Here is a 120,374-nt window from a genome sequence, read left to right on the forward strand (position 1 = left end):
AGTAGCAATTCTCATATCAGACAAAATAGACTTTAAAATAAAGACTATTACAAGAGACAAAGGACACTATATAATGATCAAGGGATTGATCCAAGAGGAAGGTATAACAATTGTAAATATTTATGCACCCAACATAGGAGCACCTCAATACATAAGGCAAATACTAACAGCCATAAAAGGGGAAATCGACAGCAACACAATCATAGTAGGGGACTTTAACACCCCACTTTCACCAATGGACAGATCATCCAAAATGAAAATAAATAAGGAAACACAAGCTTTAAATGATACATTAAACAAGATGGACTTAATTGATATTTATAGGACATTCCACCCAAAAACAACAGAATACACATTTTTCTCAAGTGCTCATGGAACATTCTCCAGGATAGATCATATCTTGGGTCACAAATCAAGCCTTGGTAAATTTAAGAAAATTGAAATCGTATCAAGTATCTTTTCCGACCACAACGCTATGAGACTAGATATCAATTACAGGAAAAGATCTGTAAAAAATACAAACACATGGAGGCTACACAATACACTACTTAATAACGAAGTGATCACTGAAGAAATCAAAGGGGAAATCAAAAAATACCTAGAAACAAATGACAATGGAGATACGACAACCCAAAACCTATGGGACGCAGCAAAAGCAGTGCTAAGAGGGAAGTTTATAGCAATACAAGCCTACCTCAAGAAACAGGAAACATCTCGAATAAACAACCTAACCTTGCACCTAAAGCAATTAGAGAAAGAAGAACAAAAAAAACCCAAAGCTAGCAGAAGGAAAGAAATTATAAAGATCAGGTCAGAAATAAATGAAAAAGAAATGAAGGAAACAATAGCAAAAATCAATGAAACTAAAAGCTGGTTCTTTGAGAAGATAAACAAAATTGATAAACCATTAGCCAGACTCATCAAGAGAAAAAGGGAGAAGACTCAAATCAATAGAATTAGAAATGAAAAAGGAGAAGTAACCACTGACACTGCAGAAATACAAAAGATAATGAGAGATTACTACAAGCAACTCTATGCCAATAAAATGGACAACCTGGAAGAAATGGACAGATTCTTAGAAATGCACAAACTGCCGAGATTGAACCAGGAAGAAATAGAAAATATGAACAGACCAATCACAAGCACTGAAATTGAAACTGTGATTAAAAACCTTCCAACAAACAAAAGCCCAGGACCAGATGGCTTCACAGGTGAATTCTATCAAACATTTAGAGAAGAGCTAACACCTATCCTTCTCAAACTCTTCCAAAATATTGCAGAGGGAGGAACACTCCCCAACTCATTCTACGAGGCCACCATCACCCTGATACCAAAACCAGACAAAGATGTCACAAAGAAAGAAAACTACAGGCCAATATCACTGATGAACATAGATGCAAAAATCCTCAACAAAATACTAGCAAACAGAATCCAACAGCACATTAAAAGGATCATACACCATGATCAAGTGGGGCTTATCCCAGGAATGCAAGGATTCTTCAATATACGCAAATCAATCAATGTGATACACCATATTAACAAATTGAAGGAGAAAAACCATATGATCATCTCAATAGATGCAGAGAAAGCTTTCGACAAAATTCAACACCCATTTATGATAAAAGCCCTGCAGAAAGTAGGCATAGAGGGAACTTTCCTCAACATAATAAAGGCCATATATGACAAACCCACAGCCAACATTGTCCTCAATGGTGAAAAACTGAAACCATTTCCACTAAGATCAGGAACAAGACAAGGTTGCCCACTCTCACCACTATTATTCAACATAGTTTTGGAAGTGTTAGCCACAGCAATCAGAGAAGACAAAGAAATAAAAGGAATCCAAATCGGAAAAGAAGAAGTAAAGCTGTCACTATTTGCAGATGACATGATACTATACATAGAGAATCCTAAAGATGCTACCAGAAAACTCCTAGAGCTAATCAATGAATTTGGTAAAGTAGCAGGATACAAAATTAATGCACAGAAATCTCTTGCATATCTATACACTAATAACGAAAAATCTGAAAGTGAAATTAAGAAAACACTCCCGTTTACCATTGCAACAAAAAGAATAAAATATCTAGGAATAAACCTACCTAAGGAGACAAAAGACCTGTATGCAGAAAATTATAAGACACTGATGAAAGAAATTAAAGATGATACAAATAGATGGAGAGATATACCATGTTCCTGGATTGGAAGAATCAACATTGTGAAAATGACTCTACTACCCAAAGCAATCTACAGATTCAATGCAATCCCTATCAAACTACCACTGGCATTTTTCACAGAACTAGAACAAAAAATTTCACAATTTGTATGGAAACACAAAAGACCCCGAATAGCCAAAGCAATCTTGAGAACGAAAAATGGAGCTGGGGGAATCAGGCTCCCTGACTTCAGACTATATTACAAAGCTTCAGTAATCAAGACAGTTTGGTACTGGCACAAAAACAGAAATATAGATCAATGGAACAGGATAGAAAGCCCAGAGATAAACCCACACACATATGGTCACCTTATCTTCAATAAAGGAGGCAAGCATATACAGTGGAGAAAAGACAGCCTCTTCAATAAGTGGTGCTGGGAAAATTGGACAGGTACATGTAAAAGTATGAAATTAGAACACTCCCTGACACCATGCACAAAAATAAACTCAAAATGGATTAAAGACCTAAGTGTAAGGGCAGACACTATCAAACTCTTAGAGGAAAACATAGGCAGAACACTCTATGACATACATCACAGCAAGATTCTTTTTGACCCAGCTCCCAGAGAAATGGAAATAAGAACACAAATAAACAAATGGGAGGGACCTAATGAAACTTAAAAGCTTTTGCACAGCAAAGGAAACCATAAACCACACCAAAAGACAACCCTCAGAATGGGAGAAAATATTTGCAAATGAAGCAACTGACAAAGGATTAATCTCCAAGATTTACAAGCAGCTCATGCAGCTCAATAACAAAAAAACGAACAACCCAATCCAAAAATGGGCAGAAGACCTAAATAGACATTTCTCCAAAGAAGATATACAGATGGCCTACAGACACATGAAAGAATGCTCAACATCATTAATCATTAGAGAAATGCAAATCAAAACTACAATGAGATATCATCTCACACCGGTCAGAATGGCCATCATCAAAAAATCTAGAAACAATAAATGCTGGAGAGGGTGTGGAGGAAAGGGAACACTCTTGCACTGTTGGTGGGAATGTAAATTGATACAGCCACTATGGAGAATAGTATGGAGGTTCCTTAAAAAACTACAAATAGAACTACCATACGACCCAGCAATCCCACTACTGGGCATATACCCTGAGAAAACCATAGGTCAAAAAGTGTCATGTACCACAATGTTCATTGCAGCTCTATTTACAATAGCCAGGACATGGAAGCAACCTAAATGTCCATCAACAGATGAATGGATAAAGAAGATGTGGCACATATATACAATGGAATATTACTCAGCCATAAAAAGAAATGAAATGGAGGTATTTGTAATGAGGTGGATGGAGTTAGAGTCTGTCATACAGAGTGAAGTAAGTCAGAAAGAGAAAAACAAATACAGTATGCTAACACATATATACGGAATCTAAGGAAAGAAAAAAAAAGGCCATGAAGAACCTAGTGGCAAGACGGGAATAAAGACACAGACCTACTAGAGAATGGACTTGAGGATATGGGGAGGGGGTGGGGTGAGATGTGACAGGGTAAGAGAGTGTCATGGACATATATACACTACCAAATGTAAAATAGATAGCTAGTGGGAAGCAGCCGCATAGCACAGGGAGATCAGCTCGGTGCTTTGTGACCACCTAGAGGGGTGGGATGGGGAGGGTGGGAGGGACGGAGATGCAAGAGGGAAGAGAAATGGGAACATATTGTATATGTATAACTGATTCACTTTGTTATAAAGCAGAAGCTAACACACCATTGTAAGGCAATTATACTTCAATAAAGATGTTTAAAAAAAAAAAAAAAGGATCAATGTTTTAGTCCAATGGCTCTAGGAAGAAACCACCAAACTCTTGGTGAATGGACATTTACACTCACTTCTTCATGATCATATAATGAGAGTTTCTTAGGGTCCTCCTTGGGCAATAAAAATGTGATACAACTTCTATATGCATCAACTGCCAGCACCTGCCAACCAAGATAAAGTGAAAGATTATTATGTTATTCCTCAGTATCAAGTACCAGACCATAGAATGCAGCAAAATTTGAAAGAGAAAAGTAACCACTTAAAGAAAACTTTTTGCCAGATTCTAATACAGCTAGATTATAAAAATTTTTCTTAATGACCAGCTAATACAACCTCATAATTTATAGAGGAGAGTCAGAAAGATGAAGTCATATGAATTGTATTGAAATCAGAATTGTAACAAAATCCAGGACAAAAATGTCTCAATTGCATATATTATTTAAGTTTTTTCAGAGCATGTATCTCTAGTACTTAGCATACTTCTTGGCACATGATGCCTCCGTAAAGTTTGTTGAACTGAACTGCTCTGTTTAATTGCAGGTAGTCAAAGTCATGGCGATAACTTCTGAAAAGATTTCCTAGAATGTTGGCCTTCCTAATTTGGCAGGCTAAAATTGTATGAATAACTCAGTAAGTCTGGATAACTAAATCATGTTACCTTAATGACTGAAGAAAAGAAGTTCTTTCTGTGGGATTTATTACATAAGCAGTAACCTTTGTCTCTATTATGCTCCTGTCCCACTCATCCTTTAAGATGCAGTTTGACTGTGAAGTCAGATTGGGCTTGGCCCCACAGGAAGCTGCATTGTATAAAGGTATATGGGGACCGTGGAGTAAAAATAGACATTGGATTTGAATTTCTGCTTTGCTATTAACCTTTAACAAGATTTAAACCCAAGATTTCTCACCATTTTCACCATGTTCTTTTATATATCTACATAAGGAGATGTCTATGGATTGTTTGTAAAATTCTAGTTGTTACTGAAATTTTAAGATATGGACCTCAAGAAGATACTACCCAGGGTTGTTGGAATATTAACTGAGACCACATATATCTAAAAAAATGAATGTAAGAACGTGCCTGACACTTAGTAGGAACTCAACAACTGCAGTCTCCAAGAGAGCAGGAACTGTGTTTTGTGTACTGTTGCATTAGTATCTCAGACATAGCAGGGACTCATTAAATATATGCTCAATAAATAAAATATTAATGTTTCCTTTCCTCTGCCTACTTTGTTCATAAAATCTCTGTCATATCAATTATTGTTCTACCATGCTAAATACCTTGACCCAGATTGTGAACGTATGGTTTTATCCTTGTTTGTAGTCTCCCAGTTCTTGGTCTTCAGCAGGCTCCAATAAATGTTTGCTAAATAGAAGCCATTAGCCTGTATGTTGATTCAATCCTCTTAAATTTCTATATGACTTTCCATTATACTTAGAAACTTACTGTCTTCTTACAAAAAGTATTTCCATCTCTCAACAAAGCTAATTATCTGCACAGCTGTGTGAAGATACAATGCAGAGTTGAGCAAGAGTGTATCCTAGAGATCTTGTGAGCCACAGGATATGTGAATGAATTCCAGCCACTTTTTTTTTTTACAGAGCTTCCAAAACACTCTGCAATTACTTCCCAGAAGGAAGTAAGATACACAAATTAAAAATATATATCCCTTGATTTCCATTGTGTTACATATGGACTCACAGCTTTCAGATACTCTTAAAACATAGTGTGAAAACCATTACCTTTACATGTAAGCTATCTGAAGCCTTTTAAAATTTCTTTTCCTTACAAGGAGCTACCGCGGCCGCAGATTTGAAATAAAGTTGAAGGCTGTAGTGGGAAGGAAAAAAAAAAAGGCTTGTGATGCCTTGGGGAGACCAAAGGTGTGGGTGGCAGCCGCCTTGGGTTCTAGTCCCAGCTCCACAGTCTCTAACCCCGGGATGATGTAGAGCAACCCCTGTGAGCCTTACTGTTTTAGACTCTATCGGTGGTCCCTGCCCCGACCCCCCACCCTGTCAGAGAAGTGCTCCAGGTAAATCCCGAGCCGAGTGGGGAGGGAGATGAAATCCTGCTCACTGTGTTTTTGAGAAGCAATAAAAGAGAGAAAAGAAAACCAAAGCTAACCTGCTCTTCATGACTGTTCTGTTCCCTTGCCCCTTGAAGAAGGTCACAGGTTCGGTCGGTTTCCCGCTGCTTTCCCGAACCGGGGTCATGAGCTCGCATTCAGCGGCCATGTTCAGTATGGAAGGGTAGCGGCCCTCCTACCCTTCCACTTCTCACTGGGGCGCTGCACCCTTAGCAGAGAAGCTGCCACAGGCAGTGACACAACACCGGGCCTGCCTGGTTCCTGTCCCCTGACCTTGTTCCCAGCTCTGTTTCAAGCTCTGGGCCCCTTGGGCCCTTTCTGCCAAGGTCCCTGTGCTGTGTACTCTGAAATACTTCGCCCTTCGGTAGCACTTACGGACTGCCTTCCAACCATTTTGCTGAGAAATGTGAGATTTCTGCTCCCTCCCCCATCTCTGCGGCTTCTGTGCTGTAATCGTCCCTTTTCAAGGTGACAGGAAGGCCCAGGACACAGGAACAGAAATGGACGGGACAAACGGAAGCAAACAGGTGGATCTGGGACTGTTGGATTTAGTCAACCAACACTGATTGCCTATCCTTCCTTGCATTCCCTCTTAAGGAACTTCTGAAACTTACGAAAGAGGGGGTGGGTTAGGAAGCCAAGACCTCGGGAGGCAAACCTTGGCCCCTTCAGTTTCTGTGCAACTTGGAGCCACGGTTTTCTTATCTGGAAAACAAGGGTGATGACAATAATAATGACTTCCTAGCATTACACTGATGATTAAATGCAGTAATATATATTTATCTTAGAATACTATTTGATACCAGAGAAAGACATGTGCACAGATATGGAGGTTCAGCATTCAGTGCTGAGTAAACAGCTGATGCAAAAACTCAAAGGTAGGAACATACCAGATCTGTTCCAAGATAGAAATCATGGACTTGCAATATGATCACGCCTTAGAGATGTATTTCTAACCCTGTGCATGTGGGGATAACTTATATGGACATCTTCATCCCTACCAAGGAAGAGTTGGAGAATGGGGAAGATATTGCTATGTGTCCTGGATGTTCTCTCATTATGAAAGTGATTGATGACAAAGATCAGTTTGACAAAGATCAGTTTATGTGTGGAGAAACAATCCCAGCCCCTTCCACCAGCAAATAATTGGTTAAAGGCTGAAGGCTTGAGGAGTCAAAAATTGTAAACAATTGGAAATGAGGCAAGGTGGAAAAAACAAATGTCAAGTTACAGGCCTCTCCCATAGGGACACCAGTTTTGTGGTTTGCTATTGCGTTAGATTGTGGATTCTTTACATCAGATTAGAAGTAAGCCAACATATGGATTTTATGCTTAGAGCTTTGAACTCGAAGTGTTCTCAATTTTTCATCAGAATTGTAAAGGAGGATAATTTCAAGTCAGTGCTTTCTTTCCCTGTTTCATCCTTTTGATGTCTTAAACCTAATTACTTGCTGTCTGATAGTGGCAGTATCTACCCCCAAGTCATTAGTGTCCCTTATTTTTGACTTGGTTATAAAAATAATTCAAAGTAGCCCATTTTACAGTTTGACATCACCTTTGCTTTGGAAACGTTGGAACTTAAGACACTTAGTTGCCTTGTCAGTGCTGCACTTTCATCTCCTGCACCAAGCCTCAGGCTTTCCCTTGATCTTGCCCTTTTGAGAACGTTCATGTTCTATGAAGCAGGCCTTTTCTGTTACGCTCCATGCGGTGTCTGTCATGCCATTAAAGCGAAAATATAGTGAGCTCCCAATTTCTCCAGGACTAGATGTTCGTGGATAAAAAAGAAAAGTCAAAAAGTTAAATGGTCACAAAATTTGGAATTTCCTCATGAATATTCTGTATTATTTTTTGAAAACTGGAAAAAGTCAAGGAGCTGAGGGAGGTAAAATTCATAACAGAATGAGAGGAGCAAAATATGCCAACTTAGTAATTGGAACACTTGAATAATTTTGCCAGACCAGGGCAGATATTTCTATATCTGGATGCTCACTTGTTTTTAGAAAAAGCTAATGAAATTGCTCTTCAGATGGGAGTTGATGTCAAGTCTTTATGACTGGAAACAATGCTTTCAGCATTATCACAGTATCATTTTACTTAACCTAAACAGTGAAGCACCTACAATAACTCTGTTTGCTGATGATTGTCTTGAAAATGAGTAGCCAAATCTGAATAGATGTGTCCTTGGGGGCATATCTAATGCGCCTCTATAATCTGTGACCAAACCAGAGGAACACTCTGACAGAAGAATGTTGTCCTGGAGAAAAATAAATATATAAAGAAAGCTGGGTCATCAACTTTCCTCCATTAGAATGCTGAGAGGAGCAAGAAATTAGAATCAATATGGAAATTTGAAAACTCCCCTTTTATACACAACTTTCCTGTGTGTATATAAACTTAACAAAAATGCACTGACGTCTGGCAGGTTGTTTGGGAAATGGCTCCTGCAATTAGAAAATAAAATGGCTTACCAGAATGTGAACATTCTATTACTGTTAGCTGCACATGGACACCAGAGGTTTAAATTAAAACGTTTGTAGTCTTTTATTTTCGCCTGCCAGCATGGCTACGTGTAGCCATTTGACTGAGAAATAATAAATCATCAAAACTTGGATGATGGAAATGCTTGGTGTGTTATGAGAAGCACTGTTCTATTGCAGGTGTAAAGAAACGGCATGTCCTTCGTATGATGAGAAATTTCATTGCTATGTGTGATAGAAACCTCAGAAGTAATCCACAACTGCTTTGCCAAAGCTGGTGTTGGAACCATCGATGGCTCAGACCAACGGGGCAGGAAGTGTGATGACACTAACTGGAATGAGCTACAAAGAGAAGCAAACTGTCCCGTACTCAAATGTCAATGATTTCGTAGATATTGCTAATGTGTTAGCTCCCTCTACTGATTGTGAATTTCAAAGGAGAACAGGCATTCTCAAGGTAGGTCTATTTTGAGCACAGACGAACAGGAAGAAAATTTGCCCAAGTCCAAATATCCAGGAGAAAAGAAGCATAAATAGCACTGGTGATCAGTGATAAGTTGCAATAATGTGAATGATGTTGATGCCAAAACAACAGTCACTAGATTTGTTTGTGAACTACAAAATAACACATCACGATCCAATCCTGTTAAGCAGAATGTAAAACCAGGATCTCTCAGATATGACTAGAGTTCTGTATGATATACGTATCTTATTTTAGCGCAACAGACAGTTCTGGAGCATCTACTATAAGAAAGCTAGTTTGTAATCCAGGCTCCATCTCTTCTTAGCTTTGTAATCTTTGTTATGTGTACAATTGGGAGACTGGATTAGGTTATCTAAACCATCAGTTCTATAATTCCAGGTTTGGTAGCTGCAGGAACTGAAATGGAAATTGAAACCTTTACTCCATAAGCTCAAACTATCTAAAATCATGTATTATAAAAAAGAGAATCAATTTTTCAGTAACCTGATGAAATGGTAACAGAACTTCTAAATTTGAAAATTATCGAATTATAAAGCCACCTATTTAAACGGTTCTGCATGCACTGTAGTATACACATCCAGAAGCACTCCTCTTGGAAACTACCCAACATATCTTGAAAACTGTACATATTAATTTATTACCAGGGTAGACAGTATATTGGTATGCTAAATAAAGCCAGATAATTTTTTTTAATGGTGAATTTTACTGTATGTAACTCATATATCCATAAACCTGACTTTTTTTTTTTTAAATTGAAACACCTGATCCTTGGGTGATTTGCATTCTTAATTTATTTATTTATTTATTTTTGGCTGTGTTGGGTCTTCGTTTCTGTGCGAGGGCTTTCTCTAGTTGCGGCGAGTGGGGGCCACTCTTCATCGCGGTGCGCAGGCCTCTCACTATCGCGGCCTCTCTTGTTGCGGAGCACAGGCTCCAGACGCGCAGGCTCAGTAGTTGTGGCTCACGGGCCCAGTTACTCCGCGGCATGTGGGATTTTCCCAGACCAGGGCTCGGACCCGTGTGCCCTGCATTGGCAGGCGGATTCTCAACCACTGCGCCACCAGGGAAGCCCAAGCCAGATAATTTTTTAAAAAACCCATACATCAGATCACTCCTTTGCTTGAACCTCTCTACTTCCCGTTACACTTAGAATAAAGTCCAAACTCCTTCTTCTAGCTTACGCAGCCTTGCAAGACCTCTGGCCACAAAAAGATAAGAGGGAACAAAACTCCAAGCAGAGAGAGCTGGTGCAAAGATATAAAGTGAGGAGGAGCTTGACATATTTGAGGAGCAGAAAGGCCTGTGTGATCTCCTCTCCTACTACTCTCCCCTCACTTCCACTACCCTACAGTCACTATGGCTTTATTTCTGTTCCCTCTGATCTTCTTATGGCTGATTCCTTCTTGACATTTATATTTCAACTTAAATATTACCCCCTCAGAGAGAACTTTCCCTGATTTCCCAGTATAAATGCTTGTGCTAAAGATACAAATTTTGAAGCACAGATGAGATTACTTTAGGGGAGAATATAGAGTAACAAGAGGGGCTTTGATAGAGCTCTAAAACCTCTAAATTGAGGCAACATTTAGAGTTCATACAGCTATTAACTCAGGACTGTCTGGCTCCAAAACTCCTTCTCTTTCTAAGATACTATGCTGTCTCTCAAATAATAGGTATTGAATAAAATTAAATTAATATTAAGATGAAAAGTAAACCTTTGCAGAGGATGAAAAAGCTTAAAAAAGCATATACTTTGCTGTAAAATTAAGAGGTGATATTTAAGATATGTCTTAAAGGGTAAATAAGATTTAGGTAAGGGAGGCAGCCTGTGCAAAGTCACTGAGGCATGAAAGAGCATGGTATTGAAGTGTTAACTCCAGTAGGCAAGGACACTGTCTGTCTTGTTCACTGCTATATCACCAGAATCCAGAATAGGCCTGGCTCATAGTAGGCACTTAGTACATATTTGTTGGAGGAATAGATAGATGGATGAATTAGTGAATGACACCATACAAGAGTAGGCTTGAACACAGGATGTGTTGGTGAGAGAAGCAGAATATGAAGCAGGGAAGGTAGAGAGAGGTCAGGTCATGGAGGGCCTTGAATTCTCCGTTTAGAATCTTAGACTTTATCCTCTACATAATGGGGAGTGAATTAAGATTTTAAGTAGAATTTGGAAATGATCAGATTTTGATTTAGATAGAACAATTTCAAGTGATGAGGAGTGGGTGGGAGGGAGATGGTGAAGGAGATACTGTAGGTACAGAGATATTACTTCTGGTTTCTAGTGCTCAGATCATTTGTCATGATTTTTTTAATGTCTGTAGCACAGCCAGAGCTGATAACAATAAATAAGGTATGGTATATGCTGCACACATTAGAGTAGAACAGTTTGTATAGTGCCTCGTGACTACTGCTATATTTTTGTCATGATTGGAAAAATACTGAGGAATGGAGTGGATTGTAACTTACACAAAATATCTCACCATTTCTCATTTTCCTTTTCTTTCTCCCTAAATATAAAGTAAATGCTAGCTATCATTATGTAAGACCTAATAAAGAAGAACTAATGGCAAATATAATGCTTGTTCAATAAATGCTTATTGTCCCTTTGCCAGGCAGTATTGCTCATTTATCATTGCAGCAATCTTTGAAGACAGGTGCCGTTATTATCTTCATTTCAAAGATGAGAAAACTGAAGTTTGACGAGTGAGATATTTAGGGAATAGAGTTAACATGGCTTGCTGATTATTTGGATGTGAGCTATGAGGGAGTGAAAGCATTCAAAATGATACCCAGCTTTCTGGTGTGGGCAACTGACTGCATGGTTGTGCCATTCACTGAGATGGGATTAGAGGAGAAGGAGGAGCAGCTTATGGGAGAGGGGAGAGTAGAAATGTATTAGGTCAACTAAAGACTACATTAAGTTTTAGGTGCCTGAAAGAGATGCCCAGCTTTCATTAGATATTTCAGTCTGGGTTACAGGAGTCTTGTCTGGGCTTCCTATATGTGAGAATCATCAGCATACAGATGATAATCAAAGCAATGGGATTAGTTAAGATCACCCAAGAAAAGTTTGACGAGTAAGAAAAGAAGAGAGTGTAAGGAAGAGCCCTATGGAACATGAACATTTCAAAGGAAAATGAGGATCTGCCACAAAAGTGGGAGGGGAACCAGAAGAGTGCAGCATCTTAGAAAAAGCTTAGAGAATAGAGGGTGCTATAAAGTGAATGTTTGTGTTCTTCCCACCCCAATTTATATATTAGAGTCTGGATCCTCAATGTGATTGTATTTGTAGGTGGATCTTTGGGAGTTAATTAGATCATGAGGGTGGGGCCCTCATGAATGGGATTAGTGCCCTTATAAGAGATGTGAGAGAGATACTATCTCTCCACCACGTGAGGACACAACAAGAAGGCAGCAGTCTGCAAGCCAGGAAGCAGGTCCTCACCAGAACCCCACCATACTGTGGCACCCTGGTCTGAACCTTCCCAGCCTCCAGAACTGTGGGAAATTAATTTCTGTTTAAGCCATTCAGTCTGAGGTATTTTGTTAAAGCAGCCCAAACTAAGGGGGTTTCAAGAAGGAGGGAATAACCAATGTAAAATCCTGCAGAGTTGAGGTATGGTAATGGTTAAACAGTGTCTATTTTAGCAACACGGTTGAGAATTTTGACTGGAAAGGGGAAGTTAAGTCTGTGTGTGGTGAGAGGTTTGGGGTGGTGTGAGGTTGAGAAAGGTGACTTTGGAATATTTTAGATGAGAGAAACTTCGACAATCTTTAAATGTTGATAATAAAGGGCAAATAAGCAGGGAGCCGTTGAGACACGAGACAGACTAGTTTATTAGTGGAGCTCGACTGAGTTAGTAAGAAGGAATAGGGATGTAAAGGGGATGAGGGAATTTACATCAAAGGAGAGTAGTTGATTTATTATTATTATTACCATTTTTATTATTGCAAAAGAATGGGAGAAAGGATTGCTGAGGGATCCAAGGAGGTTAAAAAAATTTCGTGGCGAAAGTAGAGGGAATTCCTGTCAGATGAATTCTATCTTGTCTGTGAAGTAACAGGCGACGTTGCCTGCTGAGACTAAGCAGGGAGACGGTGGGGAAAGCTTGGCTCTTCATTTATCCCGCCGGTGGACTTTTTGTGGCCGTGAATTCTCTCGCTTTCTCTAAGGAACAGCGCTTGATGTTGTTTATGACAAGAATTGTTGATGGAGCGGGTGACAGATTCGGCGAAGGCCAGCCGAAACTACCACTCCCAGAATGCAGTGCGGCTCCTGGGAAGTGCGGGGGCTGGGAACGCAGCAGGCCCCTCCCCACCTCTCGCTCCCATTGGAGGAGCGCTCACATTCCCAGGAAGCCGCGCGCGGGCGGGGCGCTTTTGCGGAAGCCGGCGGCGTCCGGTCCAGCCTCCTCCGGGAGCAAGCAGTTGGCGACCCCGCGCTAACCCGCGCAACTCTTTCCCGATCCCCGAGTTCTCACACGGTGTCCGGACAGGTAAAAGCAGCGCGGAACGCTGGGCCGAAGGCGGGGAGACGATGGCAGAGGGAGGGCAGAGGTGTCGACGGGAAGGTGGAATTAGGAGGTAATGCAAGGGTGACTAGGGCTTCTCTGGTGTCGACAGTTCGAATTGTCGGACAGGTACAGTTTTGGTGAAGTGCGTTTTATGCCGGTAAAAGGGCCTCGAGTGAAAGAGTCAGAATGCGTCACTTAAGTTGTTACAGAGGAAAAAAGAATGTTAACTTTCCCTCAGTTTGCATTCTGCAAGACCTCTTTGTAGCATTTGAATCTCTTGAGATTTCTTGAATCTTCTAAAAACTCTCTACGCCCTTGTTTCGATGACGTCACTTTCTGCTTTACCTCCTACTTCTGGGCTCCTAGCCCTCTGTGTGCCCTTCCTCCAAGGCCCAGTGCTGTAATTCTTCTTCCTCAGTTCGGATAGGAGCTTTATATCTCTGCCCCGACCTATTTCCTCAGCGTCAGACCTGTACAATGTTCTTCTTATTACTATTGGCCAATATTTAACAAATTGACCACGTACTAGACTCTTTAGTAAATGCTTTACACCTCCCTCTTCCATAATCCCCACAAACAATCAGTTATCAAGTCCTTTTCTTTCTGTCTTATTAATTGCTCTCAACTACCTGTACCGCCATTGTCCCACCCTTGATCCCGGAGTATACTGTCATGTTTCGGACATTTTTTCCCTTTGAATAGCTGTGACTGAGAGCAGAGCCACTCATATGTTTTGTTTAACAAACATTTATTGAACAGCTAATACGTGCTAGACAGTCTTCTAAGTGCAAGGGATATAGCTGGAAACAAGACGTAGGAGATCGCTACTCTCAGTAGCTTACATATTTGTGAGTGTGTGCGGAAGGGGCAAACAAGAAGAATCAAGGTGATGTTATATGGTGGTGGTGGTTAATGCAAAATAGAACAAATGTTTTACTTGACAGGGTAGTCTCCTATCCTGAGAAAGTTAGAAGGGTTGGGTTGGGTCTCAGAGCATCACCCCAAGAGAATATTTGTAATACCAACAAGAATAGTCTTGATCTGTGACCAGACTTAAGGATTTTCATGAACACCTCTTCTTTCTCTCTCTCATATCAATGTTTGTTCTTCTGTCTCCTCCAAGGTTATTACGTCAGAATTGGGGGCTTTTCTGTCATTTGCTTAGTTCCTCCCTAAGAAGAGTTGTGGATTGGATTATTCTCAGCTCAACTCCTTTATCTTAGGGAGATAGTTTGGTAATCAAAATATTGTTCTTGCCAGGTCCTACTGAATATAAAGTTATCTGTCATTTATAGTATATTTAAAACCAAAACATGCTCAGTGTTTATTAATTTATTAAATATTTGAGGGAATATTATATGTCAGGCACTGTGCTGGGCATTGAGAACCTAGTAAGGATAAAACAGACACTTTGACCTCTCTTCCAAGAAGAAATAATTGTATACTGAGGAAATTCCCAATACATAGGCTGACACCTGCATTTTTTTTCTTCATCCAAGATGAGATAATCACAAAACTTTAAGAAATCTTCTAAACAATTGTGTGCATTCTTAGATTATTCACCCTTAAAGATTATTGCATTTATTTGTTTATGTCTGTCTTCCATATTTTACTGTGGTTTCCTTGAGTATAGACGTCCTTTCTTACTGGTCTTCATACCTCCAATGTTTACTGTATTGGGTGCCATATAGTAAAGCCTTAGAACATGTGTTGAACTGAAATAGAAAAACTATTTGAGCAAATACAAGTTACTTAATGCAAGGCCTTCTTTTTACATATGGCCATTAGACTTATCCCTAAACCTTCTCATTTGCCAAATATGGACCATTCCATCTCATCAGGCTAGTTTATTTACCTTCTCAAGCATGTTCTCACTTCTGTGCCTTCTCTTGTTCCATAGCTGTCTCCTAAAATGAGTTCCCATCTTTTTCCTGAGCACCTTCCATGCCCTCCGCATTTAATTTAATGGGAAAATTTAATAGTATGCCCCATGATACAAGGGTGGAAAAAATTTAATTTCCGTAATGTATTTCCTGTGAAACATTCTGCTAATGAACTGTTGCAAGGATTAAACATAATACATCTCCTTGCAGTGATACAGATAATGATACAGAATGCTTTCTTTTGATTTGGCATTGGCTATTGCCATGCGCTATGTGACGAGTTAATTCTTCCATCTCTTTGTTCTGTTTGAATAGTTGCGCAACGTTTATTCATATAGCACATTATAGTATCATTTGGGTTCTACTTGGTACAAACACCTTTGAGTATTATTTTTTGCTTAGCTTGAGATAATTTATGAGTTAACCTTATTCTTCCACACTGTCATTTTCAGAATGTCAGATAACTAAGTCTCAGTTCTTAAAAATAAAAGGCTTTTTCCATGCAGATATCTTTCAGATGTAAATCGTTACTGCAAAGTATAAATTTTGTCCTTATAACTGATTAAAAAACACAACAGGAATACAAGAGTGCTTGAGTCATGATTGTCATTATGATTTTAGGATGTGTCAACCTAGGAGCAGCCAGACATGCTTCCAATAGATTAAAAATTCAGCACTGTTTTAGGGAATTTCTTGGCACCTATGCCTTCGTAATGCAAATGCAGCACTGAATTGTTTGCCATCACTCATTTATATGGTATACATGTAGATAATCCGGGTATTCGTATATATTTTTAATGTTATCAAAATAAAAATACAGAATTTAAAAATTTCTCAGAACACAAAGACTTGAGTGTGAGAAACACTGACTCGTCCTTTTACCCTTCTCAGTTCCCTGAAACCATCTTCAACTTCCATTTGAAGATGCCTCCACTGGGGAGGAACATTTATGTTGTTCCTGTGCTATCTTGTTAGCAATATTTTTAATGCAGGCAATCCCATACAAATGGATATATCCCAAAAGTTCCTTTGTAAGATTATTGTTTGAAACTCTGGGTGCATTTGTTCCTATAAATAATGCTACTTATGACATTTCGGTTGTTAAGCCAATGAATAGCATCATATATAACCTTTAATGGACTTAAAGACCTTCACTACAATTCCTCTATAAAAAACTACATTCAGAATTCTCACTCGGATTCCCCCGTAGCATATCTTTTTTTTGGAATCCCAGCAACTGAAACAAAAATGTTCTTTCCTTGGAACTTTCTGGGCAGTAGAAACTTGTCTTTCTAACTCCAAGCTGTTGAAGGTTGCTCTTCTGGCCCATCGTTCTAAGGACAGGCCTCTAATATGATTATGGAAGGATGTGAGACAGAGGTTTTGGAGAAGAGAGGGAGGCAAGTTGGGGTGATATGAATATGTGGAGAGGGGAGAGTAGGAGTGATTTGGGAGGAATGGTGAGTTCCCAAGATGGGGTTTGTTGTGTCCTCAAAAAAGATGTTGAATCCTGACCCCTGCTATCTGTGAATGGGACCTTATTTGGAAATAGGGTCTTTGCAGATGTAATTAAGATGTAAGTTAAAATGAGGTCATACTGGAGTACGTGTCCTTATAAGAAGGGAAGAGACACAGAGACTACCATGTGAAGACATAGACACACGTGGAGAATGCCATGTGACTATGGAGGCACAGATTGAAGTGCTGCAGCTGCAAGCCAAGGGACGCCAAGGATTGCCAGCAAACCACCAGAAGCTAGGAAGAGATTCTAGAAGACATTCTCCCCTACAGATTTCAGAAGGAGCATGGACCTGCCAACATCTTGATTTCAAGCTTCTGGCCTCCAAAACTATGAAACAATAAATTTCTGTTATTTTAAGCCTTGCATCTTTTGGTACTTTGTCACGCAGCCACAGGAAACTCATACAGGATTCTTAGCAGGAATGTAGTAGAATTGGGATGATGGCTATGGGACCAAGCAAGGAGTGAGTAAGAGAACAGGGAGGAACAGTGTTAAGACAACTTTCCTTTATATTCCATTATCTTTTTTTTTCTTCTCTTTCTGGCTTATAGTTTAATTCTTTTTCTTCTTGAATCTGATCTTATATAGCACTTTATCATTTATTGAACATTCACATACTGCTAATAATTAGCAGAGCCATGTTTTCGGACTTCAAATGCAGTATTCTTTTGGCCACAGTTGTTTCTGTTGTCCCAATATTCATTAAAACATTACAGATTCTATTGCAAGATAATAATAGTGGGCACATGTGAGACTTGATTACAGGTGTGATTTTTAGCAGTATAGGAGAGAGTAAGAAATGCTTACTTGTTTTTAACATCTTTATTGGAGTATAATTGCATTACAGTGTGTTAGTTTCTGCTGTATAACAAAGTGAATCAGCTATATGTATACATATATACCCATATCCCCTCCCTCTTGCATCTCCCTCCCACCCTCCCTATCCCACCCCTCTAGGTAGTCACAAAGCACTGAGCTGATCTCCCCGTGCGATGCAGCTGCTTCCCACTAGCTATCTGTTTTACATTTGGGGGTGTATATATGTCAGTGCTACGCTCTCACTTCGTCCCAGCTTACCCTTCCCCCTCCCCGTGACTTCAAGTCCATTCTCTGTGTCTGTGTCTTTATTCCTGTCCTGCCTCTAGGTTCTTCAGAACCACTTTTCTTTTTTTTTAGATTCTATATATATGTGTTAGCATATGGTATTTGTTTTTCTCTTTCTGACTTACTTCACTCTGTATGACAGACTCTAGATCCATCCACCTCACTACAAATAACTCAATTTCGTTTCTTTTTATGGCTGAGTAATATTCCATTGTATATATGTGCCACATCTTCTTTAGCCATTCATCTGTTGGTGGACACTTAGGTTGCTTCCATGTCCTGGCTATTGTAAATAGTGCTGCAGTGAACATTGTGGTACATGACTCTTTTTGAATTATGGTCTTCTCAGGGTATATGCCCAGCAGTGGGATTGCTAGGGCATATGGTAGTTCTATTTTTGGTTTTTTAAGGACCTTCCATACTGTTCTCCATAGTGGCTGTATCAATTTACATTCCCACCAACAGTGCAAGAGGGTTCCATTTTCTCCACACCCTCTCCAGCATTTATTGTTTCTAGATTTTTTGATGATGGCCATGCTGACCAGTGTGAGGTGATACCTCATTGTGGTTTTGATTTGCATTTCTCTAATGATTAGTGACGTTGAGCATCCTTTCATGTGTTTGTTGGCAATCTGTATATCTTCTTTGGAGAAATGTATGTTTAGGTCTTCTGCCCATTTTTGGATTGGGTTGTTTGTTTTTTAATATTGAGCTGCATGAGCTGCTTGTATATTTTGGAGATTAATCCTTTGTCCGTTGATTCATTTGCAACTATTTTCTCCCATTCTGAGGGTTGTCTTTTTGTCTTGTTTATGGTTTCCTTTGCTGTGCAAAAGCTTTTGAGTTTCATTAGGTCCCATTTTTTAATTTTTGTTTTTATTTCCATTTCTCTAGGAGGTGGGTCAAAAAGGATCTTGCTGTGATTTATGTCACAGTGTTCTGCCTATGTTTTCCACTAAGAGTTTTATAGTGTCTGGCCTTACATTTAGGTCTTTAATCCATTTTGAGTTTATTTTGTGTATGGTGTTAGGAAGTGTTCTAATTTCATTCTTTTACATGTAGCTGTCTAGTTTTCCCAGCACCACTTATTGAAGAGGCTGTCTTTTCTCCACTATATATTCTTGCCTCTTTTATCAAAGATAACGTGACCATATGTGCATGGGTTTATCTCTGGGCTTTCTATCCTGTTCCATTGATCTATATTTCTGTTTTTGTGCCAGTACCATAGTGTCTTGCTTACTGTAGCTTTGTAGTAAAGTCTGAAGTCAGGGAGCCTGATTCCTCCAGCTCTGTTTTTCTTTTTCAAGATTGCTTTGGCTATTCAGGGTCTTTTGTGTTTCCATACAGATTGTGAAATTTTTTGTTCTAGTTCTGTGAAAATGCCACTGGTAGTTTGATAGGGATTGCATTGAATCTGTAGATTGCTTTGCATAGTATAGTCATTTTCACAATGTTGATTCTTCCAATCCAAGAACATGGTATATCTCTCCACCTGTTCGTATCATCTTTAATTTCTTTCATCAGTGGCTTATACTTTTCTGCATACAGGACTTTTGTCTCCTTAGGTAGGTTTATTCCTAGATATTTTATTCTTTTTGTTACAGTGGTAAATGGGAGTGTTTCTTTAATTTCCCTTTCAGATTTTTCATCGTTAGTATATAGAAATGCAAGAGATTTCTGTGCATTAATTTTGTATCCTGCTACTTTACCAAATTCATTGATTAGCTCTAGTAGTTTTCTGGTAGCATCTTTAGGATTCTCTATGTATAGTATCATGTCATCTGCAAACAGTGACAGTTTTACTTTTCTTTTCCGATTTGGATTCCATTTATTTCTTTTTCTTCTCTGATTGCTGTGGCTAAAACTTCCAAAACTATGTTGAATAATAGTGGTGAGAGTGGGCACCCTTGTCATGTTCCTGATCTTACAGGAAATGGTTTCAGTTTTTCACCATTGAGAATGATGGTGGCTGTGGGCTTGTCATATATGGCCTTTTTATGTAGAGGGAGGTTCCCTCTATGCCCACTTTCTGGAGAGTTTTTATCATAAATGGGTGTTGAATTTTGTTGAAAGATTTTTCTACATCTATTGAGATTATCATATGGTTTTTATCCTTCAGTTTGTTAATATGGTGTATCACGTTGATTGATTTGCGTATATTGAAGTATCTTTGCATTCCTGGGATAAGCCCCACTTGATCATGGTGTGTGATCCTTTTAATGTGCTGTTGGGTTCTGCTAGTATATTGTTGAGAATTTTTGTATCTATGTTCATCAGTGATATTGGCCTGTAGCTTTCTTTTTTTGTGACATCTTTGTCTGGTTTTGGTATCAGGGTAATGGTGGCCTTGTAGAATGGTTTGGGAGTGTTCCTCCCTCTGCATTTTTTGGAAGAGTTTGAGAAGGATAGGTGTTAGCTCTTCTCTAAATGTTTGATAGAATTCACCTGTGAAGCCATCTCGTCCTGGGCTTTTGTTTGTTAGTAGATTTTTAATCACAGTTTCAATTTCACTGCTTGTGATTGGTCTGTTCATATTTTCTATTTCTTCCGGTTCAGTCTTGGAAGGTTATACTTTTCTAAGAATTTGTCCATTTCTTCCAGGTTGTCCGTTTTATTGGCATACAGTTGCTAGTGGTTGTCTCATGATCATTTGTATTTCTGCAGGGTTAGTTGTTTCTTCTATTTTTTCATTTCTAAATCTGTTGATTTGAGTCTTCTCCCTTTTTTTCTTGATGAGTCTGGTTAGTGGTTTATCAATTTTGTTTATCTTCTCGAAGAACCAGCTTTTCATTTCATTGGTCTTTGCTATTGTTTCCTTCAAATCTTTTTCATTTATTTCTGATCTGATCTTTATGATTTCTTTCCTTCTGCTAAATTTGGGGGTTTTTTGTTCTTTTTTCTCTAATGGCTTTAGGTGTAAGGTTAGGTTGTTTATTTGAGATTTTTCTTGTTTCTTGAGGTAGGATTGTATTGCTATATACTTCCCTCTTAGATCTGCTTTTCCTGTGTTCCATAGGTTTTGGGTCATCGTATTTTCATTGTCATTTGTTTCTAGGTACTTTTTGATTTCCTCTTTGATTTCTTCAGTGATCTCTTGGTTATTTAGTAGTGTATTGTTTAGCCTCCATGTGTTTGTATTTTTTACAGTTTTTTCCTGTAATTGATATCTAGTCTCATAGAGTTGTGGTCAGAAAAGATACTTGGTATGATTTCAGTTTTCTTAAATATACTGAGGCTTGATTTGTGACCCAAGATATGATCTATCCTGGGGAATTTTCCATGAGCACTTGCGAAGAAAGTGTATTCTGTTGTTTTTGGATGGAATGTCCTATAAATATTAATTAAGTCCGTCTTGTTTAATGTGTCATTTAAAGCTAGTGTTTCCTTATTTATTTTCATTTTGGATGATCTGTCCATTGGTGAGAGTGGGGTGTTAAAGTCCCCTACTAATAATAGTGTGTTACTGTCAATTTCCCCTTTTATGGCTGTTAGCATTTGCCTTATGTATTGAGGTGCTCCTATGTTGGGTGCATAAATATTTACAATTGTTATATTTTCTTCTTGGTTTGATCCTTTGATCATTATGTAGTGTCCTTTTTTTCTCCTGTATTAGTCTTTATTTTAAAGTCTATTTTGTCTGATATGAGAATTGCTACTCCAGCTTTCTTTTGATTTCCATTTGCATGGAATATCTTTTTCCATCCCCTCACTTTCAGTCTGTATGTGTCCCTAGGTCTGAAGTGGGTCTCTTGTAGACAGCATATATATGGGTCTTGTTTTTGTATGCATTCAGCCAGTGTGTGTCTTTTGGTTGAAGCATTTAATCCATTTACATTTAAGATAATTATCGATACGTATGTTCCTATTACCATTTTATTAATTGTTTTGGGTTTGTTATTGTAGGTGTTTTCCTTCTCTTGTGTTTCTTGCCTAGAGAAGTTCCTTTAGCATTTGTTGTAAAGCTGGTTTGGTGGTACTGAATTCTCTTAACTTTTGCTTGTCTGTAAAGCTTTTGATTTCTCTGTTGAATCTGAATAAGATCCTTGCTGGGTAGAGTAATCTTGGTTGTAGGTTTTTCCCTTTCATCACTTTAAATATGTCCTGCCACTCCCTCTGGCTTGCAGAGTTTCTTTTGAAAGATCAGCTGTTAACCTTATGGGGATTCCCTTGTGTGTTATTTGTTGCTTTTTCTTTGCAGCTTTTAATATTTTTTCTTTGTATTTAATTTTTAATAGTTTGATTAACATGTGTTTTGGTGTGTTTCTCCTTGGATTTATCCTGTATGGGACTCTCTGTGCTTCCTGGTCTTGATTGACTATTTCCTTTCCCATGTTAGGGAAGTTTTCAACTATAATCTATTCAAATATTTTCTCAGCCCCTTTCTTTTTCTCTTCTCCTTCTGGGGACCCCTATCATTTGAATCTTGGTGTGGTTAATGTTGTCCCAGAGGTCTCTGAGACTGTTCTCAATTCTTTTCGTTCTTTTTTCTTTATTCTGCTCTGCAGTAGTTATTTCAACTATTTTATCTTCCAGGTCACTTATCCGTTCTTCTGCCTCTGTTATTCTTCTATTGATTCCTTCTAGAGAATTTTTAATTTCATTTATTGTGTTGTTCATCATTGTTTGTTTGCTTTTTAGTTCTTCTAGGCCCTTGTTAAATATCTTGTATTTTCTCCATTCTGTTTTCAAGATTTTGGATCTTTACTATCATACTCTGAATTCTTTTTCAGGTAGACTGCCTATTTCCTCTTCATTTGTTTGGGCTGGTGGGTTTTTGCCTTGCTCCTTTATCTGCTGCATATTTCTCTGTCTTCTCATTTTGCTTAACGTACTGTGTTTGGGGTCTCCTTTTCGCAGGCTGCAGGTTTGTAGTTTCCTTTGTTTTTGGTGTCTGCCCCCAGTGAGTAAGGTTGGTTCAGTGGGTTGTGTAGGCTTCCTGGTAGAGGGGACAGGTGCCTGTGTTCTGGTGGGCGGGGCTGGATCTTGTCTTTCTGGTGGGCAGGACGCAACCGGTGGTGTGTTTTGGGGTGTCTGTGAACTTAGTATGACTTTAGGCAGCCTGTCTGCTAATGGGTGGGGTTGTGTTCCTGTCTTGCTAGTTGTTTGGCATGGGGCATCCAGCACTGGAGCTTGTTGGCTGTTGGGTGGAGCTGGGTGTTAGAGTTGAGATGGAGATCTCTGGGAGAGCTTTCGCTGATTGATATTACATGGGGCCGGGAGGTCTCTGGTGGTCCAATGTCCTGAACTCAGCTCTCCCACCTCAGAGGCTCAGGCATGACACCAGGCCAGAGCACCAAGATCCTGTCAGCTACATGGCTCAGAAGAAAAAGGAGAAAAAAAGAAAAAAATAATAATAAAAAAAATTAAAAAATAATTAAAATAAAAAAAAATTTTAATTATTAAAATAATAAAGTAATAATGAAAAAAAGAAGAAAGCAACCAAACCAATAAACAAATCCACCAATGATAATAAGCGCTAAAAACTATACTAAGATAAACATAAAAATCTGAAATCAGTTCCAGACAGCAGACCCCAAGTCAGTTACTCCCAATGTCCACCGCTTCAACTTTCGGATGATTCATTTTCTATTCAGGTATTCCACAGATGCAGGGTACATCGAGTTGATAGTGGAGATTTAATCCGCTGCTCCTGAGGCTGCTGGGAGAAATTTCCCTTGCTCTTCTTTGTTTGCACAGCTCCTGGGGTTCAGCTTTGGATTTGGCCCCGCCTCTGCATGTAGGTCACCCTCAGGCATCTGTTCCTTCCCAGACAGGATGGGGTTAAAGCAGCAGCTGATTAGGGGGCTGTGGCTCACTCAGGCCTGTGGGGGGAGGGAGGGGTACTGAATGTGGGGCAAGCCTGCAGTGGCAGAGGCCAGTATGACGTTGCAACAGCCTGAGGCACGCCGTGTGTTCTCCCAGGGAAGTTGTCCCTGGATCACGGGACCCTGGCCGTGGCGGGCTGCACAGGCTCCCGGGAGGGGCGGTGTGGAGAGTGACCTGTGCTCGCACACAGGCTTCTTGGTGGCGGCAGCAGCAGCCTTAGCATCTCATGCCCGTCTCTGGTGTCCGAGCTGATAGCCATGGCTTGCGCCCGTCTCTGGAGCTCGTTTAGGCGGTACTCTGAATCCCCTCTCCTTGCACACCCCAAAACAGTGGTCTCTTGCCTCTTAGGCAGGTCCAGTCAGCTCCCAGCCCCCGCCCACCCCAGTGGGTGAGCAGACAAGCGTCTCAGGCTGGTGAAGCTGGTCGGCACCGATCCTCTGTGCAGGAATCTCTCTGCTTTGCCCTCCGCACCCCTGTTGCTGCACTCTCCTCCGTGGCTCTGAAGCTTCCCCCGCCCTCCCCCCATCTCCACCAGTGAAGGGGCTTCCTAGGGTGTGGGAACTTTTCCTCCTTCACAGCTCCCTCCCAGAGGTGCAGGTCCTGTCCTTATTCTTTTGTCTCTGTTTTTTCTTTTTTCTTTTGCCCTACCCAGCTACGTAGGGATTTTCTTGCCTTTTGGGAAGTCTGAGGTCTTCTGCCAGTGTTCAGTAGGTGTTCTGTAGGAGTTGTTCCACATGTAGATGTATTTTCGATATATTTGTGGGGAGGAAGGTGATTTTCACGTCTTACTCGTGTGCCATCTTGAAGGTCCCCTCAAGAAATGCTTATTAGTGACATCTGAGAGGAAAGTAAAATTTCTGTTGCTATGTACCCAATGTTTAATAGGCATTTTTAAAATTGAGGACTGCTTTTATTGAATAAAACACTACTATGCATAACTTGCATAGCTGTCCTTATAACTTATTATTCACTGTTCCTAGTTATATTCCAAATAATGTGCTCCCTCTTCTAGGTGACTATACTTTATATAAACTTGAAGATTGCTGTCTTTTTCATGTGTAATATTTCTAGTTCCTCTAGGCGTTCTTCACATGATACAACCTCCAGGTCTCTCGCCATACTTTGCCCTTCTGTCCAGTCTTAGAATACTGTACCTAGAATTGAACTCAGTATTACACATGCTTTCTAAACAGCACAGAGTATAATGGCAATAGTACTTAAAGAGATGAAGACACCCTGTTTCTTAATGTAATTTAAGATTACATAAGCATTTTAAGCAATTACATCATAACACTTCATAACGAACTTATGGTCCGCTAGCACACTAGATCTTTTTGTATTGTTGCTAAACTCAGTTTTCTTTTTGAAGTTGCTAAACGGCTGAGGCTGCTACCTTTTCATCTCTTTGTCTCAGGGACCATATGATTTCTCATCTCTGTTTCTCTTTGTGTTTTTTTCCCACTCCACTGCACGTCTCTTTGACCCTTACCAATGACCTCCTTCCTTATAAAATTTCAGTGACTGTTTTACAGTCTTAATACTGTGTATCAGTGAACAGAGCTGGGAGGTGACACTTGTTCCTTCTTCAAGGTTTCTTTTCCTTTGGCTTCAAGGCCACCACACTCTTCTGGCTTTCCTTTCGCTTTCCTGGTTGGTCCTCCTCCATCTTTGTGGGTCTCTATTCATCTACCTTTCCCTCAACTTTTTGGTATGCCTTGTGTTTTGTTTTTGGTTTTTCCCTCAACTTTGGTTGTGCCTTTGGTTTTTTTCTGTATGCAATGTATCTTTGGCAAATAAAGCCTGTTTAAAATGGCAGGTCTAGATGAGCTCATCTAGGATAAGAGAGTGGAGAACCAATCCCCGTGGAAAGTCAACATTTAGAGGTCAGCTAGAGGAGAAGGATTCAGCAAGAAGACAGAAGGAGCAGCCAGACATGTAGGAGTGTTCCCAGAAGGAGGGTTATTCAGCTGTGTTGACTATTTCTGAGAGGTCAAGTAAGGTGAGAATAGAGAAATGACCACAGAAATTTGCAGTGTAGAGGCTGTTGGTGATCTTGACAAGCATGGTTTTGCGGAGTGTTGAGGGGAAAAGCCAGATTATAGAAAAGAATTAAAAGAAGATAGAGAAGCAGAGATAGTGTGTAGATGATGATTTTAAGAAATGGAGCAGTACCTGGAGCATGTTACATGGTCAGTTGAGGCTTTTAGGATCAAGGGATATAATGTATGAGAAAGTCATTTGGAAATTATAACATGCTACTACATATGTGTTTGGAGAAATCCAGAAAGAATATGGCTGAGGACACAACCCTGGGAAACACCTTCATTTAGAGAGTGCAATGAAGAGACCCCAAGAGGAGTTCAGCTCAAGAGACACATGAGCATTTCTGTTCTGTATGCTGTCCTTCATACCAAGGACATTCCAAGAGGGAATCAGCGGATTCCCTGACCTCAAGCATTTTATAGTTGCTGTGTTTCACAAAACGTGGTCATGTGAATCACCTGCATCCAGACAGGCTTGGCTTAAGTATATATTCCAGGGCCCCACCTCAGGCCTACTGAATCAGAATTTCAGGGAATGATACCAAGGATTTGAATTTTTAATAAGTGACTCTCACTTTGCCACCCAAGATGACTCTGGCTTATTGGGTGAAACTGAACATGTTAACAAATAACATGCCACTCTCACATACACTACCAAACGTAAAATAGATAGCTAGTGGGAAGCAACCACATAGCACAGGGAGATCAGCTCTGTGCTTTGTGACCACCTAGAGGGGTGGGATAGGGAGGGTGGGAGGGAGGGAGATGCAAGAGGGAAGAGATATGGGAACATATGTATATGTATAACTGATTCACTTTGTTATAAAGCAGAAACTAACACACCATTGTAAAGCAATTATACTCCAATAAAGATGTTAAAAAAAAAACAAATAACATTAGGTTGAAGAGTTAGTTGAAGAATAGGAAGATATTTGTTCATCTCTTTTATAAGTTCATGCCATTAAATCAGAGAAACCAGGCTGTTCTGTGGGGAAAAAAAATAGTACAGATTCATAAACACGAGGAAAATACAGGCATACCTCTTCTTATTGCACTTTGCTTTATTGTGCTTCACGGATATTGCTGGGTTTTTTTGTTGTTGTTTTTGTTTTTTTAACAAATCAAAGGTTTGTAGCAACCCTGCATTGAACAAGTCTGTCAGTGCCATTTTTCCAACAGTATTTTGGGTACTTCATGTCTCTGTGTCACATTTTAATAATTCTTGCAATATTTCAAACTTTTTCAGTTTGTTTGTTATGGTGGTCTGTGATCAGTGCTCTGGTGTTACTGCTATGACTCTCTGAAGGCTCAGATGATGGTTAGCATTTTTTAGCAATTAAGTTTTTTAAAATTAAGACATGTACATTGTTGTTTTTTTTAGATATAATGCTATTGCACACTTAATAGACTACAGCATAGTGTAAACATAACTTTTATATGCACTGGGAAACCAAAAAATTCATGTTACTTGTTTAATTGTGATATTTGCTTTATTGTGGTGGTCTGGAACTGAACTTGCAATACCTCCAAGGTATTACTGTAATCTTAAACTCATTCTGTATTGTTTTAGAAATATTTTGTTTAAAAAGGATCTTACCATAATTTATAGAACCATTCCTCTCTTGCAGAAGATTCGGGTTATTTTCAGTTTATTTTTGTGATGGATAATGCCTTCATAGGAGAGGCAGAATATAGTATAGGGATAAAATTGTGGGTTCTAGAACCATACTGCCTGGGTTTAAATCCCATCTTTTACCACTTACTAGCTCTGTAATTCTGGACAAATTATTTAAGTCATTTATACTTCATTTCCCTCATTTTAATGTAAGTATCATGATAGTGTATTAATTTCATTGATGTAAGGATTAAATTAAGTGTTTAAAATGGTGCCTGGCGCATAGTAAGTGCTTAATAAATATGTGCTATTATTATTGTTAATAGGTATATTTGTGAATATAGAATCTAACTGCTGTTGAACTATTTCCCTAGGATGAATTTTCAGGATGGGATTACTTTATTAAAGGATGAAGACATTTTTATGTCCCTTTGCCGTCTATGGTCATTGCTTTTCAGAGGATGATAACAGTTTGTGCTGTGTAATTTGTAAATGCAACCTATCTATCAATGTAATGTACGTGTGTGTATGCATGTATCACATATACATTACATTGTATATACACACACACATAAAAATATATTATGTGTATGCATTTGGTTTGTCTCTAAATATGAATGCATATCAGTGTGGTTTAGATTATAAGCTTTTAGAAGACTGTGACTTTGTTAAGTTTGTTGTTAAGTCTGTTCTGTTTAATGCTACAGTGCCTTGGTCAGTACTGTCTCCAGATGGATGTAGGTAATGATAGTAAGTTACTTTTGAAAGATTATGTCAAAGAAATATTCTAAGTCTTATGTGTCTTTTTTCCTTTTGATAGATCGAAGCCATGGCCATTCTTTTTGCTGTTGTTGCCAGGGGAACCACTATCCTTGCCAAACATGCTTGGTGTGGAGGCAACTTCCTGGAGGTGACAGAGCAGATTCTGGCTAAGATACCTTCTGAAAATAACAAGCTAACGTACTCACACGGCAAGTGAGTTCTGCTCTGTGTGGGTAGCGGGTCAAAGAAGTGAATTATATTATTATAATCAGAACAGTAGAAAACTAGAAAAGCAAGCTTCTCAGTAGATAATTTGAATAAACTGACAGAACAATAATCCTTACCAGCTTAGAAAATGTCTGGTTCTATTAATTTTAAATTTAACTAAAAATTATTTTATTTTGTCATCGAAGTGATATTAAAATATTTTAAAGAAAGATATGGAAATGTTAGATGTAAAAGTGACTCTGCTATAGAGCTCTAGTATATGTGAAGCTTGATGTAGTTAAGATAAAGAATATTTTTTTCTTTCATTCTTTCTGTAAATATTTACTGAGCACTTGACTATCGCCAGACGCTTTGCTTGGTGCTGGGGATACAAGAAATCATTCAGTATTTTCCCTCATGCAGGTTATAGTTTAATGAAGGAGACAGTCATATCCATAGGTGATCACAGTAGAGAATAGAAGCTAGTGGACAGGGGAATGGTATTCCAGGTAGAAGGAACAGCTGGTAGAGAAGTATGGAGGCATATTTAGCAAACTGCAGGTGGTTGTCTGTGACTGGTGCCCAACATGGTGAAAATAAAGCTAGCGAGACTGACAGAAGAGAAGTCCTGTAGGGCCTCATAGGCCATGTTAAGGGGTTGTACTTTACCGTATGGGCAATGGGAAGGCATTGAAAGTTTTCAGCTGGGGTGTGACGTGGTAAGCTTTTGCTTTAGAAAGAGCACTGTCGTGGCTGGTTGGAGAATGAATTGGAGGGGGCATAGGTGGGAAATCTTAGTAATCATAAAAAGTGCCTCCACCTTCCTCCTCAGTACTTAACAATCTTTTGTTACCTAACTCATCCTAATTTCCTTAGACCCTATCTCAGAAGGAGGTCCTTATTGGTTTCCAGGGCCAACTCCTTGTATAATTTAGGATCTAGTCTAAGCTGCTGTAAGAGAGAGACCCCAAAATACAGTATTAATTTATGAGATAGCCCAGAGATGAGTACTTCGGGACTGGTGGGGTGGCTCTGCCATTTTTAATTACTGCCTTCCAACTCTGGCCAAGGCAGCTTCTTCAGTTCTTGTTACTTCCCTGTGCTTGCCCAGTATTTTTAAAGGCAAAGCCCAGAAGTGGCCTGGCAGTTTATTGTTCACTGCATAGTTATGTAGCTAACCTAGCTGGAATGGAGACTAGAATTTGTCATCTCTAGCTGTGCAGCCATATGCTCAGCTAAAACTCTGTTACTCTGGAGGAAGTTATAGGACATCAGGAGACAGCTTGCAACCTTCCAGTCTACTCTTCTGGGCCACCAAAATATTAGGATGTACTCTTCTTCCCAAACATAGAGCATACCTCCTCTCTGCAGGAGGTGGCCCCAAAGACTCATCTGATCGCTGTGTCCAGCTCCAGGTCCAGACAGTCCAAGTGATACACAGTCCTCTCCATCACGCCCAGGAGTGGCTCCTGTGGCCCATTAACAACAAACTAAAAGACAAGTCATATGATCTCCCTGTTTCACCAGCCCAACCCAATAGACATTGGTGGAATAAGAACAGCATCACCAAGTGGAAGTTGTAAACCTCGATTTAGAAAAGGGAAGAACAAGAAACACATAGATGCCACTGCTTCTTAGCAATATTCAAATAACTACTCCACAGCAATTTCAGAGACTCCTATTCTGACCTGGGTTCTGCTTTCTTGGAAGAAATTCTTCATCTTTTCTCCCTTTGTTCTCCAGGTGGCTCTTCCTGGTCCATTATCCTCTCTGGCCACATCCAGAATGGGTGTTAGTGTGTCATCTTTGGGAACTGTATAGGTTTTGTAGTCTGTTACTTCCTGGTGTAGTTTAGGGGCTAAGAAGTTACCTCTGGGTTAAATGACCTCGGTTTCTTGTGAGTATGGCTTTAGGGTTTCTTCAAAAATTTATTGGGCTCAACGATCGTGTTTCTAGTCAGTTCCCAGGAAAATGCTCAGGGAAAGCACATGTCATCTTTGTAGAGGCAAGGCTGGGAAGTAGGGCATGTTTCTTCCACTCATATTTTATCAGGCAGAACTTAGTCACTAGCCATATCTAGCTACAAGGGAAACTAGACTATGTAATCCAACGAAAATGTGGTTATAGTGCAAGAAAGTGATGTTATCCATCTGCTGTGTCTTTCCACCTGCATCTGACCCAGTCCTACCCGGTATCCTTTGGAGTAAGTCTCTATCACTGAATTGTCTTTTCCTTTTAACCTTCTGCCTTAGTTTCTTTCCTGTAATCATGTTTCATCATCCCAATCAAAAATATCTTTTATTACTGTACACCAACAGAAAAAAGTACATTTTACTGTATGAAAATCATTTCTCCCTGAAATCTGACCTTTCTCTTGCTATTTCTTTCTTTCTTTAATAGCATCACCAGTCATTCAGTTGGCTAAGCCTAAAACTTCAGAATCATATTTGACTTCTTAACCAAATCCTTGCCATTCTCCTACAGGAGGTATTTCAGTCTCCTCTATCCTCACTTGTCACAGTGTTTGTTCAGGCATTCATTGTTTCTCATTTCTAATAACCTCCTCCTAGCTGGTTTTTCTGCTTCTAGTTGATCCCTCCTTAAATCTGTATTTCACATTCCTATGATTATACTTTCTTGCTTAAAACCCATTGCTTTTAGAATAAAGCCCAAACTCAGCCTTCACAGTTTTGTCTATTCCTGACTTTTCTATCCTTATCTCTATAGAAATCTTTGTCATTCCCTGACCTATCTATGTTATTTCAAGCTTTGGTATATTTTTTTCATGATTTTGCGTCTTGGAATGTCCTTCCCTTCCTAGGCCCCCTGGTAAATTTTTGCTCATTTTACAGGTTCCAAATGAAATACTTTCTTAATTGTCACTTTAATCCTTCTAAAAGGGCAGTTCTGATCATGTCCCTTCCTTCAGCAGGTACTCAGGGTAAAGTTCCTTAACACTACTTGAAAGATTCTTCAAGATCTGCCCCTGCTCCCTTCTCTGGCCTTATCTCTCATTACTTGAGCCCTCAGTTTTGTTCTCCAGCCATACTCAGCTATGTGCATTTCAGTGCTGGGTTCTTTCTCTCTTCCTAGCCTTTGCAATAGCTATTACTTTTAAAAAATCTGAGTTTGTCTTCCTGAGCTTATATGTTTCCTCTTCTGGAAACCCCTGAACTCCAAGACTGGGCCAGATGCCCCCTTTATGTGTGTCTCCATAGCATCCTGTATTTATTCATATTGTAGCACTTATGATGCAGTGTTATAATTGCTATCTTTATTTTCTGTCTCTGTCCTCTGACTGTAGGCTCCTTGATGGCAAGGACCATACCTCATTACCTTCTGTGGTCTTTGCACCAACGTACTTCCAAGTGTGGTTTAGGAGAAACAAATTTTGTGGGGAAAATGATGACTTTCATTTTTGCACCTATAGTGTTTAAGTTGTCTATGGTACTCCAGTTGGATATGTCTAGTAGACAGTAGCATATGCAGGCCTGGAGCTCAGGAGATAGGTCAGATTTAGATTTGGGAATCATTATAGTTGTAGTAGCTGAAAACAGATATCGACAGCAAAACAAGAGAGTGGATGCCACCCTCCAGGGAGCGTGTGTGAGAAAAGCAGGGGGCTGAGGATGCTGCAAGACATCAACAGAAAGCGAAAGAGACTACCATATAAACCAGGCAAGCCTGGTGTCAAGAAATCTAGTGGAGAGAAAACACTTTCTAGAGGAAGGAAGTGATCAGCACTATCAAATGTGTCAGAGAGAGCCACTGGATATGCAGTGTGGAAATCATTGGTGGAGTTGATGTGAAAAATTTCAGTGGTGGAGGAAGACATTTTGCCTGAGTTCCCATACCTCCTTGTAATTCATATCAAGCCTCTATGTGAACATTAATCATACAATTCAACAAGTATTCTTGTCTGTCTACTTGCCCAGGGTAGAAATCTGGGAAGCAAAATAGACTTATCCCTCTGCCTCACCCCCAGTAGCCAGTCATCAAGTTCTATTATTTCTTCTCAGTCCCTTCTTCTTCATTGCCCATAGTACTTTAGTTTGTTTCTCTCACTGTTCTACTTCAGTAGTCTTCTGTCTGGTCCTCCTTTCGGTCAGTTCTCCACACTTTAGCCAAAGCATCCTTTTATGTGGCAAATCTGATCACACTCCCAAGCTAAAACCCTTTGATGCTTGTTCATTGTTCTTAGGGTATAGCATAGTGAGGTTTGAAAGTCTTATACAGCATGGTATTTGCTTACTTACAACCTCATTTGTGCAAGCAGTTTATTTTTTCCTTACATTCTATACTCTAGTCCAGGGGTCCTCAAGCCCCAGGCTGCGGACCAGTGGTGGTCCAAGGCCTGTTAGGAACTGGGCCACACAGCCGGAGGTGAGTGGCGTGTGACCAAGCAAAGCGTCATCTATTGCTCCCCATCACTCCCATCACTCACATTACTGCTTGAACCATCGCTCGCTCACATTCATTACCACCTGAACCATCCCCTCAATCGCTCGCATTACTGCCTGAACCATCACCCCTTCCCCACCCGTGGAAAAATTGTCTTCCACGAAACCGGTCCCTGGTGCCAAAAAGGTTGGGGACAACTGCTCTAGTCATATTAACTAATTTTACTTTTAAACCCAGTATTTGCTCTTTTATCTCAAAGCCCTTAAGCTTGTTGGTCTCTCACTCTGGAACACGCTTGCTTGTTCTTTTTGCCGTCTCTTAGTCTTCAGGTCTCAGCTCAGACATCACTTGCTCCAGGATGTCTTCCTGTTACCCTCTGACAAACTCTGTTAGGTGTCTCCTCTATGTCCCCACAGCACCATGTACTGCCTTTAACTCCTTATCATCCTGCTTACTATGTTGTTCCACAATTGCCTGCACTTTCATCTCTGTAAAGGCAGGGACTGATGGTTTTGCTTACTTGTATCCTCAGCACCTAGCCCAGTAACTGGTTCAAAGTGGATGCCAAATAAATGTTACTGTTGAGTATTTGGTAGAAAAAGTGTTTGCTATGAGATCTTAGGAGAAGGCAAAGAAGACTGTATGGCCCATTTGGGGGTTATTCTTAATTACGTGTCCCTCAGATGTCATCTCTTGTTCAAACCTTAAGTATCTGGGAATTCCCTGGTGGTCCAGTGGCTAGCACTCGGTGCTTTCACTGCCAGGGCCCAGGTTCAATCCCTGGTTGGGGAACTAAGATCCTGCAAGGCACGTGGCACAGCCAAAAAAAAATGTCCAATTATGCTTTTGTAGATATTATTTTAATGGGTAATGTGCATAACATTGCACTATGTAGCTTGTTTTAATTTCTTATTTATTTCTATCAGTTTGACTTCAGAGGAACATGTATACAGGGGAGAGGGAGAATAGACAGTATCTGTAAATAATATGGTCACGTTGGCAGTACTAAAATTTCTTAAACATAGATAGAAGTGAAAGAGATATTACTCATAACCACAGTAAGTTTTATATCTTTTATTCTACAGTTATTTGTTTCATTACATCTGCCAAGACAGGATTGTATATCTTTGTATCACTGATGATGTAAGTAACTTGAAGACATGTTGCTATTTAAGTATGTGTAATGTTAATAGAGTCAGTTCTTAATTATCTCTATCTGTGGTAGGTAAAGGTGATGTGAATATAACTGTCTGTAGCTGGAAATTTTTTTTCTATACTTTGCATTTATCATATAGAGCAGCAAATCAAAAGAAAAGTTGATATCTGGGTATATGCAAATCAGCTTGGTTTTGTAGAGTTTTAGCTTAACCTCTTGTAATTTCTACATTTATTCTATTGTGTAGTGAGAATTGGTGTTCATAATTATGATTCTTTGGTATCAGACCCTCTCAAAATTTATTTATCTGAAATAGTAAATAGATTATTTCACCCCTCCAATCAATAGTGAATTTTTTTTAATGTATGTGGACTTTGGGAAAACGAAATCACAATACATTATGATCAGCTTTGTAAACCTGTCGTTCACATTGGTAGGTTGTTGAGTATTTGTAGCTTCTAGACGGAAAATGCTCAATAACTTAACCGTGGTCATCAAGGTCCTTTCTCCTCTCTGCAATCCTAGTGTCAGCTTCTTCCTGGATGCATTCCCCTTATGGTTGCATGGAGCCACATGCTTATTTATTTGTGTCCAAAAAAGATGGACTATGTCTTCTCAAGTCTCTTACTGTAGGAATGAGGAAACTTCCCAGATGCACACCCTACCCTCCCCGTGCTTTCAAAGTGGACTTCTTTTCATGACTTACTGGCTAGGACTAGGTTACATACTTATTTCTAAATTGATCACTGACAAGAGACATGGAATTGGCATGATTGCCATAGGTCAGGGTTCTTACGTTTATTGTGTCACAGACCCCTTTGGCACTCATGGGCCCCTCCCAGAATTTTTTTAAATGTGATTATAGACAAAACCAATTATATTGAAATACAGTATTCAAAATATTTTAAATATTGATATAGTAATATATATGCTTCTTTATGAATTCATTAAATAACAAGTTCTACTCATGGGTCTAATAAATAAAAATTATTTTGATGTGGTGATGAGTATAAATAATATTTTGAGAGATGTATGTAACTGATGGTATATGAAAAAAAGACTTCTCTTGGTGACAAAGTCACAGGTACTGTTTAATACTTATCTGGTTTGTTACTACATTCACAATTGAAACTTGAGTTAAAGATTGGTGAAAATGATGATGAGATTTTTTTTTTCTATCCAAGTACATCAGCTCCTTGAATTTGGACCATTGACCCCACTTTAAGAACTCTTGGCTTAGACTAATCATCTTAGGTGAAATGGAGATGAGTGTCAACCACAGTGATCATCACAATGATTTATATTCCCTGATTTCACAGTGTTTTCTAAAATTACTTTTAAAATACAGCTATATCTGAAATGACTGATGTGAAAGTGCTTGGAGTAGGTGAGAAATATCACTAAATTTGGGATGGTCAGAGTTGAGTCTTATATTTCTTGAGCTATAATTATATTTTTGTATATATGTTATACACACACACACACACACACACACACACACACACACACTTTTTGACTGGGGCTAGATAAGAGTACATCCCTTGATCTTTTCAAATGTACCACCACTATTGAAAAAAATCAATTCAAACTTTATGTCAATAGTGTTATCTTTGTATGTGAAAGACTGTACTACTATTATGGATTTCTTAAGCATCTTCTTGCGCTGGGCTTTCTAATAGATCCTGTGAAAGATATAGATAGAGTAAAACCCAATTCCTGCTCTCAAGAAGCTAACCTAGGTACTGTTATCTTAGTTGGCAGTAATCAAACATATTTGGATTAGACTCTCAGCTCTTTCATTTACTGGTTGTTTCACCTTTGGCAAGTTAGTTACCTTTTCAGAGCCTTTGTTTCTTTCTCAGTAAAATGAGGTCAGTTCCTCCTCATAGAATCATTGCTTAGTAAATGTTAGTTGTTCTTACGGTTGTTGTTAATCATCCATATCATCTTTGTTTACTGTAATGTAAACTCTGTGTTGATCTCCTTTCAGGATTTTGAGCGTTCCCGAGCCTTTAATTTTCTGAATGAGATAAAAAAGAGGTTCCAGACTACGTATGGTTCAAGAGCACAAACAGCGCTCCCATATGCCATGAATAGTGAGTTCTCAAGCGTCTTGGCTGCACAGCTGGTAAGATCTTTCTCAGGATATAGTATTTGATTCATATCTTCTTTATTACCTTAAAGCACCATGAATAAAGGGGACTCTGACCTGCAATGTATTTTTCTGATTGTGTTATATTATATGCCAAGATAGTAAAACTTACCTGATTAAAAAAATATATACAGGGGCCATTTTAGGATGGAAAGTGAATAATTGGTGATATTCTCTATAAATGGTGGTTAGAGTATCTCAGGGTTGGGAAAGAGATTAAAGATCATCTACTTCAACTACCCATTTAATGTGTAAATCCACTCAACATGCCAAATGGCCTCTTAACCTATATATTAACCTCTCCCCTCCCACGAGGCAAATTTAATTTTTGAACAGCTCAGTCAGTCATTTGAAAGTCTGTTCATCTGTATGAATACTTAATTGTCTGCTCAGTCAAGTTGTACATATGCATACACCCGTGAAATACCACCCTTTTGAAGATACAAAACATCTCCATGACCCTAAAGGATTCCTCATATCCCTTTGCAGTCAGTTCCCTCCCCGTCACTCTGCATCACTCTGCCTGAGGCAACCACTGCTCTATTTTCTGTCGCCATAAATTAGTTTTATCTTTTCTAGAATTTCCTATAAATGGAATCATACATTATATACTCTTTTGTGTCTTCCTTGTTTTGTCAGTGTAAGCTTTTTGATATTCATCCATGTTGTATAAATCAGTAGTTTCCTTTTTTGCTGAGTAGTATTGTATGCATATACCACAATTTGTTTCTCCATTCACCTGTTGCTGGATATTTGAGGTACTTCCAGTTTTCAGCTATCACAAACAAAGCTGTTATGAACATCCATGTACAAATCTTTGTGCAGACATGTGTTTTTATTTCTCTTTGGTAAATACCTAGGAATGGAATTGCTGGGTCATATGGTGAATGATGTTTAATTTTATAATGAATTGTCAAACTTTTTTCCAAAGTGGTTGTACCATTTATATTCCCACTAGCACTTGCAGTGTTTCTGCATACTTGCCAACACTTGTTATGGTCTGTCTTTTTAATGTAATTCGTCCTTGTGGGTGTGTAATGATGTCTCATTGTGGTCTTAATTTGCATTTCCCTGATGACTAAGGATGTGGAGACCTTAAAAAAATGCTTACCTTTTATCCATGAAACTATTTTAGTGCAAAGACGTAAGTTTTATCTATGATGGTGTTGTGAATGAGAAAAAAAGACTTACTGTAATTGAATACGTTCCTTTTCACTTCTTTTTAATACCCTTTTTGAGGATTACACTTCTAAATATGCATCCTGTAGGGATGAAGTTCCTTTAAATAGTTATAAATCTTTATTATTCAGTCAGTTGGTTTGTTTCATACTTCCACTAGGAAACATTCATATATGTGAAGCTATGTAAAACATCACCAGCAAAATATATACCAGTGCCCATTTGAAAGTAAATAGGGTCAGGTTGGTGGCCAAGATGGTGGAATAGGAAGACCCTGAGCTCACCTCCTTCCATGGGCACTCCAAAATTACAACTATTTACAGAGCAACTATTGATGAGAGAGATTAGAAGACTAGTAGAAAAGATCTTATACAACTGAAGATATAAAGAAGGAACCACAGTAAGACAGAGGGGCAGAGACACAGTATAATCAAGATCCATACCTCTGGGTGGGTGACCCACAAATGGATAATTACAATTGCAGAGGTTCTCCACAAGGAGCGAGGTGTCCAAGCCCCACATGAGGCTCCCCAGCCCTGGGGTCCTCCATTGGGAAGATGAGCCCCCAGAACATTTGGCTTCGAAGGCCAGCGGGACTTAATTTCAGGAGTGCCAGAGGGCTGTGGGAAATAGACTCCACTCTTAAAGGGCATGTATAAAATCTCACATGCTCTGGAAACCAGGGCAGAAGCAGTAATTTGAAAGGAGCCTGGATCAGACCCACCTGCTGATCTTGGAGAGTCTCCTGGAGAGGCAGGAGGCACCTGGAGCTCACTCTGGGGACATAGACACTGGTGGCAGCCTTTTTTGGGAGCTTGTTCTACCATCCTTTACTAATGGAGCTCGCAAGCACCATTTTAGAATCTTCCCTCTAGCATATTAATGCCAGGACCTGGCCCTGCCCACCAGCCTATCCGCACCAGTACTGGGACACCTCAAGCCAAGCAACTAGCCAGGCAGGGACACACCTCCACCCACCAGCAGGCTGGTTGCCTTAAGAACCCCTGAGCCTACAGCTACTCCAGGACCTGGCTCTGCCCAACAAAGGGCCCAGGACCTGGCCCTGAACACCAGTGTGCCTGCACTAGCCCTAGGACCCACTGGGCACTGGCCCTGCCCACCAGCAGACCAACACCAACTTCGGGACACCCCACACTCCACAGCCAGCCATCTCAGAAACTAGCTCTGCCCACCAGCAGGCCAACACCAGCTCTGGGACCCCCAGGACCCTGCAACCAGAGACCCCAGCATCCCCTGGACCTCTACAGCCAGCTGCCTTGTGACCTGGCCCTGCCCACCAGCGGCTGACAGCCTCCACACAAGGCAGGGTCTGGCAACCAACCAGACTGGGGGCCAGCCATGCCTACCAGATTATCCACAGTAGTCAGCCAGCCACAACAGAAGGACCCACACAGCCCATGTAGGAGGTATCCCTATAACATACAGCTCTGGTGACCAGAGGGAAGTGCACTGCTGGGACTCGTAGGACGTCTCCTAGAAAAGGCCAACTTCTTCAAGGTCGGAAAATGTAATCAAATTACAAAATACATAGAAATGAAAAAGGAAATTAGGAAAAACGAAGGCACAGAGGAACGTGTTCCAAACGAAGAAACAAGATAAAATCCCAGAAGAAGAGCTAAGTGAAGTGGAGATAAGCAATCTACCCAATAAAGAGCTCAAGGTAGTGATTGTAAAGATGATCAGAGAACCCAGGAGATGATTGGATTAACAGAGTGAGAAGTTAGAGTTTTTTAACAAAGAGAAAGTGTAAACAATGACCAAACAAAGGTGAATACAATAACTGAAGTAAATACACTAGAAGGAATCAACAGTGGATTAGATGATACAGAGGAACGGATCAGTGAGCAGGAAGACAGAGTAGTGGAAATCACTGAGGCTGAACAGAAAAAAGAATAAAAAGAATCGAGGACTGTTTAAGAAACCTCTGAAACAACGTCAAATGTACTAACATTTGCATAATAGGGGTCCCAGAAGGAGAAGAGAGAGAAAAAGGGGCAGAGAACATATTTGAAAACATAGTAGCTGAAAACTTCCTTAACCTGGGCAAGGAAACATATCTAGGTCCAGGAAGCACAGAGAGTCCCAAACAGGATCAATCCAAAGAGGACCACACCAAGACATTGTAATTAAAATGGCAAAAATTAAAGAAAGAATATTAAAAGCAGCTAGGGAAAAGCAAAATGTCACATACAAGGGAATTCCCATAAGGCTATCAACTGACTTTGCAGCAGAAACCCTGCAGGCTAGAAGGGAGTGGCATGATATATTTAAAGTGGTAAAAGGGAAAAACCTACAACCAAGAATGCTCAGCAAGGCTTTCATTCAGTTTTGATGGAGAAATCAAAAGTTTTACAGATAAGCAAAAGCTAAGAGTTCAGCACCATCAAACCAGCTTTACAGGAAATGTTAAAGGAGCTTCTCCAAGCAAAAAAGAAAAGGCCACAAGAAGAAATATGAAAATTATGAAAGGAAAAATCTCATTGGTAAAGGCAAATATACAGTAAAGGTAGTAAACCAACCACATATAAAGCTAGGAGGAAGGTTACAAGAAAAAGGAGTAAAATCACCTATAACCACAATAAAGGATACACAAAACAAAAAAGATGTAAAATATGTCAAAACAGTAAATGTGGTGGGAGGGGGCATAAAAATGCAGGGTTGTTAAAATGCATTTGAACTTAAGAGATGAGCAACTTATAATAATCACGTATGTATATATAGATTGCTACATATAAACATTATGGTAACCACAAACCAAAAATCTATACTAGATACACACACAAAAAAGGGAAAGGAATCCGAACATAACACTAAGATACTCATCAAATCACAAGGGAAGAGAGCAAAAGAAGAACAAAAAAGAAGTATAAAAATAACTGAAAAGCAGTTAACAAAATGACAGTAAGTACATACCTATCAATAATTAAATGTAAATGGATTAAATGCTCCAATCAAAAGACATAGAGTGGCTGAATGGATACAAAAACAAGACCCATATATATACTGCCTACAGGAGACTCAGTTCAGATCTGAAGACGAAAACAGAAAGTGAAGGGATGGAAAAAGGTATTCCATGCAAATGGAAATGAAAGGGAAGCTGGGATAGCAATATTTATATCAGAGAAAATAGGCTTTAAAACAAAGTCTGTAACAAGAGACAGAGAAGGACTACTTAATGATAAAGGAGTCAATCCAAGAAGATACAACAATTGTAAATATATATGCACCCAACATAGGAGCACCTAAATACACAAAGCAAATATTAACAGACATAAAGTGAGAAATTGACAGCAACACAATAATAGTAGGAGACTTTTTTTAAAATTTATTTATTTATTTACTTTTGGCTGCATTGGGTCTTCATTGGGTTGCATGGGCTTCTCATTGTAGTGGCTTCTCTTGTTGTGGAGCACGGGCTCTAGGCTCGAGGGCTTTAGTAGTTGTGGCTCTCGGGCTCTAGAGCACAGGCTCAGTTGTAGCACACGGGCTTAGTTGCTCCCCAGCATGTGGGATCTTCCCGGACCAGGGCTCAAACCCATGTCCCCCGCACTGGCAGGCAGATTCTTAACCACTGTGCCACCTGGGAAGCCCAGTAGGAGACTTTAACACCACACTTACCTCAATGGACAGATCATCCAGACAGAAAATCAATGAGGAAACACTGGCCTTAACACATTAGACCTAAATGGGCTTAATTGACGTATATACAACATTCCATCCAAAATCAGCAGAATACACATTCTTTTCAAGTGCACATGGCACAGTCTCCAAGGTAGATCACATGCTAGGCCACAAAACAAGCCTCAGCAAATTTAAGAAAATTGAAATCATATCAAGCATTTTTTCTGACCACAGTGCTATGAGGCTAGAAATCAACTATAAGAAAAAAAAACTGCAAAAGACACAAACACATGGAGGCTAAACAATATGCTACTAAACAACCAATGGATCACTGAAGAAATCAAAGAGGAAATAAAAAAATATCTGGAGACAAATGAAAATGAAAACACAATGGTTCGATATCTGTGGGATCCAGCAAAAGCAGTTTCTAAGAGGGACATTTATAGCAATGCAAGCTTACCTCAGGAAACAAGAAAAATCTCAACCTAACATTACACCTAAAGGAGCCAGAAGAAGAAGAAGAAGCAAAACCCAAAGTTAGTAGAAGGAAAGAAATCATAAAGATCAGAGCAGAAATACATGAAACTGAGACTAAGAAAACAATAGAAAGGATCAATGAAACTAAGAGCTAGTTCTTTGATAAGATAAACAAAACTGATTTAGCCAGACTCATCAAGAAAAAAAAGAGAGGTCTCAAATCAATAAAATCAGAAATGAAAAAGGAGAAGTTACAACAGATACCACCGAAATACAAAGGATCATAATAGACTACTATGAACAATTATATGCCAATAAAATGGACAACCTAGGAGAAATGGACAGATTCCTAGAAATGTACAATCTCCCAAGACTGAACCAGGAAGAAATAGAAAACATGAACAGAACAATTACCAATAATGAAATTGAGTCAGTAATTTTAAAACTTCCAACAAACCAAAGTCTATGACCAGATGGCTTCCACAGGTGAATTCTACCAAACATTTAAAGAAGAGTTAACACCTGTCCTTCATAAACTATTCCAAAAAATTGCAGAGCAAGGAACACTTCCAAACTCATTCTACAGGTCAGCATCACCCTGACACCAAAACCAGACAAAGATATCACAAATAAAGAAAATTACAGGCCAGTGTCACTAATGAACATAGATTCAGAAATCCTCAACAAAATATTAACAAACCGAATTCACCAATACATGAAAAGGATCATACACCATGATCAGGTGGGATTTATTCCAGAGATGCAAGGATGGTTCAGTATCTGGAAATCAATGTGATATACCACAGTAACAAATTGAAGAATAAAAACCATATGATCATCTAAATAGATGCAGAAAAAGCTTGACAGAATTCAACATCCATTTATGATAAAACCTCTGAACAAAGGGGGAACATACCCCCAAATAATAAAGGCTATATATGACAAGCCCACAGTTAACGTCATACTCAGTGGTGAAAAGCTGAAACCCTCTAAGATCAGGAACAAGACAAGGGTGCCCACTCTTGCCACTTTTATTCAACATAGTATTGGAAGTCCTAACCATAGTAATCAGACATGAAAAAGAAAGAAAAGGAATCCAAATTCGAAAGTAAAACTGTCACTCTTTGTAGATGATGTGATACTATATATAGAAAATCCTAAAGATACTGCCAAAAAAACTGTTAGAAATAATAAATTCAGTAAAATTGCAGGATACAAAATTAATATATAGAAATCTGTTGCATTTCTATACACTAACAACAAACTATCAGAAAGAGAAACTAAAAAACAATCCCACTTACCATCACATCAAGAAGAATAAAATACTTACGAATACATCTAACTAAGGAGGTAAAAGACCTGTACTCTGAAAACTATAAGACCTTGATGAAAGATATTGAAGAAGACACAGATGAAAAGATATACTGTACTCATGGATTTGAAGAATTTATATTGTTAAAAATGACCATACTACCCAAGGCAATCTACAGATTCAATGCAATACCTATCAAAATACCAATGACATTTTTTTACAGAACTATAACAAATAATTCTGAAGTTTGTATGGTGACGCAAAAGTTGCAGAATAGCCAAAACAATCTTGAGAAAGAAGAACAAAGCTTGAGGTATTACACGCCCAGATTTCAAACTATACTACAAAGCTACAATAGTCAAAACAGCATGGTACTGTCACAAAAACACACATAGATCCTGGAGCAGAACAGAGAGGCCAGAAATGAACCCATGCTTATATGGTCAATTAATCTACGATAAAGGAGGTAAGAATATAGTGGGAAAAAGCTGTCTTTTCCCCTCTTCACCAAATGGTGTGGGAAATCTGGACAGCTACATGCAAAAGAATCAAACTGCACTACTTTCTCACGCCATGCACAAAAATAAATTCAAAATTGATTAAAGACTTAAATATAAAACCTGAAACCATAAAACTTCTAGAAGAAAACATAGGCAGTATGCTCTTTGACATTGGTACTAATAATATTTTTTTGGATATGTCTCAGGCAAGGGAAACAAAAACAAAAATAAACAAATGGGACTTTATCAAATTGAAAAGCTTTTGCACAGTGAAGGAAACTACCAACAAAATGAAAAGGCTGCCTACTGAATGGGAGAAGATATTTGCAAACAGTATATCCGATAAGGGCTTTATATCTACAATGTGCAAAGAACTGATAGAACTTCAACATCTAAAAAACAAACCAACTCTAAAGTGGGCAGAGGAGCTGAATAGCTGTCTTTCCAAAGAAGACATACAGATGGCCAACAGGCACATAAAAAGATGCTCAACATCACTAATTGTCAGGGAAATGCAAATCAAAACCACAATGAGATATTACCTCACACTTGTCAGAATGGCTGTTTTCAAAAAAGGCAACAAATAACAAGTGTTGGTGAGGATGTGGAGAAAAGGGAACCCTCCTGCACTGTTGATGAGATTGTAAATTTGTGCAGCCACTATGGAAAACAATATGGAGATTCCTTCAAAAGTTAAAAATAGAACTATTGTATTATCCAGCAATTCCACTCCTGGGTATTTATCCGAAGAAAACAAAAACAGTAATTAGAAAAGGTACATACACCCCTATGTTCATCACAGCATTATTTACAACAGCCAAGATATAGAAGCAACCTAAATGCCCATCAAGAGATAAATGTATAAAGAAGATGTGGCATACACACACACACACACACACACACACACACACACACACACACACACAGGAATATTACTCAGCCATATAAAAGAATGAAATCTTGTCATTTGCAACAACATGGATGGATCTAGAGGCTATCATGCTAAGTGAAATAAGTCAGAGAAAGACAAACACTGTATGATTTCACTTATATGTGGAATCTAAAAAACAAAACAAATGAACAAACTTAACAAAACATTAACAGAGTTATAGATACAGAGAACAAATACCTGGTTACCCGAGGGGAGAATGTTGGGGGTAGGAAAGAATAGGTGAAGGAGATTAAGAGTTATGGACTTCCAGTTGCAGTATAAATGAGTCACAGGTATGAAATGTGCCATGTTGGGAATATAGTCATAACTATGTAATATCTTTGAATTTTGACATATCGTAACTAAACTTATTGTTGTGATCGTTTTGAAATGTGTAGAAATATCAAATCACTATGTTGTGTAACAGGAACTAACATAGTGTTGTAGCTCAATTATACTTTAAAAACAAACTCAGAAAGAGAGATCAGAGAGGCGGGGTTGTGGGGAGGGGAATTGGATGAAGGCAGTCAAAAAGTACAAACTTCCAGTTATAAGATAAATAAATACTAGGGATATAGTGGACAACATGATAAATATAATTAATAATGCTTTATGTTATGTATGAAAATTGTTACGAGAGTAAATCCTAAGAGTTCTCATCACAAGGAGGAAAAAAGGTAAATAGGGTTAGCTGGCAGCAAAACTTTCAATTTAGCTGGTTTGTCTTTAGCTCCTGATGTGTGTGTGAACCTCTAAACAAATCTGTGCCAGGATCCTTGACTATAAATGGAGATAATAATAATGGCATCTTCATCATAGAGTTTTTGCATGGATTAAATAATATCCCCTATTTGAAGCACTTAGCACAGTGAAGTGACTGGAATATTGTGTATTAAGCAGTCCACAATTGTTTGCTATAGATAATAATTTCAAAATATATACTGTCTTCAGTGTCTTACATTTCTAGATCCTATAAGAAGCCAATGAAAATAGGACGCATACGCTGATCCCAACAGATACAAGAACAGATGCTCAGAAGCTGGGCCAGTCCCTACCTCATCATACCCAAGAAATGGGGAAAAATTTAGCATACCCTTTCCCCGTCCTGCTCCCCCTGTCCCCACTACAGTCTTTTCTCCTTTCTTCCTTGTCTGAGCACAGATTATATAACACCCTACTTCTGCTCCAGGAGTCTCAGATGTATATTTGATATAATATGTTTAGCTTTATTTCATTTAAAATAAGGTGATTTTTTTATACTGTAACACTTATATTTCATATGGTAGCAAGTTTTATGCTTGCCTATATTTTTGGTAACAATTTTTGAATGAAGTGACATCTATCTTTTGTGCCAAAGATAAAGACAATTTTATAGCATTCTTCAATGTCATTCCTCTTCTTTTTGTTTTCGTATTGTAAATAATGTCTGGGTATCATGAGTTAAATCATATTTTTTTATAGAAGCATCACTCCGAGAATAAAGGCCTAGATAAAGTGATGGAGACTCAAGCCCAAGTGGATGAACTTAAAGGAATCATGGTCAGAAACATAGGTATGTTTCATGGCATACTCTGCATGCATGAGGGCAAAAATGATAATAGATTACTTGATTGGGGTCAAATCATTCTAGAGAGGCTGAAACAGCACTTCCTTATTCTTAATATTGGAAGCTAATTGTCAGCTGAGATATGGATATTACTTACCTATGATACTGCCTGCTGTATGATGGTTTCTTTTTAGCACTTATGACTATTCATTCTAAATTTGTTAGCTTGCTTAGCAAGACTAATTTCCAAGACCCTTAAACAGTTCAGCAACTTAGAATAATTTAGTCAGTTTTGGCTGGAAATACCCAGATAGTTGATATCATCAGTATAGACACTTAAAGTATAACTATTTGATCTCCTTAGAAAGTTTGTAGCTCTTGACTGAGAAAGAATTGCACCAAAAAACTGTCGTATTCTTCAAGAGAATGAACTATGGCATGAATTCCATTGGCCTGTGTTTTGTCAAGAACCTATTTACCACATTAAAATAATCCAGAGAAATGCACTGTTTATTTTTTAATTGATTATAACAGTGGTATTTAGATTTAGGATGATGTTAATTTTTTAATAGCACCAGTTCCCACGATGTAGTCCCTGGGCCGGCAGCATCAGCATCCCCTGGGAACCTGTTACAAATGCAAATTTTCAGGCCCCACCCCAAGCCTACTGAATCAGAAACTCTTGGAATGGGAAATCTGTGTTTTCACAAGCCCTCCAGAGGATTCCAGTGCATACTCAAGTTATAGAACCACTCTTAAATATATCTTCTAAGAGGAATGTCTTGCAGAGAATAAATTCTTAATATAAAATTGAACAAAAATTAGTATATAAATGCTTTACAAGATATTTAACTGAGACGTCATTTTGTAAATGTCCATTTAGTTATAATTTTGAATTTACTATTTGAATTACTTTTACATTTATTATTAGAACACTTAAAAGTTATGAAAAGACATTCTAAAAAATTTACTTTGTCTCACCATCCTAAAGTTTCATTTATATTTTCTTTCCTTTAAATTTTTATTCACATGTATACATAGTTAATCATAGTTTATATTCAGTTTTGTGGAGGCAGTATAGTAGAGTAATCAAGATTTGGAGTCATACATGCCTGAGTTTGAGTCCTGATTTCACTTCCTACCTGCTGTTAGGCCTTGATCAGTCCTTTAACCTCTCTGACCTTTATTCCTTAATCTGCAAAAAGGAAGTAATAGAACCTGAGGTTACCAGGATAAAAGAGGTAATGTATGTAAAACACTGTGTACGGTGCCTGGCACATAGTAAGAGCTGAATGATTGTTAGCTGTTAGTCTACTTTATGCTCGTACAGTGTTTCTTTGAGTTATATCACAGGTTACCAATTATGTCCTTATGTTGGACACTTTGGGTCTTTAGAGCATTATTACTCAGAGTGCTGTTTTACAACCAGATAAGGAGCTTGCTCCAGAATAGAAGTCAGTGCTGTGCTTCCTTCATTGAGAACATCTTGCTATGAAAATGTCAATTTGACTGAACAGTATACTTGGAGACTTAGTTGAGCAGTAGCAGACACTCTTAGGTAGCACTGATTTAGAGTTTGTGTTATAGTAACAGTACTGTTATAAATGTTTCTGTGCCTATTATATTTTTCTTATTTTGTTGAGATTAGTTCCCAGGAATGGGATTAATAATCAAAAGGCAGAAACATTTTTATATTTCTTAATATGTATGTCTCTTGGTTATTTGAAGTGATTTCCTTTCATTGATTTTAGTTTTAAATATAGGTCTAGATGCAGACTAGAGAACTCTTAAATATATCTTTCAATATACCTATTGAAAAACTACTAATATTTTTCTCTTTTTTTGGTCACCAAATATATTCATTTTGCCTAAAAGTGGAAGCAGCCAACTGCTACAGTAGTATTTATTGCAGATGCATAATGTTTCCAGAAAATGAACCTTTTTAATCAACTCCTCTTAAATGACATTTATGTTTAGAATTACAGAAATAGCAAATTAAAAATGTAGCAAAAACCTTTCTAATCATCTCCCTTTGATTTTTTAACAGCTTTATTGACATATAATTCACATACCATACAATTTACCCATTTAAAGTATACAATCCAATGGTTTTTACTATGTCCACAGAGTTGTGTGACTATCACCACAGTCAATTTTAGAACATTTTCATTACCCCCAAAAGAAATTCTGTACCCATTTACAGTCACTCCTCTTTTCCCCTCAACCTGCAGACCTAAGCAACAATTAATCTCCTTTCTGTCTGTATAGATTTGCTTGTTCTGGACATTTCATATAAATGGAGTTATATAAAATGTGGCCTTAGCAATTTTGAAGTATATAATACAGGATTGTTGACTACAATTAGTGTGCTGTACACTAGATGTTCAGAACTTACTAATCTTCTAGTTGCAAGTCTGTACCCTTTTACAACATCTCCCCAATTCCTGTACCCCCCAGCCCCTGGTAACCACCATTCTACTCTGGTTCTATAAGGTTCACATTTTTAGATTCCACATATGAGTAATATCATACAATATTTGTCTTTCTTTGACTAGCTTATCTCACTAAGCATGGTACCCTCAAGATCCATCCCTGTTGTTGCAAATGGCAGGATTTTCATTTTTCTCATGGCTCAATAATATTCCATTATATATATACACCACATCTTCTTTATCTATTCATCCATTGGCAGACACTTAGCTTACTTCCATATCTTGGCTGTTGTGAAATAATGCTGCAATAAACATGGGAGTACAGATATCCTTTCAATATCCTGCTTTCATTTCCTTCAGATAGATACCCAGAAATGGAATTGCTAGATATATATGGTAGTTGTATTTTTAATTTTTTTAAGGAAACTCCATACTGTTTTTCATAGTGATTGAACCGATTTACATTCCCACCAGCAGTGCATAAGGGTTTCCTTTTCTCCATATGCTCACCAACACTTATCTCTTTCTTCTTGATGATAGCCATTCTAACTGGTATGAGGTTGATATTTCACTGTGGTTTTTATTTGCATGTTCCTGATGACTTGTGATGTTGAGCATCTTTTAATGTACCTGTTGGCCACTTGTATATCTTCTTTGGAAAAATTCTATTCAGTTCCTCTGCCCATTTTTAAATCCGATTGTTTGTTTTTTTGTTATTGAGTTGTATTAATTCTTTATATATTTCGGATGATAACCTCTTATCCAATATATGGTTTGTAAATATTTTCTCCCTTTCTATAAGTTGCCTTTTCATTTTGTTGATTGTTTCTTTTCCTGTCCAGAAGCTCTGTAGTTTGATGTAGTCCAACTTGTTGATTTTGCTTTTGTTGCTTGTGCTTTTGGTATGCTAAATATCATTGCAAAGACCAATGTCAAGAACTTTCTTCCCTATATTTTCTTCTAGGTGTTTTATTGGTTTCAGGTCTTACATTTAAGTCTTTAATCCATTTCAAGTTAATTTTTTGAGTGATGTATATAGGGGTCCAATTTCAATTTTCTGCATGTGGCTATCCATGTGGTTTTCCCAACACCATTTGCTGAAGAGACCATCCTTTCCCCATTGAGTGTTCTTGACTCCCTTGTCAAATCTTAGTTGACTCTATATGTGGGGGGTTATTTCTGGTCTCTCTATTTTGTTCCATTGGTCCATGTATCTATTTTTGCCAGCAATACTGTTTTAATTACTATAGCTTTATAGTATAGTTTGAAATCAGGAAGTGTAATGCCTCTGGCCTTGTTCTTCTTTCTCAGGATTACTATGGCTATTTGGGATCTTTTGTGATTTCATATACATTTTAGGATTGTTTTTTCTATTTCTGTCAAAAATGCCATTGGAATTTTGATAGAGATTGTATTGAATCTGTAGATGACTTTGGGTACTATGAATATTTTAACAATATTAATTTTTCTGATCCATGAACATGGGATATATTTCCATTTGTTTGTATCTTCTTTAATTTCTTTCATCAAAGTCTTGTAGTTTTTATCACACAGATCTTCACTTCCTTGGTTAAGTTTATTCCTAAATATTTTATTATTTTTTATGGTATTGTGATTGGTATAGTTTTATTACTTTTGTTGATATTTTGTTATTATATAGAAACAACTGATTTCTGTATGTTGATTTTATATCCTGCAACTTGGTTGAATTCATTGATTAGTTTAACAGTTTTTTTTGGTTGAATCTTTAAGATTTTCTATGTATAATATCATATCATCTTGAATAATGGCAATTTTACTTCTTCCTTTCCAATTTGGATGCCTTTTATTTCTTTGTCTTGCCTGATTGCTCTAGCTAGGATTTCTAGTATTTTATGAATAATAGTGATGAGAGTGGGCACCCTTGTCTTGTTCCTGATCTTAGAGGAAAAGCTTTCCATCTTTCATCATTGAGTATGATGTTAAGCTATGGGTCTGACATAGTGGCCTTTATTATGTTGAAGTAAACTCCTTCAATATTCAGTTTGTTGAGAGTTTTTGTCATGAAATTATGCTGAATTTTGTCAAATGTCTTTTCCCCATTTATTGAGATGATCATAAATATTTATCTTTCATTCTATTAATGTGGTATATCACATGTATTGATTTGTGTATATCAAACTATCCTTGCATCCCAGGGATAAATCCCACCTAGTTGGTGTATGATTGTTTTGATGTGTTGTTGAATTCAATTTGCTAATATTTTTTTGAGAATTTTTGCACCTATATTCATCAGGAATATTGATCTAGTTTTGTTTTCTCATAGTGTCCTTATCTGGCTTTGGTATCAGGGTAATGCTGGCCTTGTAAAATGCGTTTGGAAGTATTTCCTCCTCTTCAGTTTTTTTCAAAGAGTTTGAGATGAATTGGCATTAACTTCCCTTTAAATATTTGGTAGAATTCACCAGTGAAGCCATTTGGTACTGGGCTTTTCTCTGTTGGGAGGCTTTTGATTACTGATTCAATCTCTTTGTTCATTATTAGAATCTTCAGAGTTTCTATTACTTTCTGATTTAGTCTTGGTAGGTTGTATGTTTCTAGGAATATATTCATTTCTTCTAGGTTATCCAGTTTGTTGGCATATAACTTTTCATAGTAGTCTCTTATGGTCCTTTGTATTTCTGAGCTATCATATGAGCTATCAGTTGTGATATCTTCTCTTTCATTTCTGATTTTATTTATTTGGGTCCTCTTTTTTTCTTAGTCTAGCCAAAGCTTTGTCAATTTTGTTTATCTTTTCAGAAAACCAGCTCTTAGTTTTGCTGATATTTTCTATTGTTTTTCTGGTCTCTATTTCAGTTATTTCCACCATGATTTTTGTTATTTCCTTTCTTCTACTAACTTTGGGCTTACTTTGTTCTTTTTCTAGTTCCTTGAAGTGTAAAGTTAGGTTGTTTATTTGAGATCTTTCTATTTTCTTAATATATGCATTTATCACTATAAATTTCCCTTTGAGACTGCTTTTGCAGCATCCTATAGGTTTTAGTGTGTTGTCTTTCCATTTTTACTTGTTTCAAGATATTTTTTATTTCCATTTTGATTTATTCTTTGACCCATTGGTTGTTCAGGAGTGTGTTATTTAATTTCCACATATTTGTAGATTTTCTAGCTTTCCTTTTATTGTTGATATCTAGTTTCATACCATTGTGGACAAAAAAGATAGTATGATTTCAATCTTCTTGAGTTAGTTAAGACTTGTTTTGTGTCCTATCAGATGATCTATCCTGGAGAATGTTCTGTGTGCACTTGAGAAGACTGTGTATTCTGCTGCTGTTGGATGAATTGTTTTGTACATGTCTGTTAGGTTCACTTGGTCTAATGTGTGTTTTGAGTCCAATGTTTCTTTTTTGATTTTCTGTCTGGATGATCTATCCATTGCTAAAAGTGGGGTATTGAAGTCCCCTAATATTATTGTATTGTCTATTTCTCCCTTCAGATCTTTTAGTATTTGCCTAAGATAATTAGGTGCTCTGATATCGTGTGAGCATATCATTGATTGTTATATCTTCTTAATGAATTGACCACTTTATTATTTTATAATGACCTTATGTGTCTCTTGTTACCATTTTTGGTATACAGTCTTATTTTGTGTGATATAAGTATAGTTATACCCACTTTCTTTTGGTTTCTACTTGCATGGAATATCTTTTTCTATCCCTTCACTTTGAGCCTGTGTGTGGACTTAAATCTGGAAGTGAGTCTCTTGTAGGCAGCGTATAGTTGAATCTTGTTTTTCTATCTGTCCAACCACTCTGTGCCTTTTGATTGGTGAATTCAATCCATTTACAGTTTGAGTAATTATTGATATGAAAGGACTTACTAATTACATTTCATTCATTGCTTTCTGCCTGTTTTATAGTTTCATTGTTCCTATTTCCCTCTACTTCTGCTTACCTTTTTAAATTGGTGATTTTCTGTGGTTGTGTCCTCTATTTCCCCTTTCTTTGTCTTTTGTGAATCTAATATAGATTTTTGTTTTGTGGTTTCCATTGGGCTTACATAAAGGCTCTTATAGATAAAATAGTCCATTTTAAGCTGATAGCAACTTAACTTTGCATACAAAGCTCCACCCATTTACTATCCCTATTTTATCTTTTTGACATCACACTTTACCTCTTTTTATATTGTGCATTCATTAACAAATTATAGTAGTTCTAGTTATTTTTTAATTAGTTTTTATTGGAGTATAGTTGCTTTACAATGTTGTATTAGTTTCTACTATACAGCAAAATTAATCAGTTATACATACACATATATTGCCTCTTTTTTGGATTTCCTTCCCATTTAGGTCACCAGAGTGCATTAAGGAGAGTTCCCTGTGCTATACAGTATGTTCTCATTTGTTGTCTATTTTATACATAGTATCAATAATGTATATGTGTCAATTTCAATTTCCTCACCCCCGCCCCACTTTCCCCCTTGGTATCCGTACATTTGTTCTCTATGTCTGTGTCTCTATTTCTGCTTTGCAAATAAGATCATCTATACCATTTTTCTAGATTCCACATATGTGTGTTAATATACGATATTTGTTTTTCTCTTTCTGACTTACTCACTCTGTATGACACTCTCTAGGTCCATCCACGTCTCTGCAAATGACCCAATTTCATTCCTTTTAATGGCTGAGTAATATTCCATTGTATATATGTACCACATCTTCTTTATCTGTCATTGGACATTTAGGTTGTTTCCATGTGCTGGCTATTGTAAATAGTGCTGCAGTGAACACTGGGGTGCATGTCTCTTTTTGAGTTATGGTTTTCTCAGGGTATATGCCCAGTAGTGGGATTGCTGGGTCATATGGTAGTTCTATTTTTAGTTTTCTAAGGAACCTCCATACTGTTTTCCATAGTGGCTGTATCAGTTTACATTCCCACCAACAGTGCATGAGGGTTCCCTTTTCTCCACACCCCCTCCAGCATTTATTGTTTGTAGATTTTTTGAGATGGCCATTCTAACCGGTGTGAGGTGATACCTCATTGTAGTTTTGATTTGCATTTATCTAACGATTAGTGATGTTGATCATCCTTTCATGTGCCTCTTGGCCATCTGTATGTCTTCTTTGGAGAAACATCTATTTAGGTCATCCACCCATTTTTTGATTGGCTTGTTTGTTTTTTTGATATTGAGCTGCATGAGCTGTTTGTATATGTTGGAGATTAATCCTTTGTCAGTTGCTTTGTTTGCAAATATTTCCTCCCGTTCTGAGGGCTGGCTTTTCGTCTTGTTTATGGTTTCCTTTGCTGTGCAAAAACTTTTGAGTTTCATTAGGTCCCATTTGTTTATTTTTGTTTTTATTCTCATTACTCTAGGAGGTGGGTCAAAATGGATCTTGCTGTGATTTATGTCAAAGAGTGTTCTGCCTGTGTTTTCCTCTAAGAGTTTTATAGTGTCTGGCCTTACATTTAGGTCTTAAATCCATTTTGAGTTTATTTTTGTGTATGGTGTTAGGGAGTGTTCTAATTTCATTCTTTTACATGTAGCTGTCCAGTTTTCCCAGTGCCACTTATTGAAGAGGCTGTCTTTTCTCCATTGTATATTTTTGCCTCCTTTGTCATAGATTAGGTGACCATAGGTATGTCAGTTTATCTCTGGGCTTTCTATCCTGTTCCATTGATGTGCCATTGCCATACTGTCTTGATTACGGTAGCTTTGTAGTATAGTCTGAAGTCAGGGAGCCTGATTCCTCCAGCTCCGTTTTTCTTTCTCAAGATTGCTTTGGTTATTTGGGGTCTTTTGTGTTTCCATACAAATGGTGAACTTTTTTGTTCTAGTTCTGTGAAAAATGCCATTGGTAATTTGATAGGGATTGCATTGAATCTGTAGATTGCTTTACATAGTATAGTCATTTTCAAAATATTGATTCTTCCAATCTAAGAACACAGTATATCTCTCCAGCTGTTTTTGTCATCTTTGATTTCTTTCATCAGTATCTTATAGTTTTCTGCATACAGGTCTTTTGCCTCCTTGGGTAGGTTTATCCTAGGTATTTTATTCTTTTTGTTGCAATGGTAAATGGGATTGTTTCCTTGATTTCTCCTTCTGATCTTTTGTTGTTAGCGTATAGGAATGCAAGTGATTTCTGCGTATAAATTTTGTATCCTACTTTACCAAATTCATAGATTAGCTCTAGTGGTTTTCTGGTGGCATCTTTAGGATTTTCTATGTACAGCATCATGTCATCTGCAAACAGTGACAGTTTTACTTCTTCTTTTCCAATTTGGATTCCTTGTATTTCTTTTTCTTCTCTGATTGCCGTGGCTAGGACTTCCAAAACTATGCTGAATAATAGTGGCGAGAGTGGACATCCTAGTCTTGTTCCTGATCTTAGAGGAAATGCTTTCAGTTTTTCACCATCGAGAATGATGTTTGCTGTGGGTTTGTCATATATGGTCTTTATTATATTGAGGTAGGTTCTCCCTATGCCCACTTTCTGGAGAGTTTTTATCGTAAATGGGTGTTGAATTTTGTCAAAAGCTTTTTCTGCATCTATTGAGATGATCATATGGTTTTTCTTCTTCAATTAGTTAATATGGTGTATCACATTGATTTTCGTATGTTGAAGAATCCTTGCTTCCCTGGTGTAAATCCCAGTTGGTCATGGTGTATGATCCTTTCAATGTGTTGTTGGATTCTGTTTGCTAGTATTTTGTTCAGGATTTTTGAGTCTGTGTTCATCAGTGATATTGGCCTGTAAGTTTCTTTTTTGTGGTACCTTTGTCTGGTTTTGGTGTCAGGGTGATAGTGGCCTCGTAGAATGAGTTTGGGAGTGTTCCAGCCTCTGCAGTTTTTTGGAAGAGTTTGAGAAGTATCGGTGTTAGCTCTTCTCTAAATGTTTGATAGAATTCGCCTGTCAAGCCATCTGGTCCTGGACTTCTGTTTGTTGGACGATTTTTAATCACAGCTTCAATTTCATTATTTGTGATTTGTCTGGTCATATTTTCTATTTCTTCCTGGTTCAGTCTTGGATGGTTGTACTTTTCTAAGAATTTGTCCATTTCTTCCAGGTTGTCCATTTTATTGGCATAGAGTTACTTGTAGTAGTCTCTTATGATCCTTTGTATTTCTGTGGTGTCAGTGTATCTTCTCATTTTTCATTTCTAATTTTATTGATTTGGATCCTCTCCCTTTTTTACTTGATGAGTCTGGCTAAAGGTTTATCAATTTTGTTTATCTTCTCAACCAGCTTTTAGTTTCATTGATCTTTGCTATTGTTTTCTTCATTTCTATGTCATTTACTTCTGCTCTGATCTTTATGATTTCTTTCCTTCTACTAACTTTGGGTTTTGTTCGTTTTTTCTCTAGTTGCTTTAGGTGTAAGGTTAGCTTGTTTATTTGAGATTTTTCTTGTTTCTTGAGGTAGGGTTGTATTGCTGTAAACTTCCTTCTTAGAACTGCTTTTGCTGCATCCCATAGGTTTTGGGTCATTGTGTTTTCATTGTCATTTGTCTCTAGGTATTTTTTGATTTCCTCTTTGATTTCTTCAGTGATCTCTTTGTTATTTAGTAACATATTGTGTAGCCTCCATGTGTTTGTATTTTTTACAATTTTTTTTTCCTGTAATTGATTTCTAATCTCATAGCGTTGTGGTCAGAAAAGATGCTTGATATGATTTCAATTTTCTTAAGTTTACTGAGGCTTGATAGTGACCCAAGATGTGATCTATCCTGAAGAATGTTCCGTGAGCACTTGAGAAGAAAGTGTATTCTGCCACTTTTGGGTAGAATGTCCTATAAATATCAATTAAGTCTAGGTGGTCTATTGTATCATTTAAAGCTTGTGTTTCCTTATTTATTTTCTGTCTGGATGATCTGTCCATTGGTGTAAGTGGGGTGTTAAAGTCCCCCACTATTATTGTGTTACTGTCAATTTCCCCTTTATGGCTGTTAGCATTTGCCTTGTGTACTGAGATGTGCCTATGTTGGGTGTATGAATATTTACAATTGTTATATTTTCCTGGATCGAGCCCTTGATCATTATGTAGTGTCCTTCTTTATCTCTTATAATAGTCTTTATTTTAAAGTCTATGTTTTCTGATATGAGTATTGCTACTCCAGCTTTCTTTCAATTCCCATTTGTATGGAATATCTTTTTCCATCCCCTCACTTTCAGTGTGTATGTGTTTCTATGTCTGAAGTGGGTCTCTTGTAGACAGGATATATACGGGTCTTGTTTTTGAATGCATTCATCTAGTCTGTGTCTTTTGGTTGGAGCATTTAATCCATTTGCACTTAAGGTAATTATAGATATGTATGTTCCTATTACCATCTTCTTAATTGTTTTGGGTTTGTTCTTGTGGGTCCTTTCCTTTCTTGTGTTTCCCACTTAGAGAAGTTCCTTTAGCATTTGCTGTAAAGCTGGTTTGGTGGTGCTGAATTCTTTTAGCTTTTGCTTGTCTGTAAAGCTTTTGATTTCTCCATCGAATCTGAATGTGATCCTCGCTGAGTAGAGTAATCTTGGTTGTAGGTTTTTCCCTTTCATCACTTGAGATATGTCCTGCCACTCCCTTCTGGCCTGCAGAGTTTCTGCTGAAAAATAAGCTGATAACCTTATGGGGATTCCCTTGTAGGTTATTTGTTGATTTTCCCTTGCTGCATTTAATATTTTTTCTTTGTATTTAATTTTTGTTAGTTTGATTAATATGTGTCTCGGTGTTTTTCTCCTTGGGTTTATCCTGTATGGGACTCTCTGCACTTCCTGGACTTGATTGACTATTTCCTTTCCCACGTTAGGGAAGTTTTCAACTACAATCTCTTCACATATTTTCTCAGGACCTTTCCCTTTCTCTTCTTCTCGGACCCCTGTAATTCAAATGTTGGCGTGTTTAATGTTCCAGAGGTCTCTTAGGCTGTCTTCATTTCTTTTCATTCTTTTTTCTTTATTCTTTTCCGTGGCAGTTATTTCCACCATTCTATCTTCCAGCTCACTTCTCTGTTCTTCTGCCTCAGTTATTCTGCTGTTAATTCCTTCTAGTATATTTTTCATTTCAGTTATTGTGTTGTTCATCACTGTTTGTTCTTTAGTTCTTCTAGGTGCTTGTTAAACATTTCTTGTATCTTCTCTATCCTTGCCTCCATTCTCTTTTCAAGATCTTGAATCATCTTTACTATCATTACTCTGAATTATTTTTCAGGTAGATTTCCTATCTCCTCTTCATTTATTTGGTCTTGTGGGTTTTTACCTTGCTCCTTCATCTGCAACATATTTCTTTGTCATCTTATTTTGTCTAACCTACTGTGTTTATGGTCTCCTTTCCACAGGCTGCAGGGTCGTAATTCCTCTTGCTTCTGTTGTCTGCCCCCTAGTGAGTGAAGTTGGTCTAGGGGCTTGTGTAGGCTTCCTGGTGGAAGGGACTGGTGCCTGTGCTCTGGTGGGTGGAACTGAGTCTTTTACCTCTTAGGGCAGGGCCGCATCAGGTGGTGTGTTTTGGGGTTTCTGTGAGCTTAGTACAACTTTAGGCAGTCTGTCTGCTGATGGGTGGGGCTGTGTTCCTGTCTTGTTGGTTGTTTGGCGTGAGGTGTCCAGCCCTGGAGCCTGCAGGCTGTTGTGTGGGGCTGGGTCCTGGTGTTGATGTGGATACCTCCAGGAGCGCATGCACCGATTAATATTCCCTGGGCCCGGGGATTCTCTGGCAGTCCAGTGTCCTGGAGTTGGCGCTCCCACCCCGGAGGCCCAGGCCCGACCCCTGGCCAGGGAGCCAAGAGCCCGCAAGCTTCACAGAGTGACCAGAGAAAAAAAGGAAAAATAGAAAAGAAAACAAACAGACAAACAAAACCCAAGACAAATGGCAAAAACAACAGCAAACAGACAGCAGCAGCAACACAACAAACACACACACAGAAAAAAGAAAAGAAAATAAAAACAAAACAAGAGCACAAACAAAGGAATTCAAAGATGAGAATAGTCCATAAGGACTAAACTAACAAAAACAAAAAAATGAAAAATAAAACTAAAACAGAAAGCAAACAGCAAAAAAAGTGAAGGAAACAAAATAGAGACATAAAAAACAATAAAAAATAAAAGGGAAAGAACAAAAACAAGAAAAAACCCACAAAACAACAAAAAAGTAAAGTAAAAATTTAAAAATATATGTTAAAAAATTCTTTTTAAATAAAAATAAAGAATAAAAAGGTAAAAAATAATAAAAACAACACCAACAACTGAACAAAATGAAACAAACAAAAAAAGAATAATAGTAATAAGAATATTTTCCTGGGGCCTCCTCTGTCAGTGTCCTTGCCCCCACAGTGAGCCAGAGCCAATCCCTGCCTCCCCAGGAGGCCTTCCAATACCTCTAGTTAGGCCTCGGGACCTGCTGTGGGTACTGTGGGGCCAGCTCAGACTCTGACCTGGCCAGACTCCTTGCCCCCAGAGTCCACTGCTGGAAAGGCTAGACTGGTCTCAGTTGTGGAACACTCGTTGTCTACTCAGGTATTCCACAGACGCAAGATTTAGCAAGCCAATCTCAGGGATTTAATCCGCAGCTTGCGCAGCTGCACAGAAAGATTTCCTTTCCTCTTCCTTAGTCGCACTGCCCCTGGGCCTCAGATTTGGTTTTGACCCCACCTCTGCGTGTGCACCACCCTCAGGCATCTGTTCCTTGCCCAGGCAAGAGGGAGCGAAAGCAGTGGCTGCTTGCGGCACACTTACTCAGGCCAGGGAGTACAGCGGCCACAGTTGGGCTGTGTGCAAATTGCCTGCGGTGGCAGAACCAGCAGGCAGTTGCAACAGACTAGCACACTCGCTCTGGTGAGAGTCCCTCCCAGTGCCCGCGGAGGCAGAAGCTGGAATGTGGGGGCCCTGCCCCCCACGTGTCTCTCAACAATGGCGCCTCGCTTTCCAGGCAGACCACACTTCCTCTAGGGGCATTCCCAGCCATGCATCCCCTCACTCCTGTCCCCTCTGCTGTATCCACACAGCCAACAGCACTCCTCTCCCCAGACCCATTCTCCCAACCCCACACTTTAGTTCTCAGCCCCCGCCAGCATTGGCAGACTTTGGTCCCAGGCAAGGGTGCCCAGAGCTGATTCCCAAGGAGGCTTTGGGATGTGCAGCGCTCAGTCCCCCAGAGCCCACGGGCAGAGACCCCAGCTCGAGGGGCAAGTGGGCCTGCTCAGATGGGAGCCCCTCTCAGTGCCTGTAGAGGCTGAAGAAGCCGGCGGGTGGGGAAAGAGGTTGTAATGGTGGCTCCACCCCTCACGCACCACTGAACAATGACACCGTCTATGGTATCCTGGGCTTTTCCCACAGACTTTCCTGGTTGTGGAGCTCCTTACTCCTGTCCTTTCAGGCTGTCTTTTCACAGCCAACAGCTGTCCCCTCCCTGGGTCCGCACTCCAAACCCCACTTTCCAGCACCCAGCCCCCCTCCGCAACAGGCAACTCACAACTCAGGCCGGAATGTGCAGAGCTGCAGTGTAGACCATGCATGCAGTTTTTTGTCCTGCCTTCCACAGAGTGTCCACTGCATTCTCCTTTGATCCCCCAAAGGTCCGTTTCTGTCCCAGCTGATTTCCCCACTGTGAGGGAGCTTTTCTGAGTGTGGGGACCTCCCCTCACCTTCAGCTTCCCGCCAGATTGCTGGTCCCTGTTTTGATTCCTCTTTTCTTTTTTTCTTCTTTCTTTCATCCTGCCTGGTTTTGAGGGGATTTTTCTTGTCCTTTTAGGTTGTCTGAAGTCCTCTGCTAATGTTCAGCAGGTGCTGTATGAGAATTGTTCCATTTGTAGATGTATTCTTGATGTATTTGTGAGGAGCGACAAATTCCACGTCCTCCTATTCCACCATCGTGACTCCTCTCCAGTAGCTGTAGTTATTTTTACTACTCTTTTGCTTTAACCTTTATACTATAGTTGTGTTTAAGACACCATCCTATTACAGAATTAGAGTGTTCTAAATCTGCATACTTACCTTTACCAGTGTATTATATACTTTCATATGTTTTCATTTCACTAATTAGCATCTTTTCCATTCAGCATTTCTTGCATTGCGGGTCTGGTGGTGATGAGATCCCTCAGCTTATGTTTGTCTGGGAACATCTTTATTTCTCCTTCATATCAGAAGGATAACTTTTCCATATAGAGTATTCTTGGCTGACAGTTTTTTTCTTTCAACATTTTGAATGTGTCATTCCAGTCTCTCCTGGCATGTAGGGTTTCTGCTGAGAAAACTGCTGATAACCTAATGGGGGTTCTTTTGCAGGTCACAATCTTTTTCCTCTGGCTGCTTTTAGGAATTTCTCTTTATCTTTGATTTTTGACAGTTTCATCATAATTTATCTTAAGAAGGTCTTTTTGCATTGAGATAATAGGGTGATTAGCGTCATGAATTTGGATGTCCTAGTCTTTCCTTGAGTTTGGGAAGTTCTCAGCTATTATATCTTTAATAACTTTTCTGCCTTTTATCCCTCTCTTTTCCTTCTGGAACCCCAGTTATTATAATATTTGTATGTTTGATGGAGTCCTATAGATCACATAGGCTTTCTAAATCACTCATTTTCATTATTTTTTCTTTGTTATCCTCTGATTTCAGATTTCCTATCCTTTAGCTCATTTAGTCTATCTTCCACTCAGTCTACTCTGAGATAGATGCTCTCTATTGCATTTTTCATTTTACTCATTGAATTCTTCAGCTCCAGAATTTCTGTTTGTTTGTTTTCCATGATTTCTATCTCTTTGTTAAATTTCAGATTTTGTTCATGTACTGTTTTCCTGATTTCATTGAATTCTCTTTCTGTGTTCTCTTGCTGCTCTTTTGGTTTCCTCAAAACTGCTATTTTGAATTCTTTATCATCTAGATCCTAAAATTTCATGTCTTTGATTTTGGTTATTGGTGAATGATTATTACCTTTTGGTGATATCATGTTTCCTTGATTCTTCATGTTCCTTGGAGTTTTGTGTCACTGCTTTCACATATGAAGTAGCAGACACCTCCTCAAAGCTTTGCTAATTGCCTTCAGGTGGGAAATACTGTTCATACGTCCTGTTATATCTGGGGTTTTCTCTGACCTTGTGTGGATATACCTGCTCCATGCTTCTTGCTCCCTCTTGTGGCATAATTATTAAGCTTTTATGTCTTGTCTGGTCTTACAGCTCACCAGAATGTCTGCTAGAAACCTCTCTTTTGTTTTTCAGAAGGTAGCACTACAGTTCAATTTTATGGTTTCTCCCTTTCACATAGACCCTGGTCAGATATTTTGAGAGCACTACTTTTATTGGAGCTTGCTCTTGCCACTGAACTCAGGAGCACATATAAGGAGCTGGCCGGAGAGCGGGGGGAGGTGTGAGTCTTGCACTCTAGGCATTGGGGGTGACTGTGGGACTGGTGAGGGGATCATCGGGTGAGGGTTTCCCAGAAGCTCACGGATGGACTTTCCACTGAAGTCCTGAACAGAGTCATCAGGAACTATATCCCTTTAATATTGATATTCTTACCTGCTTCTTCCCTTCCCCCTTCCCCCTTCCCCCTTCCCCCTTCCCCCTTCCCCCAGTCATGGAGGTCCCAGCCTCAAATTTGTTTTGCTCCAGTAGCATGCTGGAATCTCCCCTCAGCAAGGCTGGAGTTCTACAAATTCTCTTTTGTCCTTGGGTACCTGCTCAAGTCAGTACTCTTCAGGTTTTCCCCAACCCAACCATGGCCAAAAGGGATTGGGGCAAGTTCACCGGTCCTGCTGATTCCACAGCTCATACAATGGTCTTTCTGCCTATTACTGATGCACAGGTGGATGAGACTCCTCCCAGGTCCCTTGGCATATCTGGATCCCAGAACTCTAACAGAGGGACTTTTGTTCATGGATGGATGCCTAACTAGTTGTTTAAAAGGGGGGACAAAAAGGAATATCTTATGCCACTATGATGCTGACATCACTTGTCCTTGTTATATTCAGAGTTGAGCTCAGTCTCTCTCCCCTATTCTCCCCTATAATCTTGACCCCTATTGCAATAGTCTTGAATAAAATCTTTCTTACCATTTTTGACAAGTGCCAGAATAATTTCTTTTTAATAGTATCTCTCTTCCAACATCTTTCTTGCCTTGTTCCCATTTTTTTATGCTATTGTAAATGGAATTTTTCTCTTTTGTTCTTGGATTTTTCATTGCTCATGTATAGAAATACAGTCGGTTTTTGTATTTTGATCTTGTACAATCTTGTTGAACTCATTTAATAGTTCCTTATGATTTTATGTATATAGGATCATACCATCTGAAAGTAGAGTTTTAATTCTTCCTTTCCAATCTGGATAACTTTCATTTCTTTCTCCTGCCTAATTGCCCTGGCTAGAACCTCCGGTACAGTGTTGAATAAAAGTAGCAAGAGTGGACATCCTTGTCTTATTCCTGATCTTAGGAAGACTTTCACAGTTACGTATGATGTTAGCTGTGGTTCTTTCATAGGTGCTATTTGTCAGGTTCAGGAAGTTCCCTTCTATTTCTTGTTTGCTGAGTTATCATGTAAAGGTGTTGGTTTTTGTCAAGTCCTTTTTTGTATCTATTGAAATGATCATATTGTTTTTTGTCCTTTATTTATTTTATTAAAACATTACAATAATTGATTTTTGAATACTAAATCAACCTTGCATTTCTGAAACAAATGCCACTTCATCATGGTGTATAATCCTTTTTATATATTGCTGGATTCATTTTGCCAGTACTTTACTGAGGACTTCTTATGTCTTTATTCATAAGAGATATTGATCTATTATTTTCTTGTGATATCTTTATCTGGTTTTGATATCAGAGTAATACTGACCTTATAGGATAAGTTGCAAGTGTTCCCTCTTCTATTTTTAAAAGAATTTGTGAAAAATTGGTATTAATTCTTCTTGAAATATTTGGTAGAATTCACCCTTGAAGCCATCTGTGCTTGTGCTTTTCTTTCTGCAAAGTTTAAAAATTACTGATTCAATCTCTTTATTTGTTGTAGCTCTATTCAGATATTCTGTTTCTTCTTGAGTCTGTTTTGGTGGTTGGTGTCTTTCTAGGAATTTATCCATTTCATTTATCTAATATGTTGACATACTCTTGTTCATAGTATTCTCTTAGGATCCCTTTCATTTCTATGAATTTGATAGTTATTATTTTAGTAATTTGAGTATTCTCTTTTTTTTGTCTGTTTATGCAAATATTTGTCAATTTTGTTGATCTTTTCAAACCTACTTTTGGTTTCATTGATTTTCTCTATTTTTCTTTTATGATCTATATATTTTTTCTGCTCTAATGTTTATTATCTACTTCCCTCTGTTAGCTTTGGATTTAGTTTGCTCTTCTTTTTCCAGTTCGTTAAGATAGAACGATAGGTTATTAATTTGGGATCTTTTGTCTTAGTCAACTTAGAGTACTATAAAAAATTACTATAGACTGGGTGGTTTAAACAACAGAAATTGATTTTCTCACAGTTCTGGAGGCTGGAATTCTAAGATCAGGGTGCCTGCATGGTTGGGCTCTGATGGGAACTCTCTTCCCAGCTTGCAGATGATGCCTTACCACTGTGTCCTCACATGGCTGGAAGTAAGACAGGGAGCAAGCTCTCTGGTGTCTCTTCTTATAAGGCCACTAATCCCATCATAAGCCTTCATGGCCTCATCTAAATCTAATGATCTCTCAAAGACCCCATCTCCAAATACTATCACATTAGGGGTTAGGGCTTCAGTATATGAATTTGTGGGGACTCAATTCAGTCTATAACATTTTTCTTCTCTGTAATGTAGGTGTTTGCTGCTATAAATTTCCTTCTATTCACTGCTTTTACTTCATCCCATAAGTTTTCCTTGTTATTGATTTCTAATTTCATTTCATTGTTGAGTGAAACAGCTGAGCTCCCCCTCCCCCAAGTAAGTTTCTAATTTCTGCTCTTTTTCCTGTGTATGGATCACACTTTCCTGTTTCTTTTCATATCATAACTTTTTTTGAAAATTGGACATTTTTGGTAATGTATTGTAGCAACTCTGGGTACTGATTCCCAACTCCTAGGGTGTATTGTTTGCTGGTTTATTTGTTTAGTGACTTGGCTGCACTTTTTCTTTGAAGTCTATTTCTCCCACAGTGTGCGGCCTCTAATGTCACCTCTCAGAGGGAACAGCCTTGGGCATGCACACAGTCACCCTGGAATGACACAGCTCTCTTGTTTCTTTTCCTAATCTCCCTATTAAGCCTGCCTCTGTGGTACCTCACCCAGCTGTTAGCCTCCACTAATTGCAGGCTAATTGCTCCATTTTTATTTTTCTGACAGTTTCCCATACATAAAGTCCTCCAGTGATCTAATTCGATTTGGGTTCCCTTGTGTTTGAGGCCAGTCTTAGGTATTTGTTCTGACCTCAGGAGGGTTCTTCTTAGCTGACTCTTCCCCCAGGTACTCTCTGTTAAACTTCTAGCTGTCACATGGTTTAGCTTGTTATTCTCATGAAGCTCCCAGCTTCACTGTAACTGCTTATCTCCCAAATCTCCATTGTTTTTGACAGCACCCTTAGGCTTGAACTTCCCCATACTCTGTTCCAAATAGAGTCTATTCTCTTAGGAAAGCTCTCTGTTCTTAAGTCCTGCCTTTCCCCCTGGGAACAATCTATGAACCACTGTTCTGGAGCGATGGATAGGGACAGTGGACTGCTTCTCTTGGAGTGACACCCTTGCCCTACAAGTGGAGTGCTGGGTAACCCTGGTTTTCTTGGCTTGCCTCTCCCAGTGTGGAACCTCTACTCTATGAGTTACGTCAGGGCAGGGGCACTCAGAGCTCACTATTCCTGGCCTGCCACCTGTGGTAGAGCTTCTGCCCTGTGCATGGGGGCTACGTAGATGGAGGAAGCCTCACACCTACCGGTCACACCATGCTGGAATAGAGCTTCTGCCTTATGGACCTGGGGATGGGGTGAGGTAGGAGGAGAAATGCTGATGAGTTGCCCCTCCTGGAGGGAAAGCATAGCTTTTGAATGGGACCTGAGGGGAAATAGTGCTCCCAGGCTTTATTTGCCAGGAGTAGAGCTTCCATCTCACTGAACTGAAGCATGGAGTAGATCATGTAGATCTCAAATGCCATAGACTCTCACTTTTGTTACTAAGAATTCATTGATTTTCTTGTGTAAATGTTTCTCCATTTGCTGTATGCCCTTAGGACATTCACAGGTTTCAGAGACTTTAAATTGTTTTTGTTTGTTTTTATAATTTTTACCAGTTATGGTGGTTTTATTGGAGAGAGGCTCTGTGGAGCTCCTCACACTGCAATTCTGGAAATGTCCAACTCTCATTTATTTTGAAGGTTCTTTTTTTGTTTTTACTCTCAGATCATACCCTTAATTCAGGTGTTTGCAAACTACAGCTCTTGGATCAAATCTGGCCTCTTTTTCTAAATAAAGTTTCATTGGAACACAGTCATGCCCATTCGTTTATGTATTGTTTATGTCTGACAGAGTTCAGTAATTGCAATTGAGACCATTTGGTCCACAAAGCCTAAAATATTTAGTGTCTGGCCCTTTACAAAAAAACTGACAACACCTACTTTAGTTGATAAGCTTTACTAAAGTCTTTCATTACTTAAAGATATAAGTGCTTCCGTAGTAAATATGAGTTGTCAAGAATACCAACGATAATTAAAATCAGATTTGGCTTAAAAGCAAAATTAGTAGATTTGTAATATAAACATGATATTTTTTGTTTTTCCAACATTTTCAGATCTGGTAGCTCAGCGAGGCGAAAGATTGGAATTATTGATAGATAAAACAGAAAATCTCGTGGATTCGGTAAGTATGGGATATGGTAATATTTTTCCAGGATGTAAACTAGAGAAACTGTGGTTGATGGCTAATATAATAGGGAAATGTCTTAAATTCAATACTTCAGTGGGGTTTTTTTTTCCGTTCTAACCCCCATTATGTGACTACGTGTGATCATGAGGATAACAATGAGGCATAGAAAAAAGCCACAACCCATTAATAGCCAGTAAGGAAGCTTTCGTTTGGAAAACATACTCAATATAAAGAAACAATTTTTTTAAAGCTTTGGATTGATGCCTACATAATTTAGCACCTTAGCTACATATACCAGTCTGTTCTCTGTATATTTGTAAAACACAAAACAAAAGTGCAGGCCAGTTGTGACCCATTATGGATCCTAAAAATCAGACAATTCAGTCACTTTCTTGCTTACCATGACAGCTTGAGCTTTTTTTGTATTAAGCAAGAGGCAGAGATTGATAGGGAAGGATGTGTCCCTGTAACCTACTTATGCTACAGTTACGTGTGTCTCCGCATTTTCCATCTGGTTGGTGGATGAAAGTTTTCAGGAAAGATGATACATATACAGTGAATAGAAGGAGGGCAGAGATCAGTTACAATTTGGGTCTACACAATTACAAATTTACACGAAGAGTAGAAATTTACCCCTTGAAACAGATATCAGTGAGTGATCTTGTTCATTCTTACTGACAGGTAGATCGTAGTGGTTAAGAGCACAAGCTCTAGAGTCTGGTTGCCTGGGATTGAATCCCAGCTCTGTCACTCACTAGTTGTGTGACCTTAGGCAAGTTACTTAAACTCTCTATGCCTCAGTCATCATCATCTGTAAAATGAAGATGAATCTTTTTCATAGTGTTTTGAGGGTTAAAGCACACAATGCATGCAAAGTCCCTAACACAGTGTCTGATACATAGTAAGAGCTATTTAAAGGTTTATTGTTATTGTTAGTTTTACAGAGACATCTATTAACAGTAGGTCTTAGGAGGATAATAGTTTTTTCACCAAAGTACATGGAAATTGGAGGAAGGGTGGCACCATACAGGAAGTTAAGACACCAGGGTTCTATAATGACTCACTTTGTAAACCGTTGCTTGGGGACAAAGAGAGAAAACAGGTGTCTGATTGTAGATCTGATGAGAAGTTTTTTGGTACTTCCAGTCTATCTCTTAGGTATCCTTAGTCCCTGAAGATGACCCTATTTAGCTGGAATGGCCTGTGTTTGACCAGTACTAGGATAGTCTGCACTTTCCAAAAAAAGTTTTCTTAATTTTGTTGACTACATCACCCAGATTAACAAAAGGTACTCATTAACTGCTGCCTCTTTTTATGGAGGAATAACAAATACAATAAAGTGCAGCAAGTGTGCTACTTTTAATAAGTGTGCAGCTCAGTTATTTTTTTACATATGTTTATACCCATGTAACCACCACCTAGGTCAAGATATAAAACACTATCAACACCTCAGAAGGCAGCCTCAAGCCCCTTCCAGTTAGTAATCCCCAACAGAAGTAATTTTTCTGACTTACATCACCCTAGATAATGTTTTTCCCGTTCTTAAAATGTATAGAAAAATGGAAACGTATGTTATGTATTTGCGTCTGTCCCCTTTCACTCACCAGTATGCCTATGAGATTCATCCATGTTGTTGAATGTAGTAATAATTTATTATTTTTTATTGTTTTGTACTACATATTCCATTGTATAAGTCTACCTACCGCAAGTTATTTATCCATTCTCCTCTGTGGGGCTTTAATTCTGGATTCTCTGTTTTGTTCCATTGTTCTCTTGGTCTGTCTTTATGCCAGTACCACACTGTATTGCTAACTGTAGCTTTATAGAATTCCCTGAGTCCTTCACTATGTTCTTCTCCAGGACTGTCTTCACCATTTTAGGTCCTTTGCATTTCCGTTTGTGTTTCAGAATAAGCTTGTTATTTTCCATCCTTAAAAAAATTTGTATCTTTGATTGTGATCGCATTTAACTGATAGGTCAATTTAAGGAGAATTGGTAATCTTGACAGCATTGAGTCTTCCTATCCATAAACCTGGCATATGTCTGCTTTTGCATAGGATTTCTTTAATTTTTCTCACCAGTGTTTTTTAGTTTTGGGTATACAAGTCTTGCACGTATTTTGTGAAATATACCTTTGAGAATTTCATGCTTTTGCATTCTATTGTAAATTTTAAATTTTGTTTTCCAATATTTATTGCTAATTATATAGAAATGAAATTGATTTTTGTATATTGACCTGGTTTGTATCCTTCAACTTTGCAAAATTCACTTATTAGTTTTACGAGCTTTTTTGTAGGTGCTTACGTTTTATTTCTTTTCCTTGTATTATTGCACTGGCTAGAACCTTGTACACAATAGTGAAGACAGGTCGTGACTGGACATTCTTGAATGAAGCACATCTTATGGGGAAAAATTCAGTATTTTCACAATTATGTTGTTAGCTGTAGATTTTTTAATAGGTACCCTTTATCAGGTGAAAGAATTTCCTTCAATTCCTCATTTCAGAGTCTTATTCAGGAATTTTATCAAATATTTTTTCTCTATTTATTGAGAAGATTATATGGTTTTTCTCCTTTAATCAGTTAATATGACTGAACCTAACTTACTAAACTAATATTTATTTCTGAATGTTAAACTAACCTTGCATTCCTGCAAGATCATGATACATTATCCTTTTTATATAATACCTTATTGGATTTGCTATTGATTTATTCAGGAATTTTGTATCTGTGTTCATGAGGGATGTTAGTCTATAATTTATTTTTCTTTTTGGGCTTTGGTATCAGGGATATACTGGCCCCATCAAACAGGTTGGGAAGTGTTACCTCTCCTTCTCTATCCTCCAAAAGAGTTTAGGTAGTATTGACATTATTTGCTCCTTTGCTGTTTGGAAGGATTCACCAGTGAAGCAGTCTCAGCCTGGAGTTTTCTTTGTGGGAAGGTTTTAAATCTACCGTTTTACTATTTGTTTCCTTTTTTTTTTTTTACCATCTGTTCTTTGTTCCCTTCACTCTCTTTTTCTGCCTTCTGTTCCATTAATGAGTACGTCTTAAATTCCATTTTTATTCTGTTTTGTTATTTTGTGATTGCTTTAAGGTTTATAGTATAAGTCTTTAACTTATCATAGTCTACCTCCAAGTGGTATTATCCCACTTCACAAATAGTATGAGAACCTTATAATAGTATACCTCCAATTTTTACCTGGCCTTGGTGCTATTTTTGTCATACTTTTATTTACACATATAACCTTCAAAAGAGATTTAAATAATAAGAAAAACATCCTTTCTATTTATCCATGTAGTTAATATTTCTCGTAACTCTCTTCATTCTTTTGTGTAGATCTAGATTTCTATCTGGTGACATTTTCTTTCTGCCTGTAGGATGTCTTTTAACATTTCTTGTAGTGTAGGTCTGCTAGTAATGAATTCTTTCAGTATTTGTATATCTGAAAAGTCTTTATTTCTCTTCCTTTTTTTTAAAGATATTTTCACAGAATAGAATTCTGTATTATTTTTTTTCTTTCAGTATTTGAAAGATGTCTCATCACTGTCTTTTATATTGTTTCTGGCAAAAATTCCACTGTTGTTTTTACGTATATAATGTGTCTTTTTTTTCTCTGGGTGCTTATAAGATTTTTCTATCATTGGTTTTAAGAAATTTGATTATAATATACTTTGATATAGTTTTCTTCATGTTTCTTCAGCTCTGGGTTTGTTGAGCTGTGGGTTTGTAGTTTTTATCAAATTATGAAAACAGTCAGCTGTTATTTCTTCAAATATTTTTCTGTCCTTTCCTTCTAGGACTCCAATTATGTGTACATTAAAGCACTTGAAGTTGTACCACAACTCACTGATGCTCTGTTCGTTTTTTTCAGTCTTTTTTCTTTCTGTGTTTCATTTAGGATAGTTTCTCTTACAGTGTCTTCAAGTTTACTTGTCTTTTTATTCTGCAGTTTGTAATCTGTTACTCCCATTTTGTATATTTTTCATGTCTACAAGTTTGATTTTGATCTTTTTTATGTCTTTCATCTGTCTCCTTAACATTTGCATGCTTTCCTCTACATTGCTTAATATATAAAGTATATTTATAATTGAAATGTTTATTCCACTTACATGTAATATAAATATTGATAGAGTTGAGTTTAAGTAAGCTATGTTGCTCTTTGGTTTTTATTTGCTCTGTCCTCTTTGTTCCTCTTTTTTATTTTGTTTATTCAAATATTTTAAAAATTGTTTCATTTTATCACCTCTTGGTTTTTCTAACAGCCTTATTTAATTATTTATTTATTGATCAATAAATCACAGACCATACAGTTGACCCATTTAAAGTGTACAGTTCAATGGGTTTTGGCATATTACATTATAATTTTTAATTGTGGTGAAATATATACATATAATAAATTTGCCATTTTAACCATTTTAGTGTATAATTCAGTGACATTAATTACATTCACAGTGTTGTGCAGCCATCATCACTATCTATGTCCAAAACTTTGTCATTATGCCAAACAGATTCTGTAACTGTTAACCAATAAGTTCCCATTTCCACTCCCCCCAGCCCTGGTAACCTCTTATCTACTTTTTGTCTCTATGAATTTGCCTATTCTAGAGACCTGTAATTGGAATCCTACAGTTATTTGTCCTTTTGTGTCTGGCTTATTTCACTTAGCATCATATTTTCAAGTTTCATCCATGTTGTAGCATGTGTCAGGACTTCATTTCTTTTTATGGCTGAATAATATTCCATTATATGGATATACCACATTTTATTTATCCATTCATCTGTTGATGGACCACTGAGTTATTTCCATCTTTGAGCACTTGTGAATAATGCTGCTATGAACATTGGCATACAAGTATCCATTCAAGTCCCTGTTTTTAGTTCCTTTGGGTATTTACCTAGGAGTGGAATTGCTGGGTCATATGGTAATCCTATGTTTAGCTTTTTGAGGGACTACCAAACATTTTTTCATAACTGCCACACCATTTTACATTCCCAACATGTGCAAGGATACCAGTTTTTCCACATCTTCACCAGCACTTGTTATTTTCCATATTTTTCTTATAGCCGTCCTGGTGGGTATGAAGCGGTATGTCATTGTGGTTTTGATTTTCATTTCCCTAAGGACTAATGATGTTGATCATCTTTCCATGTGCTTATTGACAATTGGTATATCTTCTTGGGAGAAATTATTCAAGTCCTTTGCCCATTTTTAGTGCATCATCAGCTGCTAGTGAAACCATCTACATGGAGTGGAGAGGCCATCAGGCTGGTCAGCTTGCCCTTGTCATTCTCACAGTGGTTTTTATATCTTTTTGTTCTTTTCTACTTACACCCACCCCCACCCATCCCCAAGGGAAGCTTTGGTAAGGTGTAACAATTGTTCTTTATAGTTCAACTGGTTTTAAACAGGTGATATATCAGTGTTCAAATACTGACCTGAGGATTGTGGAGAAATCTTCACCCCAACCTGTTGAATCACATAACTGTATTTAGGTTTATTAGTTTCATTGCTCACTGCTTTTTCTTATTCATATTATCTTCCTCCTTCTTGGAGTCTTTATTGTGACTTAGTTTGTGAGTAACTGAAAAGAGTTTGGGCAACTGAGAAGTTCACCAACTGTGTACAGTTTAGAGGGCACAGTCCCCAAGCCTCCCTCAATTCTGACACCAGCTGCAAGTTGGTTCATTCCCCAAACCATCCTCAGGTTTGATAACTCACTAGAAGGACTCACAGAACTCTATGAAAGCTATTATAGTTATGGTTTTTTACAGGCAAAGGTTACAGATTAAGCTCACCCAAAAGAAGCAGCACATTGGGTGGAGTTGGGGAGGTAACAAACCCACAGTTTCTGTTGTTCTCTCCCCATGGACTCATTACTCTCCCAGCATAGATGTGTGATGACATTGTCAACAAAGAATTAATCAGTCCATCTAAGAAAGAAATGGAAAATTTTATTTGAGCCAAATTTGAGAACTATAACCAGGGAAGAGCATCTCGGAAAGCTCAGAGAACTGTTCCGCCCGTTAGAAGTCAAGTCACAGTTCTATAAGGCTTTTGAGACAGAGGGCTGGACATTAAATGACATATTACTGACACTTACAGAATCCAGATCTAAGTGTCACTGTGACCCCTTACAAAATTAAGAAGGAATGTTATCTTTAAGTTGTCTTGTTGGTGCTGGGAGAATGTTGGTCTTTATGGTTGAGCAGGAGTTTTTGCCGATGGGGAAGGTTTGGTCAGTGCATAATGCAGATACACAGTGCACATTGTGGGGAGAGAGGAGGCCAAAGGGCAGAGAAAAATTTTTATGTTTAAATTTTTCTTGTCTTGCCATGAAATATGAATGTTATTTCACAAAATACACAGAGCATTGTACAACAAGGAAGCTTGCCCAAGCTTCATTGTTCAGTTTTGTTGTTGTTGTTGTTTTTATTGAAGTATAGTTGATTTACAATGTTACATTAGTTTCTGGTGTACAGTAAAGTGATTTAGTTATACATATATGTATTCTTTTTCACATTCTTTTCCTTTATGGCTTATTATAGGATACTGAACATAGTTCCCTGTGCTATACAGTAGGACCTTGTTATTTCATTTTTCAGTTTTTATTGTGGTTTCATTACATAAGCATGATTGACTGATTGCCTACTTGCTTAATCTCAGTCTCCAGTCTCTAGCTCCTCTAGAGACCCAGAGCCCCTATCCTAAATCATATAGTTGGGCTTTCTAGAGTGACTAGTCCCTGCACTAAATCACATTGTTACTATTTGGCTAGCCCATGGCCCCCAGGCAAGAAAAGGTTACCTCCCAGGAGCTGAGAGCAAAGGTCAGATCCTTTTTTGGGCAAGGTTAAATTCTTTACGATACAGTACACTTAGTAGGCATTTGGGTTGTTTCCAGTCTTGAGATTAGACAAATAGTGCAGTTAGAAACATTTTTGTATATGTCTTTAGATGAACTTATGCATATATCTCTGTTGGGTATATACCTAGGAGTGGAATTGCTGGGCTATTAGGGATTTTTGTTTGTTTGTTTGTTTGTTTTAAACTGCTTGTGTCCTGGTGGGAATGGTTCAGTAGATATTGAGAAATTGATGCTGCAACAGAAAATGGATAACTGAAGGAGTGAAGTTCTTTGGGTTTGGGCCCTCATACAAGTAAATACATATCTTCCTATGGAAATTGAACAGGTTCTTATGGTTCACAATGCCAGGATTATACTGGGCAGAATAGGCAAATGTGTTTGCAGCCAACTAGCTCATGCTTTCTTATTGGAAGCATGAAGACAAACAGGCTTTTCTGCTATCACGAAGAACTACTTCTAGTGCTCAACATCACATGCATTGCTGTGGTGGAGAAGAAAAAGGAGGGAATCCTTTCCAGTGGGCTCATACTGCTTACCATATATGTGGCAAAGTCCTGCTTTGCAGAACTAGTGATTATGAATGGCCAGTCTCTACCTGTGAAGAGAGGGAAGGGGTAAAAAACATTGAAACAGAATTTAATGGAAGTAAAAGTTTTGCAGGTATTATTGCAAATCAATCATGTAGTCAATGCCAGGGATCAAACAATTCATGCTTTTTTTTTTCTAGTCTGTCACCTTCAAAACAACCAGCAGAAATCTTGCCCGAGCTATGTGTATGAAGAATCTCAAGCTCACAATCATCATCATCATCATATCAGTCGTAAGTTTTTGTCCTTTTAATATATGATTTTATTTTTCAATCTCTAAGAAATTAGGTGCTGGAATTCTTTCTCAGTGATTAGCACTCTGAAAAAAAAATGATTAGCACTCTGAAATGAGCTACATATAACTTTTAATGGTGAAACACATGACCAGGGATTAGCTTTCCTATGAAGTTACTGTGACATAGCATCTCTACTTAAACCCCATTTCCCTACTGAGAATTCTTATATGTAAGTAGTCGTTTAAGGCATTCCAGATATTCCTGATTATTTAATGGTTTTCTCACTGCTGAAATGGGATTCTTTTAAACTTACATTTTCTAATTGAGTGAATATTTTCTAATTATATTTCTGTTTTCTAGTTAATTCTGTTTTCTATTTCTTTGTTTCTGTTTTCTCTTTTCTAATTCATCTGTTTTGTTTCTGGCAACATAATTTTTGCATAATTACATAATTTTTATTAGTTGTAATAGTTTGTCAGTTGATTCTTCTGTGTGCTGTAGATCAGGAGTCAGCAAACTTTCTGTGAGGTCCAAATAGTAAATATTTTAGGCCTTGCAGGTCACATACAGTCTCTGTCACATATTCTTTTTTTAAACAACTTGAAAAATATAAAAACCATTCTTAGCTCACAGGCAATGGCTGTAGCTTGTTGACTCCTGCTATAGGTAAATTATGATACTGTCTGTTAATAATCTTAACCTCATCATTTATTTATACACACACACACACACACACACACACATTTCATTTACAAGCAGTGCTGAATAATTGTGGTATCAGTAGGAATCTTTATTTAGTTCCTGGTTTTAATTGGAATGCTTCTAATATTTATGAGTGATATTTACTATGAATTCTTGTTACTTTTATTGTGAAGTTAAAGAACCTTTTATTTCTAGAGTGCTAAAAGTTTTTTATCAGGAATAGGCATTTCACTTTAAGAAATGATATTTCTCTACCCAATGAATTGATAATATAACTACATTTAATATTAATATATTGAATGACATTAATGAAAGCACTAATAATTAACTATTCTTTCATTTCTGGGATAAGTACTAAGAGGTCATTATGTAGTATTCTTTTAATGCATGGTGAATTCAGTTTCCTAATACTTACTTACTTACCCTTGTCTATAAATATAAAGTAGTCTAGGGACTTCCCTGGCAGTCCAGTGGTTAAGACTTCGCCTTCCAATGCAGCGGGTGCAGGTTCGATCCCTGGTTGGGGAGCTAAGATCCCACATGCCTCGTGGCCAAAAAACCAAAACACAAAACGGAAGCAATATTGTAACAAATTCAATAAAGACTTTAAAAATAGTCCACATCAAAAAAACTTTTTAAAAAAGTAGTCTATATGCTGTCCTCCTTTTGGAACCCCAATATAAAAAGATATTGGACCTCTTTGAACTATCCTGCATGTCTGGTAACCTTTTCAATATGTTTAAACTCCTTTTTTGCATCACATTCTGGGTGAATCATTCAGCTAACTCTTCCAGCTCTGTTCATTCTGCTATCCAGTTCTTCTTTTTAAAAATTAATTTTTAAATGTTTAATTTTTTAAAGCCATGCTTTAAATTTCTAAGAACTCTTATTATTCTTATTTTAACATTTTTTTTTCATGGAACTTGTACTTGTTAACAAATATACTCTCTGCTTGAATTTGTCTGGATATATATTCAGAGATATATCACAGGGAATTAGTTTATGCAATGGTAAGAGCTGGCTAGGCAAGTCCAAAATCCACAGAGCAGGCTGTCAGGAAGGGCTGGCTGGACCTGAGGGGCAGGAGCAAAGCTGTATATACAGGCAGAATATCTTCTTCAAGGAAACCTTGGCTCCACTCTTAAGGCCTTTTAACTGATTGGATCAGGCTCATTCAGATTATGTAGGATAATCTGCCTTACTTAAAAGTCAAATGATTTATGAGCTTTAATCACATCTACAAAATACAGCAACACTTAGATTAGTGTTTGATTGGATACCAGTGCACTGTAGCCTCCCCAAGTTGACACACAAAACTGACCTCACAGAAATGTAGTTAGTTATGTTTATATATAATGGGTATATTTTTAAAATTTTATTTCCAATATGGTAAGTGTTGATAGTTATAACCCACCTCTAAACAAGAGGTCTTTGGAGTCCTCACTAATTTTTAAGAGTGTAAAGAAGTCCTGAACCAAAAGCTCGAGAGCTGCTGCTCTAAGGAGTGGGGGAGGGATGCTTTGCTTTGGGGGTAGTTTGTGTCTGGGCAAAGCAGCATTTCCTCCTCATCCTCTTTTCATTTACAGATGCCCAAAGTTAACTCCTAGCAGATATCTCTTACTCAGCTCCACTTCTCATTGACCCCTATTGAAGGTCTTCCACCTTAGACAGCTGGACCTGCCTAACAGAGAAGGGCAGCTATAGCTCTATTAATGTTATACTGGAAATTGTGCCTTGATTGTCCCCTTGTTCAGGATCCTCAGGTGGCACATTCTTGGCTTCTCAGCTTAGCTTCTTCCTCCTTCTTTGGTCTAGGAATTTAGATTGATTTATAAAGGTAGATTATTATTAAATTCAGATTATATTTATTGATTACTTATTACATGCAGAGTACTTTGCCAACTTGCCAACTCTTTACCAAAAGGTGTTGTCACCTAACATATTGCACTTCAGCTTTAAAAATCCTTATATTTTAGCTGTGGCAAATAGTCAACTTTCTATCAAATTGGAATATCTGTGTTTATGTGAATATGATGAGTAGTTTAGCCTATTTATTAATAACCAGAATTTTCTATAACCCCTACCCCCAACATTTGTAGAGAAGTAAGGAAAAACACTTTGCTGACTTTAGGTAGGGAGCATGTAATTCATAATGTATTTTTTTCTAAGTGTGTGAGTAATGAAATCAGTCACTTAAAGATTTTAGAAAGTTGTAATTTAAATCAGAACAAAATGACTGATTTAATGCAGTGAACCTAAATTTTACAATGAATCTATTTTTGGAATGTAGTAATCTGAGCAAGCATATGCCATGCAGAATATCATAATTTAAAATTATAATACCATAATTAAAAAGCTAATACCTCTTTTTTGTTTGTTTTTTTCAATTTTTAAAGCTTTTTAAAATTGAGATACTTACAGGAAGATGCACATATCTTAAGCATACAGTTCAATGACAGATTCACACATTTGTGTAACCCATACTTTCACCAAGATACAGAGTGTTTTCATCCCCAGAAAGACGGTTCATGTCCTTTCCCAGTCAACCCCCACCCCCAGCTGAGTGGCTACCATTGTTCTGATTTCTTTTGCTGTGGACTAGTTTTGCCTCTTCTAGGACTTCACGTAACAGAATCATACAGTGTATCCTGTTTTTGAGTCCTAAAACGCTAGTACATCTTTATTAGGACTAGTATTTTTGCTGTGTTACTTACAATTGGGTAATTATAATTATCACTGTTATCCACTGAAAGGTTCATGGCAACATTTTTGCTCATAGGTGGTATAGATGTAGAGTCTACTCATGCTTTTTAATATTTTTAATCATCCTAATAATGAAAAATTAATCCATGTGCAAAACCTAAAAATGTACTTAATTACAAAATCATACTTAAGGGAATCATGCTAATTTGTGATCTTTATGACAATGATGTTATCAGTAGAGTTGCTTATATATTTCCATTCTGCGTACTTCCCAATGAAGAGAAACGACCCCACTGCTTTCCTTAACAGAAAAGAAAACAGTGGAATTCAAGTGGATGTGAGTTATATCAAAAAAGATCATTTTAATTCCACTTCTGTCTTCGAAAATACTTGATTAGTGTATTGTATTATTACACAACTCCTACTCTAATGGAACCAATATTTGTTCATCAGTCTTTATATATTATTTAGGAGCCTATGATAGATTCAAGAAAATAAAATTGCCTTCTCTGCCCCCCCCCAGGTATTCATCTATATTATTGTGTCACCACTCTGTGGTGGATTTACATGGCCAAGCTGTGTGAAGAAATAAAAAAGTTATCATTAACCAAGGATACGAGAGAACAAGGAGTTAAAAGCAATCCGTGTGATTCAAGCCTTTTAATACTGACAGATGGTGTCTGCCAGTCTCTTCAACCCTCTTCTTTCTCTCTTTTTTTTTAATATTCTTCTATGCCTCCAGATTTATCATTGTCCTATCAACCAATTTATTCCAGTGCACTTCAGACTGAACCATTTATTGCAGCAGTAGCCTTAAAAAGGCATTTTGTTTCTTTGGTTTGTTAACTAGTGTCATCTACTTATAGATACATTTTTGTTTATAACTGCACAAAGCTATCACCAAGGTAGAAACCACCTGTCTTATGAGCTGTCTACTGAAATTATGGATGACCTTTGTGCACACAAAAGTTCAAGAGACAGATAGTATTGCTAACATCTTGTCTTAATGTCTTTTGATTTTGAAGGGTTTTAAGTGCTTGAAAATAAAATACATGGAAAATTGTTGTTATTTGGGGAATTGTAATTAATTGTTGGTATTTCTAGGAGCCCAAGCAGGTAAAGTATTAAACATTTTATCTCAGTCAGATGGGGAACGTTTTGCTAGCCTGTTAGAAGCAACAGAATTATCCTTGTCTGCCTATTATTAACTTTTAGGAAGAAAGTTTTGATCATTCACAAACCTCGCAGAGCTTGATATCCTCTGTTTCCCCATTGCAGTTGATTTGAGAAGACGGTGGTTTAAATATTGTTGAAGGTTGTGGTTTTTTACATATTCCTTTTTCTTTGGTGGCTATTTAGGGCAATTGTATAGATAATAGAATGGGTAGTGGAGGGAGTGGGGAGACACATTCCTCTGGCTCACCAAAGAAAAAGAAGAGAACCACAGTGGAAAAGCCCAAACTGAATATAGTCAGCAATCAACTCCAGGGTTTGGGTTTGACTGGTGTTGAATAGTAGTTTGAGCATCCTTTGTGGTTAATAAGTTCTTTAATCTACCTAGTTTTGAAGAATTCTTTTGGGAAACTTGAGAGTAGACAGTATGATACATAGAAACAGTACAAGACATTTTAGCTAACATCCATGTAACTGCAGTGTGAAAAAAACTGGAGTGTAATCATACTGCTTTGGCTACTCTGGCATCTGTTAGCTAGTGTGTACTTTTGGTGTGTATCTGAAAGGACAGCATTTGCTGCCCTAGATCTAACTGCATTTATTTATCAATAAATGCCAGTAAATGGAAATTATATTACATTTGACTATTTTCCCAATGAAAGAACAAATTGGTCTGTAAAACCTAGTCACCTGTTTAGCCTAATCATGTGCCTTGAATATTTGTGTGTCACATAATCTGGCACCTGCTACCTGTTCTTCCATCTATACCTTTCAATTCATGCTGATTCGTTTATTTGACATATTTTCAACCCCCTGGAACTCTTTTCCTGGTGATCATGTATAGTGCAAATGTTTTTTCAGTCCTCTTTATCAACACTAATGCCTTTTAATTACATCAGCATTTCCTATTGGAAAACACATTTGTTCCATGAAAACATTTGGCATTCCTTAATAATAATTTCCAAATGTCTTTAATCCAAAGAAAAAGACTTAAAGCTTATTTCCCTTTCTTATACACACCTGAATAAAAATGATGTGCATGTTTTAGGGATAAATTACTTAACCATCCCTTGATCTATTTATGTATAAGAATGCTTTTTAAAGCACATATCTTGTTTTAAATGATGCACAAACTGAAGGCATTAATAAAATTTAAGAGTAATACAATGAGTTGCTTGTTTTAGAATTTCTTCCTGTAATCTAATTTCTTCTGATGACATTTTTTTTTGAGCTTTATTTTTTTTTCTTTAAATTTTATTTTTATTTATTTATTTATGGCTGTGTTGGGTCTTCGTTTCTGTGCGAGGGCTTTCTCCAATTGCGGCAAGCGGGGGCCACTCTTCATCGCGGTGCACTGGCCTCTCACTATCGCGGCCTCTCCCGTTGCGGAGCACAGGCTCCAGACGTGCAGGCTCAGTAATTGTGGCTCACGGGCCTAGTTGCTCCGCGGCATGTGGGATCTTCCCAGACCAGGGCCCGAACCCGTGTCCCCTGCACTGGCAGGCAGACTCCCAACCACTGCGCCACCAGGGAAGCCCCTTCTGATGACATTTTGCCATAGTTTACAGAACAAAAGTATTTTACTTACGCTGAAAATACATTTAAAAGTGTGACCTGAAGCCTTACAGTAAAGAGCTATAGCCCTGTCTCAGGTGTATAAAATTTCTTCAAAACCAAAAGACACAAAAGAAGTTAAAAAAGTATGTAGGTCATACCAAAACCAATGAAAGATCATGAAATGACCACACAGCTTCTACAGCCATCATCCTGAGACCATGGTTGAGACAGAACAGGAAAAGAACCCCAGGGATTGTAATCCAGTTCAACACAACTCTGACTGGTTCTGAAATAGATGGCTCAAAGGAAGGCATTTGAGGGTGAGAGAGAATAATTTGTTGGAGCAAAACAGATTTAGGTAAAGAAAAAAAGAAATAGAGTGGCAAAGATCAAATGTACAAAAACTGGGCCACAACAAAACAATAATCTGTCACTTTGGGTCTTTGAACCTAGGTAACTGAAGTCAAGAATGGTAGAATATGTTTTTGTACATGCTAGAGCAACTCAAAAACAGCCCATTTAACTCTCCCCAGGCCTCCTCCAGGTTTCAACTGAAGTGTGCATTCCCTAACCGGACAGTTAGAGGGGGGGAAAAAAAGGCTATTTGGTTGTTATGAACAAAGAAAGAAGTGGTACAAGCTAATTATTTCTCTTTACTTTGAACCCTTGGCCACAAGGTCAAATAGTGTCACAGTCCCTAAGTTTCCTTCAGAATAGATGGACATGGCTTCCATCAGATAATGATTCTTCCTTGCTTAACTCTGCTTTTCCGGAGTAAAACAGAGCCAAGACAAGTGTTACAGAAGCAAGGGGTTTAATACTGTCTTCAAGCTTATACAGGTGTATGACAAAGTAGGAAGAGAAAGTCTGGAAGGGAGGTGCCAGGGGATCAGAGGAACAGTCCTAAGCATTTCCACTTAAAGTGCTAGTGCTGTTGAACAGGTTGGAGCTTGTTGGAAAACCTGAGAATCCCTACATGTCTGTTTGCCAAAATAGGTGTGTGACAAGAGTTGTGTGGAAAAGAAGCCACAGGCTCAGTAAACCTGATGCCAAGTACCCAATTGTGTCCCCAGTTGGTCAGCAGGGCCAGTAGTCAAGAGGATGAGCTGGATGCAGAGTGGAGGAGATTGAGAAAAAGCTGGGGTATGTCAGGCACCTTAGCATCTTCATGTCTGACTGCCCTGACCTTCTAAGAGTATTGGCCTCCACTTTCCTTTTGCTTTCCAAGTCTTAACGTGAGTTCATTTCACTGGCAAAACAATTCTAAAAGCATATAGGGAAAGGAGTTTTAATGAAATTCCCAGCTTCTAGCAAGAACAGTGGTGCCAGTCTAGCACAGTCAAGTTCTTCCTGTATTCATTTTTAAGATCAACTGCTTCATCTTATGGAGAAAGACCATTTGGGAAGTTAAAGCATTCTTTTGGTCAAGGTACATTGTACAAAATTATTTTGGATTCATGTTGTTTATTAAAACAAAACGTCTAAATTCAAAATATATTGTGACTTGTTACATCTCTTCCAAAAAGAATAACTGAAAGAAAATTCATATGCACAGGTTGACACTCTGATTTACTTGTTTTTTATTTGCATTCCAATTTGGACCAGCATAAAGGAAAGTTTAAAAATCTCATGAACAGAGAGAGAACATTAAATTCAGTAATACCCCTTACAGACTTCAATTCTGGCCAAGATGGAGTAACAGTGACTGTATTTACCCTCCCACCTGAAATAACCCAGTAAAGGACAAAATATTTGAAACAACTGTTTTTAAGACACTGGACTCCAGGCAATGAAGGGCAGTGATATTTCCAAGAGGTGAACCCAATTATTACCCCAGCTTATTATGTTGAGAGAGTATCCAGGCTACAATGGAGTGAGAAGGAACCCAGGAAGAGCCTGGAAGATTCCCTGAGTTGACACATGACAGATATCCAGAGATGTTTGCAGGGCAGGGCATGGTACTAAAAATGAGACAGTTGCAGAGAGAGGACTCTAGAGATCTGAGGAAACTACCCAATGGCAGGGAAAGAACCACCCAAAGACTAGAAGGAAGAATATCCTACACCCACACAGGGCTAGGAATAACCCTACAGACAGGAGATAGACAGGAAAACCTCATGAGTCACAGGGTATTGGGTAGAGTACTCAGAAGGGTCTTGCATAGACCAGGGTTTCTCAATCTTGGCACTGTTGGCCTTTGGGGCCAGATGTTCTTTGAGACTGTCCTGTGCATTGTGGGATGTTTAGCAGCATCCCTGACCTCAACCCACTGGATGCCAGGAGCACCCTCTCTCCAATTGTGACAACTAAGAATGTCCCAAATGTTCCTGCAAAGTTGGGGTGGGGAGCAAAATCAACCTTGGTTAAGAACCACTGGCGTAGACTTAACAGTCTCACCCAGGATAATAAATCTTAAAATCCAGACCTTAGAAGCTGTTTCCAAGTAACTGTCCTAGAACAAAGCTTAAGGATATATTTGTGGGAATATAAACAAGGTAAAAGAGTGTTGGGCAGGGCAGCAAATAAAAAATTACCAGTCACACAAAGAAGCAGGAAAATATGACCAATAATAAGGGAAAAACCATTCAATTAAAATACACGTGGAACTGATACAGATGTTAGAATTACCAGAGACATAAGAAGTTGTTAATATTATATTTCATATGTTCCAAAAGGTAAGTAAAGATATGGAATTTGAAAAGGCCCATTGAATTTTTAGAGATGAAGACTAGGTTTTCTGAGATAAAAAATACACTGGATAGAATTAGTGACAGCATAGACGTTTCAGAAGAAAAGATTATTGACCTTGAAGACATAGCAATACAAACTATCCAAATGAAGCATACCAGCTAAATACATTGTTAAATGTCAAAATGAATTTTAAAAAAGGAAGCGTCAACTCTAAATGCCTATAAGAAACTCACTTTAAATATTAATGGGTTAAAGTAAAAACATGGAACAATATACATGCTGACACCAATCAAGAAAATTGGAATGGCTATTGTAATATCAGATGAAGTAGATTTCAGAGCAAAGAGTATCCAGGGATAAAGGAGATTATGTGTCAATTCATCAGGGGTCAGGGTATAGGGATTAATGTTGGGGGATAGGTTTCGGGCTACCTCTGACTGCAACCCCATAATATGGGAAAAAATAAATAAATACTAGAGGTTGGTTTGTACTTCAGATTCTTGCTTAGAAACTAACCCTAGTAAAGAATTGTAGCTGGAGATACAGTGAGACATGAGAAATCAAAAGTATACCTTTATCAATTATATATTACTGCATAACTACAATCCTAAAAATGTGTGCCATTAGAAAATTACAAGTATTTTCCAGTGTTCATGTTTATGATCAGGTTAAGGACTCCATAGGGGTCAGGGTAAGGGTCAGAATCAGGGGTCAGGGGTAGTTGTCAGGAGTAGGGGTAGGGGTCAGGGTGAGGGTCAGAATCAGGGGTCAGGGTTAGGGGCAGTTCAGATGCTCATCATTGTGCATAAATAGGTAAAACACAGATAAATGCATGTTAAAGGTTACAATGTAGAGGCATTAATTTTAATTTTATTATTTGCTTTATGGTCTGCAAATATTTGCTACAGGTAAAACATACACAACAATCCTGAGGAAAATGAACACTGGGTTTCTGATTAGCGATGATATTTCTGAAAGCCACGGTTTCTCTGATGGCTCCATGTGGCTTTTGAAGTAAATAAACCGAGCACACAAAGATCAACTTTGACCCACACACCAGTAAAACAAGCAAAGCTGGTGAAAACTATAAAGAAAAAAAAACAACCATTGCAATCCTGGAAATTGACTTAAGGGCAGTCAGCACATGAAAAAAAATCAGGAAAGTCTGCTACATCTTGGTAAGAACAGTGACATTCTGTGGCACTTTAACCCTGACCCACCCCATCTCTTCCCTCCAAACTCAGCTTGATGGAGTGAGGCTAGAAGATAGGTATCCCTCCTCTTCCAGCTCCAGTCAAGAGATATGGAATCTCCCCAGGAGTGTCAGGCTGCCAGCCCTTCTTATGTCCCCAGCTCCACATTACAGAGGCTCAATCCTAGGTCAGTGCAGCCAAGAATCAATGCTCCCTTCCTCCACCTAGTACCCCTTCATAGGGCAGAGGCTCCACCTCAGGTGCAGCATGATGAAAATACTGGGGCCCCAATCTCCCTCACCACAGGTCAATTGTAGAGTACAGATTCTGTGCCAAGGCAAACAGGCTGCCACTCCAGCTCAGCACCCTGTCAGAAAGCACAGGTATCACTTTGAGGGAAGTGGGTTCCTGTCCCTAGCTCCAGAGAAGTGCCTTAGATATTCCACCCAGGGAGAGAGGCAAGAGATAGAAGGCTCTAAAGCTATCCCTAAAGGGATAGTCTATATATAGAACAGAGTGGGTGGGACGAAGCCTACAATGTAGATAATGGAGCAAAGCAATTGAGAGCAGACAGGAGATCAAGATGGAATAGAAGGACATGGAGGTCACCTCCTCCCACAAATGTATAAAAGATACATTTACATGTGGAATAATTCTCACAGAATACCTACGGAACACTGGCAGATGATATCATACAACCAGAGCTGCAAGATCACCACATAACTGGATAGGACGAAAGGACAAAAAAAAAAAAAAAAAAAAAGGAATCAGGACAGAACCTATGCCCCAGGGAGGGAATTCTGAAAGGGGAAAGGTGCCCTCATCCTGGGAACCCCCTTCACTGGCTGGGAGATCAGCTGGGACAGATAGAGAGCTTCAGAGGCTCAGAGGAGAGTGCAGCAGCCTGCTTGCAGCAGGCAGGACAGAGAGAGACCTGCACAGAAGGCCACCTGGCCACCTCACTGCACACCCCAGCCTGAGACATGTACCTGCCGGTGTATGCATCAGCTGGGTGCTGAAATCCAGGCTTCAGTGGACAGACCCAGGGCCAGGACTCAGTTTGGCTCTGCAGAGACAGCCCAAAGGACCTGGAGTGTGGTCTGAGCCACAACTGGTGGTGTGAGCAGGATGGAGTCCAGGTCCACAATAAGAGCCCCATTATCAATGCCCGCCTGAAGGGAGGGGTGTGGCCCCGTCATAGCAGCCTCATTCTTAGCTTGCTCACAATGGCCTAGCTCCACTGCTATGAGTTCTGGGAGCATGCAAGCGCTGGGGGGCAAGAGGGCTGAACTCTGAGCTGACTCCCAGTGGGTGTGCAACTTTGGCAGATTCATTCTGGCAGTTTTGTGAGCGCAGCACCTGGGGGACATCCAAGGTGATTACCGGTGCTCCCGTAGCTAAGGTAGGTCCAGCACCAGCAGCAGCAGGCTTTATGGGTGCACACACACAGAGGCGGGGCTGAAATCTGAGCTGATTCCCAAGTGCTCCCACAGCAGAGGTGGACCCAAGGGTAGTGCCAACAACAGTGTACTTTATGAGCACACACAATGGGTGACAGGCAACCTCACAGAGTACAAGTCTTGGAGGACAGCTCTTGGAGAGGAACACACAGTGGCTCCTTTCCCAGCAGGAGCACTCCAATTACACCTACCTCACACCTCAGCTTAAAACTGGATCTGGGGACTTCTACTCCAAAAACTAGAGAGCAGACCCTGCCCCCAAAAGGGCTGTGACAACCATGGAGCAAAGAGGAGGCCCTGTCTAACATCCAGTGCAGACTCTGGTCACCACAACACTTATCATGCCCCCTATCAAGGGGATAATGACCAACACATCCTGAGGAAAGACATGGCAGGCATCCATACCAAAAACAGCCCTTGCACCAAAAATATTAGACTTGTGCAGGCTACACAGGGATGCTCCCACATAAAAACAGGCCTTCAAGACAACAGTAGATAACTGTTTCTCCTAAATTCATAGAGTCAGAGAAATATAAGTAAAATGAAGAAGCAGAGGAACCACTCCCAATTAAAAGAACAAGAGAAATCCCCTGAAAGAACAAACAATGAAACAGACCTCTCCAGTCTACCAGACCCTGAGGGCAAAAAGTAGGTAATAAAAATGCTGAAGGAATTAAGAAAGGCTATCAATAGAAATGCAGATCACTGTAACAAGGAACTAAAAACTTTAAAGAGAAGTCAATCAAAACTAGACAACTCGGGGCTTCCCTGGTGGCGCAGTGGTTGAGAATCTGCCTGCCAATGCAGGGGACACGGGTTCGAGCCCTGGTCTGGGAAGATCCCACATGCCACGGAGCAACTGGGCCCGTGAGCCACAATTACTGAGCCTGCGCGTCTGGAGCCTGTGCTCCGCAACAAGAGAGGCCGCGATGGTGAGAGGCCCGCGCACCGCGATGAAGAGTGGTCCCCACTTGCCGCAACTAGAGAAAGCCCTCGCACAGAAACGAAGACTCAACACAGTCATAAATAAATAAATAAAAGAACGTGAATTTCTTAAAAAAAAAAAAACTAGACAACTCAATTGCCAAGATGAAGACTGAGCTAAAGGCAATAAATAGCAAGGTAAATAATATAGAAGAACAAATAAGTGATCTGAAAGATAGAATAATGGAAATCATCTGATCAGAACAGCAGACAGAAAGACAAATGAAAAAAAACAAAAGCAACATATGAGACTTACAGGATAATATAAAGCATGCCAATAGGGATCCCCAAAGGAGAAGAAAGAGAAAAGGGCATCAAAAATGTACTTGAATAAGTTATGGCTGAAAACTTCCCAAACCTAAAGAAGGAAACATATCCAGGTACAGGAAACACAGAGGGTCCCAAACAAGATGAACCCAAACAGACCTAAACCAAGGCATATCAGGATTCTAAAGGCAGCAAGAGAAAAACAAAGTGTTAGTTACAAGGGAACCCCCATAAAGCTGTCACCTGATTTCTCTACAGAAATTTTGCAGGCCAGAAGGGAGTGGCAAGATGAATTCAAAGTCCGGAAGGGGAAAAACCTGCAACCTAGGATACTTTTTACCCACCAAGATTATCATTTAGAATAGAAGAGAAAGAATTTCTCAGACAAGCAAAAACTAAAAGAATACAGCAATACTAAACCTATCCTAAAAGAAATATTGAAATATTTATTTTCATCTCTAAATAGAAATGAAGCAAGAATCTGTAGGAAAGGGAAAATCACAGTAGGAAAAGCAAATGTATAAAAGGATTGTAGATCACTTATATAAGCAGGTATATAGATTTTTTAAAAAATGAAAACAATTTTGTGAAAGCAGTTTTAACTACAGTGAATAGCAAAAGGATAAACATGAAGATGTAAAATAGGACATCAGAATGATAAAATGTGGGGGAGGGGAGTGAGAAAATGTAGAATTTTTTTTAATAATGTGTTTGAGCTTATATGACTACCAGTCTCAAGTAAGTAGATATGGTAATGGGCTAACATACTTGAAAACCAGGGTAACCACAAATCAAAAACATACAATAGATTCACAAAAAACAAAAAGAAGGGAACTCAAGCATAATACAAAAGTAAACTAATCAAACCACAAAAGGAAACACAAAAATAAAAAGGAACAAAGAAGAAATATGAAATCAACAGGAAACAAGGTTTAAAATGGCAGTAAATACATATCTATCAATAATTACCTTAAATGTCAATGGACTAAGTGCTCTGATCAAAAGACATAGAGTGGTAGACTGGATAATAAAATAAGAGCCTACAATATGCTGCCTACAAGAGACCCATTTTAGAGTGAAGGACACATATAGATTGAAAGTGAGGGGATGGAAAAAGATATTTCATGCAAATGGAAATGACAAGAAAGCAGGGGTAGCAACACTCATATCAGACAAATAGACTTTAAAACAAAGGCCATAAAGGAAGATAAAGAAGGACACTACATAATTATAAAAGGATCAATACAAAACAGGGTATTACACTCGTTAACATATATGCACCCAAAATAGGAGCACCTAAATGCATAAAACAAATATCAACAAACATAAAGGGAGAAATTGATGGGAATACAATAATAGTAGGAGACTTTAACACCCCACTGACATCAATGGACAGATCTTCCAGACAGAAAATCAATAAGGCAACAGAGATCCTAATGACAGAATAGAACAGTTAGACTTAATTTATATCTTCAGGGCATTACATCCAAAAAACCAGAATACACATTCTTTAAAAGCACACTTGGGACGCAAGAGGGAAGAGATATGGGAACATATGTATATGTATAACTGATTCACTTTGTTATAAAGCAGAAACTAATGCACCATTTTTAAGCAATTATACTCCAATAAAGATGTTCAAAAAAAAGCACACATGGAACATTCTTTAGGATAGACCACATACGAGGACACAAAACAAGCCTCAACAAATATAAGAGGGTAGAAATTATTTCAAGCATCTTTTCTGACCAAAACAGCATGAAACTAGAAATCAGCCACAAAAAAAAATGAGGAAAAAAAAAAAAAAACCAGATTACATGGAGGCTAAATAACATGCTACTAAAAAACCAATGGGTCAATGATGGAATCAAGGCAGAAATTTAAAAATACTCTGAGACAAATGACAATGAAAACACGACTGTACAAAAATCTATGGGATGCAGGAAAAGCAATCCTAAGAGGGAAGTTCATAGCAATACAGGCCTTCCTCAAAAAAAACAAGAAAAATATCAAATAAACAACTTAACCTACCACCAAAAAGAATTAGAAAAAGAAGAACAAACAAAACTATTATTTCCTTCCATCAGAGGAAGGAAATAATAAAGATCAGAGAGGAAATAAATAGAAATAAAAAATAGAAAAAAATCAATAAAACCAAGGTTTCGTATTTTGGAAGGATAAAAAAAATCAACAAACCTCTAGCCAGGCTCACCAAGAAGAAAAGAGAGAGGACCCAAATAAACAAAATAAGAAATGAAAGAGGAGAAATAATAGCCAATACTGCAGAAATACAAAAAATTATAACAATACTATGAACAATTATATGCCAACAAATTGAACAACCTAGAAGAAATGGACAAGCTTCTAGAAACATACAGCTCACCAAAACTGAATCAAGAAGAAATAGATAATTTGAACAGACTGATCACTAGAAGTAAAAGAGAATCTGTAATTTTAAAGCTCCCTGCAAACAAAAGTCCAGGACTGGATAGCTTCACTGGGGAATTCTATCAAGCATACAAAGAAGAACTTATGCCCATCCTTCTCAAACTCTTCCAAAAGATTGAAGAGGAGGGAACGCTTCCAAAGTTATTCTATGAAGCCACCATCACCCTGATAGCAAAACCAGACAAAGACACTACCAAGAAATAAAATTACAGGCAAACATCTTTGGTGAATATAGATGCAAAAATCCTCAACAAAATAGCAAACTGAATCCAGCAAAAAATGGAGCTGGAGGAATCAGACTCCTTGACTTCAGACTATACTACAAAGCTACAGTAATCAAGACAATATGGTACTGGCACAAAAACAGAAACACAGAAACTATGGAACAAGATAGAAAGCCCAGAGATAAACCCACGCACCTATGGTCAACTAATCTATGACAAAGGAGGCAATGATATAAAATGGAGAAAAGACAGTCTCTTCAATAAGTGGTGCTGGGAAAACTGGACAGCTACAAGTAAAAGAATGAAATTAGAACAATCCCTAACACCATACACAAAAATAAACTCAAAATGGATTCGAGACCTAAATGTAAGACTGAACACTATAAAACTCTTAGAGGAAAACATAGGAAGAACACTCTTTGACATAAATCACAGCAAGATTTTTTTTGATGCACCTCCTAGAGTAATGGAAATAAAAACAAAAATGAACAAATGAGACCTAAGGAAACTTCAAAGCTTTTGCACAGCAAAGGAAACCGTAAACAAGACGAAAAGACAACCCTCAGAATGGGAGAAAATATTTGCAAACAGTTCAACCAACAAGGGCTTAATTTCCAAAATATACAAACAGCTCATACAGATCAATATCAAAAAACAACCCAATCAAAAAATGGGCCTAAATAGAAGACCTAAATAGACATTTTACCAAAGAAGACATACAGATGGGCAATAAGCACATGAAAAGATGCTCAACATCACTAATTATTAGAGAAATGCTAGTCAAAACCACAATGAGATATTACCTCACACCAGTCAGAATGGGCTTCATCAAAAAGTCTACAATAATAAATGCTGGAGAGGGTGTGGAGAAAGGAGAACCCTCCTACACTGTTGGTGGGAATGTAAATTGATACAGCCACTATGGAGAACAGCATGGAGGTTCCTTTAAGAACTAAAAATAGAATTACCATATGACCCAGCAATCCCACTACTGGGCATATACCCAGAGAAAACCGTAATTCAAAAAGACACATGCACCCCAATGTTCATTGCAGCACTATTTACAATAGCCAGGTCATGGAAGCAACCTAAATGCCCATCGACAGACGAATGGATAAAGAAGATGTGGTACATATATACAATGGAATATTACTCAGCCATAAAAAGGAACGAAATTGAGTCATTTGTTGAGATGTGGCTGGATCTAGAGACTGTCATACAGAATTTGTTGAGACGTGGATGGATCTAGAGACTGTCATACAGAGTGAAATAAGTCAGAAAGAGAAAAACAAATATCATATATTAACGCATGTATGTGGAACCTAGAAAAATGGTACAGATGAAATGGTTTGCAGGGCAGAAGCTGAGACACAGATGTAGAGAACAAACTTATGGACACCGAGGGGGGAAAACTGCCGTGGGGTGGGGATGGTGGTGTGCTGAATTGGACGATTGGGATTGACATGTATACACTGATGTGTATAAAATTGATGACTAATAAGAACATGCTGTATAAAAAAATAAATAAAATAAAATTCAAAACTTAAAAAAAAAATTACCAAAGAGGACAAAGCAGGGAAGTAAAAGCATCTCTTCTTAGGTAGACAGGACACCTTCAGAGTAAATGTTCCAATGTTCCAGTGCAGACAGAACATAGCCAGGTATAAATGTACTTAGTGTAGACAGATCACTCTTGGGTCTAAATATCCCAGTGTAGACAGGATATGGTCAGGTCTAAACATACTTGGTGTAGACAGAATATGGGAGATCTAAATCTACTGTGTAGACAGAACTTGGTCAGGTTTATACTAGCTTAGGGCTGCTCTCCTAGGAGGACAGGTTATACAAGTGGGGTCTCTCATCTCTGGACAGGGGGCTCACTCTCATGTGGGAACTAGGACACACATTGCTTGGAGACTAAATCAACATCGGGCTCCACACTTCACCCACATCAGGAAACGGAACAAAATCACTCTGTCATTAAACATTTTGGCATGCAAAACAAAAATGTTACCAATTTCTCTGGCCACATTATGGTTGGGATCCAGGGAAGAGTAAAGTATGACTCCATGTTGGATGTGCTTCTTTTACTTTAACCTTTGCTCTCCATTGCTTTTTGTTACTATAATCACTAAAAGGATGTTGACTATAGCTCTTGGCATACATAATGGCCTACCTTGGGTAATCCTGCCCCTCTGCCTGAATGTTAAAGTGCCTTTGTTCCACTCACAGGGAGACATTCTGACCCTACCCACTTGTGAATAGCTGCAGAAAAGAAGAAATTAAGACATCCCCTCCCCGAGGCTGACCAAAACCAGGAGATATTTTGCAAGACTTATGGCCTTTTTACTTTACTTCCACATATCCTCCCCCTCTCTGTTCTATAAAATAAACTGGCATCCAGACCCCAGTAAGATGGTACTCTAGGACATTAGTCCATCATCTTCTCAGACGCCTGGCTTTCCAAATAAGTCACTGTTCCTTGCCTCAACACCTCATCTCCTGATTTATTGGCCTGTTGTGTGGTGAGCAGAGCGAGCTTGGACTCGGTAACAAATTTGGCTTAGCCAGCCAGTAGCCTTCCTGCTCGTGGCTAGCCGGTCCTGGTCAGGGAATTTTAGGGTAAGGCCCTAGCAGCTGCTGGGACCATTTGTCCTGAAGATCTTCCCTTCAAAACTCCCTGAAGCAGCACCTGCTGCCCCAGAGCTTGGCAGTTGAAGCAAGGAAACTACAAACTTCTGCTAGTTGATGGACTCGATTTTGGAGGGTAAGTCACTCTGGTGTGCACCCCAGGAACATATTCCCTCCTTAATTTTGGCTTTTCCTTTATGGGACAAGCCAATTTGTTTGGTCGGGGTACCTGTTGGAGAGGGGAATTGTTGTTGGACTGTACCTGATTTGGGAACCGGTTCGTTGGTTTTGGTTTTGGTTTTGTGTGCATCGATGCTGTAATTTATTTGGGCTTTTGTGTTGGAATTTGTTTGGATCTTTTGTGTTTTGGTGTTATCAAACTTATAAAAATGGGAAATACTCCATCTATCCTGAAGGAGAGCCTTTTGGGGCGTATATTAGATAAATGGGCAAAACATAGCTGTGATGGTGGACTAAGAAAGACATGATGTACTATTGTAATAGGGTGTGGACTCAATATATGTTAGGATCAGAAGAGCGATGACTCCTGAATGGCTCACTCAATTATTATATGATCTTGCAATTAGAAGTGTTTTGCAAAAGAGCAGGGAAAAGAGATGAGATTCCATGTGTAGAAGCTTTTTTTTTTTTTTTTTTTTTTTTATTCACACACACACACACTGTATTTTATTTTTACAAGACATAAATAGACTGACACCAAGCATTGTACATGGATGACCACAACAAAAGCAACAATGATTGCAATTACCAAACATGAAACACACTCATACTATGTCATAATATTGACATTCAGTCCAGTAATCCTCCACTGTAACAGCTCCTTTACTTTGCAGTGAAAATTGATTTGTATATTCTTTGCCTCTGAGTCCTTGTGGGATTTTTTTTTTTTTAATTCAGACAGAAAGTCACAAAAATTATACTCATCCTCATCAGTTCACTCAGTCCCATGTAATTAATTTTTTTTTCATCTTGATCTTTTGTTAGCACTTTTATGAGTTCATCAGTTTTTCATTAGAGTTCTGAAAATGCTTATTCATTCAGTTCAGCAGTACAGTCAGTTACCAGAAACCTGTACTTGTCAGAGTCTTTTCCATGAATTTCTTGAAGATGAAACCCTTTTATAGGAACATATTTGCAAAATCATCAGAGTACACCCAGAACTGTCTGTAAATGACAAAAGACTTAAAAATGACCACGGTTAAAGATTTGATGAAAGTTCATAATAATGCAGTTGACAAGAAAATTAGTTATTTCTGAGATATACATTTTAAAGTAATAACTAGGATTATTACTTATAACATTATACCAGAACATATAAGATTTTTAGAAATTTCATGTAATGTCTGAAACATTTATATTAACATATTTCCATACATATTTCCATACAAATACAAATATAAGATTTTTAGAAATTTCATGTAATGTCTGAAACATTTATATTGTGGAAGCTTTTATGCTATTGCATCAGGAGGAAAAGGAATCAGAGGGCTGCCGCCTTATGGTGCAGTGGTCTGAAAGAAAATCCAAGAGGGGACCTAGACAAAAGAGCTTAAACAAAATTCAGGAGATAAAACAAAAACCAAATGAGGATCCATCCTCATTTGGATTTCTACAGTTTCTAGAAAGGATTTACCAAGATAGAGTTTCTAGAAAGGATTTATCAAGCTTATAGGCGGTACACAGATACAGACCCTGAAGCCCCTGAGAACATAAGGATGGTAAATATGACCTTCATCTGGCAAAGCACCGCAGATATAAGAAGAAAATTATAGAATTTAGATGGTGCATTTGGAATGAACCCTTCTCAATTTGTAGATGTTGCTTTTAAAGTATTCAAAAACAGGAAACAATGACAGAAGCAAGAAGATGCAAAATGGAATGCAGCCTTTCTGGCAGTAGCATTGAATTCCCAGAAGGGGAGTAACCTAAAGGAAGGTAAGCCAACACTGGGGAAGGAACAATGTGCTTACTGCAAGGAGGAAGGGCATTGGAAAAAAGATTGTCCTAGACTAAAGAAGAATGGAAGGAGGACAGGAGCCTCTCATATGTTAAAAAGAGAGGAACACTCTGTTAATGAATGAAGAGGCTAGGGGAGTCCCTTGGGCTTGAGGCGTCTGATTGTAATTTCCCCACAGGAGTCCTGGGTAACTTTGACAGTGAGGAACAAGTTGATTGACTTTCTGATCGATACGGGTGTCACATATTCTGTGGTAAACACCAAGGTGGCACAGAAAACATCTCAGTCTATCCTGGTCAAGGAAGTTTCTGGGGAAGTACAAAACCGTTCGTTCTTACAATCTCTAGAATGCCAACTAGGGGACCTCACCGTGAAACATCCAGAGTGTCCAATCCCCCTTTTGGGATGAGATCTCCTTTGTAAAAGGAATGCTGGGACACCTAATCTAAAACAATATCCTCTGAGACAAGAGTCCCAAAAGGGAATTCAGCCAATTTTGGAAAAGTTTTTGAAAACAGGGCTGATTAAACTTTGAAGGTCCCCATATAACACCCCTATCCTACTGGTCAAAAGGCCAAACTCAGCAGAGTATCGCTTTGTCCAAGATTTGAGGGCTATAAATCAAGTAGTCCAAGACTTAAACCCTGTGGTGCCTAATCAATACACTCTGCTCACAACTGTTCTGGGAGAATACGGCTGGTTCTCAGTCCTGGACTTAAAAGATGCCTTTTTTCTGCATTCCTATTGCAGAAGAATCACAGCAGCTAAAAGTAAAACGTTCCAACGTAGGTAAATGGGTATGTCAGTCCTTCAATATCACTGAGGTAGCCACCCAATTCTTTGAAAAAAAGAGAAAAAACTGTCCTTGTTTTACAAATCTAGTCTTTACAGGGCCAGAGGTGTGGCTCCAAAAATAATCCGAAACCCACCAATCCTTTTACCACTCCTCAAACCTTCCCTATTTATCTTAAGAGGTTTGTAAGTATTAAACAAAGGGGAAACAAAGTCATCCTAGGGGAAACTTGCCTATATCTTTAAGATGCAAATGTCCTACCTGGTCTTCTCAGGAACTCTTTACCTCTGCCATCTTTTTAAAATGCAAATTTTGAAAAGAGGGTAAAGTAATTTAGAAATTGACTTGTCAAGGATAAATAGAAATCCTGTGTCTTTTCCGTAAACATTAGTAAAAAGATTTAGCCATCTAGACAAGTGAGCTTGATTTGTTCCATTGCCAGAAACCCAATTTTAATACAACCGCTTTTGTAAACTGATGGGTTTTACATGCTGTACCTGACTCGGGGCTGAAATTTTGAAATGAGAACTATGAGGTCTCTCTGTTTGTGTGTTTGTATGTGTCTATGTGTGTTGTAGATGTATGGTATTACCAAAATTAATTCGTAAAAGAGCTCTACCTAATTGACTTAAAAATATTAAGTGCTTATATAAATACTCAGGAATGTAAAACTGGACAGAATGAATTTTAGGTTCACGTGATCTAGAAAATATTCAACATTAAACTGATATCTGGTATTGAAGGTGGCTTAAGCTTGTTGATCTAATTAATATAGACATGTCTTCAGAGTCATTAATATTAAGCATAATACTTTTTTGTGCGTAGGAATCAAATAAGACCTTATTACATCTGTTGCAAGGAAAATAACTTGATATGATGAAACTTTAAAGTAAATGTAAACGAGATAAGAGCTTTTAGGTAAACTCTATACGAATAATTATGTTCTGAAAATTATCTGAAGTAGTCTCTCCAGATTTTGGTAACTGTTCCTTGCCTCTTGGTTTTCACTAGAAATTAAGGTTTTTAAGAGCTGGAGATTCTAATTTAAATATGTAATTGAAACTACTAAAAATAATGAAACATTTCACTATATAATAGGAAAGTGGGATATATGTTTTGAGTAAAAAGGAGTTTTATGCATGGTCAGGCTGAGATTGGATTAAACTTAATTGGGTAAATAGATTTTGTTATTAAAAGTAGACTGGTGCAGGACCAGATTTTGTTCCTCTTTGCTAAGAGAACAAGTTTACTTAGAATGCTGCTTTTGATAACAGATTGTGTGAACTATCTTGCCTTTAACTGAGCTGTATTTGTTCTTAAACTTTCTATCTGACCAAATGTTTAAAAAATATTTTTTTGATATTTTTGATGATTTTCCTATCAAATTCTAGTTAAAGTTCTTTTGACTTCAGCTAGCTTTGGGATGCTTCAGAGGGCTCCTGAGAGCCTTCCCTATTGTGTAGGTTTTGCCTGTGGCAGAGTGTTGGTTGGGATTTTCCCTTTTGAACTAGCCTTGGTCATTCATTCAGCTTCATCTCCAATGGGGCATTGGTTGGGGTTCTTCCCTTTTGTACTGATGGGGCACTGGTTGGGAATCTTCCTTTTTTGGGTCTAGGGAACTGTGACCCTGAGGCACCTCCGGTGGGGGTGGGGAGGGATATATATATATATTAAACTGACTAGAATTGGTTGGTATGCTAAATTACATGGAAAGCATTGTCAAATGAATGATAAGCCTCCTCAGATTGTACAGTATGAATAAATGTTATTGATATAGACATTCTAAAAATTATATAAAGTTTCTGAAATTTGCATATATCCTGATATAATTTTATAGTTTTAATTGTTATCTTAAAGTGTTGTATGTCACAACAACTTGGATAAGCTTCTTTGCCAAGAAGAATTGTAATCAGATCTTTAATCTTGCCTTTTTAAGACCTTTATCATTCATAGGCAGCTAAGGTGATGCTTTGCAAAACTGCCACATCTTCAAGAAGGCTCATAGGGACTTCCCCGGTGGTGCAGTGGTTAAGAATCTGCCTGCCAATGCAGGGGACACGGATTTGAGCCCTGGTCTGGGAAGATCCCACATGCCGCGGAGCAACTAAGCCTGTGTGCCACAGCTAGTGAGCCTGCACTCTAGAGCCTGCGGGCCACAACTACTGGGCCCGCATGCCACAACTACTGAAGCCCACACACCTAGAGCCCATGCTCTGCAACAAGAGAAGCCACCGCAATGAGAAGCCCGCGCACTGCAATGAAGAGTAGCCCCCGCTCGCAGCAACTAGAAAAAGCCCGCTCGCAGCAACGAAGACCCAACGCAGCCAAAAATTAAATAATTAATTAATTTTAAAAAAAGAAGGCTCATAAAAAGAATTTTTTTTAACAAATATAAGTTTCTGATAGCCTTTAGATAATACCATTAGACTGGGTAACAAATGACAAAACTAATGGGAAAACTGATTACTTCATCCAGATCAACAGGAATTAATTACATGGGACTGAGTGAACTGATGAATATGATTTATAACTTTGTGACTTTGGGAAATATACTAGCCTTAATCTTTGTTTTCCAGAAAAACCTTTTCTCTTATGCTATGACCTACAACAAGTTGATAAAGTATACCCTTGTAAACAAAGGTGAAACATTTATCTTTTTCTCTCTACCTGATCCTGCCAGAATTTGGCTTCTCCAGCTAGCTCTCCTGTGGACTTGATGGTTTACTGTAACTGGATTACAACTAGTTATACTAAGCATTGTTTTAATTTGTTCTTTGTTTCCAAATTGTTTATGTTTTGTGTCTCCCTACTGCACTATGACTTTGTCAATGTTACTAGCTGCATTACTTATATACTGTCTATTTTATAAGATTGTTGTCTCTTAGAGTACCCAGTATGTAACCAGGCCTCCAGCACAATTGATGATAGCTCAACATCTTGAGGAAATAGATCACATTTATGACTCTTATAGAATAATTGTAATAGGGTGATTCTAAGTATGGGAGGAAGCAATAAGGGAAAACATTTCCTGGATCATAATAGACTAGAAAGACAGAGGATACAGAGAATCTTTAATTATCATCAGGGCCTAATCTGGAAATTAGCACCTGGAGTGGCATATCAACAAGAATTTTCACCTGATCTTGGATGAGCCTCCCAGTGCTGTGGGACAAAATTTGGTCATGAAATGTCTCCCAAATATTGGTTGAATTCCAGACCAAGAGGAGGATCTGAGAAATGGAATATTTCCTGCCACAGTCATCGGTGATTGTAGCCCTCCAACATGAGCTGGTGAGCCCTGTGGAAGGAAGAATGCCTGCCATCTAGCAGCCATCAGACTGCAGCCACTCCCTATGGTGAGCCTTGAGGAAACTCAGGATGTGAAAATACAGGATTCAGGCCCCAGATAGCTGAGGTGCATATCAAAGGAATGATTTCAGTGAGCCCAGACTCTTGCATTTTCCCATACAAAGAAAAATGCTAAACTCCTTAACCTGAGATTGCAATTTCCTTACAGTTGGACAAGGGTGGGTTAATCTACTTGTTTAATCCTATTCAACTGAACAACACAGCATCAGGTTCAAAGAGTTGAGAGTTTCACTATTTACTAAAAATTCTAAGAATTATTCCCTGCACAAGGCTGATCAATTCTATTCCATGATCACTCCTCGTCAACCCTACACCGCAGGAAGCAGTTAGAGTGGTCATCGCCCCTTTCCCCACAAGATTGTGGAATGGGCATTGACTGTGGGGAATTGTAACAGGGAAGAGCAAAATCTGACTCCATGTTGGATCTGTGTCTTTTACTTTAACATTTGCTTTTAGTTGCTTTTGTTATTATAATCATTAAAAGGATGCTGTCTATAGCTGTAAGTATACATAATGGCCTGCCTTGGGGAACCCTGCCCCTCTGCCTGAATGTTAAACTGAAATGCCTTTGTTCTGCTCACAAGGAGACGTTCTGACCCTGCCCACCTGTGAATGGCTGCAGAAAAGAAGAAGTTATCACATCCCCTTCCTGTTGCTGGCCAAACCGGGAGATATTTTGCAAGACTAATGGCCTTTTTACTTTACTTCCTTAACTCCTCCCCCTCTCTGTTCTATAAAAGAAACTGGCATCCAGACCCTGATAAGATGGTACTCTAGGACATTAGTCTGCCACCTTCTCGGATGCCTGGCTTTCCAAATAAAGTCACTATTCCTTGCCTCGACATCTCGTCTCCCAATTTATTGGCCTGTTGTGTGGTGAGCAGAGTGAGGTTGGACTTGGTAACAGGGTGAGCAGGGAGCTTCATGTAGTGCAGCCCAGGCTCCTGCAAGGACAGACCAGAAGTGGCCTGACTCCAGCGTCCCAGGCTTCCAGCAGGAGGCAGCTGCACTGGAAGCCTGGGCAGAACAGTGCATCCCATGGGCTGACTCTGGGTGTAGCGCATTCAGGGTCACCGAGAGCCCCACACTCAGGTCCTGCTTCCCAGCAACATGTGTGTGGGGGGGGGGCCTGATGGCTCCTATGGCTCCTGGTCAAGCGACTTCCTGCACTAGTATGATGCCCAGAATGGACACCGCACTGTCTTCTTCAAGGGAAGCCACCCAAGTGGAGAACCCACAGGCTGAGCTCCTTGCGCACTGCCCCATCTGCACCCAGTGACCCACCTGTCCACCAGGGGCCCACATCCCATGCCCACCACCCCTGTGTGCATGGTGCCCGTTCTTTCAAAAGCAGAGTCTCACATGAAGGAGACCCAGTGGGGGCTGTCAAACCCCCACTCTTGATGCTGAGTTTGAGGAGAATGAACCCCCTTCACTGAATAGTAGGACCCTCTGAGGAACGAAGTGCTGACCCCATCAGAGTCGGGGCTGTGCTGAGCAAGTTACTCCCTGAATATTATAAGACATGAGAAATTAACGTAGACACTACCTGTGTCCATTGATGGGTGAACAGAAAACCAAAACATGGTCCATCCACACAAAGGAATGTTATTCAGCCTAAAAAGGAATGGAATTCTCACACAGGCTACAGTGTGGATGACCCTTGAGGGCATTATGTTCAGTGACATAAGGCAGACACAAAAGGACAAATACTGTGTGATTCCACTCACACGAGTCCCCTGGAGCAGTCAGATCCACAGAGATGGATAAGAAATTCACCTTCCGTCATTCTTGAGGCGTAACCTGCACTTTTAAGCAACACCCAGGGGTCCTGTGCAGAGGCTGAAAGCCCAGCCCCACATGGTGCACAGTCCCCCTGTGTGACTAGAGCCCAGGAGGAAGGGTGAGAAGGGCCTGCATGTTTACAGGACCAGTGTCCTATGGTCTCATGTGAAACCAACTTGCTGGTCCACGTCCTGTGAGAGCCATTCCCCAGGGCGCCATGCGGGCAAGACAGAATGGTCAGGGCCATGGTGCTGCCTTCAGTTCAGGCCCACTCATGGTAACTGTCTAGTTGGAAAGTGCTGAGGCTCCAGGGGAGGGTCCTTCCTGCCTCATCCAGCTTCTGGGCGCTCCAGGCATCCCTGGGCTTGTGGCTGCATCCCTCCCATCTCTGCCTTCATCTTCACGTGGCTTCCCCTCCGTGTCTGTGTCTCCACTCATCTTATAAGGACACAGTTACACAGGATTGGGGCCACCCTAATGCCCTTGTCTTACCTACTTACATGACCAGGCCCTACTTCCAAATGAGGTCACGTCCTGAGGCCCTGGGGTCAGGACATGGATGTCTTTTTCCCTGGGGGGTACACAATCCCCCTTCACTCTGAGATAACAGATAATGTTGCCCAGAAAACAAGCAAGCCCCTTACCTAAGCCAGCCCCCAGAAGAGATCTGAGCCCTCCTGGTTTTGGAAACTGACCTGGGCAGGAGAGTGCAACTCATGACCCGAGTGTGAAGGATGCCAGGAAGCACCCACGTGAGGCTCCAGTTCACAGCTGCAGCAGTGGACCAGCTGATGAAGTCCAGCTGGGCAACTCTGTCCTCCTTATAGGACTCAACCTATGTGGTCTGGGGGTGACAGGCAGCAGTGAGATGGTGTATGATTAAGTGTATGTGATGGGTTTGCAGTGAGCAGGTGAGCATACGTGTGCCTGACATCAGGCACATGTGGAGGCAGCAGTGAGCACACATGTGTGAGAGATCAGGTGCATGTGATGCGCCAGTGGTGCAAACACACGTGATCAGGCTCATGTGGCATCTTGGCGGGCAGGGCACCACAGGGCTGCGGTGCTGCCACAGGCTCGAGCCACCGACCCTGCCTGGTGTGGAGCATCCCTCCCCCACTACATGCCCCAGCAGCTCCCATGTCCCCAGCTGTGCCCCCCTCAGTGGCTGCACCTGTGCAGAGTACGTCCCCTGGGCAAGTACTTCTTGAAGAGGGTCACCTCCATGGTGACGGTGACCTTCCTCTTCAGCTGCTTCAGCGGGGGCCACCCCCACCAGCGGCTGCTCTGTGCCAAGGCATCTGGCCCACAGAGAGGTGGTCCCTGCACCTGAGACCAAAGAGAAGGACTTGAGGGGCTGCGTTTTCCCCCACCAGGAGCCCCATATCCGGGGGGCCAGTGGAGGCATGTCAGACACACAGGGCCAGACATTCTTGTTCGACTTCCCCCAACACGGTGGGTGAAAGGAGAGCCATGTGGGATCTCAGACCACGTAGGACAAGGCACGTGTTGAGGACCTTCTCACCGCTGTCGACTGGCCCATTCAGTTTGCTCTCCTGTGAAATGCTGTTTATGACTGGCCCAGTCTTCTACTGGGCTATGTATTATTGGGACATATGTATGGCTATTGATTATTGAGTTATTTTACACATGTATGTGTGTATACATCACCATATATATATATATATACACACACACACACACATACATATATATATACACAAATGCATAATGTCATGTATCCACAATTATAGTATCATACAGAGTATTTCTCTGCCCTAAAAATCCTCTGTGCTCTGCCCGTTTGATGCCCCCAGCCCCTGGCAACACCATCCTCTTACTGTCTCTGTAAGCTGCCCTTCCCAATATGTCATTTGGTTGGAATCACACAGGATGTAACGTCTCAGACCAACTTCCTGTTCTTTTTTTATTTGAAATTGTCTTTTCTTTCCACATCACTCAGAGACTGTTATTCCAGAGCAATGGACTTTGATGCCTAGAAGTCTCACTGACTACCCAGCATATCCATGTTTATAAATAGATAATTAAATTTTTGTTTTATTTACTATGACCATAGAGTTCTAAGGGTTACATTTTTTTCTTAATTGTTATTACAAGTAGTTCCAACTCATTAAAACAGTATATATATTATTATACATTTTTTATAATTATTAAAGATAAATGCTTTTTGGAAACCTATCTTTTAATAGAATGAATGTGACTTTTCCCTTTTATTTTTTATATGTATTCAAGGATGACCATGACTATTTGCTAGGAAGAGAAAAGATTCAATAATTGGATCTATTCCTAGTTTGTATTTTTTACATATTAGCACTGAGACACCTTGTTCAGATAAGAGTGGGAGTTTTGTTTTAAAAATGTCACTTACTCTTTCAATTATTTCCCAATTACCTACCTAAATATTACACAAAAGATTTGGTAATCTATCAGCTGACGATGTCATTAGCTTTTATTTCAATCTTGTTGAAAGCAAACCATGAGAAACTTTCAAGAGGATTTATGAGAATCCCTTCTTAGTGTCTAGGAAGCAGGACAAAGCCTTCATCAGGCTCAGCAATTGAGCAACTGTCAATTTGACCAGCTACTCTTTCACTGAGAAAGTCTTGCTTAACCTGATGGCCCAGGAAAGTTGCAACAATGTCCATCTTATTCTGCCTTTGTACATGTAGTATTTCATTTTAATAAAGGGCTCTTACTTCAGGATGTGCTTTAAGTGCATTTTCTTCAAATCTGCATATTTAGCTTATTCTGCTTGTGGAAGATGATTGGCATGTCCATCCTCCCTGCTTGGCCCACCAGCCTGGTTGGATTCTCTGATAGTCAAGACTCATTTCAATGTGCACTGCAAGAAGTGTGTGCTTGTGTTGAGAGGAGGCTCACCAAACTGATGAGAGGCAAACTGCAGACAAACAGCAGCCCCACCGAGATCAGAATAAGATGGAGCTGGGGTGAACTTGGTTCCTATTTAAGTCACAAAAACAGGAGAGATCAAAATGTCACTTCTCATTAAGCCGCTGAACATGCAATGATGCATTATTACCTAAAACTCTGGGATACTTTAACAGCTTTATCGAGGTGTAATCGACATACGACAAATGCACATGTTTAAAGTGTACAATTTGATAGGTTTTGAAACACATGTACCCCATCAAGATAATGATTATACTGTCAATGAAAAATTAATCAATGGTCAATCTAAGAAAGAAATGGAAATTTTTATTCGAGCCAACCTGAGGATTATAACCCAGGAGACAGTTTTTCAGAAAGGTCTGAGGACTGTCCTGAAGAGGTAAGGGGGGAGGGCAGCCTATGTGTGATTCTGACGAAGGGCTACGTGCAGCCAAGCACACGGCTTGGTAGGAGGTTACTGCTATTCACGAGGGACAGATACCTTAATGGTTTTAGTGCTTTTCTAAGTGTGGGAGGAGGCAAGAATCCAGGTTCAGAAAAATTTTCTCCTGAAAATATAGAACTCTCTGAGGGCCAGTTCTGCCAGTTTTCCCAGGGCACAAAGTGCCTCATCCTGATTGTTGTCTGAATTCCTTTCAGGGTGTCCTGTAAGTCAGCGACTGTGGTGGTTGATGACAATTCTTGTAGAACTGGATGGTGGGCAACATTCTTTATGTTACAACCCCTCCCTTTTGGTCTTAATTTTGACCAAGGTTTGGGAGGCATTTAGTGACCAATTTATCCCACGGTGCTAGGAATGCTCATTCCCAGGTCAGGCGAGGATTTCCTTGATAGGCCACTCAGTGTGCTGTTACTGGACTGGGCCCTGTTAACAGTAGCCCAAAGCCTCTAGGGCGCCTGTCCTACTAGTCTGCTTTGGTCCAGGAAATGGTTCCCTCTTGTGGCTTCTTCCCATATCTAGAGTTACACTATTACAATCACTGATCTTATAGAACTATGTATTTGACAATTGTTTTAGGTCACGTAGTCATCATTATTTTTATCGGAGGCTCAATCACACATTTGGTAATGCAAGAAAGAAAAATCTTGTAAAATAGGCAGAATACAAGTAATATAGCTAGTGACTTTAATAAAGTCATAAGTAAGTATTTAAGCTAAGAGCTTCTTTTAGGTGCAGCCCGGTATCTCCCCAGGTCGTCTGACCAGTCTGTTCTGCACCAATCATTATCTTTAAGGGAAATGATATAGTGACCTTATCCATCCAAAGACGTCTGCACGTACAAGGTGAGTGGTGGGCTATTGTGACCCCTTACAGGATAAGGAAAGGAATGCTACCTTATAAAGAGTTACATGGCTGTTGCCAGAAGGAGAAAAATTAATTTTTGTGGGTGAGCAGATATTTCTGTCATTGGGGAGGTCAGGTGAACACATAATGCAAATGCACATGCATACTAGTGGGGAGGGAGGAGGCCAAAGGGCAGAGAAAAAGCTTATGTTTTTAATTTGTCTTGTCTTGCCTTAAAATATGAATTTTTCTTTCATCCATACCTTCATCCCCAGAACTTTCCTCCTGCTCTCCCCAATCCAGGCAAACTTGGATCTGCTTTCCGTCACTACAGATTACTTTGCATTTTCTGGAAATGTACATGCAAGTGTGGGGAGTGGCTGTATCAAACTTTGGTTTTTAGCTTCAGAATAAGTAACTAAGAAGACATAAAGATTAAAAATGCCTTCAGTGACTTTATCACGGTCAAACTTCAAGGCAGTAGAAAGGTATTTACTGGGGGTGGGGCAGGGCAGATCAGGTCAGCAGGTAGAACACACTGTATTAATAGAACAGTGTACAGATAGATACTCTATTAATAGAAAGTTATAGACATTTTCTAAGGTTTGATGAGGACCAGCCACACATGAAGCTAAACAAAAGAAGCTCTGGCTGCTCCAGGAAAGCACGCCCACCAGGAAAAAGTCACAGAGCGCTTGCTTCAGGGAACAGCCGCAGCCCCGGACAGCATGACGGTTGACAACCCATCCTGTCCTGACCTTCCTGGGATCTTTCCTTTCATGTAGAGAAAAGCTGAAAAGAACTGCTTGTATTAAAAAAGTGACACATTTTTGTGTTCACCCCTCTCACCAGCGCTGCAGACACCTTGTCCAAGTGGGCTCCCACTCGGGGGCAGTGGTTCTCATGTGGTTGGAGGATAGACGAGGCACGAGTGGCAGAACTGTCCTGGCTCCACCCACAGCTGATTTCCTGCGTTCCCCTGAGGCCACCTGCCCCATCTCCTGTCCTTGCCCTTAACACAAACATCCCTGGGCCAGGAAAGGCAGGCGGTCTTGTGTTCCAGGCATGTGCCTGCTGTGGGCTGAATCATGTCCTCAAAATTCACATGTTAAGTCCTGACCCCCAGGATCTCAGGATGGGACTGTGTTTAGAGAACAAGGTCTTTAAAGAGGTGATTAAGGTAAAATGAAGTCACTAGTGTGGGCTATACTCCAACATGACTGTGCCCTTATAGGAAGAGGTGATTAGGACACAGACACACACAGAGGGATGACAATATGCGGACACAGGGAGAAGACGGCCGTGTACACACCAAGGAGAGAGGCCTCAGCAGGAACCAGCCCCACTGACACCTTGCTCTGGAACTTCCAGCCTCCAGGACTGTGAGAAATAAATGTCTGTTGTTTAAGTAGCCCTGTGTGTTGTATTTGTTATGGTAACCAAGTTACGACGTCTTGCATTTATGGGGCCTTAAGGATTTAATGTCCTAGGAAGAGGGGACTGCACCAGGGTCCCTCTGCACGTGAGCTGCTCTGCACGCAGGGGCTCCAGGCCGGCCAGTTTCAGGGACAGCTGCAAAGTGACCCCCTTCCAAACCATGCACTCTCCTGTACCCTGGACGGGGGGGGCACATGTCCCTGTTTGGGAGCCTCTGGTCTCAGCTGGGTTCTCCCAGGTGCACGTGGAATGGTGCATTTGTGCTCGACACAAAGGTTGGGGTTCTAGGGCACATTGTGGCGGTGCCCTGAGCTGCCAGGCCTCCTGCAGGAAGGGCTGCCCTGTGCCCCCTGCCCTTCCTGGGAAGGACCTGCTCGTGATTTTCTGAGCCGAGAATCTGACTCTGTTCTACTTTACACACAAGTTATTTCTGTATGCCTTTAAGATATGCTAAATTATGCAGGAATATAACAATGATGTGATTCTAGGAAAGCTTGTTCTCATAGTTATTCAGAACTTTAACAAGAATTCTCCAACATTTTAGAAAATCGTATCTCCTGGCTCAGAGTTTCTGAATTGCCAGTAAATGCACCAGGATTGCTGTCACAACAGTAATTCAAATTATATACAAAGATGCCTATTTGCCCTCATTTAAAAACATTAAATATAAAGGTTGAATTCAGTTGAATGTTATCTACCTTTTCTTCATCTAAATTGAAGAAAAATTCAAGCAAACATCTGATTACTTAGTGTAGTTGAAGCCAAGCACTCACCTATTAAATTATGTATTATTTCATTAAAATATATTTCCCTTTAATGTTCCTCTGTATTGTAACTATAACTGCATAGATACACACATAAATATAATTATATTTAAATTATATGTGTATAGAGATTATGTTACCTCTGCATTTGATTTCAGAAAGTGAGGGGAGTGTCACAAAATACTTGATACAAAAGGAGTGAGGGTCTGATGGGCTGACAGAACCCCTATGACATAGCATTTCATTCCCGCTAAGGTGCTAGAATCAAAAAGACAGTCAATAACAAGGGGAGAAATTGGAACCTTCAAACACCGCTGGTGGGAATGTGAAATGGTGCCACTGTTTTGGAAAACAGTCTGATAGTTTCTCAAAATGTCAAATATGGAGTCACCACATGACCCAGCAATTCCACTCCTACGTATAAACCCAAGAGAAAGGAAAATACATGTCCACACAAACACTTGTACATGCATGTTCATAGCAGCATGATTCACAACAGCCAAAAGGTAGAAACCACCCAAGTGACCATCAACAGGTGAACAGAGAACAGATACACACAATGTGGTCCATTTACACAATGGAACATTACTTAGCCATGAAAAGGAGTGAAGCTCTGACACAGGCTACAACTTGGATGAACCTTGAAAACATGATGCTCAGTGAGAGAAGCCAGGCACAGAAGGACGCCGTCTTAGTCTGCTTGGGCTGCCATAGCAAACTACCAGGCTGGGGGCTTAAACAACAGAAATGTATTTTCTACAGTTCTGGAGGCCGGAAGTCTGAGATCAGGGTGTCAGGATGGTCAGGTTCTGGTGAAGCTCTGTTCTTGGTTGCAGATGGTGTCTTCTCACTGTGTCCTCACATGGAGGAAGGGGCCAGGGGGCTCTCTGGGGCGTCTTTTATAAGGACACTGATTCCATTCATGGGGGCTCCACTCTCATGACCTCATCACCTCCTCAAGGCCCCATCTCCTAATACCATCACCTTGGGGGTTAGGATTTCAACATGTGAATTTTGGGGGGGACACAAATATCCAGCCCAGAATAACCACAAACTGTATGATTCCATTTATAGGAAACATCCAGAACAGGCAAAACCACAGAGACGGGAAGTGGGTTAGTGGTGCCGGGTGCTGGGGGAGGGGAAGAGAAATGGGAAGTGACTGCTCATGGGGATGGGGATGGGGTCTCCTTTGGGGGGCTGAGAATGCTTTGGGACCAGATAGAGGTGGTGCTTGCACAACATTTGAACGTGATAAATGCCACTGAGTTGTCCACTTTCATGGTAAATGGTGAGTTTTTTTTTAATAGTTTTAAATTTATTTATTTATTATTTATTTATTTTTGGCTGTGTTGGGTCTTCGTTTCTGTGCGAGGGCTTTGTCTAGTTGCGGCAAGCGGGGGCCGCTCTTCATCGCGGTGCACGGGCCTCTCACTATCGTGGCCTCTCTTGTTGCAGAGTACAGGCTCCAGATGCGCAGGCTCAGTAGTTGTGGCTCACGGGCCCAGTTGCTCCGCGGCATGTGGGATCTTCCCAGACCAGGGCTCGAACCCGTGTCTCCTGCATTGGCAGGCAGATTCTCAACCACTGCGCCACCAGGGAAGCCCAAATGGTGAGTTTTATGTTACATATATCTTACCACAATTAAAAAACAAACCATCGTTCATCACATCAACAACTTGACACCCCAGGGAACTCGCATTTCTGCTGAAAGACCCCGTCTGCTTGCCCAGGTGGTTCCTGGGTGACCATGTGGGGACCGTGGAGTGTAAAGGAGGGCGTGAACGACCCCACACCGGGACGGTCCAGAGGCGGACCCAGGGCTCAGCCCACGTGTAGACGCGGCCCTGGCAGCGCAGGACAGAATCCACTGGGAGGGCTGGCCGGCTTTATCATCGAGTGTGAGCAGCCTCGTGGGGCCGGTGGCCGTGCACTGGTGACTGACTGACCGCAGCCCTGGACGCCGGGGCCTGTGGCCTGATTCCTCTCAGCCCGAGGCTGGGGCCTGCCAGGTGACGTGGACGGTGCTGCCGTCAGTCCATGGTCGCTGCTGGAACACGGGCACGGCTGCAGAGTAAGACCGGAGCACCTCCAGTTATTTGAGAACCTCATGGTAGAAACATGATTTTTACATAACGCACAGGAGCCCTGAAAGGTTATTTTCTTAGGTGAGCTGATAACACCGCCCCATCCACATGGGACACCCGCTGCCCTGCTCACTTTCCCCACGGTGGTTGGAGTTGAGCCCTTCCGCCCCCTCCCCCAACAGAATTGGCCTCCAAGGCCTCCTGGGGGTCCTCCCTGAACCCTGAGGATGTGTCCTGCCTGAGGCTCCTGACACAATATGCTCCCGCTGAGGTCGGCCTGCGGAGGTCACGCAGAGGTCTGAGCAGTCAGGTCCCAAAGCAGCAGGACGTGACCCTGGACACAGGCGTGTCCACCCTGCACAGCGGGGTCCCTACGAGCAAGCGTGAGGTCACTTCTTAGGGCCACGACCCCTGTGCCTTCGAGGTGCAAGGCCCGCCCCACTGTCCTGCCCGCGTCCCTTTCTCTGCAGCCCCTGCGGGACTCAAGCCTGCACCTTCCCCAGCCCTGCGTCCCCCGTGTAAGGCTGTCAGCATGACTGACGCCGTCCTGTGTCCGTATAGCTCCTCCTGTCCTTCGCTGACCCTAGCCAGGACTGTACCGTGTGGTCCATTACTTCTCTGTCCTGAAGGCCTTTCTAGTTAATAGAGACTGTTTAATAATCATTAGGATCAGGTGGCCTCTATGCTCTGTCAGTCCCCAAACAAGGACGACCTTCGCTGATGTGTTCCCGGCGCCCATGAGGCCAGTTACCCGTTCATAAACCTTGACTTAGGAATGCACGTCCTGTTTCCAAGCAACCCCCCGCGTTAACTATAAATTGTCCCAATGACCCCGCGGCCATGCAGAGCGCAGCTGCACATGCTTCCGGTTGTCCCCCAATCCCGATCCCAGCCTGTAAGTTACCTGATAATAAACTGATCCATTGATTACCTGGAGCTGACTGCCTCTGTGTTTATAGACCCAGCCTTGGAGGGAGGGCATCGGCCCGAGGGCGGAGCCGGGTCCCGGGCGCTGGGGGCGGGGCCGGGTTCAGCCGCTGGGGGCGGGCCCGGGCTCGCGGCGCTGGGGGTGGGGCCGGGTTCAGGCCAGCAAAGAGCAACCCGGATATTCACGCCTGTGGTTGAGCCTGCTGGTCTCTCCGTCCTCCCGTGGGGCACAGTGTTCACGTCCCCGTGCTGCCCCGGCTGGCCTATCTCCTGTCGGGTGGTAAGCTCTTTGTCACAACCGCCATCACCCCCAGCTCCACAGCCTCTGTCCAGCCTCAGGGCTGACGCAGGACCATCCCCTGGGCTTCCATGCCTGCCCATCCTTGGTTGGTGTCCTCGGACCACTTGTGCTGACAGGTGCCGGCTCCCTCCAGACGCTCCCAAACGCTTCATCCACGCAGGACCCTTCCCCAGCACGCAGGAAAGGAAGCCCTACCACGGGATGTGGGAAGGCATGACTGACCACAGGGTGACGTCAAGCTCACCAGCCAAGAGCAGCAGTGTTCGGGCTCCTCGGACCCTTTCTCACCTGACCGTGACCCGGCTTTGACCCCATGTCTCCATTGTCCCTCCATTGGCCTCGCTCTTGTGAGCAGAGCAGGATAGTGTGGTCAGTGGTCACAGGCTGAGACACACAGACACTGGCTGACCCGCATGCACCCATGCTGACCCCACGGAACGGGCACTGCACCAGGCCCTGTGCGGTGTGGGTTCACCTGCCCACAGAGGGGCCGAGCCTCTGCTCCTGGCTCCAGAGGTCACCTTGAGTCTGACGGGAGTGTCCGTGCTCCGTGGGCCTCACTCCAGGCTGGTCTGTGCTGACGGCATGAGGCCTGGTGGGGCTTCCTGAGTCCCCCCCAGGGGCTGAAAGCCAAGGTCAGGCACATGGTGGTCCCCACATTGACGTGACAGACCCCAATAAACCCTGCACTTCAGGACTCAGGTGGGCTTCCCTAGGTGGCCACACCCGAAGGACCCCCGACCCTGCTCCTCACCTCTGCCCTCGGCTGATTTTAATCTGCATCCTAAGCAACTCTGTGCCCGCTGCAAAGAGAGGGAGCTTGTTCATACACCCCTCCCAATGCACGGGGCTCTCGTGGGCAGGCCCCTCCTCGGGTATGGAGCTCACCTGGGCAGGCACCCCAGCAGGGCTGGGCACACAGGAACCGTGCATGTACCCCTCGTTGCAGACCACCGCCAGCCTACCTGTTGGTCAGAGCTGACCCTGAGCACCTCAGAGCAGGACCTGAACTAACAAACAGCAGTTCCTGGACAGGTCTGTGACCCTGGGCTTTACTCTGTGCGGGCTCCCTCCACTGGGTCTTCCAGAGGCTTCTACTGCATCTGGGGCACCAGGTGCCTGTCTCCACCCACCACCCCTCCTCTCCCTGACTCCTGGATTCCTCTTGTGAGGAGAGGCTCTTTTTGAAATTGTCTCCCACTTATGGGCCAGTTAAAATGATTAGAAAACAAGCCAGAGCTGCAGCCCCGTGTCTATCCTGATCCTCAGGACCACACAGCTGTTCCTTGGACCTGGCCAGCACAAGGCCCATTTTCTGCAACTCTGAGCCCCTGATGGGTGAGGATTGGCCGACTTGGGCAGCCTGAGCTGGGCAGCCAGGCCTCCCCAGGTGTGCCTGAGTTGAGGTCTGTATAAACACCTCCTCCAGGCAGCAAGAGTACTTGCAGCTTACCTGACGCCATACTTCCTGCCCTGTCAGTGGCTGTGGGGCTGGGCTGGTGGGAGGGAGTGAGGGGCCATAGCCTTGCGGGTGACCCGCTCTGAGTGGGGCTCTGCTGGACCTTCCGCAGGAGTTGCCGGGCTGCTACCTGCTAAGGAAGAGGATGTGTTGCCTGTACCTGCCACTGGAAGTTCTCCCCAGGCAGAGGTGAGGAAGCAAGAAAAAGGTAGTGGGGGCCCGGACAGGAGGGGTACCTCAGGTAAATGGAAAGCTTTCAGAAAAGCATCCAGGCCAGGACCATCCCGCATGGCCTGCAGGAGCTAACTCAGCAAGCGTGCTGTCACTGGCGTGGCTCCAAGCCCTTTCATCCAGCCTGTAAGGTGTTTGCACATATTTAGGTGTTTTACCTGGGAAGGGTGGATAAGGTTCAGGAGCAGCTGGCTTGGGGGTCAGTTAACGTTTACTCAGAGATGCCTCTGCACGGTCCAGCAGCTTTGCAATAACACTCCTTGTCAGGGGGCTGCTGGCTGCATGTGAGGCAATTCCCCACCTCTGACCAACTTCAGAATTGTTTACCACTGGAGCAAGTGTCCTGATAGGGTTTTCATCGGTGTAACTAGTGGGTTCTTAATTAGCAACGTGAAGGGTGACATCAGAGGTCCTGAATCAGGATGGAAATACTTATCCCCAACATGTACAGGCGTAAAAACCTGGGGAGGCCGTGTGCAGCCGGCACCCTTAGGGATGGGCTTCCGACTGACCCCTCAACATTCTGGTGTCCAGCCACTGCTTTAGGATTTCTGAGGGCCCAATGCTGACTCTAAGGGTTCTGCAATCCAGCCTCTGTCTGCGTGTAGTGACATCCACACTTCCAGGATCCTACAGAGCAGGGTCTGTGTGACTGTTCTGTGTCTTCTGTAACAAATGACCACAAGCTGGGTGGTTTAAAACAACGGGAATTCATCCTCTCCCAGTCCTGGAGACCAGATATTTTATTTATTTATTTATTTAAAAAAATTTGTTTATTTATTTTTGGCTGTGTTGGGTCTCCGTTGCTGCACGCAGGCTTTCTCTAGTTGCGGCGAGCGGGGGCTGCTCTTCGTTGTGGTGCGCGGGCTTCTCATTGCAGTGGCTCCTCTCGTTGTGGAGTACAGGCTCTAGGCATGCGGGCTTCAGTAGTTGTGGCACGCGGGCTTTAGAGCGCAGGCTCAGTAGTTGTGGCACATGGACTTTGTTGCTCTGCGGCATGTGGGATCTTCCAGGACCAGGGCTCAAACCGTGTCCCCTGCATTGGCAGGTGGATTCTTAACCACTGCACCACCAGGGAGGTCTGAGAGCAGATATCTTAGATCAAGGTGTTGCAGGGCTGAAGTCCTTCCAGAGGCTCCAGGATAGGGTTCTTTCTGTTTTTTCCAGCTTCTGGGGGCTCCAGGCATCCCCAGGCTTGCGGCTGCATTCCTCCCATCTCTGCCTTTGTCTTCACGTGGCTTCTAGTCTGTGTCTGTGTCTCTCCTCTTTTGTCTCTTATAAGGATGCTGTCATGGGATTGAGGGTCACCCTAACCCAAGATGACCTCACCTCGAGATCCTTAACTACATCTCCAAAGACCCTTTTCCCAGATATGGTCCTGTTCATGTGTTCTGGGGGGACACATCTTTTGTGGCCACCATTCAACCCATTATCTGCGTATAATATAACCCTCATTTTAGGAGATTACCAAGGTCCCATTTAGACTGGCATAGACAGCAGCCATGTGGGTGGGGGTCTGGGGAGAATGAAGACCCTGGAATCACCAGGAAGGGATCAAGGCCTGGCTTCATCAGAAGGTGAGCTCTTCCACCATAAGGCCCGTGAAAGCAGCCACTCCATCCTGTCCTTGGAAGGAGACCTAGTGCCAAGTCCAGAAGCAGTTACCTTGCAAAGGTGGCTCTTCTGGAATTTCATCATCAATAGCATCATGTAACCAATAACTACGGGCTTGGAGGAATCGCTTTCTGGCACATGATGACAGCACTGTCAGTTTAGGTGCAGCAAGCCTAGAAGGAGGCTTGTTTGAAGGAGAAGAGTTTGGGAGACTGCAAAGCTTTGTTGTCAAGGAAACTGAGCAGGTTTGTCAAGGTTGTCAAGGAAACTTCTCCTTTAAGCTGAAGGCAGAGCTGGGGGAGCTGAACTCCAGGTATCTTTTAAAGGGGCTGCTCTGAAGCACAGTCACCTGAGTGGTGGTCTCAGCATGAGCTGGGGTTTGAGAAAAGTGTGATGAGGTTCAGCCTCACTTTCTGTGACAGCTGGGGAGGAGTTTGTAAAGCAACTTGGCTTTTAGGGCAAAGGTTTGTTACTGGAACAAAAAGTGTTCCCCCCAAAATGGACTGAGGCTCAAGGTGTCTCTGTCCCCTCCATGTGAGAGTCCAGGGCAGGTGGGTGTCAGGGCCCAGGTTCTGTCCACCTTGTTTCTCTTCCCTGCTTCTGGGTGGAGGGCTCCAACCATCAGGGTGGGGTGACCATGTGGGCACCATGCCCTCCATCCTAGGATGCAGGCTGGCCAAGGCCCTCACCACCTCTACCACTTCCCCTTGGTAACACGAGACACTGGACCCCAGCTGCAAGGGGTGGGAAGGCTGGAAGGTACAGGGTAGCCATGAGCAGGAAAAAGGAAAATGGGTTTTGGTGGGCAACTGGGTGGCTCCACCATGGCGGGGCCACCTGGATGTCATGGTGGGGTCTCCCGGACTCTAGCGCACAGTCTGTGGGTCCTGTGAAACGTGATTACACATCAGCATGAGCTCTTCCATGCTTTGTGGTTCTGGAAATCCTATAGGAGGTGGTTCACAGCAGGTGAAACTAATGGTCTCAGTGGAGATGGTGAATCCAAAGATCTGCAGTTCAGACTGAAGGTGCCAATGTGGGTGTACATATAGGACAAAACCATCTCGTGTGAATGTAGTTCAGGCATAATTAGCATGAATGCAGTCATGTTAATGCCTAACATCTTCTATCTTGTGTCTCTCCTCGGGAACCCCTTCCTCAGTTCCTGAGGCTCCTGTAACTCACATAGAGAGGAATGAACAGTGGGTTCTGTCCAGTCTGAGACCTGATTTACCCTGTGTGTGAGTCTGCTCAGGGCTGCCATAACAAATACCAGACAGGGTAGTTTAAACATCAGACATCTCCCAGTCCTGGATGCTGTCTGAGATCAAGGTGTTTCTCCTGAGGACTCTCTCCTTGGCATATAGATAGCCATCTTCTCCCCGTGTCCTCACATGGTCTCCCCCGTGCCTATCTGTGTCCTAATCTCTTCTTGTAGGACATCAGTCTTATTGGATTAGGATCCACCCTAGTGACCTCATTTTACCTTGATCACCTCTTTAAAAACCCCATCTCCAAATACAGCCACATCCTGGGGTCCTGGGGGTTAGGGATTCAGCATGTGAATTTTGGGGGACACAACTGAGCCCACAGCATCCTGCTTAGGAACTAACATGTGCCACCATCCTTCCTTCCCTCAAGTCCCATGGAGGTGTTGCAATGGCCGAGGGAGAGGCCACTCGTGCAGAGTCTGTGTCCCAGTTGGGGAACCCTTCTCTGCTCTCTTTGATCAGGCAGCGGCAGTGCCAGCCCCATCCTGAGGTGAGCAGTTCTGGGGTTTGGTGCCATCTCGCCTGGCCTGCTGAGGTGCTCAGTATCAGGGAACCCAGGAGCCACCAGCCTAGTAGGGATGCCGGGGACTCTCAGGGCCTTGGCAGATGTCTCTCCCAGCAGATACTCTAGCGAAAGTGGGGAAACATTTGGGGATTACATGTGGGAGAGAGTCACAGTCTCGTTTATGCTTCAGAAAGACCACGTTGGGGTGGGATGTGAGACGCACCGTGGGGGCAGGGAGATTTGTCAGGGCCTGATGGAGGAACCAGGCACTAGATCGGGCTTGGGCCAGGGCTGTGGGTGTAGAGGGGAATTAGTGTGAATTTGGAGGAGGGGGTCGCAGGGTATGAGATCAGCTGGTGCACAATTCTCTGGTTGGTTGATGGTGAGGTAACAGGGTGGTGAACAGTATCAATCCTTAGGTGCCAGTAGGTCTGGGGGCTCTTGATCATCAAGTACAGTAGTTAATGTCTTCCATCTGGTAGAAGTCTGTAAAACAACTCAGGAAGCGTGCATCAGATGCTGTTATCCAGGTACTTCAGAGAGGAGCTACAGCAGAGGATGTGAGGGAGGGCTCTGTCCTGGGAAGGCCCCATAGGGTCCTGCTCGGTTACACCCGGTGCCTGAGCTCAACAACCAGGGAAGGTGGGGCTGCTCCTGGGTGTGGGGAGCTGCAGGATCCCAGTCCCCTGAGGGCCCTGTTAGCCCCCAAGGTGAGATGGGGGTGCAGTGACTGGACAGAGGCGTCTGGCCTGCGAGAGGGGTCCAGGCTGGAAATGTCACGGGAATCATCGCAGGGAGGGAGAGGAAAGGCCAGGTGGGGGAAGGCGGGTTACAGCAGACTCCACGGATGTGTCTGTGGGCCTGACAGAAACAACTCAGAGCCAGAAGAAGTGGCCGTCAGGAGCTCAGCTTCATTCTCCTGTTCCTTTGTAAAACTGCTGTGTCAGTTTGAAACACCACCAGGAGACGTCTGGGCCCATTGCTGCCATGGTTTCATCAAAGGGGCCCGGGTGGAAAACAGAACCACTGCAGGCCCCACCCATGTCCCCACTGGGGGTGAATCCGATCAGGGCTCCAGGGCTCACAGACTTGAGGGAACCTCTGTCCTCAGGACTGGTCTTCCTCCTTCCTCTCACCTGCTGGTCAGGAGCCCAGGCACCCCCATCCTGGCTCCACCCCCAGGGCCTGGATTCTGGGACAGCTTAGAGGTAATGCAAGACCCTCACGCTCCTTTATCTGCCTGGGGCCAAGAATGTCTAAAAAGGTGCAACTGGCTGATTACAGAGGGTTAGGGTTAGGGGTTAGGGTTAGGGTTAGGGTTAGGGTTAGGGTTAGGGTTAGGGTTAGGGTTAGGGTTAGGGTTTAGGGTTAGGGTGTCCAGCCTTACGTCCCATTCAGCTGTGAGTGTAGATGTGGTCAGTCCAGTTGCATCACAGCCCCTGATTGAATTTTGTAAGAATTCCTCTCTCTCTCACTGTCTTTCTTTTTTTATAATTAATTTTTATAATGGGGTGTAGCTGATTTGCAATGTTGTGTTTCTTGGTGCTGTACATCCACCTGAGTCACTTCCAGAGAGACATCAGTAAATTCTTTTCTAGTTTCTAGTAGTCAGATATATGTTTTTTCTGTGAATAGAGTGTGCTGAGTCCAGTTCCTTGAACAATGAGTATGTCTTGGCGATTACATTATTGGCGTATGGAACGGTATCTGTGCCAATTTCAACCTCCTGGTTTATGCATCACCGCACCACACTTTTCCCCTTAAGCAGCCATAAGTGTGTTTTGTAAATGTGTGATGGTGTTCTGTTTGTAATTCAGTTCATGGTTGGCGATTTTTAGATTCCCTTTATAAGTGATATCTTATGATAAGTTTCTCTTGCCGTCTAACTTATTTCACTCTCAATGACCATACATAAGTCCCCCTGAGTTGCTGCAACTGGCCTCATTTCATTGATTTCAGGGCTGAGTAATATTCCGTTGTGCTTAAGTACCAAATTTTCTTTCACCATTTTTTCCTTCCAAGGACTATTAAGTTGTACCCAAGTCGAGGCTGTTGTAAACATAGCAGCAGTAAACGGGGTGCCTGCGTCCTGTGGATTTTTGGTTTTTCCAACATATAGGCCCATGAGTGGAAGCGCCCTATGCTTTGTAGCTCTGTTTTTTAGATGTTTCAGGAAACACAGCACACTTCTCCAGAGTGGCCGTTGGCAATTTACATTCCCCCCTTCAGCGTAACAAGGCTCCCTTTTCTCCTCTCCTTGTCCTGCATATCTGGTTTTTACCCTTTGTGAGGATGGTCCTTTTTTCTGATTCGAAGTGATACCTCTTTGTAGTGTTGATTTGCATTGCCCGCTTCTTTGGTTGGCCAAAAAGGGCGTATGCGTTTTTCCTGAATATATTCTGGAAGTTAAATTTGAGAGACAGCTTTTTTTTTAATTGATTAATTAATTAATTTATTTTTGGCTGTGTTGGGTCTTCGTTTCTGTGCGAAGGCTTTCTCTAGTTGTGGCAAGCGGGGGCCACTCTTCATCGCGGTGCGCGGGCCTCTCACTATCGCGGCCTCTCTTGTTGCGGAGCACAGGCTCCAGACGCGCAGGCTCAGTAGTTGTGGCTCACGGGCCTAGTTGCTCCGCGGCATGTGGGATCTTCCCAGACCAGGGCTCGAACCCGTGTCCCCTGCATTAGCAGGCAGATTCTCAACCACTGCGCCACCAGGGAAGCCCCTTGAATAGTTTTGTATTTAAAGTTTGTCTGTGGGGACTTCCCTGGTGACGCAGTGGTTAAGAGTCCGCCTGCCAATGCAGGGGACACGGGCTCGAGCCCTGGTCCGGGAAGCTCCCACATGCCGCAGAGCAACCAAGCCTGCGCGGCACAACTACTGAAGCCTGCGCGCCTAGAGCCCGTGCTCGCCCACAAGAGAAGCCACCGCAGTGAGAAGCCCGTGCACCGCAACGAAGAGTAGCCCCGCTCGACGCAACTAGAGAAAGCCCACATGCAGCAACGAAGACCCAACGCAGCCAAACATAAATTATAAACTAAAATAAAATTTGCCTCTGAATAACTTTGAGTGAATTTGGTATAAGTTGTAAAGTTTGCATCTACATTCACTTCATTCCAAATGGTTTCCAATTAATTGTTCCTTAACTACTTTTAGAAAACTTTTGGGATAGAGACTCCATTTTCGTTTGAATTTCCAGTTTAATGGATTCAGCAGTCCTGTCAGTAGGGCACGCTGCCTCCAGTGACCTGTGAGGGAGGCGCGGCCTGCACTTCCTGCACTGACCACAGGGTGGCGCCGAGTTCGCCTCTCTGACCCACAGCGCATGCTCCTTCCCTGCGCACTGGATTGTGAGGTCAGCTGAGAGGAGTTGAGCCTCCTCAGGCGCGGGGGCGGGGGCGGGGGCCTTCGGGTAGGACGCCCGGCTCAGCGTCTCTGCTGAGAGGAGCTGGGTCTCTGTCTCCTCAGGACTCGCTGGGGTTTCGGCTTCAGGACAAAGTGGGGCTGCGTCCACGCTGACTAGGGAACTAGGCTTCCTGAGGACCCAGGTGATGCCTGAGGAAAAGGTGAAGAGACGGTGAGGAAAAGTGGGGAGAAGCTTCCTGTGGGCGACTGACCGTTGAGGGGGTCCGTCTTCGTGTGAGCGAGGGAGGGCTTGGCGTGGAAAGCTGGGTTTTTGGTCAGGTTTGTGTGCAGGGTAGCCAGCATGAGTTATGGGGGCGTCCGGTTTTCCCAGCACCATTGATCGTGGGGAGTGTCGTGCTCCTTGGTGTGTCCTTGGTCCCTGTGTCATAAATTCACCGACCCCGTCCGTGTGGGTTGAATTCTGGTCTCTCTGTCCTGTTCCTCTGGTCCCTGTGCCCGTTTTGAGCCAGTTCCACACTGTTTTGGTGACTGTAGCTTCTCAGCAGAGTTTGACGTCAGGGAGGGAGATGCCTCCAGCCCGTTCTCTTTTTTCAGGGTTTCTTTGGCTATTTGGGGTCCTTTGTGGTTCCCCACAGATATTAGGAGGATTTGCTCTATTTTGGGGGAAAATACCATGGAATTTTGGGAGGGATTGCATTCACTGTGTCCACTGCTTTGGGTAGCATGGATATTTTAACAATATTAATTGTTCCATTCCATGAGAACAGGATATCTTTCCATTTATTGGTGTGTTTTGCAATGTCTTCATCAATGTCTTCAAGTTTTCAGTGTGCAGGTCTTTCACCTCCTTGGTTGACTTTATTCCCAGGTATTTTGTTCTTTTGGATGCAGTTGTAAATAGGGTTGCTTTCTTTCTCTTTCTGATGGTTCATTATTAGTGTTTAGAAAGGCAACTGATTTCTGTGTATTGATTTTGCAACTTTACTGAATTTATTTATTAGTTCTAATAGTTTTTTTGTGGAATGAAGTGGAAAATTGGAATTCAAAAATCCCACTGTTTCTACCATATCCAGGTCGTCCACAACACGGAGGACAGCGGCTCCTAATATAACCTTCCCACAGTGCCTCTAAATGACATGTGGACTTTGGGTGAACTGGATCTGGGTAAGGCTTGGCTTCTATATGGAAGTTTGATGTTTTCTCTGCTTTTCTGGCATGCTGTTGACATACAGGATGTTTTGAAAAGTCATTGACTTTCCAGTCATTTCAAACATACAACTTTACATACATAAAAACAAGTCTTGTACCTTGATTAAATATACTCCTAAATATTGATGTTGACATTATTAAAAATGGAATTGTTCTCATAAATTCTTTTTCAGATTATTTTTTGCCAGCGTATGCATATAAGATAGATGTTCATGAATTGCTATTTTGTTCTATAACTTTGCTTATTAATTAGTTGATTAGCTCAAATAATTTCTTTGCTGATTATAGGTAGTTTTATATATAAGATGATGTGACCTATGTTCTGTGAAGAGACACGGTTTTAATGTTTCCATTCACCCATGGATGCCTTTTATTTCTTTCCTCAAGATTCTGGGTAGAACTTCCAGTACACTATTGAGTAACGGTGATGAAGGCCAGCTTCCTGGCCCTGTTCCTGATTTCAGGAGTAAATCTTTCAGTCTTTAACGTTGAGCATGATGTTTGCTGTGGCTTTTTGTACTACTCTTTTCCATATTGAACAAATTTCCTTTTATTCCTGCTTTCTTGAGTGTTTTTCATGAAATAACACTGGATTTTCATTGTAGATTTTTTGCATTAATTGATATGATTATGTGTTTTTACTTCACACCATTATTGTGGTTGAATACATTGCTTACTTTGAATATGTTGAGCAACCTGAAATTTCTGGTGTAGAGATACTTGCTTATGGCATTATCCATTTAAAGTTCTGTTGGTTTCATGTTGCTATTATTGTGTGATAGATTTTTACATTCATATTTATAAGTTGTACTGGGGTAGTTTTCTTGTTTTTTTCCTTTATTTTTAAAATCTTTTTTAAAATAGTGGTTTTATTTCATTTTAATTATTTATTTATTTTGGCCACGTCCCATGGCTTGGGGGATCTTAGTTCCCCAGTCAGGGATCGAACCCGAGCCCTTGGCGTGAAAGCACAGAGTCCTAACCACTGGGCCACCAGAGTATTCCCCAGTTTTCTTTTTCAAGATGTATTTGTATAATCTGATTAGACTTGGCTTGGTGTAAGTGGTTTGGAGGGTTAGCATTAGGGCTGGGGCTGGTGTGAGGGTTGGGGCTGTGTATGGTTTATGGTTTAAGTTTTATGGTTAATGAGTTATTTATGGGTATGGTTAATGAATATATTTTATGGTTTGGTTATGGTTATGGTTTAGCTTATTGGTTAAGGTTTATGGTTTTGGTCTCAGGGTGTTAGGGTTCTGTGTTAGAGTGGGTGTTAGGGTATGGGTGAGAATTGGGGTACAGGTAGGATGCGGGTAGAGCAT

General features: G+C 40.4%; 1 protein-coding gene and 1 long non-coding RNA gene across 3 annotated transcripts; both read left to right on the forward strand.

The window, feature by feature from the left end:
• Positions 1 to 13,418: 13,418 nt before the first annotated feature.
• On the forward strand, positions 13,419 to 98,650 carry VAMP7 (vesicle associated membrane protein 7). 2 transcript variants are annotated; one of them, XR_005018414.1, is made up of 9 exons: positions 13,430 to 13,547; positions 28,378 to 28,532; positions 34,013 to 34,070; positions 36,074 to 36,211; positions 45,738 to 45,828; positions 65,949 to 66,016; positions 73,618 to 73,710; positions 97,734 to 97,873; positions 98,471 to 98,650. XR_005018414.1 is itself a non-coding variant. In XM_036840745.1 (8 exons), exons 2-8 carry the CDS (start codon positions 28,387 to 28,389, stop codon positions 77,708 to 77,710), a joined length of 663 nt encoding a protein of 220 aa, XP_036696640.1. In that variant the 5' UTR covers positions 13,419 to 13,547; positions 28,378 to 28,386; the 3' UTR covers positions 77,711 to 79,458. The 2 variants fall into 2 exon arrangements, 1 of the variants encoding a protein (XP_036696640.1); XM_036840745.1 differs by lacking the exons at positions 97,734 to 97,873; positions 98,471 to 98,650 and adding an exon at positions 77,642 to 79,458 and having other exon boundaries at positions 13,419 to 13,547.
• Positions 98,651 to 102,638: 3,988 nt separating this feature from the next.
• Positions 102,639 to 119,069, forward strand: LOC118888742. Its single transcript, XR_005018359.1, has 3 exons — positions 102,639 to 102,649; positions 106,873 to 106,878; positions 118,920 to 119,069. It is a non-coding gene; the product is annotated as an uncharacterized LOC118888742 (long non-coding RNA).
• The last annotated feature ends 1,305 nt before the right edge of the window (positions 119,070 to 120,374 follow it).

The sequence above is a fragment of the Balaenoptera musculus genome, chromosome X (assembly GCF_009873245.2).
Source record: "Balaenoptera musculus isolate JJ_BM4_2016_0621 chromosome X, mBalMus1.pri.v3, whole genome shotgun sequence".
In the NCBI taxonomy this organism is placed as follows: domain Eukaryota; kingdom Metazoa; phylum Chordata; class Mammalia; order Artiodactyla; family Balaenopteridae; genus Balaenoptera; species Balaenoptera musculus.

Bases quoted from the DNA above. Each gene is read 5' to 3' on its own strand.
- VAMP7 (XM_036840745.1), top strand. From the start codon at position 28,387: ATGGCCATTCTTTTTGCTGTTGTTGCCAGGGGAACCACTATCCTTGCC. The intron at 28,533-34,012 runs GTGAGTTCTGCT...TTTATTCTACAG, and splicing joins CTAACGTACTCACACGGCAA to TTATTTGTTTCATTACATCT. The intron at 45,829-65,948 runs GTATGTTTCATG...CAACATTTTCAG, and splicing joins AATCATGGTCAGAAACATAG to ATCTGGTAGCTCAGCGAGGC.